Raw genomic sequence first — 144,179 nt, forward strand, 5'->3', positions numbered from 1 at the left:
TTAGCGTAGCCTCTTCTGTAGCCTGTCAACTATGTGTCTGTCTATCCCTGTTCTCTCCTCTCTGCACAGACCATACAAACGCTTCACACCGCGTGGCCGCGGCCACCCTAACCTGGTGGTCCCAGCCCGCATGACCCACGTGGAGTTCCAGGTCTCCGGTAGCCTCTGGAACTGCCGATCTGCGGCCAACAAGGCAGAGTTCATCTCAGCCTATGCTTCCCTCCAGTCCCTCGACTTCTTGGCACTGACGGAAACATGGATCACCACAGATAACACTGCTACTCCTACTGCTCTCTCTTCGTCTGCCCACGTGTTCTCGCACACCCCGAGAGCTTCTGGTCAGCGGGGTGGTGGCACCGGGATCCTCATCTCTCCCAAGTGGTCATTCTCTCTTTCTCCCCTTACCCATCTGTCTATCGCCTCCTTTGAATTCCATGCTGTCACAGTTACCAGCCCTTTCAAGCTTAACATCCTTATCATTTATCGCCCTCCAGGTTCCCTCGGAGAGTTCATCAATGAGCTTGATGCCTTGATAAGCTCCTTTCCTGAGGACGGCTCACCTCTCACAGTTCTGGGTGACTTTAACCTCCCCACGTCTACCTTTGACTCATTCCTCTCTGCCTCCTTCTTTCCACTCCTCTCCTCTTTTGACCTCACCCTCTCACCTTCCCCCCCTACTCACAAGGCAGGCAATACGCTTGACCTCATCTTTACTAGATGCTGTTCTTCCACTAACCTCATTGCAACTCCCCTCCAAGTCTCCGACCACTACCTTGTATCCTTTTCCCTCTCGCTCTCATCCAACACTTCCCACACTGCCCCTACTCGGATGGTATCGCGCCGTCCCAACCTTCGCTCTCTCTCCCCCGCTACTCTCTCCTCTTCCATCCTATCATCTCTTCCCTCTGCTCAAACCTTCTCCAACCTATCTCCTGATTCTGCCTCCTCAACCCTCCTCTCCTCCCTTTCTGCATCCTTTGACTCTCTATGTCCCCTATCCTCCAGGCCGGCTCGGTCCTCCCCTCCCGCTCCGTGGCTCGACGACTCATTGCGAGCTCACAGAACAGGGCTCCGGGCAGCCGAGCGGAAATGGAGGAAAACTCGCCTCCCTGCGGACCTGGCATCCTTTCACTCCCTCCTCTCTACATTTTCCTCTTCTGTCTCTGCTGCTAAAGCCACTTTCTACCACTCTAAATTCCAAGCATCTGCCTCTAACCCTAGGAAGCTCTTTGCCACCTTCTCCTCCCTCCTGAATCCTCCTCCCCCCCCACCCCCCCCCTCCTCCCTCTCTGCAGATGACTTCGTCAACCATTTTGAAAAGAAGGTCGACGACATCCGATCCTCGTTTGCTAAGTCAAACGACACCGCTGGTTCTGCTCACACTGCCCTACCCTGTGCTCTGACCTCTTTCTCCCCTCTCTCTCCAGATGAAATCTCGCGTCTTGTGACGGCCGGCCGCCAAACAACCTGCCCGCTTGACCCTATCCCCTCCTCTCTTCTCCAGACCATCTCCGGAGACCTTCTCCCTTACCTCACCTCGCTCATCAACTCATCCTTGACCGCTGGCTACGTCCCTTCCGTCTTCAAGAGAGCGAGAGTTGCACCCCTTCTGAAAAAACCTACACTCGATCCCTCCGATGTCAACAACTACAGACCAGTATCCCTTCTTTCTTTTCTCTCCAAAACTCTTGAACGTGCCGTCCTTGGCCAGCTCTCCTGCTATCTCTCTCAGAATGACCTTCTTGATCCAAATCAGTCAGGTTTCAAGACTAGTCATTCAACTGAGACTGCTCTTCTCTGTATCACGGAGGCGCTCCGCACTGCTAAAGCTAACTCTCTCTCCTCTGCTCTCATCCTTCTAGACCTATCGGCTGCCTTCGATACTGTGAACCATCAGAGCCTCCTCTCCACCCTCTCCGAGTTGGGCATCTCCGGCGCGGCCCACGCTTGGATTGCGTCCTACCTGACAGGTCGCTCCTACCAGGTGGCGTGGCGAGAATCTGTCTCCTCACCACGCGCTCTCACCACTGGTGTCCCCCAGGGCTCTGTTCTAGGCCCTCTCCTATTCTCGCTATACACCAAGTCACTTGGCTCTGTCATAACCTCACATGGTCTCTCCTATCATTGCTATGCAGACGACACACAATTAATCTTCTCCTTTCCCCCTTCTGATGACCAGGTGGCGAATCGCATCTCTGCATGTCTGGCAGACATATCAGTGTGGATGACGGATCACCACCTCAAGCTGAACCTCGGCAAGACGGAGCTGCTCTTCCTCCCGGGGAAGGACTGCCCGTTCCATGATCTCGCCATCACGGTTGACAACTCCATTGTGTCCTCCTCCCAGAGCGCTAAGAACCTTGGCGTGATCCTGGACAACACCCTGTCGTTCTCAACTAACATCAAGGCGGTGGCCCGTTCCTGTAGGTTCATGCTCTACAACATCCGCAGAGTACGACCCTGCCTCACACAGGAAGCGGCGCAGGTCCTAATCCAGGCACTTGTCATCTCCCGTCTGGATTACTGCAACTCGCTGTTGGCTGGGCTCCCTGCCTGTGCCATTAAACCCCTACAACTCATCCAGAACGCCGCAGCCCGTCTGGTGTTCAACCTTCCCAAGTTCTCTCACGTCACCCCGCTCCTCCGCTCTCTCCACTGGCTTCCAGTTGAAGCTCGCATCCGCTACAAGACCATGGTGCTTGCCTACGGAGCTGTGAGGGGAACGGCACCTCAGTACCTTCAGGCTCTGATCAGGCCCTACACCCAAACAAGGGCACTGCGTTCATCCACCTCTGGCCTGCTCGCCTCCCTACCACTGAGGAAGTACAGTTCCCGCTCAGCCCAGTCAAAACTGTTCGCTGCTCTGGCACCCCAATGGTGGAACAAACTCCCTCACGACGCCAGGACAGCGGAGTCAATCACCACCTTCCGGAGACACCTGAAACCCCACCTCTTTAAGGAATACCTAGGATAGGATAAAGCAATCCTTCTGACCCCCCCCCCCCCCCCCCCCCTTAAAAGATTTAGATGCACTATTGTAAAGTGGCTGTTCCACTGGATGTCATAAGGTGAATGCACCAATTTGTAAGTCGCTCTGGATAAGAGCGTCTGCTAAATGACTTAAATGTAAATGTAAATATTAAGATTAGCGAGATGCAAGACTTCACAGTCACACATGCTATCTGCGCATGTGCACGGGTTTGCTTCACGCTGTTATATAGTGGTAGCCACAGGACCAACGTGGGCATTTCCTCTCTCGTGTGAGCATGATTTTCCCGTGTGAGCTCAAGGTTTCTCCATAATATCTGGCATGCTCACCCGAGAGCGGGAACTGCTGGATCTGGCCTACTTATTGCCCCCTCTGGCTAGCCCCACTGTTCCTGACAGAAAAATTGCCAGTGAGATGTCTCACCCTGGGGCAACCCCTCTCTACGGTGGGGGTAATAACTAGACCAGAGTGGCCCTGCCCCAATCCCCAAAAAATGAGGGAGTGAGGTGTCTCGCTTTCTCTACCGTCTCGGGTTTAGCCTTGCGCTTCAATGCTCATAGTTGTTGCGGAAATTGACCCACTATGCTGTTTACTTTCTGCATCTGTGTCATATCACTGAGTCTACCTTTACTAGCTATTCTTGTATAGCTACACCAGAGGAGGCTGGTAGTGGGAGGACGGCTCATAATAATTAATTCATTCATTATCATTTGTTCCAGCCATTACGATGAGCCCATCCTCCCCATTTAAAGTGCCACCAGCCACCTCTGAGCGACACGTAATGCACCAGAACACAGTGACTGACAGGAAGATGAGGACCAGAGACTGCACTGTCATTAAATAAACCCTCTGTCTGTGCGCTTTGTCCAAGCACATAAACTGGAAGAAAAAACAAATAAGCAAAACATGCAAAACGTTGGTACTAATCTACTTCTATGGATTCATTTAACATCTTATTTGTACATTTTCTAAATAATTCAAGATTGTTCATGTATAAATATGAATTGTTGTGAATGACATTTTTGGGGATGCAATCTAAAATGTTGTGGTGTAGGCCTACACATAGGTGCATTACTGATGTCATAGTTCTAGTATATTTCTGGGAAACCATTAATAGGTTAATGTAGCCCTTATCTGATCTGTTTGACTTACTTACTTAGTCTTCTTCTTACCTATGTGGAACATAAGGCCCCCCCCCCCCCCCCCACGTGTTGTTTGGGATGGGAGAAATGGTAGGTTTTCATGCCAGTAGGGTTTAATATTATGGTACTGGCTGCTCACTAACATTCTGACCAGACTGCACACATGCGTGTGTCTGCATGCGCCCTCGCGCCCATGTTGATTTTGTCCCCCCCACACCAGATGCGATCAGGTCACGCAGGTTAAATATCAAAACAAACTCTGAATCAATTATTTTATTTTGGGGCCAGGTCGAAAAGCATTCAACATTTATGGCAATTAAGCTAGCTAGTTTGCTGTTGCTAGCTATTTTGTCCTGGGATATAAACATTGGATTGTTATTTTACCTGAAATGCACAAGGTCGTCTATTCTGACAATCAATCCACAGATAAAACGGTAAATTGAATTTGTTTCTCCTCATCTCTCCTCCTTCCTTCAGGCTTCTTTTTCTTCTTTGGACTTTATATGGCGGTTGGCAACCAACTTTACAGCATTACTACAACCGACTGGAGTGTGGACCTCAGTTCATCTTTCAATCACCCACGTGGGTATATGCTCCTAAAAACCAATGAGGAGATTTGAGAGGCAGGACTTGTAGTGCTATGAACATCACAAATAGAACCAAGTTCTATTTTAGCACCCAGCTACGCAGATACTCGCTGGCGTGCGCGAGCATTGTAAGTGCAATGATTGAACAACATGTATGGGTACATTTATTTTGCAACGCGACGCGAGCGACGCGAGCGGTGTGTTCAGCATGTAAGGCGCTGGAGAATAACAAATACTCCTTAAAAAAGGATTGAAATACATGTTTGATACAGTATGTTATGTCATGCTGCTACTGTTACTGTGCATACAGTACATATTTTGTTTATTTACATGTTTCATAAAAACCCAAACATTAGGGTCAGCGTGTCTCAAGTCAATTCCATGCTATACTAACATATTAAGGACTTTATGATTAATTGACAAGTGTGCTAGCTCTGGAACAGATCAAACACATGGAATGGCTGGGGGTCCCAGAGGAGAGGTTTGAGAACCCCTGGGTTAGGTTACTGGGTCTGGCCTTCCTATATCAAGGACTCTAGTGACATCGTAAATCGAGTAAATGACAAATCAGTGATTTGTTCTGATCTGAAACACCTGACAAACAGTGGCAATTGTTACTGCATGGACTATCCTGGCTAAACACACATTCAACAGGTACAAATGGGGCGTCACAGAATGAGCCTAAACATTTGACCATACTGACTCAATCTGGTTCATGTTTTAGTTGAACAAATAAAACAATGTCCCCTTCATCCTTTACCACGTCAAAATGTAGGTCTCTACATGCGTTCAATTGTTTTACAGGGCCGAAGCTTGCTGCCATCGTGTGTGGCGGCCATATTTCTCTGGGTGAAATATGAAGGCTGGGCCATACGGACACAAAACAAGGGGGAGAAGGAAAATAATGACCTCATCGGCCACCGTCCCTCCCCTCTGTCTCCCTCTGAGCCCTGAGGAATGCGTCCCAAATGGCAACCGATTCCCTATATAGTGCACTACATTTGACCAGGACCCCCTATGAAGTGCACTATATAAGCAATATGGTGTCATTTTGGATACAGCCAAGGACCCCCCCCCCCCCCCCCCCCCCCCCCCAGAAGGAAGGTCACCATTTCATGAATGGCATCCTAAATAGCCCCCCCCATAAAAGGCTTGTTCAGGGACCCTGAATGGAGCAGGTAGGTACATGGCCTGCACTTGAAAGCAGCAGTGAGAGGGGTGAGGGAGAGAAACCTTTGTGTGTATGTGCTCTGGAGGCATTCTTCCTTTCTATCAGTCAGACCCCCGGAACAAAGAAAACAGGTGGCCATACTGTCGTTTTCCGCTTAATTTCACAGCCAAACACTAACAGGCTGGTGGAGAGAGGGAAGGAAAGCCTCCAGTTCCTTCTCTCTCTCTCATGTACAGTGGGGCAAAAAAGTTTTTAGTCAGCCACCAATTGTGCAAGTTCTCCCACTTAAAAAGATGAGAGAGGCCTGTAATTTTCATCATAGGTACACTTCAACTATGACAGACAAAATGAGAAAAAAAATCCAGAAAATCACATTGTAGGATTTTTTATGAATTTATTTGCAAATTATGGTGGAAAATAAGTATTTGGTCAATAACAAAAGTTTATCTCAATACTTTGTTATATACCCTTTGTTGGCAATGACAGAGGTCAAACGTTTTCTGTAAGTCTTCACAAGGTTTTCACACACTGTTGCTGGTATTTTGGCCCATTCCTCCATGCAGATCTCCTCTAGAGCAATGATATTTTGGGGCTGTTGCTGGGCAACACGGACTTTCAACTCCCTCCAAAGATTTTCTATGGGGTTGAGATCTGGAGACTGGCTAGGCCACTCCAGGACCTTGAAATGTTTCTTACGAAGCCACTCCTTCGTTGCCCGGGCGGTATGTTTGGGATCATTGTCATGCTGAAAGACCCAGCCACGTTTCATCTTCAATGCCCTTGCTGATGGAAGGAGGTTTTCACTCAAAATCTCACGATACATGGCTCCATTCATTCTTTCCTTTACACGGATCAGTCGTCCTGGTCCCTTTGCAGAAAAACAGCCCCAAAGCATGATGTTTCCACCCCCATGCTTCACAGTAGGTATGGTGTTCTTTGGATGCAACTCAGCATTCTTTGTCTTCCAAACACGACGAGTTGAGTTTTTACCAAAAAGTTCTATTTTGGTTTCATCTGACCATATGACATTCTCCCAATCTTCTTCTGGATCATCCAAATGCTCTCTAGCAAACTTCAGACGGGCCTGGACATGTACTGGCTTAAGCAGGGGGACACGTCTGGCACTGCAGGATTTGAGTCCCTGGCGGCGTAGTGTGTTACTGATGGTAGGCTTTGTTACTTTGGTCCCAGCTCTCTGCAGGTCATTCACTAGGTCCCCACGTGTGGTTCTGGGATTTTTGCTCACCGTTCTTGTGATCATTTTGACCCCACGACCCCAATTTGCAAATAAATTCATTAAAAATCCTACAATGTGATTTTCTGGGAAAAAAACTCGAATTTTGTCTGTCATAGTTGAAGTGTACCTATGATGAAAATTACAGGCCTCTCTCATCTTTTTAAGTGGGAGAACTTGCACAATTGGTGGCTGACTAAATACTTTTTTGCCCCACTGTATATATATACTGTCACGTTCCTGACCTGTTTTCTGTTGTTTTTGTATGTGTTTAGTTGGTCAGGGCGTGAGTTGGGGTGGGCATTCTATGTGTTGTGTTTCTATGTTGGGTTTATGTGTTGCCTGATATGGTTCTCAATTAGAGGCAGGTGTTTGACGTTTCCTCTGATTGAGAACCATATTAAGGTAGGCTGTTCTCACTGTTTGTTTGTGGGTGATTGTCTTCCGTGTCTGTGTATGTCGCACCACACGGGACTGTTTCGTTTTCGTTCGTGTTTGTAGTCTGTTCCTGTTCGTGCGTTCTTCGTGTTATTATTGTAAGTTCGTAAGTTCAGATCTGTCTACGTCGTTTTGTTGTTTTGTATTTTCCTAGTGTTTTGTCAGTGTTTCGTCTTGTTAAATAAATTCAGTATGTCATCATACCTCGCTGCGTGTTGGTCCGATCCATGCTCCTCCTCGTCTGAGGAGGAGAACGACTTCGACGACCCTCCCTTGAGTTTTAGGGGTGCGCCCGGAGTTCGCACCTTGAGGGGGCGGTTCTGTCACTGTTCTGCACTGCTCGTCTGCCCAGCACCGTCTGTACTGCCTGCCTGCCCAACGCCGCCTGCACTGCTCGTCTGCCCAGCGCCGTCTGAGCTGCCTGCACTGCTCGTCTGCCCAGCACCGTCTGTACTGCCTGCCTGCCTAACGCCGCCTGCACTGCTCGTCTGCTCAACGCCGCCTGCACTGCTCGTCTGCCCAGCGCCGTCTGAGCTGCCTGCACTGCTTGTCTGCCCAGCACCGTCTGTACTGCCTGCCTGCCCAACGCCGCCTGCACTGCTCGTCTGCCCAGCGCCGTCTGAGCTGCCTGCCTGCCCAGCACCATCTGAGCCATCCGTCTGCCCAGCGCCGTCTGAGCCATCCGTCTGCCCAGCGCCGTCTGAGCCATCCGTCTGCCCAGCGCCGTCTGAGCCATCCGTCTGCCCAGCGCCGTCTGAGCCATCCGTCTGCCCAGCGCCGTCTGAGTCATCCGTCTACCCCGAGCCATTAGAGCCGCCCGTCTGTCCCGAGCCGTCAGAGCCGTTCGTCAGTCAGGAGCTGCCAGAGCCGCCTTCCAGTCATGAGCTGCCCTTCAGTCATGAGCTGCCTTCCAGTCATGAGCTGCCTTCCAGTCATGAGCTGCCCTTCAGTCATGAGCTGCCCTTCAGTCATGAGCTGCCTTCCAGTCATGAGCTGCCCTACAGTCATGAGCTGCCCTACAGTCATGAGCTGCCCTACAGTCATGAGCTGCCACTCAGTCATGAGCTGCCACTCAGTCCGGAGCTGCCACTCAGTCATGAGCTGCCTTCCAGTCATGAGCTGCCTTCCAGTCATGAGCTGCCTTCCAGTCATGAGCTGCCCTTCAGTCATGAGCTGCCCTTCAGTCATGAGCTGCCCTTCAGTCATGAGCTGCCACTCAGTCCGGAGCTGCCACTCAGTCATGAGCTGCCCTTCAGTCATGAGCTGCCCTTCAGTCATGAGCTGCCCTTCAGTCATGAGCTGCCCTTCAGTCATGAGCTGCCACTCAGTCATGAGCTGCCACTCAGTCCGGAGCTGCCACTCAGTCATGAGCTGCCCTTCAGTCATGAGCTGCCCTTCAGTCATGAGCTGCCTTCCAGTCATGAGCTGCCTTCCAGTCATGAGCTGCCCTACAGTCATGAGCTGCCCTACAGTCATGAGCTGCCCTACAGTCATGAGCTGCCCTACAGTCATGAGCTGCCCTACAGTCATGAGCTGCCACTCAGTCCGGAGCTGCCACTCAGTCCGGAGCTGCCACTCAGTCCGGAGCTGCCACTCAGTCCGGAGCTGCCACTCAGTCCGGAGCTGCCACGCAGTCCGGAGCTGCCATTAGTCCGGAGCTGCCATTAGTCCGGAGCTGCCTCTCTGTCCTGAGCTACCTCTCTGTCCTGAGCTACCTCTCTGTCCTGAGCTACCTCTCTGTCCTGAGTTGTCTATATTTAGGAGGGGCCTTGGTGAAGGTTCATGGACCATGGTCGGGGGCGAGGGTCGCCACTCAAGGGACGCTAAGGAGGGGGACAAAGACAATGGTGGAGTGGTGTCCTCGTCCTGCGCCGGAGCCGCCACCGCGGACAGATGCCCACCCAGACCCTCCCTTGAGATTTAGGGGTGCGCCCGGAGTTCGCACCTTGAGGGGGGGGTTCTGTCACGTTCCTGACCTGTTGTTTTTGTATGTGTTTAGTTGGTCAGGGCGTGAGTTGGGGTGAGCATTCTATGTGTTGTGTTTCTATGTTGGGTTTATGTGTTGCCTGATATGGTTCTCAATTAGAGGCAGGTGTTTGACGTTTCCTCTGATTGAGAACCATATTAAGGTATGCTGTTCTCACTGTTTGTTTGTGGGTGATTGTCTTCCGTGTCTGTGTATGTCGCACCACACGGGACTGTTTCGTTTTCGTTCGTGTTTGTAGTCTGTTCCTGTTCGTGCGTTCTTCGTGTTATTATTGTAAGTTCGTAAGTTCAGGTCTGTCTACATCGTTTTGTTGTTTTGTATTTTCCTAGTATTTTGTCAGTGTTTCGTCTTGTTAAATAAATTCAGTATGTCATCATACCTCGCTGCGTGTTGGTCCGATCCATGCTCCTCCTCGTCTGAGGAGGAGAACGACTTCGACGACCATTACATATACCCTGGTGATCTATGCTCTGGTCCTCTCTGATCTTTATCTCCAAACCTTCAAAGTGTTAGAAAGGCTCAAATGAAGTAATATGCCCTCACTTATGTACTCACCTATACATTCAGACATACACATAGTGATTCTGTATAATGCAACGCCACAAATTACCTTAATTTGCAAGTTCTTTAGGGTTATGGTGTTCCTGTTAGTTGTTTGGGTTAGTTGTGTGACTGAGACAGAGACTTATTCATCATTTGACCCATATGCTGTTGACAAAGTGCGCTCTTTATTTTGGGACTTTGATTCAACGTACAACTACATAGTGCAAGTGCAGACAATATTGTTTTGGTTCTGCAGCCAGATAGCTTCCCTGAAGCCAGTGTGGGGAGATTCAAACGTACCTGTTACAATACATGCAGGCACAGTGGGATTCTCTTAATAGACTTTTACTGTACATGGAGGAATTACAGTTATGTATTACATAAAATGGTTTGAGCCTTATAACCTTTTGAATCATACAATTGACGACAAATGTAAAAAATAAATGAAATGACACAAGGATTTGAAACTGGAGGTATTCATGTTAGAGGAGAGTGAAATAGTGAAGCCCAGAAGAACCAAATGAAACATGTCGTCTTTTTTTGTTTTCTGTGTGTCTGTGAGCGTGGTATGCAGTGTCAAGTGGGGGAACCGGGGCCTTAGGTTGAGACTGGCAGCTAGGTTTGAAAAAGCTGCACCGCCCTGAAAAAAACACAGCCAGGAATGTGTAACCTCTCATTTGGAAAATACCATTAATCCTTCTCAGGTATCACCCAGAGAGAGAGAGGGAGGGGGATAAACTGTCTGTGTCTGTGTCTGTGTGTGTGTGTGTCTGTGTGAGTGTGAGTGTGAGTGTGTGAGTGAGTGAGTGTGAGTGTGAGTGTGAGTGAGAGTGAGAGTGAGAAAAAAAAAAAAAGCCACCCCAGCAAAGCTGAAGAGTAGACACTATGTCCTCTAATGTCATCATAATAGTTTCCTAATATGAAACCGTGTCTACCAGGTGTGGAGAAATACACAGGGGTTTCCTACCAGGTTTGAAGTATAGTTTCTATTTGTTTTGGATGGGTCACCCCCCATTAGTATTGTTAGTGCCTGACATACCTGGGTTCAAATAGTATTTGAGTACAAGTTATTGTTTGTACTCTATATGGAACTCTTTTGACAATTGTATTGCAGTGTGATATGCTGCTTGTTTGTCTGAATGTACATTTATTTTGTTACCTTTATCATCTGAAACCTGTAAGTAATGTGTGACCTAGAAGCATTAAATAAAACAATTAAAATAAACACAATCTAAAAAAATCCAATACCACACAGTAGCTGTGCCTGATTGGCCTCTTGAAATGGAACCAATAGAAATGTTCCAAAAGTGTAAGCCCCCACCGACATGGGTTGTGGAACTTCTGTTAAAGTTAGCCTTGTCTGAAGGTTAATGGGTCAGTTCTAGTGCATTAAGGATCATCGCTGCACCCTATGTAGCCCAAGGGTGTGTTGTATGCAGCACCGGATCCCACTGAGAAACCAAGGGTAGAGAAACCAGAAGTTAGATGAAAGGTGAGCCACAGGTGAAGCTATTTAAAGCCTCTTTCTTTAATCGGCTCTGATGGAAATGATGAATAATAGGCATGGATTCTAAATGTGATTTCAAAACCAAATGTTAATGCTCATTGAGTTTTCCAATCGATTTGCTGAGGGATAGAGGGTGACTCATCGGAGGAGAATAAGGATTAGGATTAGTGCATTCCTCCCGGGATAGGTAGGTCTGCTCCACAACAACAACATCCAGAGGTTCATCAAAAAGTGTGCGGCACCAATTCTGATCACTTACTCAGCACGCCAACTGGCATCACTCCAGTGTTTATTAGTAGTAGGTAGGTGTGTGTGTGTATCACCTGTCATTGAGACACAGGGTCACCGGAGTGCCCAGGGGCCTTCTCTTTGCGTGACAGGATCAGAACTATCATTCTGTGCCAGAACTCTAGTTTTCCACACAAGGACGCTTGAAGCGTGGAGGCAATAGTACATCAATAGACCTAAATAGAACATCACCATGGGAAAAAAATCTAATGTTAAGCATGTTTTTCATGGCTGTCGTCAACGTATTGTTAATCTTTAGGCAACTAAACACCAGTTTCCCATACAAATATCCTTGAGCTTCAGAGGCAGTAAGTAGCATATCATCTACAGAACATCACCAAGGATACAATCTTCATAAGCTGTAGTCAACAAAATATTCATCCATAGAAAACTAGCTAAACCCTTTCTGGGCTTTGCATTTCTTTGTACAGACCTGTAGTAAAAGGCCTGCAGAGCTTACATCTTTGACCTAGGCCTGCACAAATCAGATCAAAGCGGTTTGATGTTTACATCCCGGGTGCATCTTCTTTGTAGCAGTGCATACATGTCAACACACCCATCATTCCTGGAAGGATCCAGTATTTATAGATCCCATTTCCAACCCAGCACCCGTATTGTTGTTACTCCCATATTTCCTTTCCCTGGCTCCCTCTGGATCTGAGTGTCACAAACTTGTGACCTTCCTCTGAACCCAATCTCATTGAGTGTTACAGGACCAAGCTTATTATTAGGCCTACCCTATTAATTTTCAATCTATCTAATGAATTACCTCATTGACATTCTCTTGCTCTTGCTACGTCTCTCAACCTTTCTGCTCCAAATTTAACAGCTATCTCTGCTCCAATATCGTAATTAATCTGAGGAACTGACACATTTCTCAGTGGGTCTATTTCGTAGTCCGTGACAAATTCCTCTTTAATATAGTATTCCACTGATACAGGCCTAAATGCATCACCAGACAAAGTCATTTGATTGGCTGAGATTAAATGTCAAATATGGCAGCAGGTAGCCCTTAAGCAGGGCACTAACCCCTAGTTGCTCTGGATAAGTGTTGACTAAAATGTGAAGATTGTTTGATTTATGGTAAAATAATGTTCCAGTTTCACCATGTTTCTTTTTCACAATGTTGGCACAAAAGATGAGTCACGAAATGAACATGATAATCCAAAAATACTGCCTGAATGCTGCCAGGAACTACTGATTGTATACGCAGAAATTCTAGTGAGGCACCGACAGCAATAATAGTTGTTATCACTTACTAAATCATGAATAATGTCAGATCAAACCACAACTTGTTTGTGGGACAATGGAAGGGCAACACCACCTGGCCAGGGCTGTGAATTCAAACCCTACCATTAACAATCACTTTATGTGTATTCCAAATGGCACCATATTTCCTATATAGTGCACTACATTGAACAGGGCCCATATGGCACTATATAGGGAATAGGGTGCAATTTGGGACACAGTCCTTGGCATAAACCAAAACAATGAAAGGCCACTAACACAAAAGAACACGGAGGAGAGAAAGAACGAACCCTGAGCAGCAGAGTACACAATGAGTCTAACCCACTAGTTTATCACTTGGCAGTAGTCCTGTCATAACAACTACCCATGGTTCTTAGTGTTGTTGTCCCGGGCCGCCTGCCGTTGGCAGCGTGATAGAGGAGGCTCTGAGCTTGTGCCCCGTCCATGCCCCGATTAAAAGCCTAGGGCTGTGTTCCAAAGGTACCCCATTCCGTATATAGGTCACTACTTGGAAATGGAGCCCAGCACCCTATTCCCAGGGCTCAATAGGGCTTTGGTCAAAAGTAGTGCACTATATAGGGAACAGGGTGCCGTTTGGGACGCACCCTAGGTATGTCTTGGGTCAATATTGCATCCTCTCCGGCCTGGTACTTTGGCGCAGATGGCACAATTGCTGTTGCTGCATTGTTTAACTACTGCTGTTTTGTGGACATTTATCGATTGGTAACTGTGAGAAATCAATGAGAAGAAGCATGAAGAAGTCCTGATTGTCACCAGCTCTTTAGGTGAGACTGTACTTCGTGAGGTCATAACAGAGCATGTTGATCCCCCCCATTTGGTATTATAACAGGTGCTCAACTTTGCCCTAATTAATAGGTTACTGACTTTCATAACAAGTGGTGACATAGCAGATTTAGCATGCACTGTGATTCATCTTTGTAATTAACCTGATATTGATATCATTCCTGCATGCATCATCTACCTACTAATCTGGTCCAACGAGCCAACTACTGTCTCTCTCTCTCAGTCGCAATTGAGCCTGAGGACGAGGTTATCCACTTGTAGTATGAATAATGCAGCACACAGGAGTCGAAAGTAAAGATAATTAATTCATTACACTTCAGTTAATAGTTGCTCCTGTCAATGCAGGGTGTGTATCTAGTATTTCAAGTAATTCTTTATAACGAGCAGCTCTACGGCAAACAGTACAGAAGTTCCAGTAATTGTCCTGGCTCTCAGTATACAGATTGAACCCTTGCCGTAATTACAGCATTTTGAATACATTTGCTGTGGAGCTACCGAGAGAGAGAGAAAGAGCTTAATCGGCACCTGCATAGCAATGTACACAAAGGATGGCAAAGCAAACAGCAACACTGTAGGTTTTACCACCAAGTTTTACCAGTGGCGTGCCGTGGGCCTGGGGCCTGGGCCTTCAGTGAGGTACTACACAGTCCCACCCGAATTAATCCACCTCTTATTACCATCATTATGATGCCATGGCTCTAGACACTATACATTTAGACAGAAACGCACTATAACCAGGCGTTGCGTCACCTTGAAATTGACAAATTGACATTTTTGGGTAAACAGTGTTTACCCAAAAACATGACACAATCAATGAGTCTTTTCAATATTTCCCTTCACTTTTTCATTGTGCAGCTCCGTTGCCCTGCGCGCTTGTTCTTTGAGCTGTAGATCCACTCCGGTGTCCCCAAAAGTTTTCAAAAGCACCATTGCTTGTTAGTGCCCAGCCGTACTTTGGTGTCTCGTTGCTGCCTTGGTTAGACAACTCAAGTTTGCAAAGCCAGTGTGGCTCCAAACACCAAATCGATCACTTGCAAATAATAGGCATTCCCAGCAGTACAGTTTGCAGTGCTTCTCGGAGCCAAGGAGCCTGTGAGCCATTGACAGCGCTCGTAGTTGAAACTTTGAAAGTGGCGAGCGAACGAAGCCCTTTCCCGCCTGTGACAGGCTTTGTGGCGTCGGGCGACCTCTCCTTACAATGTCTAACTTTTCTTGAAAAGTTCGTCTTGAGAATGGCGTTATGATTATATCCTCGACCAAATCGATATCTTCTCCTCCTTCCGCCATTGTGGGTTGAAAAAACAGCTTAGTAGTACGCGAATTAATTCGTTTATCAAATTCAGTTTCCTAGATCTCCATAGGACCTGCCTCTCAATATTGGTAATCCAATCAAAAGACGTGCACGCACTACGCCTGCTAGCTGGCTCCTGTGTAACACTGGAGCCAACTCTAAAGCTGATTGGTTGACACTAAATGTTCATTTCCATTCACTATAAGCTACAAGCGCCCGCACTGTTGATTCTGAAGGCCTGAGGGCAGATTTTAGACCCCTGGCAACACATGATGGCTGAATATGATTGGATAAAAGATCTAACATAAAGACCAGCCCTCCAAATCTCAACCTGGGGCTGGAAGCAGTGCAACCAAGAGGAAAGCTATGAAATAAAGAGTATAACTCTTACTCTGGGGAATAATTTAATACATATTTGTGGGAAAATATATATTTTTAAAAATGATATTCTGATGATGTTTAGGCCAGCAGAGAAGGCCTTGCAGGCCCTGACGGCCCACCACTGAGTTTTACCATTATGTGGGACGCATCACAAGTGTTACAATGTGTGCTAAATTACTCTCGGAAACGTAATCCCGAAATTATATATATTTGCTTGCAAGGGTGATTTACTGCACACTTCATTCCAATACGTTTATCAGACTCAATGTTGCGAGAGAAAACCAAGATTACACCTCCCCCGGGGAGAAGCATCCGTGTACGGATGATGCGTGCTGACGCCACCGGGTCGGTATGTGCGTACGCAACCTGAACTCGTGAAACTCATTCGGGTGAAAGTGATTTGAAATTTTGGAAAGCACAATGGGGAGATATGGCCTATTTCAGTCATGGATCAAATCATTCTGCTGGTGTTTTAACACTTATTCACAAGTTTAAAGGTGACATTCTAGAATCCACATCTTCACAAGACGGCAGATGGGTCATAGTAACTGTTAAACTTGACAATGCTATTTTCATCATCTGTAATGTATACGGACATAACTCACATGCTCCTAATAAGACCCTTTTTACCCATATTAACCAGGAAAGTACAGGATTTAAACATCAAATACTCAGAGGCTTTTCTAATTATTTCAGGGGATTTTAATGAAACACCTGATGCATCTGTTGATCGTTTTCCTCCTAGAACGAGTCAAAACCCTCAAAATAGTAACATTATTACTACATTATGCAAAGATCTCTGTGTTGAGGATGCCTGGCGTTATTTCAATCCGGATGCAAAGGGTTATACCTGGACCAACAAAACTATGTCACGTAAATCTAGAATAGATTTATTCCTAATTTCCCCTTTTTTGTTACAATTTGTTATAGATGTAGATCATCAGTTGGCTCCCTTTTCTGATCATCACTTGATTTCCCTGAATTTACAAGCTACTAAAATATCAAAAGGCACTCGAGGGTATTGGAAATTAAACAATACACTTCTTAAAGATACTGATCTCATTGAAAACATCAAATCATTAGCTAAAGATATTTTTGCAAGAAAAGACTTGGGTCATGGAAGTAGATGGGAATTTTTCAAATATAAAGTCAGAGTTGTAGCCATTAAACGCGCCAAAGAGCTGATGCAATTAAAGAACCATAGAGAAAAGGAGATGATGAGCAAGCTTGACAGTTTTCTAAAGAAAGATAATCTATCTGAAGAAGAGGAGTCTGAGTTCAGGTCTTTACAACTAGAATCAGAACAGACTTACACGGATCTGTTAAAGGGCGCCTTTGTAAGGTCAAGAGCAAAATGGATTGAAGAGGGGGAAAGAAACACTAGTTACTTTTTTGCACTTGAAAAGAGAAACTACAAAAGAAAATCTATAACTGCACTCAAAATTAACGATGTTTTATGCAAAGATCCCATTACAATATCATCATTTGTCAATTCCTTTTATGAAAACCTTTACAGCTCTCAATTTCAGGAAGATGGCTGTGAAAGCTACATTTGCCACATTCAGAATTGTGTCCCTGTAATTGAGGATGATTTCCACTCAGTTTGCGATTCACCTGTGTCAATTGGAGAAATTAGAGAGGCTCTGAATTCAATGAAAAAAGGGAAATCACCTGGCCCTGATGGCCTGTCAGTTGAATTCTATAGACAGTTTTGGGAGTTGCTAGAAGACCCGATTTTCAATATGTTTCAAGATTGCATTAAAAATGGGGAAATGGTCTCCACTATGAAACAGGGCCTTATTTCATTGATTCCGAAGCCTGATAAAGACCCTTCTTTCATTGACAATTGGAGACCAATTACTTTATTAAATGTTGATTACAAATTGATTGCTCTGGTTTATGCCAAAAGATTAAAGAAAGGAATAGATACCATTATAAATGAGACTCAAACAGGATTTATGAAGGGCCGTCACATAAGCTCTAACATTCGTTTAGTCTTGGACCTTATAGATTATTCAGATGCAATTGACTCAGATGCGGTTGTCCTATTTCTGGACTTCTGTAAAGCCTTTGACACAATTGAACATGAATTTCTCTTTAGGTCTCTTAAACTTTTTGGATTTGGTGAACATTTTATTAAAGTAATTTGCATGTTTTACAAAGATATAAATAGTTCTGTGCTACTAAACCTTAATACTTCCAAAAGATTTAGTATCAACAGAAGTGTACGACAGGGATGCCCAATTTCGCCATTTTTATTCATTTTGGTTGTGGAACTTCAATCTCTAGATATTCTGAATGATGCAAATTTGTATGGCTTAACCATTTTTAACAAAGAAATCAAAATTTCCCAACTGGCTGATGATACTACTCTTTTCTTAAGAGACAAAGACCAGGTCGAACATGCCCTTAATGCTATAACGGCATTTTCTATTGCATCAGGATTAATGCTGAATGTTTCTAAATGTGAAATCTTATGTTTATTTGACTCCGATGATAAAGAAATTGAAAATATTCCTGTAAAGGACTGTGTTAAATATTTAGGAATACATCTGTCAAAAAAACACTTAGTCAGACAACATTTGAATTTCTCTCCTAAAATTAAGAGAACTAAAAATATATTTAATAATTGGCTACAAAGAGATCTTTCTATACTTGGGAGAGTACTTCTGTCCAAGGCAGAGGGACTGTCTCGTTTTGTGTACCCCTCATTATCGTTATATGTAAATCCAGCTACTTGTAAAGAGATCAATAAGACCTTTCTTGACTTCATCTGGAAAAATAAGTCTCACAAACTAAAAAAATCTGTCCTTTCTAACAAAAGAGCTGAAGGCGGTCTAGAAGTGTTGGATTTTGTTGACATAAATAACACTTTCAAGATAAACTGGCTGAAAAAATGTTTGCTCGATATTGACTCAATATGGTATTTCATTCCAAATAATGTGTTTAATAAATTGGGAGGTCTTCGATTTTTACTGAAATGTAATTATATTCCTGAAAGATTACCTGCTAAATTGGCTAGGTTTCACCAACAAGCTTTAATGGCCTGGGAAATATGTTTCCTGCACAATTTTTCCCCTCATAAAGCTCTTTTGTGGAATAATTCAGACATTACTGTAAGGAATAAGTCATTGTTCTACCCCAGCTGGCATGAGAGGAATATTGACTTTGTTGTAGATATTTTCGACAACAAGGGTAATATTCTCACATATGAACAATTTATAACAATGAAAGAGTTTCCAATACCTTTCAGAGAGTTTATTTCTGTGATCAAAGCCGTTCCCAGTGGTCTAACTACACTTATGAAAAGTCATCTTCATTTTGGGAATGATCACAAAGTTTATCCAGAACTCAGATTGGAAGGCTTACTTGAGAAATCTTGTTGTAATAAATATATAAGACAAATTCCAACTTCCAAAACCAACTTACACCGAGAGGAAAGTTTTTCTGGAACATGCTTATTCCTAACATTGTCTGGAAAAATGCATGGTTAAGGCCTTACAAATACTGTATACCAAACAAAGTTAAGGAAGTGCACTTCAAAATTTTACATAAGATATATCCATGATTTCCAAATTTGTGGCTATTGATGATATCTGCGTTTTCTGTGAAAAAGAAGGTGAGAATCTGTCTCACTTGTTCTTTGAATGTAAATTTGTGTCAGAATTTTGGGAAAACCTTGCAAAGTACTTATTTACCATTATGAACACTGCCTATAATTTTAACATAAAACATATAATATGTTACTATTGCAATGATAACAAAACCACTGAAATGATTGTTAATTTTTTTATTCTTGTTGCCAAATACTTCATACACAAACAAAATTCCAAAATTCTATACCAAAATTACCAATTTTTCTGATTGAATTTTATTATCTTATTAAAACACTAACCCTAGTGAATAACAACAAGAATAACATCTTCATGAATCATTATAATAAGATATTTTCAGAGTGAATATAATTGCACTTAAATTGTTTATTCTTTGTATTTTATTTTTATTTTTTGTATGTTTGAGCATTGTTAATACCTGTGTTTGGTTTGCTAGACATGTTTGATGTAGCAATGTAAGTTGATTTTTGTATTATGAATAAAATACATTAAAAAAAAAAACATGTAAAAACCTGAACTCGTGACGTGTTCCAAGGTCTCAGGGTGCTAAGCACATACCAGCCCGCGCACTAGCTCTGATCCAGAGTGTTATATTAGTACGTTAGTATCGTAGTGGTCGACGTTGGGAGAGTAATTACTTTACATATGAAGTGGGAGAGCTAGTGTAACAGGGGCGAGGGGACGGACATAAAGTTATACTGTTACACTAGCTAGCTAGCTATGTGTTCAGGATGAATTTAGTTTATACTTTTTTATATATAATGTTAATACCAAAAATCACAACAACCAAGCAACCACTGTTGCTTGTGCGTTAACTGCCTGTCAGCTTAAAAAATTGCTACACTGGCTAGCTAGCTAGTAGCTTAGCTAACTAGCTAGCAAAGATACTGGTAACTAGCCCCTGTCGTCTGTGCTACTAGCTAGCTAGTAGTGTCTAATTCTAAAAGTAATTTCACCACACCCGCTGTTGGTGGCAGTAATGCACCATCCTCTCTGGCACCATTCCACATCCTGTCTCATCTCGCATGTCTGACAGCATCTGTGGTGTGAGAAGGTACAGTATCTGCTGGAGCCAGACCCAATTGCCACTGGGAGCAATGTATGATCCTGAAAAGAATCCAACATTAAACTGCACAGTGAACTACACTTCACCTGTGGTTTTGGCAAAGGTATTCCTGCTCTACACGGTATTAACATTCTATGGCGTGACGTTCCTGATCCAAAAATACAACTACCTGCAGCTAATTCCTCTGGTTGGAGCTTTTGTTGTGAGAAGACAGGCAGGTAGGGCAGGCAGGCGTTGCTCTCTCTGGATAACAGGCCTTGAGGCATTCTCTTGTCTGACGTTGATTAACTTTACAGATGATAAATAATTAAATCTGGAACCTTTCATGAGTAATGCCTGTCGTTATGTATGGCCTATGTAAAACCTGTAAAGGAAAAATGCGAAGAGATATTGTACATTCAGTGACAGTTTCCCGGACACAGTTTAAGCAAGCTCAATGAAGAATCTCCATCGAAAATAGTTTTTTTGTCCAGGACTAGGCTTTATCTGTGGCCGGGACACCGCCGCTCAAAGTACAGAGTACTGTACATGAAGTTGCCTATTTCAAACATTTCCAAAGATTGCATGTTAAAACATAGAATGCTTGAATAAGATAACATTGCCCTATTGTTGATCTCACAGAACCACCATTGGAGTACTGTGGCTGTTTATGAACTATTCTGAAAATGTTTTAGGGATATTCCATAGAACTGCTCCTCAGTTGTTGTGCTCCTAGCTGAAATTACTGGAAACAGCTAGAGAGTGACTGGGCTTGGCAGAGCAGAGCAGAGGAGAGCAGAGGAGAGCAGAGGAGAGCAGAGGAGAGCAGAGGAGAGCGAGAGAGAGCAGAGGAGAGCGAGAGAGAGAGAGAGTAGAGCAGAGGAGAGAGAGAGAGAGAGAGAGAGAGAGAGAGAGAGAGAGAGAGAGAGAGAGAGAGAGAGAGAGAGAGAGAGCAGGATTACTGCAGCATTCAGACAGACTGACTGACTGACAGAGTGCTGAATGATAGCTGTCTGCAAATTCCCATAATCACGCCTGAGAAGTGTGCACCAGGGCACATAGAGGATCAGTAAGGTTAGTCCCTGTGGTCGAGCAGGGTTTCGTGAGATCCGTTGGCACTGGCGTTGCTGGGAGTTGGATAACAGGGTGTGTGGAGGTAGCGAGCGGCTGGGGCAGGGCGGCTGAGGCTAAGGTCTGGCCACCCCTCCCTGACGTATCTAGCACACAGTCCCATTGTTTGCCTCATAGACTCGCAAATTCCTGTCGAGTCGAGGAGATTCCTAGTGGTGTAATGGGCTATTATGTTAGAAGCTGGAACTATTCAAAAGCCTAATGAGTTACACCAAAGCTAATGTCTCTGGGGAGTCCCGTGCAGAGAGGCTGCATAGCTCAGAAGGTGAGGACCATTGTTGCAAGGGCTGCTAGAGGCTCGGGGCCTGTCCACGAGTTGTTAACCTTTTTTAAGCATCCAGGTACACTGATGAACTAACTGCTATCCACCACAACACAGCAACACTTTAGAGAAAGGATTAGGGGGTTAACATAACCTCTGCATACTGACGTCATGAAAGGTCATCTTCTCTGTCTTGGGTGAACAGATCCACAGTTTGGAACCTGAATGGAAAAGTACAAAGACCCAGTGAGTCTTTTGAAATTAGTTATCAGGGTTTAGGGGCTGGAGGGCTTTTGGAAAGTTTAAATGGTGATAATGTTAAACATGTATTGTAAATGTTTATCAGTACAGCATTATGACAGCATTTTCTAAACTGGCACCACCACCATATAACTTTTCACGCCTCTCAACCCCGGATCCGGGATCACCCCCCCCCCCCCCCACACTGATTAGCATCGCTAGCATAGCGTCACAATTAAATAGTAGCATCTAAATATCATTAAATCACAAGTCCAAGACACCAAATGAAAGATACAGATCTTGTGAATAAAGCCACCATTTCAGATTTTTAAAATGTTTTACAGGGAAGACAAAATATGTAAATCTATTAGCTAACCACGTTAGCAAAAGACACCACTTTTCTAACTCCATCAGTTTCTTACTCCATCAGGTGCTATCACCAATTCGACCAAATAAAGATATAAATAGCCACTAACCAAGAAAAAACTTCATCAGATGATAGTCTGATAACATATTTATTGTATAGCATAGGTTTTGTTAGAAAAATGTGCATATTTCAGGTATAAATCATAGTTTGCCATTGCAGCCACCATCACAAATCTCCCCAAAGCGACTAGAATTACTACAGAGAGCAACGTGTATTACCAATTTACTCATCATAAAACATTTCTTAAAAATACACAGCTCACAGCAATGGAAAGACACAGATCTTGTGAATTCAGACAACATTTCAGATTTTCTAAGTGTTTTACAGCGAAAACACAATAAATCGTTATATTAGCATACCACATGTGCAAACGTTACCCGAGCATTGATTCAAGCCAAAGAGAGCGATAACGTTATCATCGCCAAAATATATTAATTTTTTCACTAACCTTCTCAGAATTCTTCCGATGACACTCCTGTAACATCATATTACAACATACATATAGAGTTTGTTCGAAAATGTGCATATTTAGCCACAAAAAAACGTGGTTATACAAAGAGAATACTAGCAAAACTGGCCTGAAAATGTCGGGCGCCATCTTTGACAGTGATCTTGTCTAATGAATAACTATTCATAAACTTGACTAAAAAAATATAAGTTGGACAGCTATCGAAAGACAAATTAGTTCTTAATGCAATCGCTGAATTACATTTCTAAAATTATCCTTACTGTGCAATACAGGGTTCGCCAAGCGAAGCTATACCAAAAAAAATGGCGGAATATGCGTTTAACATTTTTCTACAGAACAACGATTTATCATCTTAAATATTTCTTACCATGAGCTGATCTTCCATCAGAATCTTGGGCAATGTATCCTTTCTCCGGTCTAATCGTCTTTTGGTCGAAAGATGTCCTCTTGTCCGTCGAAATGCCCACTAACGTTCGACCGGTACTGGAAACGTGCCCGGCGCTTCAAAGTGCATCACAAAGAATTGCCTCAAAATCGCACTAAACGGATATAAATTGCTATAAAACGGTTTAAATTAACTACCTTATGATGTTTTTAACACCTATAACGAGTAAAAACATGACCGGCGATATATAAGTGGCTAAACCAAAGCTTGGAAAGAGAGCAGGTCCGACGTCCATCGTGCGTCAGGCGCAGCAGGAAAAGAAAGCCACTTCCGCCTTGTGCTCTTTTATACAGGCCCTGATTGCGCAATCGACTCCATTCAAATTGTCACCTCTTACTGACATCTAGAGGAAGGCGTGGGCAGTGTTTGTATCCTCATAGCATTTACAGGGACATTAAAACTGACCTGGGACCAGAGGCCAAGATTTCTGAAATCTCACTCCCTGTCAGGAAAAGTGCTGTAGAATGAGTTCTGTTCCACTCAGAGACATAATTCAAACGGCTATAGAAACTAGAGAGTGTTTGCTATCCAATAATAACAATAATATGCATATTGTACGAGCAAGAATTGAGTACTAGGCAGTTTAATCTGTAGACCAAATTATGCTAATGCGAAACAGCACCCCCTATAGTGGCAAGAAGATAAAGAGCACCACCACCATTTATAAAGGGCACCACCACCATCATTACTGTTGTCATTATCATCACTACTGACCACTGGCGCAATAAACATAACAGTTATCAAACATCTGATCAGTTCATCTATATCAAGTTAATTTGTGTTCCCCAAGAGAGTGTAAATATCAGCAGATTGATCTCTGATAAATCTTTCCCCTGTAGTCAACAGGAAATCCTGTAAAAACACCATCAAAGTAGAGACAGTTCTCCAGAACAGGCCAGAGGCACAATGTTTGCTGTTGATTTGTTATTTGGCTAAATAAGCTGGTAAGGAAATGTAGACTTTTCTTCTTCTATTTGTGTGTGTGTCTCTGGCACCTGTTGTAGCCGGCATCTGATTGACAGATACAATCTAGAGAGGAGGGATCGAATAGTTTGGAAGTAAAGGACTTTAAGAAATGCTGAAGATTTTGTAAAAACATAAAACAGCGTTATACATAAAACGTCTATTTTTTGTAACTCACCACAAACACATGTTGTGTAACATGCATTGAGTGCAAGGCTGAGATTTAAGAGGGGGAAATCTGACAGTTTGAAGCAAAGCAATTTCAGCACAGTAATCTCGGCTTTGCAAAAGATGCAGAAAGTGCCCGAGGTGCTGAAAATGCCATCAAAGAGCTATCCAGTTCTACTCTCCAGGCTCTAGGCTATTATAGGCTGGCATGTGGCATAACCTCTTCAGTTCCTAATGGCCTGAAAACCACAGTAAGTGATCTCTGCAATGCAGTAAGGAGTCATGTAGTGAGAATTTCACAGTGTAACGAGCATAGTATTACCCGATTAGCTAAGATGTTTTGACATGTCAATAGACTTCTACAGGGTCTGTTGAAGTTGAACCCTGAGATAATCCAACAGAGTATACCACTCAATACAGAACATACACTGAGTGTACAAAACTTTTGCACTCAGAACAGCCTCAATTTGTCGGGGCATGGACTCTACAAGATATCAAAAGCGTTCCACAGGAATGCTTCCCAAAGTTGTGTCAAGTTGGCTGGATGTCCTTTGGGTGGTGAACCATTCTTGATACACACAGGAAACTGAATGGCACACATAAACAATCCATGTCTCAATTGTCTCAAGGCTTAAAAATCCTTCTTTAATTAACCTGTCTCCTCCCCTTCATCTACACTGATTGAAATGCATTTAACAAGTTGCATCAATAAGAGATCAAAGCCTTCACCTGGATTCACCTGGTCAGTCCATATCACGAAGAGAGCAGGTGTTCATAATGTTTTGTACACTTAGTGTAGGCCACTGGTCAAATGTCACATATTATGTTCTAGTGTTGTAACTTACATATAACCCACACACATGTATGTTACAAAACTAAAGAACAACCATTACATTCAGTGAGCCAATGCTATCCTTCTCATGTGTAAGTGCATCTTTACAGAGCTGCCACTGATTGTCAATCAGCCAGTGAAAAACAACACAGAGTATGGAGGACAGTTTGAATTTAGTCCCGGGTCACACCCACACACTGGCCCCAATCACTGCTCTTATTGAGTTCTATGGGCCTGTAGTGAATCTGCGTCACAAATGGCACCCAATTCCCCACATAATGCCGATAGGGCTCTGGTCAAAAGTATTACACTATATAGGGAATAAGGTGCCATTTAGGATAGGGCAGTCAGTGGAGGGGATAATAGCAGGGCTGATTAGAATGAAAAGAAAAGGAATGCAACCATCTGCTGTGGTGTCAGGAGTTTGGGGTGTATTGTGGAGGAGGAACAAGGACACTAAGGCCCTTCAGGCTTGGTAAAGGCTGATTAAGAGATGCCAGCTGTAAATAATGTCTTTTATGTCTCAACAGAGAGACTGGAGGAAGGTGGGTCTCTAAGGCCAGGGCTGGTGTTAGAGAATGGCTTCAGAGTGACTAAGACTTTATTAAGCTGTTTATGTGTACATTTTGCTGAGTCACAAGTCACTTGTCTCAGAAAATGGGTGTCAGATAGCCTAAGGATTAAGAGCGTTGGGCCAGTAACTAAAAGGTTGCTGGTTTGAATCCCCAGGCTGGCTAGGTGAAAAGATCTGTAGATATGCACTTGAGCAAGTCACTTAACCCTAATTACTCCTGTAAATCAATCTGGATAGGAGTATCTGTAAAATGAAAGCAACGCTTGAATATTCATAATTGTCCTAAAATTGACATATTTCTTGATTGAAATGGAGATGAAAAGCACCTCTGACTAGCTAAAATTATGCAGTAAGCTAAGCAATGCATGTAACTTTTGTCCTGATATTCACACAAGAGATTCTCCCTTGCAGCTGTTTGACAAATTGTAAAGTTTGCATCGGTTTAGCACACTGATAAAAGGTTGAGGTTAGCCTTATTTTTCATATCACGCTTTGGTAAGCTTCCATATAATTATTTTTATTTAACACTTTCTCTCACATTATCCCAGGTCTCCCAAGTCTCAGAGTGCGTCACAAATGGCACAGTATTCCCTTAAGAGTGCACTACTTGGCGCTGGTCAAAAGTAGTGAACTATTTAGGGAGTAGGGTACCATTTGGGATACACACTGGGGCTCAAAGGACTTCTGTTTATTCCTGTTCTTTATGGACCTCATTATTCACTGTTGACTCAATGCTAACATGCATCCCAAATGGCACCCTGTTTCTTATATAGTGCACTGCTTTTGACCAGAGCCCCATCAAAAGTAGTGCACTACATAGAGAATTGGAAACCATTTGGGATGCAGTCCTAGTCTTCAGAGGCTGCCTGTGGTTGGTATTACCTGGCTGTGTGTAGCAGTGAAGGGGAGTGCATGTTAAAACATCTTTGTGAGTACAGATCCCATTCCCACTGCTGTGGTTTCTCTGCTGCTCCGTAATTCAGATGATAAACAAAGAGGCAAGAGCTCAGACTCGGTGAAAGGTCACTGATCTGAAATCAATCGTTCTAAAGATTATTCATAAATCTGATTTTATCACCTGTTTTTATCACTAACCACTTTGATGCATCTCTTTAACTACTTGAATTGAACCATCTCATTTGGTGTTTTTGAGAATCCAGACGTGATGTGAGTGTAACAGAAGGAATACCAGGAGATATTTAGTGATTTTAAATAAGTGTGACAATTTATTTCCCTAAGTTTTGCCAAATGTATCTTGGCGACAAAAGCATTTCACAGAAATGACATACAATTATCACATGGATGGGGCCAATATGGCTATAAATAAATTGAATAAATAAAACATAGGGACAGAACAATGTGCATTAATTATTATACAATGTGTATAGAGAAATCTCAGACAGCAATAAATAGAACCAAATATAATCAGAAAACGCTAAAGTTCTAATGGATAACCATAAGATCATTTGGAAAGGTCTGTTGTCAAAAGTAGTGAAACTTAGTCAAACTGTGATAACGCCTGAAATCAATCAGTTGTGTTTCTTATGCCAGGTCATAGAGTCAATTCAATACGTCTATGAGATTGTGATCTTCTATGAATCCAATGTTTTCTTGAGAGAGCAGACACAAGAACTTTGGACAGGATACACTGTAGCAGCAACAGTGCTTCTGATGCTGTTGTGTAGCTGTCCCTCAAATCCAGTGATAATCAGAGGCATGCATAGAGTAAAGTTTCAGCCATTCAATTTATTAGCTATGATCTGAAGTTCTCTTTGAGGGTTGCTGCTGGTCCAAAGGTGTGTCAAGTCCAAAGGTGTGTCAACAGTACACAGGAGGACCATCAAGTGTCCGTCTTTGTCTTTAGGATGTGGTGTCAATAAGGTTGACTCAAGTTCATTGCATTTCTCCTGCATGTGTCTCCAACCATCTACATCTCTCTGATGAAGAAGGACAAGTCCAGTGGAGACGTTATGACACTGCACCCACCATCACTGCCATTCACCCCTTTTAATGACCCACACCGTGACTGAGCCAACATGGGGTCCAGTATCAGGCTTCCTGTGGAGTATCCAATGCATCTCGAGGGACCAAAGCATATGAGTCCCCAATGACAGGTGGATAGAGAGAGATAGATGAATCTCTGCCCTCTGTGTGTGAGACAGAGTATGTGGACATCTCATCTCTCTTCTCGTGCCCTGTGTTGTTGTCCCACCATCCATTTCTCCAGCAGCAAGCGAGCTTTGACTGTGGCCCGAAGAGCTGAGGGGCCCACTGCTTTTTGGTCTCTGTATTTCACCCTGGAGAGAAATAGGAGAGACACATTAGACACCAATGATTAGACTTAACTCAATTCAATACAACTGTATTTATCCCCTGAAGGGCTATAAAGACTGTTGAATTCAGGTGATGTTTATTTGCATACTAAAACCACAAGGTTGGCCTGGCCTGTCATACAGATGTAGGATCTTAATTTGGTCACCCCGTTGCAGGAGAACAATGCAATAAATGTAAACTTGCAGTGTATTTGAGGTTTAAAAAGGCTTCTGAAGTTTAAAATGTGTGTTTTCCCTTTACGAAAAATGTATCAACCTCTTACAAAAATGTATATTTACTATAATCCACATAGAGTAATTCACATTTAATGTTGTTGCAGGATTATTTTCCTGCTGTAACAAACTGGCTCAAATTAAGATCCTACATCTGTATCGCCTGCAGGTTTCTTTTGACACATCAAACCTAAATGCTCAGCAATTTGCCATATATGTTCCATTTTATGACTGTGAGCAGACACTGGCGCCTGACTGAGGCTTCCAACCCGGATGCCACATGAGAAGAGCTGTGCCAAGTGAAGGCTCCATTACAGGGATCACTATGACATTTATGCAAGGGAAAGTGATACATGCCCTCAGTCTGAGTGGGGAAATTCCATCACATAAATAAATTAGAGAAAGAAAACTGTTTCTTTGTTGTTTCTAAACTTTCATATTCTTACATTTCATATTTTAGTGAGACTCTCTCCCATAATATACTATGCTTGAGGGCCAGCACTCTCAAATAACGTCTTTATATCCCCCTTTGAATATACAATGCGTGACGCCTGAGCTTCACAGCCGCACTGATCCTTTTACAGTTTTACCAACGGAGAAAGTATGCACTCTGCTAGATTGCGTCTATCTTTCGTGAGGTTATAATTACAATGTCCATTTATTTTGCAAATAGACCTGTGGTATTCTCTTCTTACCTTTTAATCCTACTCGTCTTGGCTGCCAACTTGTGTTTGCACTGATGCCTCTCAGCACAGTCAGCGCCCACGGCGGGGTGGATCGCCGTGTCTGGCGTTACTGCTGCTGCTGCTGCAGCGTATCTGAAGAAGAGCGAAAGTACACAATACATGAACATAGAGTCTGTCGGGTTTCCATTAATCATATAGTTTCGAAACATTTAAGGAGGGGAAATAACAAGACGACGTGTAAACCTGTTCACACAGGTTACGGTGATTTGCATTGTTGGCAGCTCAAATGAGAATCGAATTGAATAGATTGCCAAGATAAATAGAGAAGGCGTTTTGAAATACCAAGCACAGGTGATTTATTTATCATAAGCTACAATGTTGCAACATCCACATAGCAGTAGCAGAATGGAACGCGCGTAATTACCCCAAATATTAGGCTAATAACATAATGTAAGAAGTTTTAGATATGTGTTAACTAAAGTTATTGGGCTAATATTATATAACATGTTGTACCTCAGGTAAATTTCAAGCTGACAGAAGTTTGTACATGTGCTGTCATCTTCATGGACGCACTTGCAGCGAGGGTCCTGCTTGGAGATGGCGGGATCCTTGATGGCGCGCTTCTTTCTAGAAGCGTTGCCCAGACCGTAGGAAACCACGCGCCTAAAGAAATTAACGAAATTATTAGCCCACTGTAACCAAGCCAGTTACATTACATATAACAATAGAATAGAATAAATATAATCAATTGTCGGTCGGAAAAGTGACTTACTCAGGCGTGTTGACCCATATGATGTCCAGGTGACAGAAGTAAACGCACTCCTTGTCCAGGAACGTTGAGCAGGAGCATCGCTTGTTCCTGATGTGGCGCACTGGCACCGGGGTGGTTGTGGTGGAAGCCGCTGTATCCTCTTCCATAGGAGCGGATGAGACTGTGAGGGAGAAAGTATGTTAATTACCTAAATTGAATACTATTATATTGATAAACCTATGGCAGAAATTCTAACATAAGATGCTATTGCATAGGCTATTGTTACTTATCGACTACGATTGCGCAGTTATTGTGTTGGATTCATTTTGCTGCTTCAGGATTAAAGAGTGTAAAATATATGTATTGTTACCTAGCCTATTGTGGCCATTCATGTTAAAAAAGTGAATCAAATAATACTGAAAACACAAGATATTCAATAGTTGCTAAAACATGAGGCTCGTTTTGGAAGATCTTACCTGCATGTAAAATTCCAGAGTACATCATTGACAACATGGAGCAAAGTATTCTAAAATCCATTTTTTGATATTTCTTAAGTACAGTTAGAATAATCTTGTTCACAAAATGGAATATTCCCTTTTTAATGAAAAGGCTCCAAAAAGACACGGTGCCAACTGCGTACGTTCGCCTACAAGGTACGTTCACAAAGGAGTGCAACAGCATTCCACTTGCACGGTTCTGTCAGTGGCTCCACATGTGCACCTTCTGCCCTTTATATACTAAGCACTTACCACCTCCTCCCTCTCCCCCTGCAGTCGCGTGTAAACAGTTTTGTCCTTTGACTTATTCGTAGACAATGCTGTTTGTTAATAATCACCGACAAGCAACGTGCAGCCCAAGATAAGAACTGTGGATGGAGACGCCGGGAGGAGGGCGGCGACGCGAGCCAAGTTTTGACCAGGGAAGTTCTGAAGACGTAAATGCACACATTTTACAGTAGATGGCGACCAAGTATCAATGTATTAGCTTTACAATCGCATCAGCCCTCTAAAACGTTTTATTTTCCATAGAATGTATAGTAAGGTCCATCATTTTTGGTAACCCTGTTTTCAATACTCTAGCACTCTCCCCTTGCGAGGATAACTACACAGGCTTGATTGGAGAATTGGCCTGACCTCTTCAATTCAAACCACAGCTTATGCATTGGGGTTCAAGTCCGGTGACTGAGATGGACATTGCAGAATGTTCATTTTGTTGTAAAATAACATTTGTGTGTGTGTGTGTGGATTTTGATTAGTGCTTCGGGTTATTGTCTTGCTGGAAGATCCACTTGTGGAAATTTGTTAGCCTCATGGCAGAGTCAACCAGGTTTTTGGCTAAAATGGTCTAGTTAACGAGGGCCCCAGGACCAATGGAAGTGAAATAGCCCCATAACATCAAACATCCACCACCATATTTTACCTTAGGTATGAGGTAGGCCTACTTTTCTGAATATGCTTTTGTTTTTCAACGCCAAACCAACCACTGCTGTGTGTGACCAAAGAGCTCTATTTTCATGTCATCTGACGATAGCACCGGTTCCAATCCAAGTGCCAATGCCCTTTATCAAACTCCAGGCGGTGCAATGGGCAGATTACATGAAAATAGATATCTTCAGCCATGAACACATGTGGTGAGTTTGACTTCCAGTGAGACAATAACCCAGGATCAAGGTCTAATCAAAATCCACAAAGAAAGGGTTAATTGACCACAAAATACTTTTTTGCAATGGCCATCTCAGTCTCCGGACTTGAACCCTATTGAAACCATGTGGTTTGAATTGAAAAGGGCAGTCCATAAGAGCAGATGAAGGATATCAAGGATCTGGAAAGATTCTGTATGGAAGTATTGTGTAACACTTTCCCTGGCTGCCACTGCTCTTGCTAAAAAAAATGTCCTGTGTGTCATCACAACTTTTGGAGATATTTTAACAAAACCATTTTGTGGTAAATTGATAATTTTTTTTATTTTTTATTAAAAAGTTGTAGGTATATTCCAATGAAGTTAGATCTATAATTGTTTTTTAAATATACACGTAGGAAGGCCTTAAGATATATAATCCACTTGTTTAGAGAGAAAAATGTAGCAAAGTTCTGAGTAAAGTAGTAAGATGTTGGATGAGTGTGTTGGAGGCAACTAGTTACCCCTTTATGGTTATGAATGTATTTCTACCTGTCATTTAGACAATGACTAGCCCAGTTAGCGCTAGTTTATGCTAACGTACTAGCTAGAAACCTTACTACCAGATCATCTGAGGTAAAAAACATTTAAAAGATAATGTAACTTAATTGCAGTTGTGAATGTTTCCAATAGTGACTGATAGCTTTACAGTTAATGTTACTTTATAGCCCTTTAGCTATTTTACACAGCATTTTGTGTAAACTGTAACCGTTTATAGTTTATTCGCCTAACCATGACCTTCATTCACGTCCAAATTTTCTTCCAAAATAGATTTTTTGTGTCATAAATTAGACATTGTTCTTAGGGGGGCTAGTTACCCCCTAGTACCCTATATGTAGCCCAAAACACTTTAGGCTATGTATACAGACAAAAAACTATTTTGCCTGACTGGAGAACTGTAATTAACCTAGACTCATTCCTCAACATGTTAACACAAAATAGACAAAAGTTGATGTAAATGTGCTTCAATGAAAAACATTGATGGATGGAGGAGTAAATTGGGTCTAGGCCCCAGTCCATCAGGGATTTCTGTATAGATCTATTTAATCTATACTAATATTTTGAACCAAAGTAGCTTGCCTTCTGCATAAAGACCCCAAACTGCAAGGAGAATGTAATATAAATAATGAGCCAACTTGACGCTATGTATTTCAAATACAGTATTACGCATGCATTACACACAACATAATGTCACAAAAAGTTACCTCTGATACATGGTTTGGCCAAAATGGCGCCAAGTGCATTTTCCCTCTGCCAAACTAAAGATGGTGTGAAAAGGTAGAGAGAGGCCCCGCCACAGCTGGGGAGTGCTCTGCCATCACTTTATTCTGGCTATACTGCCATTGTGGAAAACAGTGTTCATGGAAAGTGCTCTTGACACCCCTGTACACTTTATCATGCTTTCATTGATCCTTGTCCGGTCTGATTGTAGGCCTACTTTGCATACATTTATAAAGGTTAGCAATATGATATTTGCCAACCTGTTTCTGCATGCTCATTTGAGTGTGGAAATTAAGGCAGTTAAAATGGCAATCTATTAGCAACAGTTAGGCCAAATAAAAATAGATACATTAAAGAAATTATCAAAGAATGCAATTAATCTCAAGTGCTCTTTTGTAACCTTAGGCAAAGGCTGGTCCCAAAGTTGATGTTTAATGATGACATCATCACCGATTATCTATGCCATTTAGTTGATGCATTTATGCAAAGCAACTTAGTCATGCGTGCATACATTTTTTACATATGTGTGGTCCTGGGAATTGAACCCACTATCCTCGCATTGCAAGATCCATGCGCTACCAACTGAGCTCCGTTTAATCCCAATTTGAACAGCCCTATGGAAGGCTTTGGTGGCAAATTTGACTGTTGTAAACTATTTGATGGGGGAATCGAGCTACACATTTACTAATGATGGAAAGTGACGGGGGTACAAAGAGGTGCAATGTGGAAAAACTTAAAGTAAAACATCCTGAGTCAAACAGTTCTGACAGGCCTAATCAAGGGCCTGGTGTTAGACAGTTTCCATTGGCCAAGGAACAGCTTGTGCTAATGCCTGCAGGACAGGACAGCCTGTCTGGCTCCTTTCCAGTCAGGACATCAGCCTATGATACAGGGAGCAGAGCCTCAGTTTCCTATTCATAAGAGCCCTTCTTTCAGCCTTATTATAGGTGCCATCTCAAAGGGCTTTGGAGTGGACCTAGCATAACAGACCATGAAGCTGCTTTGGTGTTGCACAAACAAGGCAGGCTCTGAAAGGAAAAAGGCTACAGATAAACCTCACTCTCTCCGTGTCTCTGATTTGGTGGGTATTCTAACTTGGCAACATTCTCCCCACCCGCTCCACTACACTAGACCCACGGCTCTAACAGGGAGGGCTATTGCCCTCTAAGCGTCTCTATTGCCTCATCCCAGGATCCACCTCAGGCCCCAACAACTACTAACTAACTGAATAACAGAGGCAGACTCTCTCTCTTTCTCAAACCCTGATAGGCAGATAAGTCACCATCTACATCACAAACGGCACCCTATTTGCTATATCGGGCCAATAGGGCTCTGGTCAAAAGTAGTGCACTATGTAGGGAATAGGGTGCCATTTGGGCGCATACACAGTTTAACTAGAGTAATGAGGAGTCTTACTGTAAAAACTCTTAAGATGAGCAATACGTTCTCTTCCTCACTGATGTTCCCTCTCTCTCTGGTCTGGTGTGATAGAGGTCTGATTGCATTTGTTTGGTCAGTGCCCTCCGAGAGCATTCCTGATGAAAATGGCTCTTTCCCACGCAATATGAAATCCACTATAAGGCTGATTGTGAAATTATGTAGAGCATTGGGGCACCGTGGCGTTGAAAAAGCTAATGTTGAACTGTTACCTTATGATTGAGTGTTGAATTACACATTGATGCTAACATCTGGATGGATGGAGACATTTTGTTTTTAATCCGTGAACTTTTGCTGCATGTGAGATAAAATGTTGTACATAAGATCAACATAAGATCATGAAAAAGGCTTTTGTCATATGTGGTCCAGAACTCTTGTCCATCTTCTAAACAGTATGACATTTTATTAAATGTGAAAACTTAGGTGCATCTGAGACAAAAAACATGAATACCATTTGTACATTTGTAAACAAAGTTTTACTGATACAGTTGATAATAATATTGATACCGCAATGTAAAGCTACCATATTACACATACCTATGGATTTATGAATCATCATGGGCACTAAATGGAATATAATAAATAGTTGAACACAACATCTGTACACAGAAACAATGCCCGAAATCCATAGAAATGTACATATACCAGTACAACACATTTTTTTTCTCCATAAATTTACGATTGACATAAAACCTTCCAAAATAAAAATGTTACCCTCCATTTTCACTTCCATGTCATCGAAATAAACACAAGCAACTGCTGAATTTTTAAGGTATTATTTACAGGTTCCTAAAACAAGTAACTCCAAAAAGGCACAATTGTCTATACAACATGTACAAAAAAAAAAATGTCTGGAGCTGACAACATTTTTTTAAAGAAAAACGATTGGTCATCATTATCATCATCATCATCATCATCATAATAATAATAATAATTTATGATTGCACATACAATATGAATGTCAGAAACTGTGCTTTGAAAGGCGATTTGCAGAGAAACAAACCCACCCTGAAGTGTTTTCAGTCTTAGAAAGTGACAAGCATTACAAAACGAGAACAAAGAGCTTTTCGATAGGTAGCCTGGTAACCCAGATTGAATGCTGCGATCACCATTGTAAGCTCAGCATTCGGTTTGATTTGACCAGGCTATTTGACTGGGGGTTTCAGGTGGCGATGACCAGTCTGTCCTCGTCATCGCTTGATGCTGAGTCATCGATAAAGTCTTCCGTCACCTGCTGCCGTGACAGCATCGACTGCCTCCGAGGTGTGACAGACTCACTGGCTCCCCCTGCCCGCTCAACACCCCCCCCAGCAGCTGGAGCCGGGGAGGGCTGTGGTAGAGATGTTGTAACCCTCCCTTCCTTCCTTGGAGTCTGCGTGTGATCAGAGCCTCCGGAGCTCCTGTGCCCAGAGCTGCTGGGTCTGCTGCCCGATGATGTCATTTCCTGGGCAGGACTTCCTCTCAGGGTGGCAGTGGGAAGGGATGATGCAGCAGACGGACAGCTGACCAAGGGTCCTAGTTCAGTCTGAGAGGAGAGTCGGGTGGCCCCTTGGGCCTCAGGGCTGCCCTGCCTCTCAGAGGGTCCAGGGAGGGGACTGAGGGCGGAGAGAGGGCTGAGCGAGGGGATGAGGGCGGGCAGGGCAATGTTGAGGATCTGTAGGCCGGGGATGGGTGTGTGGTGGGTGTGGTGATGGTGGGGGCCCGTGCTGCTCTGGGAGCTGGGGCTGGCAGTCAGGACCTGCAGGCCCAGGGTGGCGTTGAGCGTCAGGCCGTGCTGGGACAGCAGCTGAGTGGAGGTCAGGCATCCTGAGCTGGTCAGTCCCATGACGTTGAGGGTCTCCAGACCCATGGACTGCAGTGTCTGCTGGGAGGCCCCAAGGGCCTGCAGTCCGGTGACCTGCCCCAGGGGGAAGCAGGGCATGATACTGCTGATGGGCTCCTGAACCACCAGGGGCTGGTTGGTGGGGGTCAAGGCAGAGCCCTCAGGCTGGGGGAAGTTAGAGAATTTGGGGAACGGGAGTGGACTGGTATTCCGGTGGATGACACTCACTGCGGGGATGGTGAGCTGGACAGTGCCGGCCTGGATGGGCACGAAGGTGGAGTAGGCTGGCAGGCCAGCTGGCACCAGCTGGATGCCCCCCACGGGGACCATGCTGTAGGAGGAGCAAGAGGGCTGCTGGGAGTGCAGAGGCAGGTGGCTGAAGAGGTGGGTGTGTCCCCCCTGTGTGGCCCCTGATCCTTGGGTCGGGCCCTGGGAGGGAAAGTGCAAGGGGCTGTAGGAGGAGGTCTGGGGGATGAAAGAGGCGGTCTGAGTGCTGACGTCTGTCCCGATAGGGACACCTGGCTCACTCGTTGGTAGGGTGGGAGGAGCCAAAGAGCCATCCTGGGAAAGAGCAAACATTTATAAAAATGAGTAATTATGACCTTCCCTACTCTACATGTCTTATCATTGGAAACAGGACATACTCCCCATATCTTTTCACAGGAAAAACCCAGTGAAGACATGAGAAGATAATCTGTTACTAGGAAACAAGCCTTCTAACAAGCTGCCCATCAGAAATGCATTCACCTTTTCAAGCATTCAGAGCAACTTTGCTGAAGTGTCTCACATGCGGGATTCAAGGCAAAGAGTTTGGGTATGAAAGTGCAGAGAGACAGGGACAGAGGGATGGAGGGAGGGATGGAGAGAGAGAGGATGGGATGGGATGAGGAAAACATGGTGGGTCTCACCTGGCTGAGCTTGAAGCAGCCCTTGCCTGGTACGGGAGGACTAGGGGGCACGTCAACGTCGGGGTAGTCGATGGACATCTGCCTGCACGGCGAGACAGGGCTCATCATGTGCACCGACTCAGTGTCGGAGGTGTGGGGGGGTGGGGAGTAGGGTGGGGGGCCAGGGCTTGAGCACCCTCCGGAGATTGACATCTGCTTGACCAGGGAGACAGGGCTCAGCATGGGCACGGACTCTGTGTCTGAGGCGTCGTGGGTGTGGGAGTCGGAGGCGGGGAGCTGGGGGAGGGACAGGGGAGCTGGGTGGTGGTGGTGGATGGACATCTGAGCCAGGAGGGAGCTGGGAGGGAGCTCAGCCTGGAGGGAGGAGGGTATGTGCTGGGGGCTGGCCGAGACCGAGGGGTTGGTGGACAGGCCCGACTCAGCCTGGCTGTCCTCTTCCTCTTCTTCGTTGTCATCATCGTTGTCATCGTCAGCGCCCTCCGAGTCCTCTCCGTCTGAATCTGGGCGATCTGTACTGCCCACCTGGCTACGGTCTCCTGGGATAGAGAGATAGAGGGCACTTAGTATACGAGACAGCAATATGTACAATTATTAACCAACATTGACACAGTCACATGGAGGCTTTGGAAATCCTATATCTGGCACTGCTTCTATATCCCACTCCTAAAGTAAGAAAACTTGGCAATGAATAGCATTAAGATTGAGTACACAATGAGTGCATCCGAAAGGGTATAGGTCCCTGGTCAAAAGTGGAGCACTATATAGGGAATAGGGTGCCATTTGGGATGCAACCTAGCATTGAACGAGGCAGAATGAGAAAAACAAACATCCTATCGGCCTGGGACCATAGAAAGCCTTTTAGCCTCTGCCTCTCTCTCTCTTTCTAAAATTAGACGCAGCAATTTCCCTTCTAAACGCTGCCTGTGCACGCCACCCACGTGTACTCCCAGTTAACTGATAAAGAAGCTACATTTAGAATGTCTAATTAGAAACCTAGCAGTGGCATCATGGCTATTGATTGGCATGGCTACACAACGCAGACAGGGAATCGGCATTTCATAGCTGTGTGAAGTCATTTTCGGGAACTAAAGGAAAGGGTGATTCTGTTGTTAGAATCCATATGAGATTGGTGTAAACCTTCCTAATCAAATTCACATTTTGTGTTATAAACACAGGCTTAAATCTGAATGTTAGTGCATCCCAGTTTAGCTAGGGGATCTGTGTGGATTAAGAGTTCTGATACTGAAAGTGAAAAAAGCACAAATATTACTACAAATCCGTAATATCCCTTTGAACTAAGAGGAATATGTTAATTCCTGTTGGCTTATGCTCTCTTTCAAACCTGTGATGAACTGACTTTATAACAGCCATCCTATCACATACGTCAGTACGCCTGTGTGCAGAGATGGGCAGAATTTCTGTTACATGTATTTGAAATATGTATTTAAATTACTTCAGACTATTTTGTAATTTATATTACAATGGGCTGAACACTACACTCCAATTTATTTTGTAACAAGATCATTTGGGGAGCTGTAATTTGTATTTTCTAAATACAAAATACTTTTCTATACTATTTTTTATAGAGGTTCACCATATTGTGACCCCCTTTCACCCTGCATTGTTATCAGAAGTCTGATGACACTATGGTGTGGTAAGAGTGTCTGCTAAATGAACTAAATATAAATGTATATGTAAAAATGAACAATTGCAAAGCATTCTGAGTATTATTCTAATGAGCTCTACCCCAAAACAAGGCCAATAATAATAATACCCAGTGTGCTTTGCAGTTAATTTTGGTGTGTTCATTTTTACATGTACATTTACATTTTGGTCATTTAGCAGACACTCTTATCCAGTGCATTCAACTAAGGTAGATGAATAACAACATATCACAGTCATAGCAAGTAAAACATTTCTGTAACCGTTACAGCGAATGTTGTTGCTGTTCGGGCTGCCTAATTGCAAATGTATTTCTGTATTTTAAAATGCAAAATACATGTATTTTAATTAAAGTACGATGTAGTTTATTTTGATACATTGCTATTTATGGTATTTTTTAAATGTATTTCAACATTTTTGCCCATCATTGCCTGTGTGTATTACAGATCTGTGGTGAATTCATTTTTTAAATAGCCAGCACATACGACAGTGGGTCGATGCTGAAATGTGAAGTACCTGAGTCCTCTGTATCATGGTCCTCGAGGCCTGCAGACACACCCATCTCCATGCACTTCTTACTGTGGGCCTTGGACTTCATATGCTTGGTCAGATTCCCTGTAAGAAGAGATTTAAGTTTTAAATGGAAACATCATCGCATAGCAGCAATATAAAAATGAGATGCTCTTTACAAGTGGAGGACCATTCTGAAATAAAAACCAAACATCACATCATAACCACATCATTTCTTTTTTTGAGAAAGAAGGCCACAAGTTCGTTAAGGTGGGACAAGCTTACACGCCACAGGAGGAGCTTACGTAAGTCTGAGAGCACTGGCTGTGCCCCAAATGACAGCCTATTCCCTACATAGTGCACTACTTTTAACTAGGGCCGATATGGTCTGGTCAAAACTGGTGCACTACATAGGGAATAGGGTGCCATTTGAGTTTGCACCACTATCTCTAGGCAGGCTGCATGTAATGGGTGAGTAATTGATAAATAAATGTTTTTAAAGGAACGATGGATGATGCTCTGACACCGAGTACTGTTCTGCAGTGTCGCGTGGGTAGACAGGTTCGAGAATGGTGAATCATCCTGCCTCTTTTAGAAGACAGAGAGAGAGACAAAGTCTTCAAAACCATCAAGGCTTCTAACAGGAAAAAGATTAGAGTGAAACTCAGTTGTGTGCTATTGAAAGTAAAAAGGGCCTTAAAAAGTAGAAACAAAGGAATTAAGTGCAATATCTGGCAGGCAATTAATGTCTGCCCACACATGTCATTTAAGATTTATTATCCTGTCACTTGATTGAACATTGCATTATTGGCCTCACAATTCTTGTTTTCTTTCCCAAAGAAATATGACAATATGACTGTTTTCTGTGCATATCCCTTATGACACCAAAGCCTGCCACAGCCAGCAGCTACTGCTCGGCATTATTTGTAACTCAAGATAGCTTTTTGCTTATCTACAGGGCTGGAGTTAATTCAGATTGAAGGCAGTCAATTTAGGAAGTACACTACGGGTCCAAAGTTTTAGAAGTACTACTCATTCAACGTTTTTTCTTTATTTGTACTATTTTCTACATTGTAAAATAATAGTGAAGACATCAAAACCATAAAATAACAAATATGGAATCATGTAGTAACCAAAAAAGTGTTAAACAAATCAAAATACATTTGATATATTTGAGATTCTTCAAATAGCCACCGTTTGCCTTGATGACAGAATCCTCTCTTGGCATTCTCTCAACCAGCTTCACCTGGAATGCTTTTCCAACGGTCTTGGAGTTCCCACATATATTGAGCACTTGTTGGCTGCTTTTCCTTCACTCTGCGGTCCGACTCATCACAAACCATCTCAATTTGGTTGAGGTCGAGTGATTGTGGAGGCCAGGTCATCTGATACAGCACTCCACCACTCTCCTTCTTGGTAAAATAGCCCTTACACAGCCTGGAGTTGTGTTGGGTCATTGTCCTGTTGAAAAACAAATGATAGTCCCACTAAGCCCAAACCAGATGGGATGGTGTATCGCTGCAGAATGCTGTGGTAGCCATGCTGGTTAACTGTGCCTTGAATTCTAAATAAATCACAGACAGTGTCACCAGCAAAGCACCCCCACACCATAACACCTCCTCCTCCAGGCTTTATGGTGGGAAATACACACATCTGTTCACCCACACCGCGTCTCACAAAGACACGGAGGTTGGAACCAAAATCTCCAATTTGGACTCCAGACCAAAGGACAAATTTCCACCGGTCCAATGTCCATTGCTCGTGTTTCTTGGTCCAAGCAATTCTCTTCTTCTTTTTGGTGTCCTTTAGTAGCGGTTTCTTTGCAGCAATTCGACCATGAAGGCCTGATTCACACAGTCTCCTCTGAACAGTTGATATTGAGATGTGTCTGTTACTTGAACTCTGTGAAGCATTTATTTGGGCTGCAATCTGAGGTGCAGTTAACTCTAACAAACGTATCCTCTGCAGCAGAGGTAACTCTGGGTCTTCCATTCCTGTGGCGTTCCTCATGAGAGCCAGTTTCATCACAGCGCTTGATGGTTTTTGAGACTGCACTTGAAGAAACTTCAAAGTTCTTGAAATGTTCCCGGATTGACTGACCTTCATTTGTTGAAGTAATGATGGACTGTCATTTCTCTTTGTTTATTTGAGCTGTTCTTGCCATAATATGGACATGGTCTTCTACCAAATTGAGCTATCTTCTGTATACCCCCCTACCTTGTCACAACACAACTGATTGGCTCAAACGCATTAAGAAGGAAATAAATTCCACAAATTAACAAGGCACACCTGTTAATTGAAATGAATTCCAGGTGATTATCTCATGAAGCTGGTTGAGAGAATGCCAAGAGTGTGCAAAGCTGTCATCAAGGCAAAGGGTGGCTATTTGAAGAATCTCAAATATAAAATATATTTTGATTTGTTTAACACTTTTTAGTTACTACATGATTCCAAAAGTGTAATTTCATAGTTTTGATGTCTTCACTATTATTCTACAATGTGGAAAATAGTAAAAATAAAGAAAAACCCTTGAATGAGTAGGTGTTTGAAAATGTTTGACTGGTAGTGTAAGTTTTAATACAAAAATACAAAATGAAAAACAGCATCAATGACTTCTTAATAAACTGAGGCGTCGAAGATATTTATTGAAAAAGTTTTAAAATTTTTGAATATTAAATTAAACTGACTGCCTTCAATTTGAATTGATCCCAAACCTGTAGATAAGCAAATAGCTATCTTGAGTTACAAATAATGTTAGCACTTGAAGATATATATTATACCTTATAATCATTCGTTTTAAGATATTACTAATTTATAAATCTGTAATAAATAGCTGTAACCCATTGGTTAATTTATTGTAAACCAAAGGTATATAAGGTGTACCTTATATATTAAGATACACCTGCTATACATTAAAAAAAAGGGGTTTAAGTGGGTTCAGAATTTTTTTTGATGATCAAATAGAAATTTGACATCTTGAGTTACAAATAATGGTAACACTTTACATAATGTTACACAGTATAAATGGTTTATAAATAACACAAATTATTTAAAAAAAGATGAGTTTACAGTTATTATTATTAATTGTTAGGATTAAAATTTATTAAATGCTTATAGATAATTAATAAACAGGAATAACACGCTGATTCATTTTTTATAAACCAAACCATGCTACTGCTGCTGATATAAATAAGCAATAAGGCCTGAGGGGGTGTGGTATATGGCCAATATACCACAGCTAAGAGCTGTTCTTAAGCACAACCCAACTCGGCGTGCCTGGACACAGCCCTTAGCCGTGGTACATTGGCCATATATCACAAACCCCCGAGGAGCCTTATAGCTATTAAACTCAGCAAAAAAAGATTCATCCCTTTTTCAGGACCCTGTCTTTCAAAGATAATTCATAAAAATCCAAATAACTTCACAGATCTTCATTGTAAAGGGTTTAAACACTGTTTCCCATGTTTGTTCAATGAACGATAAACAATTAATGAACATGCACCTGTGGAACGGTCATTAAGACACTAACAGCTTACAGACGGTAAGCAATTAAGGTCAGTTATGAAAACTTAGGACACTAAAGAGGCCTTTCTACGGACTCTGAAAAACACCAAAAGAAAGATGCCCAGTGTCCCTGCTCATCTGTGTTAATGTGCCTTAGGAATGCTGCAAGGAGGCATGAGAACTGCAGATGTGGCCAGGGCAATAAATTGCAATGTCCGTACTGTGAGACGCCTAAGACAGTGCTACAGGGACACAGGACGGACAGCTGATCGTCATCGCAGTGGCAGACCACGTGTAACAACACCTACACAGGATCGGTACATCCGAACATCACACCTGTAGGACAGGTACAGGATGGCAACAATAACTGCCCGAGTTACACCAGGAACGCACAATCCCTCCATCAGTGTTCAGACTGTCCGCAATAGGCTGAGAGAGACTGGACTGAGGGCTTGTAGGCCTGTTGTAAGGCAGGTCCTCACCAGACATCACCGGGAGCAACGTCGCCTATGGGCACAAACTTACCGTCGCTGGACTAGACAGGACTGGCAAAAAGTGCTCTTCACTGACGAGTCACGGTTTTGTCTCACAAGGGGTGATGGTCGGATTTGTGTTTATCGTCGAAGGAATGAGCGTTACACCGAGGCCTGTACTCTGGAGCGGGATCAATTTGGAGGTGGAGGGTCCGTCACGGTCTGGGGCGGTGTGTCACAGCATCATCGGACTGAGCTTGTTGTCATTGCAGGCAATCTCAATGCTGTGCGTTACAGGGAAGACATCCTCCTCCCTCATGTGGTAACCTTCCTGCAGGCTCATCCTGACATGACCCTCCAGCATGACAATGCCACCAGCCATACTGCTCGTTCTGTGCGTGATTTCCTGCAAGACAGGAATATCAGTGTTCTGCCAGCGAAGAGCCCGGATCTAAATCCCATTGAGCACGTCTGGGACCTGTTGGATCGGAGGTTGAGGGCTAGGGCCATTCCCCCCAGAAATGTCCGGGAACTTGCAGGTGCCTTGGTGGAAGAGTGGGGTAACATCTCACAGCAAGAACTGGCAAGAACTTGCAGTCCATGAAAAGGAGATGCACTGCAGTACTTAATGCAGCTGGTGGCCACACCAGATACTGACTGTTACTTTTGATTTTGACCCCCCCTTGGTTCAATAACACATTATTCCATTTCTGTTAGTCACATGTCTGTGGAACTTGTTCAGTTTATGTCTCAGTTGTTGAATGTTGTTATGTTCATACAAATATTTACACATGTTAAGTTTGCTGAAAATAAACGCAGTTGACAGTGAGGACTTTTCTTTTTTGCTCAGTTTATAAACTGGTTACCAAAGTAATTAGAGCAGTAAAAATACATGTTTTGTCATACCCGTGGTATACGGTCTCATATACCATGGCTTTCAGCCAATCAGAATTCCGGGCACAAACCTCACAGTTTATAATGTAATATATACATTACGTTATAATATAACTTGTATTTATAAAGGGTTTATAAGCAGTTTACAGATATAACAGCTATTTATTCATTTATTAGAAACCAAACCACGCTACTGCTGCCGTAAGCTCTGACCTTTCGTCTTGAAGGAGAAGTTGCAGTGGGTGCAGTGATAGGGCCGTACGTCAGAGTGGGTGCGAATGTGTTTACGCAGCATGCTGGGCTTCTTGCAGCGGATCCCACACTCCTCACAGATGTATTTACCACGGCCACGCCCACGCACATACACATAGTCCTCGTTAGATTTGAATCTGCAGGGTTCACAAGAAGGTGAAAAACAATAAGTGCATACACCCAACATGACTGAATCCTTACAATAACTAATCAAATTGAGGGGACAATGAAAATATTTATATTACGGTTAAGACACCTACCCTCCATCAAATATTTTGACCCTCCGTGGCTCTATTTTGGATGAGGTAGAATCCTTGTCTGACTCGCTGCTCACCTGACTCTCAGGTTGCACTTTGCTGTTATTCTCAGTTTTCTGAGGCTTTAGGACCTAGGGAGTAAGTTGATTTGAGAAATTAACTAAATTCAAGACAGAAAAGATCATGTGATAACATGCCCTTCACAAATTTCTATCATGAAATTATGGATATATTTAATTGGATTAAGAGATTAAATTATGGAAAATTAAACACAGATAATTCTACAAATAAATGTGAAAAATGCAATTAACGTTTGACAAATTATGTTTGGTTCTTACCTTAGGCATGACGTCTTTTAGCTTGCTTGAATAGGCCAAGATGTCGGATTTCATACTTGTCGTTATGGCCTCTGTGTAGTGTATTTTCTTGGAGTTCTGCTTGGAGTCAAAGAGAGACATCACCACTTTGGTGGACAGGCCCAGTGGGTTGGGGTTGTTGGGGCTCACCGCCCAGGTGGAGTAGGCCGAGACCTTCTGGTCCGTCTGGGGGACATGCAGAGGCCTCCTCTTCATCAGGTAACACCAAGTGAAGGTGGTGGCAGTTTTCAGGCTGGGGAAAGACAGGCGATGGCTGTCTCGTGTGTTGACGACAGATACAGATGAGGCCAATTTCACCTGTCCATGGAAAGTCGAGGGCCTAATGGGAGACTTGGCGGAAGACCATCTCTCTTCCTCGCTCTTGTCTTGAGGCTTCAGGGAGGCGTTAGCTGGCACAGAGGAGGAGACATGACTCCCTGGAGCGGTGTTTAATGCAGAGCGTGGTTGTTCCTGGGGAACTACAGAAGATGGTTCATCCTTTCCGGTGCTTTCAGGTGTCATAGTCTTGCAGTTCTTAGGAGTCTGGGCGTCCTTTTCACCTACTGGCTTCTCGTGTTGCAGTGGAGGGGCCTCAGTTTCAATGGGACTGTCCACTGGTTCAGTGGTGCACACCTGCCGGACTAGCATCAGCTTCCGTTGCCTAGTTACCTCCGCCATCTTGGAGTTCAGGTAGTTGACTGACCTGCCATCAGTGAGGCATGCGGCACCATGTTCATCCTTTGCTCGCTTCTGATGTTTTTCCATGGCGATATCCAAGCTGTTGGCAGGGGAGAGCATTCTCTTGCTTGAGGCAATGGGCTCTTGTTGTAGGCAAAGGGTCACAGCTGCCATTTTCTGGGTGCAGTGTAAGGACCCCAGGGAGGGAGCTCTTTGAATTTCACCAATATGGTTCTGGGTATTGGAAACTAAACCGTGTTTTACTTGAAGGCCAGTAGATGCTGGAGGCCTGTCCTTGTTCATTTCTGGTACAGTCTTTGTGTCAGTATCTACAACATACAGGTTACTCGCCACAGAGAGGGAAGGGTGCATCTGCTCATGAGTTATCAGTATCTGTGGCAATTGGAGAGCACCTGGTAGGTTTTGAGAAGGTGGGTCATTTTGTAGGCTTACAGGCAAGACTATTGATTGTGTCTTATTGTCTACAATCTGAAAACACGGTTGTGCCACACAGACATTGTGGAGAACATCTGAAGACTTCGAAATACTTTGCATCTGATTGGCAATAGGTATTGTTAAGACTGGTAAAGTTGTCTGAGTACCCTGTGTGGTAGAGAGAGAGTATGTTTGGCTTGGTCTCAGAGCAGGACACTGCAGTTGGTATTTGGGCACAAAGCTTTTCTTGTCTTGAGAGTCAGCAGATTTGTTCTGGGCATCTTCTTGGCCGACCACGACATGAACCACAGATTGCTGTATATTTTGGCATGTCTGAACCCTCGACGTTAGGTGCCAAGGGTGTGGAAGGCCATGGATTTGAGGCAGTTGACCTTGGCTGCCCAAGTTAATGCTTTGCACCATTCTTTCATTCTTCTGAGGGAGAGTTCCTCCAGAATGCACAATAAAGGGTTGGGCAAGGGGAGGCTTGTTGGCAGTCTGTTGAGGCCTCTGCTGAGATGTAGAGAATACAGTGGGGAGCCTCTGAAGAGGTATGGCATGCCTCCCGACATGTTGCTGACTCTCTGGCCCAATCTTTAAAGACATCTGGCGTACCAAGGGCCCCCTTCGCCTTTCAATGAGAGGTACCTGTACAGACGGGAAGGCTTGAGCACTCGTTGGCAGTTCCATTGGTGACATTGACCTGTTGGGTGGCAGAGACCTGCTGGGGGAGACACTGCCAAAGTCAAAGGACTTGCTGCGATAGTCGCACAAGATCTCCACTGAGGGTTGAGTGCAACTGATCTGTTCTGAGGCAGCACGTCTTATCATGCCAGGGACCCCCAGGGTGTTGAAGGCTATTGGTAGCCCTTGAGGCTCAGATATTTTGTTGACAAATTCTCCTCTGGAGGGGCTCTCTGACCTGGATGGCTCATCCCGGTCGAAGGAGGCTGAGATACTGGAGCATCTTGAGAGGCTACTGTCTCTGCTGAGACTACGAGACAGTGAGGACTCAAAGCTCGATTCTCCAGAGGAGTGCTCCATCTGAGCCAGACGAATTCTCTTTTTCTTGGGTGGAAGCTTTTCTGTCGGTAGTTTGGACAGGCTCTCGCTCCTCTGGGGCCAGTTGAATGTATCTGCAACCTTTTCCCCTTGCTCAGTGCTCTGACCGTTATGCTCCCGATCGGGTTCCTCTGTGACCAGGATTTCAGGAATGTTATTTTGGCGAACCAGACGAGACTGCTGGACAGCAGCACAGCTCTCAGCCACTGCTGCTAATGTGCTGTCGACACGGTTTTCCATCCCTTGTTTCCCCTGGTCGGCACATTTAGGAATGGACATCTTTTCATGGTAGCTCTCTAATGAAAGATTGGCAGTAGCATCGGTCTTAGTTTTTCCTGTGCTATGGCCATCTTTGTACAAGAAATCAACAGGAGAGGCCCTGTCAATAGATTCAGAGTTCTCAAAGGAATTGGGCTTGCTTAAAGAGTTGGTGTGTCTGATAACTGATGTACCGCTGCCTTGCCTCTGTAGGTCGCCTCTCTCTTTACCAGAGGTGTTAACCTGGGTTTCTCTGATCGGTGACAGTCTTGATTCTGATGCATCTGTACCTCTTGCTACTAGCTGATTTTGAGTTATTTGCGGTGGGTTGCTTTTAGGCTGTAGATCAACCATGATAGAGTGCTGAGAAAATGGCCGACCTGAACTGGCTGTTGATAGTTGGCAAGAATCAAAACTGACAGAGCATGGGGGATTGGTGTCAGTTGGTGATTGGTCATCATCGTCACCAACACTCTTCATTTTCCTTCTTTTTCTAATTGATTGCTGTTGGTCCATTATACCTGAAATAACTGTTCTGGGGACTAACGGCTGCTGCATGACATGTTTAAAAACATCCTGCTCAGTCTCTCTGACAGATACTGGCTTGTTTTTCGGACCATGGAGCTCTGAACAATAGAATTTCTTGTGATTTTCAAAGTTTTCTAGTTTTCGGTACCGATTGCGACAGGTCTCACATTCATACATTGTGCCTTTGCTCTGCAGAGGCTTTCGGTTTCGGTCTTGTGCATGCTCAAAAGACCTGCTTCTTTGCATTAACTCAGTGGAGATGCTAGACCCATGGTAGCCTTCGTCCATGGAACGGACTGAGGTAAGGCCCTCACTTGTGGAGAAATCCTCCACTGCTACTTGTCGTACAAGAGTACGAGAATGTATTGCTGGATTTGGGGTAGAGGGGGCAGATGAAAACACATCATCGTTTAAGGAACTAATTTTGTCATCAAAAGACTGACAGATCCGTAGTGGGTGGGGTTGCTGGACAATGTTTGGTGGGAGACCCGAGTGCCCTGGAGTTGTGGGCATAGAATTACTTCTTGTTATTGGTAAACAGTCCATTGGTGTATACTGATTGGGTACAGATAGAAGAAATACTGGCTTAGATTTTTCTGTGGGGGTGAAGGGGGACTTGGGTATGTCTGAGCTGGAACTCGACCTTCTCGCCATTGGTTTAAGGTCAAACTGAAAAGAGTCTTTAAATATATACGATTTGGGGGAGTCTATGCTACCTCTCCTAGAAAGAGAAGTCCTTCTTGGTTTGACACTGTCCAGCTGTTTGTCGTCAACCACTGCCTCATTGTCCGATATTAACTTTGAGATTCGTTCCTCGAGAGAGAGTGCTTTTGTTTCTAACGGAGGACGCATTTGTCCTTGCACAACACGTGGCTTCTCCACAGAAGCCACATGCATGGCAGTGGCAACCACTGCAGGGAGATTAGGAAGTGCATTTTTGGTGACATCCATGTCTGTTGGTGGGGTTATTTTGACAAAGGGACTCGGGGGACTCATGGCCTGGTCTGCACTTTCAGAACGTGAGAAGTAACCAGAGTCTGTGCTGCCTAAACTGCGGGGACTAAGCAGACACTTGCCCTGCTGCTGCTGAGAAAAGTCTGTGGCTTGCTGCCTCTGAAGCTGACCATGTCCGCCTCCTGGTGGAGTCCTGCACTGCTGATCCTCATCCTCACTTCCTGCATCCTGTAGGGGGCTTGTGCAATCCACCTCTTTCAAGGACGACAGGACGGTGATGCTGGATCTCAGATGTGCCGTTTGGAAGTCCTTTTGCCGCTGGGCAGTAGCCTGCTCAGGGCTGGAGTCTGTGACTCTTGGACTGTCCGCCCGCTGAGGGGAGACATTGACAGGATATACAACTACTTTTGGGAGGCTAGCTGTCCCTTTGGACTCATAGCCCCTCTGACTCAGAGGGAAAACAGCTGATGGGTCCCCTGCATCCCCATGATTGCCTTGTGTTGTGCCTGCACTCTGCAAACTGCTCTCAGAGAACGCTGCAACACTGCTTTGTGACGAGTCAGGGTCCAGGTCTGCTGTGCTACTTTCCTCATCGCTGTCCCCACTTTCCTCCACATCTGAATGTGTTCCAAGTGCTTTGTCAGACTCCACGGAGAGGGACCCACTTCCAAAGTCGGAACGCGCCACAAGCCCCAGTTTTATTGCGTGAGCATGGGATTTCTTATGCTTGTACAAATTGCTCTTAGTTTTGAATGAGAAGCCACAAGTAACACACGGGTAGGGCCGCTCTCCTGTGTGAGACCTGATGTGCTTGAGTAACACACTGGGCTTTGCACATGCCCGACTGCAGTATTCACACACATACTTCCCCTGCTTCTTAGGCTTTTGGTCCTTTGCTGAGATGCTACACATCTGTTCAAGCCCAAAGTTCACAACCGTGGCCTTCTGGACTGGGTTGTAACCAGGTATAACAGGGACTTGAATGGTGCTAGGGACACTAGCCGATAGGGACTGGCATGTGTGCACCACCGGTGGCTGGCTCTGAGGCAAGGAATTGGAGCCTGAGGGAACAGGTGAATCGGAGGAGCCAGTGCTGAAGCTCACCTGCAAGCCAGGCTTTTCCCCACAGTTGCTGAAATGCTGTGTAGCATGCTGCAAAGTCTGCAAGGGAACAGCCTGGGTAGAGGACTGCATTGTGTAGGTCTCTTGTTTATTTACAAAGTCATTCTGCATATGCGCAGGCTGAGTTTGGAGTCCAAAATGTATAGCTGGCATAGCATTTACTTCACTATTAGACTGAGCAGAAAGAGTTCGGCCAGGTTTTTCAACGGCTGTGACTGGAAAATGTATATTTTTTTCTGCCAAGGAGCTGAAGTCTGGTTCCATAGCCTTGAGCAAGACTTCAAGGGGAGCGCCAGCATGGTAAGGAGAGTCACCTTCACAGCTTGTTTCGCCACTCTTACTGTCCTTGAGCTGCTGAGACTCCCCAACACCAGAGACAGATTCCTCTTTACCACTGATGGGATCGAGAGACTGTGGCTTTGAGAAGGACGTATCCCTCTGGTTTAGCCTATCATTGTCAATGGAGGATGTCACTCCCTCAGAGGATTCAGCATTAGGCTGGACATACTCCGTATCTCGGTTCTGGCTTGGTGAGCTGGCATGATTTTGAGAAGGGCTGTTGGGGTAGGAGCAAGAGGGTGCGGCTTCCTTGGACGAGGCAGCTTGGAGTGTTGCCACGGAGGTCTTGGACTGCAAGGACTTCTTCACAGGAGATTTGGGTATTTTCTTCAGCTGGTTTTCTGCCACAACCTTTTTCCTCTTCAGTGCCTTTATGTTATCTGCACTTCTTCGACCACCCTCATTAATCCCTGTAAAGAAAACAGAAGAGAAATTAGCATGTATATTGAAATAATATTATATAATATACAATAACAATAATAACAACAACAACATGCTATTTAGCAGACATGTTTATCCAAAGCGACTTAGAGTCATGCAGGCATTAATTTTACGTATGGGTGGTCCCAGCGGGAATCAAACACATGACCCTTTGCGTTGCAAGCGCCATGCTCTACTGCCTGAGCTGCAGTTTATAGTTTATGCAAAATGCTAAAAAAAATGATCCGATGCTATGAGGATCTTCACTGAGAAGAATAGATATGATTCACCAAGAATTCACCAACCAGATAAAAATATGGTTTGGCCTGTGTTAGAAGAAACCACCCTGCAAACTGTGCTACCAAGCATCTGTTTTGTTGATTAATTGGAAGTGAAGTTTGTTAAGCAACACTCCTCAATTAACAAATTCTTCTCAAATTTTTCTGTCAATTTCATCCAAACAATTCTGTACACAGGTATATTCCTAGTTTATTTTTATCTTGTACAAAATATTCAGTGCATGATAATCAATTAGGGTATTTTACAAAATAAAACGCATCACCAGTTGCATTAACCATCGGTCTTTCTACCAAAGATAAAAGGCTGTACTCTACCTGTGCATCAAGATTTTTAACGGTAGCAGCAAATCACTTGTCTATGTCTGTCGTTTGGTCTGTAAAACCTCCATCCTCAACATCAACACCAGCCAACCTTTACCGCTCACTGCCTTTTGTCTCCGACAGCTCGTTCTCATGGATGAGGCTTCTTGTTTTGGGCTCTGGAAGTTCTCCTCAGCAGCGCTAGCTGTGCGTCTGAAGCCACTGAGGCCCACGCATCATTACAGTATGAATAAAACCCACCCTCTCCCTCGCTCTCTTCCTCATTCCCACTCCTTTTCAAACCATCCCTTAACATTTTCCCTTTCATAATGATGTTGAGGATAGATTAATAAAAATCTAACTGTTCCCTATAAATGTGTACCTTAATGCAATGTTATTGTATATACATTGCATATGCCTACATTAAATAGGTAGTGCATGTGTATTAGAGTATATGCAAACATGTCGAGTAACGAAGTCAATCTCTGATTGCACTTAATCCTGGAGAGAACCAGCGCTACCGGTGCTAATTATTATTGAGCCAGATAATTACATAACACCAAATACAGTAATGGGAAACAACAGGTGTATTTTATTACTACGTTACCACACAATTCAGTGAAATTGCAGCTTTTATCCTATGGGTGTGCAGTCAGTTACCCAACCAAATACAGCTTCTACTGTTTTAACCAGATAGACCCATAGAGGGCTGTCCCATAACTCCTAAACCTGGCCTTGAAAGAGATGTTAATTAAAATTTCACTATTTTTCAACTTCATATTCATCATCTCCAGCACCACCCTAACATCAACATATGGGAAAACGGCAGTCTATGTTTTGTGGGGAAAAAGACAAGTGTTTCCAATGACATCATCGTGTGCATTGTGTGATTTTAACCAACTATGAGTAGGCATCGCCTAATACTTACTAATTGGTTGATGATGTCATGAGAATCACTTATTGTCTATCTTTTTTACTATAAAACATACTGTAGAAACGTTCCATCTTCACATATGTTGATGTTGGGGTGGTGATGGAGATGATGAATATGAAGTTGAAAAATAGTGACATTTAAACATAGAACTTACAGAAAAGGTTACTTCACTAAGTATTAATAATGGCCTTACAGTGTGAGTTATTTTGCACGCGGTACCAGAATTCTATGCTGCTGTTCTAGAATTTGATTGTTGTATTTTGCCGCTATTCTCTGCACCCCTCATTGCATCAATATCGCATTTTCTGCTTCATATTAGGCGTTTATAAAACTGTATTTTTAACCACTCAATCTCTTATCCTTTCTGCTTATAGCAGTAGCAGCAAGTATCTATAGTATTATTTATAATTATATAATTATTATTATGATCTATATTAAATTAATATTATCTGAAAGAGGCTGTGGTATTAGCCTGTCTGAGGGTCTGCGCGTGTGAGACGATGTAACGATGTGCACTGAGGGTCGGGAAGCAAGTTCAGGGAGTGAGTATTATAATAAATAAATGCAACATAATACAAAACAAGAACCACGAACAATGCACAGTCATAAAACTGAAACAGAAACAATAACACCTGGGGAAGGAACCAAAGGGAGTGACATATATAGGGAAGGTAATCAGGGAAGTGATGGAGTCCAGGTAAGTCTGATGACGTGCAGGTGCGCGTAACGATGGTGACAGGTGTGCACCATAACGAGCAGCCTGGTGACCTAGAGGCCAGAGAGGGCAAACACGTGACAGGTGGGAAACCTGAGGTGTTAAATCCGGTGTGTTTGATACAATAGTGTTGAACAAACCAAAGTGATAGCGGGGTATGAGCATATATTACATATGCAGACCATGGCTAAGGGAAACGCTGGCATCCTAAATGCTTTATGTTCATTTTTAAAAATGTATTTAATTTATTCTACCCAGGAAAAACTAGGCTACAGCGGTGCCTACATTTGATCATCCTGTCAACGTATTATCACCACTGGACATTTAGCCTAAAGATGCCTGCCTCGTCGCCAAGCGATGAAGATATTTCGTGTCATCAAATGCAGTAAGTATTATGGCTTGGATAGGTTTTAGCCTGGTCAGAGCGGAGGAGAGTGAGAACAGGGTCACGTAATCAACAAAGTGCGGTAGTTTGTTCGGAAGGTCAGATTAAATGGTGACTATGTGTAATCAGCTATATTGTGTGCAGAGACCATGGCATTAGTGAGGTGCGGCTGTGTATATATGTGTGTATATATAGTTTATCGTAAACTATGGAGCTAATCAGGATTATCTAGGTTTATACATTGGCATCATCTATGGGCTGAATGTTACATGTGCGGACCAGTTATCGAGCTCCTTCCAGAACGTGGTCACATTTGTATAAACTTAAAGTATTAACGTAAACTCACCCCATTCCGTACAAATGTGCGCAAACGCAACATTCAAACGAGGCTACAAAGAAAACGAATGGGACTGTAGCGACTGTGTTGACTTCAAAATCGGGGGTGTGAACTAGGTTTCTATTCAAGTGTTGATCGACATGGTAATGGTTCTATAGTATTGGAGAAAAGTTGAAAAACGGACCCTCCGTTACATCGTGACGTGTCATGTCGTAACGTACAGCACGTATAAAGCAACTATTTATGTCTTACAATCTCTCTCCACCAGGTGTAGCACTTCTCTCATCGTTTAAAAACAAGAAATGGACAGTGACAGGGGTAAGGGGATCATTGCATGCGATCATCATTCTCAAAGCCGCTGTTTACTTCTAAGATCACTTTAGCACCGCCCTAAAAACCTGATTCAAATTCGACACAAACCTTCAAATAGGTATGCAATGACACATTATATAAACTCTTTATAGTGTATTATTTACATTTTAGAGGCGATAAGGTGATAAATTGAACAGATCGAGTGAAAAAAAGCAATTTTCCCACACATCTCTCCTTCTCACTATCACGCATTAGTTTCGCTTCCCCACCCGCCATTTTTAAAAAGACACGACGTGGCTCATTGCCTGCTTGAATTATGCAGAAACGGGCAGCGTTTAGGTCATGTAATTGATAATGTTGGAAAGGGGAGAAATTGTGCTTTACAATGGTATTGACATTACAGTTGATCTGGAAGTGTTACGTTTTTGGGGCGCTAAAATAAGGGCAATTGTACGGACCAAGGCGATGTACGAGTTTACGTGAGATTACGTTACCTACTACAAACTTCAATAAAATGGTTTCACCCAAATCTGGCAACCCTGTTTTGCTTTCACTCTACGGCTAGGCAGTACGCTTGTAATTGAGGTGATAATCTGAGATGATAACATTTTATTTGCTTTGTGTTTTGTCAAAAGCTGTAAATTACTTGTCAAGTCATGTGCTCCGGTTTTTGTATACACTATAACAAGCACATCGAAGATTTGTTATATGCTGAAAAGTTGCCTAACTAAGTTGATCTTATTCCGGCAATGGGTGCAGCCATCTTGTTTGTTTGCATTTTATTGTGAATGGCCTTCTGGGATTAGGGAGTTTACACTTGTCAAAAAAAACATGGCTGCCATCATAAAGAATGTAGCTGCTGATAGCTTAGCTGACATCTTTTTTCTAAACAATATTACACTTCTATCTTGTGCTCACCAGAGATGTGTTATATTCTAAACAAGTCTAGCTGTTAGGTCACTAATTTGTGTTATGCTTTTTGTAAGCACAACCTGTTATTTAGACTGGTTTATAGAATGAGTTTGGCTGTGGATGTGTTCCGTGTGATGCTTGGATGATGAAGTTAGCATTTATCTTTAACAATAAAAGGTGAAATTGAGGAATACAGTTGTGAAGACCTTTATTTTCTATCAGTACAAAACATTGTTTAGATGCTTTTCAGACAACAACGCTGTTTAGATGTGTTTGTTGCATATGTTCTGTTGCTACTGTTCCAATCATATACAGTTGAAGTCGGAAGTTTACATACACCTTAGCCAAACACATTTATACTCAGTTTTTCACAATTGATGACATTTAATCATAGTAAAAATTCCATGTCTTAGGTCAGTTAGGATCACCACTTTATTTTAAGAATGTGAAATGTCAGAATAATAGTAGAGTGATTTATTTCAGCTTTTATTTCTTTCATCACATTCCCAGTGGGTCAGAAGTTTACATACACTCAATTAGTATTTGGTAGCATTGCCTTTAAATTGTTTAACTTGGGTCAAATGTTTCGGGCAGCCTTCCACAAGCTTCCCACAATAAGTTGGGTGAATTTTGGCCCATTCCTCCTGACAGAGTTTGTGGAACTGAGTCAGGTTTGTAGGCCTTCTTGCTCTTTTTCAGTTCTGCCCACAAATTTTCTATGGGATTGAGGTCAGGGCTTTGTGATGGCCACTCCAATGACTTTGTTGTACTTAAGCCATTTTGCCACAACTTTGGAAGTATGCTTGGGGTCAATGTCTATTTGGAAGACCCATTTGTGACCAAGCTTTAACTTCCTGACTGATGTCTTGAGATGTTGCTTCAATATATCCACATAATTTTCCTACCTCATGATGGCATCTATTTTGTGAAGTGCACCAGTCCCTCCTGCAGCAAAGCACCCCCACAACATGATGCTGCCACCCCCGTGCTTCAGGGTTGGGATAGTGTTCTTCGGCTTGCAAGCCTCCCCTTTTTTCCTCCAAACATAGCGATGGTCAGTTCCATTTTTGTTTCATCAGACCAGAGGACATTTCTCCAAAAAGTATGATCTTTCTTCCAATGTGCAGTTGCAAACCATAGTCTCTCTTTTTTTTATGGCGGTTTTGGAGCAGTGGCTTCTTCCTTGCTGAGCGGCCTTTCGGGTTATGTCGATATAGGACTCATTTTACTGTGGATATAGATACTTTTGTACCTGTTTTCTCTAGCATGTTCACAAGGTCCTTTGCTGTTCTGGGATTGATTTGCACTTTTCGCACCAAAGTACGTTCATCTCTAGAACACGTCTCCTTCCTGAGTGGTATGACGGCTGCATGGTCCCATGGTGTTTATACTTGCATACTATTGTTTGTACAGATGAACGTGGTACCTTCAAGCGTTTGGAAATTGCTCCCAAGGATGAACCAGACTTGTGGAGGTCTACAATTTATTTTCTGAGGTCTTAGCTGATTTCTTTTGATTTTCCCATGATGTCAATCAAAGAGGCACTGAGTTTGAAGGTAGGCCTTGAAATACATGCACAGGTACACCTCCAATTGACTCAAATGATGTCAATTAGCCTATCAGAAGCTTCTAAAGCCATGACATAATTTTCTGGAATTTTCCAAGCTGTTTAAAGGCCCAGTCAACTTAGTGTATGTAAACTGCTGACCAACTGGAATTGTGATACAGTGAATTATAAATCTGTCTGTAAACAATTGTTAGAAAAATTACTTGTGTCCTGCACGAAGTAGATGTCCTAACCGACTTGCCAAAACTATAGTTTGTTAACAAGAAATTTGTGGAGTGGTTGAAAAACGAGTTTTAATGACTCCAACCTAAGTGTATGTAAACTTCTGACTTCAACTGTATTTGCAATGGTACGCTGCAGGGACCACTCAACAATGATCACAAATATGTGATCGTACGCATCAAAGGGTAAAGAGTGTGGTTTTAGTGACCCATTACATAAGGTTAGCTTTACCCTGTGTGCATCCCAAATTGCACTCTATTTCCTATATATTATGTTACTTTTGACCAGGGCCTATAGGCCTGTCATGATTTCCTGGCTTTTACATTTTGTTCCCCTCCTATTACCCATAAAATGATGTCAGGATTCCTATTAGTCCCTGACATAGATAGATATTGGTCCTACAGTGCCTTCAGAAAGTATTCCACATTTTGTTGTGTTCCTGCCTGAATTCAAAATTGATTAAATATATTTTCTTCTCACCCATCTACACACAACACCCCAGAAGGAAAATTAAAAAAATGTTTTTAGAAATGTATTGAAAATTAAATACAGAAATATCTGATTTAAATAAGTTTTCACACCCCTAAGTCAATACTTTGTATAATCACCTTTGGCAGCGATTACAGCAGTGAGTCTTTCTGGGTAAGTTTCTAAGAGCTTTCCACACCTGGATTGAGCAACCTTTGTTCATTTATTCTTTTCAAAATTATTCAAGCTCTCAAATTGGTTGTTGATCATTGCTAGACAACCATTTTCAGGTCTTGCAATAGATTTTCAAGTAAATTTAAGTCAGAACTGTAACTCGGCTACTCAGGAACATTCACTGTGTTCTTGGTAAGCAACTCCAGTGTAGATTTGGCCTTGTGTTTTTAGGTTATTGTCCTGCTGAAAGGTGGATACTTCGTCCAGTGTCTGATGGAAAGTAGACCAAACTAGGTTTTCCTCTAGGATTTTGCCTAACTCCATTCCATTATTTTTTTTATCCTGAAAACCTCCCCATTCCTTAACGATAAAAGCATACCCATAACATTATACAGCCACCACTATGCTTGAAAATATGGGGAGTGGTACTCAGTAATGTGCTGTATTGAATTTGACCCAAACATAACACTGTACTCAGGACAAAAAGTGAATTGCTTTGCCAATTGTTTTGCAGTATTACTTTAGTGCCTTGTTGCAAACAGGATGCATGTTTTGGAAAATGTTTATTCTATACAGGCTTCCTTCTTTTTCACTCTGTCAATTAGGTTAGTATTGTGGAGTAATTAAAATATTGATCCATCCTCAGTTGTCTCCTATCACAGCCATTAAACTCTAACTGTTTTAAAGTCACCATTGGCCTCATGGTAAAATCCATGAGTGGTTTCCTTCCTCTCCGGCAACTGAGTTAAGAAGGACACCTGTATCTCTGTAGTGACTGGGTGTACTGATACACCAGCCAAAGTGTAATTAATAACTTCACAATGCTAACTTCACTGGGCTCCTGAGTGGTGCAGCGGTCTAAGGCACTGCATCTCAGTGCAAGACACATCACTATAGTACCTGGTTCGTATCCAGGCTGTAGCACATCCGGCTGTGATTGGGAATCCCATAGGGCGGTGCACAATTGGCCCAGCGTCGTCCGGGTTTGGCCGGAGTAGGCCGTCATTGTAAATAAGAATTTGTTCTTAACTGACTTGCCTAGTTAAATAAAGATAAATAAAAAGGAAAATCTGTCCTTCTGCCCCTGAGCAAGGTAGTTAACTCACCGTTCCCCGGGCACCGAAGACGTGAATGTCGATTAAGGCAGCCCCCCGCACCCCTCTGATTCAGAGCGTTGGGTTAAATGCGGAAGACACATTTCAGTTGAATGCATTCAGTTGTACAACTGACTAGGTATCCCCCTTTCCCTTTCTAGATCCCCCTTTCCCTTTCCTAGATGCCCTTCTTTGCGAGGCATTGGAAAATCTCCCTGGTCGTGGTTAAATCTGTGTTTGAAATTCACTGCTCGACTGAGGGACCTTACAGATAATTGTATGTGTGGGGTACAGAGATGACGTAGTCATTCAAAAATCATGTTAAAACACTATTTTTGCACACAGTCCATGCAACTTATTATGTGACTTTTTATGCAAATGTTTACTCCTGAATTTATTTAGCCTTGCCACAACAAAAGACATTTCAGCTTTTCATTTTTATTACGTTGTAAACATTTCGGGAAAAAAACTACTTTCTACTTTGACATTGTGGGGTATTGTGTGTAGGCCAGTGACACAAAATCTCAAGTTAATACATGTTAAATTCAGGCTGTAACACAACATGTAGAATAAGTCAAGGGGTGTGAATACTTTCTAAAAAGACACTAAGTAACGCTTGGTGGTCTTATAAATTAATAAGTATAAATCAATTATTTGCACTTGCAATGAAATGCATTTTTTTCACCAGCCATGTTTTAGCTCAGATTACTATTCTGGATGACATAGTACATTGCAGGGAATGGCCATGAGTTAGAAAGCAAGGGAGGAAAATGACTGAAAGACAAGGAAAATGAGAAGCCATTGAAATGGTGTCCTAGTAGCACCTATTGATAGTGCCTTTCCATGGGGATTAACCTGTGATTGACAGGCCTGGTGACATCACCGGTGGTGTATTTGGAGAGGGGATATAGACGATCTATACATTGTTAGTTCCGAATCCTCTCGCTTCAACACATAACCCCACCGAACCTCATTCAAAAGGAGAATGAGTCAATGTCTCAAAGGGCACCTTATTCCCTATTTAGCGCACTACTTTTGGGCCCTGGTTAAAAGTACTGCACTATAAAGGGAAAAGGGTGCCATTTAGGATGGATACTATGTAGGGCCTGCTCAGAGAGCAGGGGGGATCTAAAGGGATAGAGGAAATACCAGAACCTTCCTGATGTAGTAATCTCTTTGGCATACTAACACTAATCTTCCTAACTAAGGAACATAGCCTTAACAGCATTCAAGGCATGAGTAAATACCCAAATAGCACCCTATTCTCTATATCAGTGGTTCCCAAACTTTTTTAACCGTGGCACACATTGATGGGATAAAAATTCCACACCTAAAATTCCCCAAATGTCCCTATGAACTTATTTAGTGGTGATGACCTCCACCTCACCTGGTACATACTACAAATCATCTATACAGATGTAACCATTTGTGCCATTCAATGTATTATCTGAGTGTATTATCTGAGTGATATTCTTTCTAGACGTGACGCTTGGCATTCAGGCATTCAGGCCAAAGTGTTCAACTTTGGTTTCATCAGACCAGAGAATCTAGTTTCTAATGGTCTGAGAGTCTTTTAGGTCCCAAGCGGGCTGTCATGTGCCTTTTACTGAGGAGTGGCTTCCGTCTGACCTGATTGGTGGAGTGCTGCAGAGATGGTTGTCCTTCTGGAAGGTACTACCATTTTCACAGAGGAACTCTGGAGCTCTGTCAGAGTGACCATCGGGTTCTTGGTCACCTCCCTGACCAAGGCCCTTCTCCTCCGATTGCACAGTTTGGCCAGCTGTAGGAAGCATCTTGGTGGCTCCAAACTTCTTCCATTTAAGAATGATGGAGGCCACTGTGTTCTTGGGGACCTTCAATCCCCACATCTGTGCCGACACAATCCTGTCTCAGAGCTCTACGGACAATTATTTTGACCTCATGGCTTGGTTTTGGATCTGACATGCACTGTCAACTATGGGACCTTATATAGTAGACAGGTGTGTGTGCCTTTCCAAATCATGTCCAATAATTAACATTTACTACAGGTGGACTCCAATCAAGTTGCAGAAACATCTCAAGGATGATCAATGGAAACAGGAAGCACCTGAGCTCAATTTCGAGTCTCATAGCAAAGGGTCTGAATGCTTATGTAATTAAGGTATTTCTGTTTATTCGTCATACATTTCTAAAAACCTGGTTTTGCTTTGTTATTATGGGGTATTATGTGTAGCTTGGGGGGAGAACAATTTAATCCATTTTAGAATAAGGCTGTAACTTAACAAAATGTGGAAAAAGTCAAGGGGTCTGAATAATTTCTGAATGCACTGAGCTGGAATGTCAAGCTAACTGAAGCTGGTTAGCTTTAGAAAACACTGAGTAGATCTAGCTTGCGTCGTAGGATACCCCTCTGTACAGCAGTTTTTTTTTACAGTTAGCATCACCCCTTTCAAAAACAAAGCCTGCGCCGTATTCCACCTCATGAGCTTCTGTGATTGACCAATTAAAATGTTCCTTGCATGTATCGTACAAAAAACAAGAACATTTTGAGTTGACTGATTTTAGGGTACATTGAATGATGTGCTGTTTACATCAGTATTATCATAGGGTTGACACAGGCTACATCAATTTATCATTAACATCAGAGGACAAAATGTATTGTGAAGCCACAAGGCTTTTTCAATAAACTGACTGTCAGAAATTGCATCCTATTCCCTATGTAGTGCACTACATTTGACCAGGGCCCATAGGGTTCTGGTCAAAAGTAGTGTACTATATAGAGAATAGGGTGCCATTTCAGACGCAACCAATGACTGCCTGAGGAAACGCAGACGGAAAATATCCAGGCAGTTTTTCCTGTGTTAAAAATGTAATCTCCATAATGTAATGACTGGACTCCACTGACACAGCGCACAAATGACCAAAACTTTTTCCTATGATGAGCTCAAAAAGACACTCCCAGCATTTGCCACAGAACACCAGCAGTACGTAAAATGGTACAGTACGTTCTTTACAAATCACTGCGTTACTGTAAGTATGGACAGGAAAATAAATTCCCCTCACAGCATACACTTAGCTAACTAGCATATGTTGAAAGTGAAAGCATTCCATTAATTCCCTTTGATCGTTACTCATCGATTTAGAAATTATACCTTTCTGTGTGCCGGCTTTGGTATCTTTCAGTTCATTCTGTGCTTCTTCGATTTTATCTGCAACACAAGAAAGGAAGGATACCTGTTGGTTTTCAGCACAGAGAAACAAACCAGAAGTAAGAGGCTGATTATTATCCACACTATAGGCAATGTAGAAAATAACTAATGATCCTGGGGATGCTTCCTACACTGGTGTTGTGGTATGGAGAGGTTTTTTATTATAATAAGAACCAGACCTTCTTACATGGCGAAGGGATAACACCAGAGTATTACAAAAACCATCATTATGAGAACAGCTCTTAGGGCTAGTACACACATAGGTAATGTCCCAAATGGCACCCTATTCCCAATTTAGTGCACTACTTTTGACAAGTAGTGGGCCCTCTTCCAAATTAGTGCACTATAGGGAATAAGGTACGAATTGGGACGGTGTTGAGAGCTCTTAAAATGCCTCAATTCCACAGCATATGCATGATACATGTTAGTGGAAAATGAGCTAAACAAATTAACGCAGAGTGATACTGTAATTCTAATTACCTTTAAGAAACTGAAGGGATTCCATGAGGATCAATGTATCGATAAGATCAAGCACAACCTAGGCTACATCACAACACAACACACATGGCTGTGTAATATTTCCATCTCGATTAGACCTTTTATAGTGTGTGTCTTTGTCCCAAATGTATTCACACCCTTGACCTTAAGCTTACTACCATGTGAGCATTGCTGCACTTATGATGTGAAGAAATAAACTATTAGGCTATCAACATTTTAAGCTAAACATTCTGATCTGTTGCGTAAGCCACAGTAGGTAATTTTTTTTTTTAATTCTACTGGTTGTATTAATTTGTAATCTATCGCATCCCACAACTGTCCCAGACCATGTTAGGAATATTTATTTCTCGCACAGAATAGGTTGACTTTGTACAATGGGGGATATTAGATTAACATAGGCTTGTGCTTTTGCTGTTCGTTAGGCCTACTCATCTTGTTGGCTGCCGAAAAGTAAATGTAGTTCTTACAATATCTTCAATATGCACCTCGGAATTGAATTAGGACGCGAGCAGTTGTGTCCCGGATGTGTCTGTCTTCACTTGTAGCCTGCAAAAGTCATGGATTTTTTTAGGATGCATTACGGCCACACAAAGGGGATGCTGCAGGGAAATTGGAGGCATTATCAAGTGCTTCTCAAATTGAAGTCTACGGAAAAAAACAAAGCAGAGCTCAATCCTTTCAAGCGACTTTTTTCAAATCATCATTAGTCGCATCATGCAGCCTTACAAAACATACAGCCCAACGTTTGTAGAATTAAAGTTACATTAATAACTCTAAATTAAGCATATAGGAATACCTATTTCTTTGTTAACCGCACAACACAGAATAGCCGCATGTGCTCGCTCCCTCAAATCATTTGGAGAAAATATCATTTCTATTTTATTCAGCTTTGTTCATTTGTATTCTTCATACTATAAAATAATGCCATGGAATTCTAAGCAAATCTTGTCTGCTAAATGAACTAGTGTAGCCCACAGCCATTTGAAATAGACTAATGGATTTATTGTGAAGGTGTAGGCTATATTACATGGATTTATTAGACTTTTGAAAATGTAGATGTTCCAAAGGTCTGCTTCAGTGGCTTGTAGGCTGTGTAGTAGCCAGGATATTATGTGTTTGTTAATTATCTGTCAATTACCGTGAGACCAACAGTTATTTGCTTGACAATCATCGTCTGACGAAATTGTGACCCCCCCCCCCCACCACCACCCCTAACAATCGTAAACAGCCACAGTTTGCGCACGTGTGTGTATTTACTTATTTGGGAGCATGTTGTGGCATGTGTGTATGAATGAGTGTGTGAACTGAGATAACCCTCTGACAGGGGATACAGACTGATAGCATGTTCTTGGCACTGAGGCCTGGTTGGTATGCCTCCAGTGACAGGATCAGTAACCACAGAGTAACAGAGTCCCTCCAACACACACACACACACACACACACTTCCCTCAGCTTCAGTTCATAGAACCACATTGCCTACGAGGCATTCACGATAACTACCCCCCCAAAGCTCCCTAAAGCATACCACAAATGATATTATTGCAACCTAATTTAAAATAATAATACTCATTTTCATTGGTCAGGGGATTTGAGGATAGACATTTACTATTATGCTTTATTGTTTGTACATGTATTGCGTTAGACCACACTGGCAATCTAATCTTCACTGATTACTACTACAACAGAACAATCTGAGGGGTAATATGGGGTATGAGACCAGGGACAGCATTCACCATAGATCAGATTACACACACCAAATGATTGACAGACACCTATTAAGTAAAAGCCACTATGCCCAGTACTGCGTGCACACCACCTCTGAACCGTGGTGCACGCCGCCGCCTCTGAACCGTGGTGAACGCCGCCGCCTCTGAACCGGGGTGAACGCCGCCGCCTCTGAACCGGGGTGAACGCCGCCGCCTCTGAACCGGGGTGAACGCCGCCGCCTCTGAACCGGGGTGAACGCCGCCGCCTCTGAACCGGGGTGAACGCCGCCGCCTCTGAACCGGGGTGAACGCCGCCGCCTCTGAACCGGGGTGAACGCCGCCGCCTCTGAACCGGGGTGAACGCCGCCGCCTCTGAACCGGGGTGAACGCCGCCGCCTCTGAACCGGGGTGAACGCCGCCGCCTCTGAACCGGGGTAAACGCAGCCGCCTCTGAACCGGGGTGAACGCAGCCGCCTCTGAACCGTGGTGAACGCCGCCGCCTCTGAACCGGGGTGAACGCCGCCGCCTCTGAACCGGGGTGAACGCCGCCACCTCTGAACCGGGGTGAACGCCGCCACCTCTGAACCGGGGTGAACGCCGCCACCTCTGAACCGTGGTGAACGCCGCCACCTCTGAACCGTGGTGAACGCCGCCGCCTCTGAACCGTGGTGAACGCCGCCGCCTCTGAACCGTGGTGAACGCCGCCGCCTCTGAACCGTGGTGAACAACGCCGCCTCTGAACCGTGGTGAACAACGCCGCCTCTGAACCGTGGTGAACAACACCGCCTCTGAACCGTGGTGAACAACACAGTTACAGTATGAAGCAGTGAAGGAGAGAGAAAGGGAGGCACTGGCTGCATACCAAATGGCACCCCATTTCCTTTATAGTGCACTACTTTTGAACAAGGCCCATGACAAGGGTCCAAATGTCAGGGACCCCAAAGTAGTGCACTATAAAGGAAATAGGGTGTGATTTGGGATGAAGGGTACACACTTAATCAGAATGCTAGGAGTTATTAAGACCGTGGGGAATGATTATATTGTTGTTCCTATCCCCCTCATTAAGATTCGTAGCTACTGTTGTTATTACTGTGTGTGTTATTACAGTACCCCTGTTATTAAAGGCAAGCTTTCAGAAGAGCCTTTTATGATGTGATGTTTGACATGGTTGGGATGACAGCCAGACAGCTACGTGTTTCGCGAGAGGGAGAAAATGGAGAGATGTTAATCATGCAATTTTTACATGATTAATAAAATATAACGTAAAAAATAAACACCCACGCGAAGTTATCGATAAGATCCAACTTGAACGTGTACACCGCCTCGGACAGAGAGGGCAGAGGTACGAACGCCCAATCATTGCCAAATTTGCTTCATTTAAAGATAAAATAATGGTTAAAAGCCTGGGTAAAAGACTTGCTGGGACCAAAATTGGCATGAATGATCAGTTTCCGAAAGAAATTGCAGAACGGCGCAAAGTTCTGTATCCAATTTTCAAAGAAAATAGATTAAAAGCGAAACGAGTAGCTCTCGTCGTTGATAAACTATATATTGATAACCAGTTGTTCAGAGACACAAAGACTACTCCATGGTTATTTTAAAAATTACAAAGTTCTCATAGATGAGGAAAATAAACACAATTCAAGCCCGGTTATTGATTGTAACAATACAATACAAAATATAGCTTTTCTATAAATCTTCATATATAACTAATTGAACACAAGCACTATTTCTACATAGTGAAGATAAAAACTAAGTAAACAGAAGGCACAGTATGTGTGGATGGTGTGGTGTGTGTTTATTTTTATTTGTTATGTTTGGAAAGTTGAGTGAGTGAGTAATGAAATAGTTGCATATCCCAGAGCCAGTGTATTGCTGTGGGCCGGGTATGAGAGGGCTTTCAATGTTGTTCAGATGATGGATATACTTTTATAATGAATTATACGTCTTATTTATTTATTGTCCTATCATGGGGAACTACATTTTTAAAATAAATTATATCTAATTATTTATTATCCTATTTTAATGGTACGGTCCATGGCCCTATACCCTAGACACCCACATGAATGGCCCAGATACTAAGGAGAAGTCCCTAACTGTTTTATGTGCATGCTGTAAGCGGTCTGTATGCAGCCAAAATGAGGTCAGGGACCAAGAGCAGCACTGCCCCCTCAAGATTCTGAGCCTGCTTGGCAGGGTTGGTCCTGCAAAACCAAAGCCCCCTAAAGGGAGAGCATAATAAACAAGGAAATTCTCAAAGCTGCTAATGAGAACCTTGACGACCTTGTACCTAGCCGGTGGGGATTCCGGTGGGGTGCCCCCACCCAGGCAGTGGCAGTGCTGGCAACACTAGCTGCAGTAACCCATGGGGAGGGGGTCACACTCGGACATTCAGAGAGGGGGTATATTATTGTGGCCCTGGTGGCACGAAATCAAGTCGGACTGCATGGAGATGCTTGGGAACATGGTCAAAATGGATGACCGTATTGTGGGTGTTTCAGGAAGAAGGTGTACATTTGACCTCCATCATTTAGGATGTGACAATGGTAAATAAATCTCTACATTTATGCTCATTTTTTGCGCGGTCTTGCAGGCCTTCTCATGCAGCTGCAACTGCAAGTACATTTGTAAATCATGATCCATCTTGAGTTGGGCTCTGGGATGGTGCAATTGTTGAGAGGGTGAGCTTATGGTTGTGTGGGGGTAAGGGCTGAATGTGTGTGGGTGTATGTGTGTATCCCACAACTGTTGCGAAGGAAGAAGTAAAAGATGTTAGGGACTATAGAGGATGATTCACAGCAATATGTAATAAAAATAGAGGTGAGGGCGATGGAAATGCATTTGGCAATGGATCTGCTTCGGTTCGGTGGATGGCGCTGTGTGCACTTTTCGAAGGATGGATCCCAGTCGGTCCGGGGCTGTGCGATGCGGGGGGTCGGGGGTGGTCTGCCGGTCATTGGGATGACAACCCAACTCGAGATGGGGGCTTTTGGCGGGTGGAATAGTGGGGACCAATTGGAGGTTTGCTTAGTGGAGATGCAAATGTCATGGTACAACTATATAGACACTCAATCATTATGTTACTTTTTAATAGGACGTTTACAAACATATATTTTGATAAAAATAATTGAAAGGTGTGTCTCATTATGGTAAGTGGTGAAATAAGTATAGCCAGTTACAATTGTAATGGCTTAGCAGATAATAAGAAAAGACGATCAGTATTTACCTGGCTAAAAGAGAAGGATTATAATATCTACTGTTTACAGGAAACCCATTCGACAGTTTTAGATGAAGTTTTGTGGAAAAAGAACTGGGGGGGCGAAATATATTTCTCCCATGGGCAAAGAAATTCAAAAGGGGTGATGGTTTTAATTAATAATAACTTTGATCCAAATGTGCAACTTGTCCAAACAGATCCTCAAGGTAGATGGATTATTTTAAATATGTTATTGGACAATAAACATATATGGCTTATTAACCTATACGGTCCGAATAATGATGATCCAAGCTTCTTTGACAATATATATAAGAATGTATCAACTCAACAAGCAACACTAGACTCTATTATTATAGTGGGAGATTTTAATACGGTCTTAAATACCTCTATGGACCGGAAAGGAAATCACACTACAAACTATCACCCTCAGGCACTTAAGGAAATCAGGAATGTCATGGATATATTGGAATTAGTGGATATATGGAGACTTAAATACCCTGACCTAGTGAGATATACATGGCGGAGGCTTAATCAAGCTAGTCGCCTTGACTACTTTCTTATATCATTCTCTCTGGCACCAAAAGTTAAAAAGTGTTTGATAGGGGACAGAATGCGGTCGGACCATCACATAATTGGCATATATATTACTCTTACAGAATTTCCACGTGGGCGAGGATATTGGAAATTTAATCAAAGCCTACTAGATGATAAATTGTTTAGAACTAGGACAGAAGAATTTATAACTGACTTTTTTAGACATAACATAGGTACAGCAGATCCCCATATTGTATGGGACACTTTTAAGTGTGGCTTTAGAGGCCATGCAATTCAGTACTCATCTATAAAACAAAAGCAATTTCGATCAAAAGAGTCCATATTAACAAAGGAAATTGAAGGACTAACAGTACAGTTAGATAACAATAAAAACGGTACCATAGAGGCACAGAATAAGTTAGAGGAAAAACAAAAAGAAATGGAGGAACTTATTCAAGAAAGATCCAGTGTAATATATTACAAAAATAAAGCGAACTGGATGGAATATGGGGAAAAATGCACCAAATTCTTTTTCAATCTTCAATATAGAAATGCTACCAAAAAAAACGTATTAAAACTTGTTACAAATGATGGAGTCACGCATGATTCACCAAATGATATTTTGAAAGAGGAAGTAAAGTACTTTAAGAATATATTTTCGTTTCAGGCTCCTCCATCTCCACTAACTGAAACTAATTGTATGGATTTTTTCCCTAATAATAATGTAAAATTAACATCTGTACAGAAAGACTCATGTGAAGGCCTAATTACAGAGGAGGAACTACTTGATGCAATTGGGGCCTTTAAGGATGGGAAAACTCCAGGACTGGATGGCATACCAGTGGAAGTATACAAACATTTTTTTGATATACTCAAAGGACCATTATTAGCTTGTTTTAACCACTCCTATATAAATGATAGATTATCAGACACGCAACAAGAAGGTGTGATATCATTATTACTGAAACAGGACCCAAGTGGTATATATAAAGATCCAGTCCATTTAAAAAATTGGAGACCTCTTACACTTCAGTGTTGTGATGCAAAAATCCTAGCAAAATGCTTGGCGCATAGAATAAAAAAAGTTTTGTCAGATATTATTCATCCTAATCAGACAGGTTTTTTACATGGACGATACATTGGAGATAATATAAGGCAAGTACTGGAAACAATAGAACACTATGAAATATCGGGGACACCAGGCCTGGTTTTCATAGCTGATTTTGAAAAGGCTTTTGATAAAGTACGACTGGAGTTTATATATAAATGCCTAGAATATTTCAATTTTGGGGAATCTCTTATAAAATGGGTAAAAATTATGTATAGTAACCCTAGGTGTAAAATAGTAAATAATGGCTACATCTCAGAAAGTTTTAAACTATCTAGAGGAGTAAAACAAGGTTGTCCACTATCGGCATATCTATTTATTATTGCCATCGAAATGTTAGCTGTTAAAATTAGATCAAACATTAATATTAAGGGATTAGAAATCCAGGGCCTAAAAACTAAGGTGTCATTGTACGCTGATGATTCATGTTTTCTTTTAAAACCACAACTAGAATCTCTCCACGGCCTCTTAGAGGATCTAGATACATTTGCTATCCTCTCTGGATTAAAACCAAATTATGATAAATGTACCATATTACGTATTGGATCACTAAAAAATACACATTTTACATTGCCATGTAGTTTACCAATTAAATGGTCTGACGGTGATGTGGACATACTCGGTATACAAATCCCAAAAGAAAGAAATGATCTCACTCCAATAAATTTTTATAGAAAGTTAGCAAAAATAGATAAGATCTTGCTACCATGGAAAGGAAAATACCTGTCTATTTGTGGGAAAATCACCCTGATTAACTCTTTAATCATATCACAGTTTACCTATTTGCTTATGGTTTTGCCTACACCTAGTGACCTGCTTTTTAAATTATATGAACAAAAAATATTCAATTTTATTTGGAACGGCAAGCCAGATAAAATTAAAAGGGCCTATTTATATAACGAATATGAATTCGGAGGGCAGAAATTATTAAATATTAAAGCATTAGACCTCTCACTAAAGGCATCAGTCATACAAAAGTTATACTTAAATCCAAACTGGTTCTCTAGTAGATTGGTACGAATGTCTCATCCTATGTTCAAGAAGGGCCTTTTTCCCTTTATTCAGATTACACCTGCTCACTTTCGGTTGCTTGAAAAGGAAATAATCTCCAAAATATCTTTATTTTTTAAGCAAGCCTTAGAAAGTTGGTTGCAATTTCAGTTTAATCCACCTGAAAGGACGGAACAAATAGTACAACAAATCTTGTGGTTAAATTCAAATATAGTAATTGATAAAACAACTGTATTTATCGAAGAAATGTTTAAAAAAGGTATAATTTTTGTGAATGATATCATAAATAGGACTGGTGGAGTAATGTCACACATGCAGCTAACACAGACATATGGAAATGTCTGCTCTACCCAAAATTACAACCAATTAATTGCAGCATTACCACAAAAATGGAAGAGGCAGGTGGAAGGGGATAAAAGTAAGGAACTTGTATGTCGGCCTTATATTAAAGAACATAAATGGTTAAAGAAAAGTGTGATAAATAAAAACATATACCAATTTCATTTAAGGACCAAAAAACTTACAGCTGTGCCATATAAATTGCAAAATAGTTGGGAAGAGATTTTCGATGTACCCATTCCATGGCACATGGTGTATGAATTGATACGCAAAACAACGCCGGATTCAAAACTTCGAATTTTTCAATTTAAATTATTGTACAAAATTCTTGCAACTAATAGAATGTTATATATATGGGGGATACAATCTTCCCAGCTCTGTAGATTCTGCTGTGAGGAGGCAGAGTCATTAGACCATTTATTTTGGTATTGTCCGCATGTAGCTCGTTTTTGGTCACAGGTCCAGGAATGGTTGAAGAATTGCAACATTTGCGTAGAACTAACGCTACAGATAGCAATACTGGGGGATTTGAAAAGCCATAGTCAATCAATCAATAATATAATAATTATTTTAGCAAAAATGTTTATTTTTAATTTACAATCCGTGGAAGCTATGAGAATAGGAAGATTCAAATCTTTTGTGAAGCATCACAGCACAGTTGAAAAATATATGGCAAATAAAAATCTGAAATGGATGATGTTGGAAGATAGATGGGAAAGGTTGAGTGGAGCTGAAGGGTGGGACTAATAACAAGATAAACAATGTAGGGCATACGGGATCTGTGAAATGTGTATAGGTGCGGAGCTATTGTGAAATAGCACAGTTACAAGTGGAAATCAAACTGGATGGACAACAGAAATAGAGGAAGGACTAAGAACAAACAAGAGAGAACTATTATAAAGTAGACTGTGTCTGTAAAATGTGTATAAGATGTATAAATTGAAGGTAAAAACAGAAATGTTTATCAGTTTACTCCAATTGGGGGATCGGTGGTAGGGTTTGCGGGGAATAATAATAAAGGTATACTCTTTAAAAAAGTATGTATGTCTATGTAGGTATGTGTATGTATATATGTGTATATGTATGCATACGTGAATGGATATATATATTTACCCCAAAAAAATATGGGGGATTGGAAATGATGCAGACAATTACATTGGAAGCAACATTCTTTCCGCAATATTAAGCTGATCCACCCCCACAAAAAAAAAACAAAAAAAAAACACTGCATTTATGTTGCCGGTGACGATGAACAGAGCACAATCATCTATAAAACGGGTTGTGTCCCAAATGGCACCCTATTCCCTATATAGTGTGCTGCTTTTGAACAGAGTCCTCTAAAACTAGTGCACTATATAGGGAATAGAGTGCCATTTGGGATACATGCCTGACTGGAATTTAAACGGAGGGAGGGTCAACATTGTTTTAGGGTATTGAACTCATGAAGCTATGTTATGGTTGCCAGTGACTGGACTGCTGTCGAGTGCAGGCTTAAGGAAAACAGAAAAATCTGAAGTTCATAAGATGCTTTCATACAAGAAAGCAGAGACTATAAATCAGTTCAATGCAGCTGTTTTCCATTTGACACAAGGCACTGCACCAACCTAGGCAGAGTCTGTAGTAGTACAAGTAGGTTATAACACCCTTTGGTTACACTTTCATAGATGAATTCCTTTATTTTAGTTAGTTAATTATTACAACTTAGGCAGCTGCTTTCACCATGTATTCAAGCAGCAAAACTGGAACATAACACCCAGTATAATATGTCATGGTTGTGATAAATTCAGAATTGATTCCCATTCAACTCATGAGTTGAAATTCAAATTTGAATTGTCCACACCCCACAGGATGTAGAATTAGAATTTCAGTTTGAGTGACAGGAAATAGCATTTCATTCAGTGCAATTCAAATAAATTCCACTCTGTCATATAACATGAATGTTTCATTGAATCTGCAAGGTCAGATACAGTTACTTTTATCTGGAAACAATGTTCATATACTCTTAACCTTAGTGCTAGAATAGCTAATTATGTTTCCATCAACCATTTCATTTGTTTGCTATTTTTAAAGCTTCATGCTCAACTTGAGGGTTAAACTAATGCATTCAGGGATTATTTTCCACATATTGAACAACATTTTTGTGATTTTGTTTTCCTTGATCATTCATTTTAAGAGTTGGTCCTGACAATTGCATGTATATAACGACATGTTTTATGTACACAATGACCAGTTTATTAGGTACACCCATCTAGTACAGGGTCGGACCCCCTTTGCCTCCAGAACAGCCTAAATTCTTTGGGGCATGGCATTGGGGTGGCAGGTAGCCTAGTGGTTAGAGCGTTGGGCCAGTAACCGAAAGGTTGCTAGATCGAATCCCCGAGCTGACAAGGTAAAAATCTGTCATTCTGCCCCTGAACAAGGCAGGTAACCCCACTGTTCCTAGGCTGTCATTGTGAATAAGAATTTGTTCTTAAAAACTGATTGGGAAAGGGGGCAGTATTGTCACCTCCGGATGAGAAGCGCGCCCAAAGTAAACTGCCTGTTACTCAGGCCCAGAAGCTAGGATATGCATATAGTTGGTAAATTTGGATAGAAAACACTCTAAAGTTTCCAAAACTGTTAAAATAATGTCTATGTATTACAGAACTGATATGGCAGGTGAAAATCCATCCAGGAAGTGCTATTATTTTTAAATGGGTGTTTTTCCATTGAAAGCCTATCCACCATACAAAGGGATATGACCCAGATTGCGTTCCCTATTGCTTCCACTAGCTGTGAACAGTCTTTAGACATTGTTTCAGTTTCTTTTATTCTGAAAAATGAGTGAGAATGACCACTTTCAATGAGTGGACAGTGGAAAGTCCCAGAGCTGTTTGGGGCGCGCGACCCCAACGATCGTTGTTTTTCTTTTATATTGACGACGCTATTGTTCGGTTGAAATATTATTGATTATTTAGACAAACAACCTGTCGATTGATTATAAACATCGTTTGACATGTTTATACGAACTTTACTGGTACTTTGAGCCAATGGATTACTGAACAAAACGCGCCAACAAAACGGAGGTTTTTGGACATAAAGATGGACTTTATCGAACAAAACGAAAATATATTGTGTAGCATGGAGTCTTGTGAGTGCAACCATATGAAGATCATCAAAGTTAAGTGATTAATTTTATTGCTATTTCTGACTTTCGTGACTAATCTACTTGGCTGGAAAATGTTTGTATGGTTTTGTGTGCTGGGCGCTGTCCTCAGATAATCGCATGGTTTGCTTTCGCCGTAAAGCCTTTTTGAAATCTGACACAGCGGCTGGATTAACTTCTTGCCACTATAGGGGGTGCTGTTTTCGCATTAGCATAATTTCCTCTACAGATTAAACTGCCTCTTATTCAATTATTGCTCTTACATATGCATATAATTAATACCATTGGATAGAAAACAATCTATAGTTTCTAAAACCGTTTCAATTTTGTCTCTGAGTTAAACAGAAGTCATTTGACAGCACTTTCCCTGACCAAGAAGAAGAATGCAAGATGTGTATGCTCGCTTCAACGCTCTGCCTATATATGGTCACGCCACCTATGACCCGAAACACACTTCATTCGTCTTCCTCTGGGTGTCAAGACGACGTCAGAGGAGAAATTTTTTGTTTACCTTGTACTGACGTGAAATAAGACCTATTTCTTTGGCGTGACCGACAACTTCCGGTTCTCTGACTCGCGCTATTTGGAGGTGCGATTGTCTACTGTTTTGCTGCCGTTACGGATGAAAACTATCTCCGTCTCGAAGTTTGTTTGATACATGTGACCATATCATCTTAATGTATGTTTTTTCAATATAGTTTAATCAGATTATTTGAATTTTTTCGGGAGTTTTGCCGTGTTCCGTTCTGTGACTTTTTTTTACTTTGGCCAGTCGACCAGTACATATGCTAAATGAAGAGGGAAAGTTGCCATTATGAATGGATTGAACGACTCATCAGGACTAAGGACACATTGATCAACATTCTGATGAAAGATCAGCAATAGTAAGACCCAATTTACGATGTTATTTCATATATCTGTCGTGCATGTGAACTGGTCGCGGGCGCCCAGCTGGTTCTGGCTGGCGTGGCTATGCTAATTTAGCGCTACATTTTGTTTTCGCTATAAAACATTTAATAAATCTGAAATATTGTTTGGATTCACCAGATGTTGGGCTTTCAATATCTGTACGCTGTGTATTTTTCTGAAATGTTTTAAGATAAGTAATTAGTTATATGACGTTGGTCTCTGTAATTGTTCTGGCTGCGTCAGCACTATTTCAGATTGCAGCTGCAATGTAGAACTGTGATTTATACCTGAAAAATGCACATTTTTCAAAAAAAACTATGCTATACCATAAATATGTTATCAGACTGTCATCTTAGGAAGTTGTTTCTTGGTTAGTGGCTATATATATTTTTATTTAGTCTAATTAGTGATAGCTACTGACGCAGGAAAAAACTGTTGGAGTAAAAAAATTGTGTCTTATGCTAACGTGGTTAGCTAATAGATTTACATATTGTGTCTTCCCTGTAAAACATTTTAAAAATCTGAAATGGTGGCTTTATTCACAAGATCTGTATCTTTCATCTGGTGTCTTGGACTTGTGATTTAATGATATTTAGATGCTACAATTTACTTGTGACGCTATGCTAGCTATGCTACTCAGTGGGGGGGGAGTGGGGGGTGATCCCGGATCCGGGTTGGTGACTCGTTAAAGGTTAACAGGAAGTTAAGCTTTATTTTGATGTATTACACTTGTGATTTTATGAAAGTTAAATATTTATAATAATTTAATTTGAATTTGGCACTCTGCAATTTCACCGGATGTTGTCGAGGTGTCCCGCTAGCGGCACGCCTTTCCCAAACAGGTTGCCTAGTTCCATAAAAGGTTAAATAAATAAAAATCTATTGGTATCAAGAGACCTTATGTGTGCCAGAAACATTCCCCACACCAGTACACCACTGCCACCAGGATAGATCCATGGACTCATGCCGTTTACCCCAAATCCTGACTCTGCCATCAGCATGACGCAACAGGAACCGGGATTCGTCGGACTAGGCGATCTTTGTCCAGCGTTGGTGATCGTGTGCCCAGTGGAGTTGCTTCTTCTTGTTTTTAGTTGTTAGGAGTGGAACCAGGTGTGGTCGTCTGCTGCAATAGCCCATCAGTGACAAGGTTGGCGAGTTGTGCGTTTACCTAAAACTGTCCACTAAGTGTATATTTGTATAGACTACACCTAATATAGAGTAGAAGATGCATTTTGAATTTCAGAACATTTCACTGAATTCAATTCTGTTTCCATTCATTAAAATTTCTGAATCCTGTTTCCCACTTCAATTCAAATTAAAGAACTCAATTTAATTCTGAATTAAGCACAACCTGTGTGTGTGGGCAGAGCTGCTACAGGGCAGATGGATCAGCTGCAGAGGTGTGACGGATGGCTTCTGATCCTTAAGTGGCTTCCCTCTCCTTCCTACTATTTCCCTCGCTTTTCTCTCTTTCCCTCTCTTACCTCTTTCTTTCGCCCTACCGCCCACTTTTTACCTCCAATTTCTTTACCGCTCCGTCTCTCCATCTCCCTTTAACCCCTATCTCTCCCTATTTTATTCCCTTTACAGTATCTCACTCTGTTTTACCTCTCATTCACTCTCAAATCTCTGATATGGTGAGGATGAGCCCAGTCAGCAACCCATTAAGAGGCAGCATCCAAAATGGCACCCTATTCCTTACTTGGTGCACTACTTTTTGGTACCATTTGGGATGCAGACAAAGTCTCCAGGTAGAGACCCTCATGTCAAACTTTGATCCAGGCAACGTGATTATATCTGGGGATCAGATTGGTGGTGGAAGGGGCTTGTGTGGGCAGGATGCATGTCAATTAAGCTGCAGAGCCGTGGGCCTAGAACGAGTAATCGTTGGCGCTACCATGACAAACAGGAATCCTATCCTCATTGCAGGCTGCCCCCCCCCCCCCCACACACACACACCCTGCCCACTCTTTGCTCACTTCAGTGTGAGGTGGAATGTGATTAAACTGATCCCCATGGATCAAAAATGACAAATCACAACCACCACATGTGAAACATAATTGACTTGGCTACAACGCCCACATGTTAGTGAATTCCCGAAACACCAAGCCACAGCAAGGAGGAGGAGGAGCATAGCTTACTCTAACTCAATGAAACAGGGCTCCTGTCAGCATTAGGCCCAAATTAATACAATTGGAGGAGTGTGCCCATGAGGTGCAGGGCACATCTGCAGCAGACGCCTGGCTCGTGACAGGCAGCACCCACTACCTGCTACCCGTCTCAGCCTGCTACTAGAAACCACCAAGCTCCTCATCCCCTGCCTGCCCACCTCCCCCTGCCAGGCAGTAACACATTTAGCTCAGCTCAACAGCCTGCTCTGCCCTTCTGGTGCCTGGGCCTAGCCATGCCCACTATGCCAAACAACTAAGTCCATCTGTGATTGGCATATGTGTGTTCAGTTCAACAATGGAGCACAATGCCTGGTGGGCTGCAGAGCAAACAGTATGGTGGATGGCTTTATTATTGGCTGCATTCCAAATGGCACCCCATCCCCTATATAATGCACTACTTTTGACCAGGGCCAATAGTGCACTATGTATCTGGCACTAAACAGAGACTACACAGTGGCAGAAAACCTGACCACTAACTGACCCTAAATGAAGAAAATCTTTGACTATGTCCAGACTCAGGGAGCATAGCCTTGCTATTGGGAGAGGCCGTCGTAGGCAGACCTGGCCCTCGAGAAAAGACGGGCTATGTACACACTGTCCACAAAATGAGGTGGAAACTAATTTCTAATATTTTTTTGTTGATGCTGTTGTCTTCTCACTTCTGTTTGTTTATTTCACTTGCTTAGACAATATAAAATGTTTCCAATGCCAATAAAGCCCCATTGAATTGAGAGAGAGAAAGTGAGACTGATGCTGCTGCAGATGAGATAGGAACAGACAGCCACCCCCCACTTCTCTGTCACAGCAAGGGAGGGAGATGAAGGTTGTGTAACTCAAAGAGCTACCTCAGGCACTCTTCCTGTCGTCTGAAAATGAGATATTGCTTTTTCTGCAGCTCTCAGCGGAGACCTCCTGAAGAAGATAGCTACTGTACAGTACGGTCTGTCTGACACATGTTTAGGTCGCACCCTTACAAGAAACCATTGGAGACGCCCATGGGTCTGGAGAAAACAACCAATCACAGACAAGAAAAGATACCAAAAAAAGAAGACCCTACACCCAGTATTCTAGGAAGTACAGTAAGCTCCTGGTTACAGTCATAGGGTGACACACACACTGTGGTAGATGAGATGAGGAAGCCCAGTGACTAGTGTCCTATTACCCAACAGTCTATCATCACCAGCAGACTTACAGGCTAGTGCACACTGCTTTGACCTTCCCCACTCCCACAGACACTCACTGGAGCGACTGGCTCCATCAGCCTTAATAGACCAGGAGGTATGGAGAGAGTGTGTGAGGATGAGAAAGAAATAACCACCCAGACTACCCTGTGCTAGACTGCAGTGCTGTGCTGAGTGCTCCGACGCTCTCCGTCAATCCTAGTAGACATGGAGGGAGGGATGGAGAGAGAGAGAACGAGGAGAAAGAAAAAGGAAACCACGCAGACTTCAGTGCTGACTGCACGTCTGAGAGTTTCGCTTCCCAAAAGCCGCGCAGCATGACAAACAAATAATTCAAGCGAATCTCTCGCCGTCTCTCTCTCTGTAGTTACGGGATCAGCTTCCGACTACTAAGCACTCTGTGAGGAAAGGAGGAGGGGAGGCAGCGTGGGAGGATGGGATGGTGCAGCGTTCCCTGTTGGGGCTCGGCGCGTCTCGCTCCATTGGGATAGACTGGGAGGGAGATGGTTGTGGTGTGTATAGGCAAGGTAGTGAATGGACACAACATGCGTTATGCACAAACTGAGACGAACACCCAGTCAAACGTAAACGTACACGTTTGGTTTCGAACATGTACACACACAGGTTTTGGTGTGGGTTCTTTACAGTGCGGCTGGCCCCACAGGAAACAGTGGGAGGTAGGTAGGCAGGCAGGCAGTAGACCGGTAGGCAGCAAACAGGCGTCCATTGATTGGTGGGAATCTTCCTTGAACAGTACCAGTCAAAAGTTTGGACACACCGACTTATTCAAGCGTTTTTCATTATTTTTACTATTTTCTACATTGTAGAATAAGCAGCCAACAAGTGCTCAGCATATGTGGGAACTCCTTCAAGACTGTTGGAAAAGCATTCCAGGTGAAGCTGGTTGAGAGATTGCCAAGAGTGTGCAAAGCTGTCATCAAGGCAAAGGGTGGATACTTTGAAGAATCTCAAATATATTTAGATTTGTTTAGCACTTTTTTTGGTTACTACATGATTCCATATGTGTAATTTCATAGTTTTGATGTCTTCTATTTATTCTACAATGTAGATAAATAGTCAAAAGTAAGAGAACCTTTAATGAGTAGGTGTGTCAACATTTGACTGGTACTGTATATAAAACTACAGTAGTCAGATTGAGATGTGTTGGTTGGGGGGTTTGTGTGGGTGTGTGTCTGCGTAATGGCGCGGGTGGTGGCAAATGTGAATTCTGAAACTTCCATCGCTATTAGACAAAAATCTGGCCTGTGTAAATAAAGAGACAAACTGCCAAACCAAAACACATGGCCAAGCAGAGCTAAATTATGATTTGTTTCTTTCTCAGTTGCCGATCATGGAAGGTGTGATTATGGTGCTGAAATAGACCCAATGATTCAGACCGGCTCTAGAAAACAGAACTAAATGACATTGCTGGTTGATATTTACATTTAACAAACAATCAGGAACACATCAAACAGGTATGTGATTCAATGTGTCTTACAAATCACTCACGGAATGTTAAATGTCATAAAATATGTTGTAACAGTGGAATGGGTAAAGATTGATCTAATTGAAATTGATAAATAGATCAAATAAAACAACACAAATTAAACAAAACTCTAATTAAGTAAAGAAATTAGGGAAAAGAAAATGGAGAAATCAGTCCATGTGATTAGTATCACTTCCTGATTGATTAAGACAGGGGAGAGAAATTATAATTGAAATGCTACAGCCAGCCCAAATATATATATATATATATATACACCCACATACACACTCTTTCCTTTCTCTGCATAAAACTCCAAAACAAGCCACACGTCAAAGTTGATCGGGTCAAAATCTCAAGTTCCCCATTGGTTGGTTCTTCTAGGGGCCGTGAACCAAAGCTAGTGTGTGTGTGTGTGTGACAGAACGAACATCCAGACTGCAGTTCCACTCAACTGACTCCACGGACTGACAGCCAGCCAAGGCGTCCGGGACCGCGCGGGGCAGGAAGCATGTTCCATTAGATTCAGTGTCAAATCTAACTTCACATGCAGTCACACACATACACACGCACAACAAACCACACACAAGCTCTTCGGACCAGCGGAGGTAAGATGAGGGCTGGGAGATTGTCGCACGGCTGAGGCTTTCTTTTATGCATTCCGTAATCACATTAATTAAATAGATACTTTAGCCCGAAGTCGCCATGTCTTCTGCACACTTGGCTAAAGCTAAATGCTACATCAACACAGTCATTACCTGAAGCAGGTCGTTTGGAGAAGCCTCTGCCACTCACTCACTGCAGGTCTGAGTCCCAAAGAGCACCTTATTCCCTACAGTATATAGTGCCCTACCTTTGACCAGAGCCCTAGGGGTGGGATATAGGGAATAGGGTGCCATTTGGGAATTAGCCTGTGTTTGTCCCTGGCCTTGGTAAATATTTATCTGATTGAGTGAAGCCACTTGTTTAGGTTGGCTGGTTATTTTAGCCTTCAGGACTTCCCCTAATAGCCATATCCAAAACTGAAACCCAGGGAAGTTCCCTCTTTATATAGCCAGGCCCAAATAGGCAGGCCAAAACTCCATTCAGGTGGTCTTTTCTAACTGCTCTAACACTAAAAGGGCATTATAATCATTTTCACAATTTCATAGTATTATTCCAAACTCAGTGTGGAAATATACTGTACAGGTATATTGGAAACCCTTGAGAAATGAGGGCTACAGTGTATATTGAACGCAGGTGGTCCCACACAGATGTGGTTCCTGATTTAATTAATAAATTAACATCATCATGCTTAGGGTAATGTATAAAAATGCTGGGCAGGCCAATATTTTGGCTACCATGGCTACACCCTCATAGAATGACAATGCCAGGGCACGAGTTGTCACTGAATGGTTTGATGAGCATGAAAACGATGTAAACCATAAGCAATGGCCGTCTCAGTCACCAGATCTCGACTCAATTGAACACTTGTGAGATTCTGGAGAGATTTCCACCACAGTCAACAAAACTACAAATGGAATTTCTTGTGGGAGAATGGTGTCGCATCCCTCCAATAGAGTTCCAGACATATAAAACACAAGGAAATCACGTTTTTGGCTATACAGGGCCTTTAAGTTGTTTAAGTTTTAGTTGAACAACGAATTGAGTGATTCATTTTGAAAGATGCCTTTAAGATGCCACATTAATTGTGTATCCCCAGTTTTGCTATAGGCCTACGATCTATTAAATTTCCCTCTAAATAAGTAGGCCTACCTAATTAATGTTTTTGTGCATTTAGTAAGTTAACACCACAGCTGCTAAGACAAAGAACAGAGTCTGAGTTGTTTACCAGGTCTGAGAGAGGAGGAAAAAATTAACTGGCTCACTCAACACTTGTATCTCCTCCTTGTTGAGTTAGAAGTTGGGCAGAAGGCAGTTGGCAGAGCCTACCACCCCAACTCCTGTTCTCCCCCCTCCGCTCCTCCCTTTCCTCTCCTTCCACCATTGCCTCTGGCACTTCAGAGGAACGCTCTTGCTCCAAAAAGAGAGAGCAAGAAAAAGAGCTGAGCGAGAGAGAAAAAAGAACGAGAGAGCTGAGAGCCGGAACCCCTGGAGGGTACCAGAGCTTTTTCTAGTGACGTCACCATACTCCACCACTGTGTTTTGGCTGGCCCAGCTCCCCTCCTTCCTCTTCCCCGTTGCTCCTATCTCCACCTTCCCTCTCTTCTGCCCTGACAGGAATTCCCCTCCTCATCGCCAAGTTACTGTGGCTACCGCTGCAGCTCCACAGCTGTTTGGCCAAAAATGATGACTTATGACTGTGTGTTGACTGATGGATGAGTATGTAAGCTATACAAAAGACTTGTTGTTTGCGTTTCAGGACAAAGGCCAGTCGTCAAGTGTTTGTTTAATGTGAGATCAGACTAGCTAGCTTCTATATAGTATCTGGTTGGAGAGATACATACTTTACAGTAGTCAGTATGTAGGCTAGCGGTTAGAGCATTGGGCCAGTAACCGAAAGGTCGCTAGTTCGAATACCCGAGCCGACAAGGTGAATAATCTGTCGATGTGCCTTTGAGCAAGGCACTTGAATTGCTCCAGGATCACTGTTGATAATGGCAGACCCTGCTGGCCCAGCTCTCCTCAACTCTGAGGGTCTCGGAGGGAGTGGGAATTAAAAAATATATCTCCATTTCACACACGTGTATAATACACGCTTGTACTTTTGTGAAATAGGACAAATATAAGCACCCACTAATGCTATTATATATACCCCCCATGACTTGTACACTGTGTGTGTGTGTGTGCGCTGAATGGGTGGACTGCTCCCCAGGGGTTGAGGGAGCGTTCAGGGTTGAGTGCCGCTAACTGCCACCATCCACAGCAACGTGTTTGATGAGAGCAGAGGTGACAGGGAGCAGCTCGGCTGCTGTCACTCATAGAGCAACTGTAACAACAACGGCAACCAATTTAATATGGACAGTCATATGGTAAGGGGCCAGGGATGAGGGAATGGACATTTTAGGAATGAAATAGAGTTCATGTAGCCTTCAGTTTTTGCCTCAGAAAACTACTGTCTGTTTTAACGTTTATCCACAGTAGACCTATCTGAAGCAAATGTTAAATGAACATGCAAGGTGTGGGTTTGTTTTAGATAGAACAGCTTGTTAGTGTAACCGGTGTGAAATGGCTAGCTAGTTAGCGGGGTGCGCGCTAATAGCGTTTCTTAGGCGTAGTATTTTTCCAGGGTAGCCTAATATTAAATGTACCACACACCCGTGCTGAATTTCTCCATGCTGAATTTCTCCACACAGTCTTCTGGAGTTGTGTGACTGAGGCTGTGTCCGAAATGACACCCTATTCCCTATACAGTGCACTACTTTTGACCAGAGTCGTATGGGCCCTGATCAAAAGAAGTGCACATCTGTACATAGGAATAAGGTGCAATTTGGGATACTGCACTAGTGAGTTACCACACTGTTTTTTGCAATGTCACTGTGAAGTGGTGGTAAATAAATAGGCATTTATGTGTTCTGGTAAATTGTTGCAAAACAAAACCCAAACAGTGAAAACAAACCCAACACTAATTAGGGAAACACTGGGATAATTTGGCAGTAGTGTACTGTGGTAAGTTTAGACAGGAATAAAGGTCTCAGCCTGTAAACAACAAAGAACTACAGTACGAGTCAAAAGTTTGGACACCTACTCATTTAAGGGTTTTTCATTCTTTAAAAAAATATTTGACATTGTAGAATAATAGTGAATACATCAAAACTATGAAATAACACATATGGAATCATGTAGTAACCAAAAGTGTTCAAGAAAATATATTTGAGATTCTTCAAACTAGCCTCCTTTTGCCTTGATGACAGCTTTGCACACTCTTGTCATTCTCTCAACCAGATTAACCTGGAATGCTTTTCCAACAGTCTTGAAGGAGTACCCACATATGCTGAGCACTTGTTGGCTGCTTTTCCTTCACTCTGCGGTCCAACTCATCCCATACCATCTGAAGTGGGTTGAGGTCGGATGATTGTGGAGGCCAGGTCATCTGATGCAGCACTCCATCACTCTCCTAGGTCAAATAGCGCTTACACAGCCTGGAGGTGTGTTGGGTCATTGTCCAGTTGAAAAAAAAATGTACCCGCAAAACACCAGTCTCAATGTCAACAGTGAAGAGGCGACTCCGGGATGCTGCCCTTCTAGGCAGAGTTGCAAAGAAAAGCCATATTTCAGACTGGTCAATAAAAAAAAAGATTAAGATGGGCAAAAGAACACAGACACTGGACAGAGGAACTCTGCTTAGAAGGCCAGCATCCTGGAGTCGCCTCTTCACTGTTGACATTGAGACTGGTGTTTTGCAGGTACTATTTAACAAAACTGCCAGTTGAGGACTTGTGAGGCATTTGTTTCTCAAACTAGACACTTTAATGTACTTGTCCTCTTGCTTAGTGGTGCACCGAGGCCTCCCACTCCTCTTTCTATTCTGGTTAGAGCCAGTTCACGGTGTTCTGTGAAGGGAGTAGTACAGTGTTGTACCAGATCTTCAGTTTCTAGGCAATTTCTTGCATGGAATAGCCTTCATTTCTCAGAACAAGAATAGACTGACGAGTTTCAGAAGAAAGTGCTTTGTTTCTGGCCATTTTGAGCCTGTAATCGAACCCACAAATGCTGATGATCCAGATACTCAACTAGTCTAAAGGTCAGTTTTGTTGCTTCTTTAAATCAGAACAACAGTGTTCAGTTGTGCTAACATATTTACAAAAGGGTTTTCTAATGATTAATTAGCCTTTTTTTAAATGATAAACTTGGAGTAGCTAACACAACGTGCCATTGGAACACAGGGGTGATGGTTGCTGATAAATGGGCCTCTATGCCTATATAGATATTTCATTTAAAAAATCTGCCGTCAGCTACAATAGTCATTTACAACATTAACAATGTCTACACTATATTTCTGATCAATTTTATATTTTAAATAGACAAATTTAGCTTTTCTTTCAAAAACAAGGACATTTCTAAGTGACCCCAAACTTGACCCCGAACGGTAGTGTATATTTTACCTCAATAACCTCGACTAACCGGTGCCCCTCACATTGACTCTGTACCGGTACCCTCTGTATATAGCCTCGCTATTTTACTGCTGCTCTTGAATTATTTGTTACTGTGATTACTTTTTTACTTACCTATTTTTTACTTAACACTTCATTTTACTTAAATGCATTGTTGGTTAACTTCTTTGGGACTGGGGGGCAGTATTGAGTAGCTTGGATAAAAAGGTGCCCAGAGTAAACTGCCTGCTACTCAGTCCTAAAAGCTAGAATATGCATATAATTAGTAGATTTGGATAGAAAACACTCTGAAGTTTCTAAAACTGTTTGAATGATGTCTGAGTATAACAGAACTCATATGGCAGGCAAAAACCTGAGAAAGAATCCAACCAGGAAGTGGGAAATCTGAGGTTTGTAGTTTTTCAAGTCATTGCCTATCGAATATACAGTGTCTATGGGGTCATATTGCACTTCCTAAGGCTTCCACTAGATGTGAACAGTCTTTAGAACCTTGTTTTATGCTTCTACTGTGAAGGAGGGGGGAATGGGAGCTGATTGAGTCAGGGGTCTGGCAGAGTGCCACGAGCTCAGTCTCGCGCGCTCCTGTGAGAGTTAGCTGCGTTCCATTGCATTTCTACAGACAAAGGAATTCTCCGGTTTAAACATTATTGAAGATTTATGATAAAAACATCCTAAAGATTGATTCTATACTTCGTTTGACATGTTTCTACGAACTGTAATATGACTTTTCGTCTGAACTTTCGCCTGGACTTACCCGTGCCTCCTGAGTTTGGATTTGTGTACTAAACGCGCGAACAAAAAGGAGGTATTTGGACATAAATTATGGACTTTATCGAACAAAACAAACATCTATTGTGGAACTGGGATTCCTGGAAGTGGATTCTGATGAAGATCATCAAAGGTAAGTGAATATTTATAATGCTATTTCTGACTTCTGTTGACTCCACAACATGGCGGGTATCTGTATGGCTTGTTTTGTGTCTGAGCGCCGTACTCCGATTATTGCATGGTGTGCATTTTCCGGATTTTTTTGGGGAAATCTGACACAGCGGTTGAATTAAGGAGAAGTTTATCTATAATTCCATGCATAACAATTGTATCTTTTAGCAATGTTTATTATGAGTATTTCTGTAAATTGATTTGGCTCTCTGCAAAATTACCGGATGTTTTGGAGGCAAAACATTACTGAACATAACGTGCCAATGTAAACTAAGATTTTTGGATATAAATATGAACTTTATCGAACAAAACATACATGTATTGTGTAACATGAAGTCCTATGAGTGTCATTTGATGAAGATCATCAAAGGTTAGTGATTAATTTTATCTCTATTTCTGCTTTTTGTGACTCCTCTCTTTGGCTGGAAAAATGACTGTTTTTCTGTGACTAGGTGCTGACCTAACATAATTGTTTGGTGTGCTTTCGTCGTAAAGCCTTTTTTCAAATCGGACACTGTGGCTGGATTTACAACAAGTGTATCTTTAAAATGGTGTCAAATACTTGTATGTTTGAGGAATTTTAATTATGGGATTTCTGTTGTTTTGAATTTGGCGCCCTGCAATTTCACTGGCTGTTGTTGAGGTGGGACGCTAGCGTCCCGAATATCCCAGAGAGGTTAAGGGCTTGTAAGTAAGCATTTCACTGTAAGGTCCACATCTGTTGTATTCGGCACATGTGACAAATAAAATTTGAATTGAACTCTGGGTCTTCCTTTCCTGTGGCAGTCCTCATGAGAGCCAGTTTCATCATAGCGCTTGATGGTTTTTGCGACGGCACTTGAAGAAACTTTCAGAAAAGTTCTTTACATTTTCCGGATTGACTGACCTTCATGTCGTATATAATGATGGACTGTCGTTTCTCTTTGCTTATTTGAGCTGTTCTTGCCATAATATGGACTTGGTATTTTACCATATAGGGCTATCTTCTATATACCACCCCTACCTTGTCACAACACAACTGATTGGCTCAAATGCATTAAAAGGAAAGCAATTCCACAAATTATTTTTTAACAAGGCACACCTGTTAATTGAAATGCAATCCAGGTGACTACCTCATGAAGGTGGTTGAGAGAATGCCAAGAGTGTGCAAAGCTGTCATCAAGGCAAAGGGTGGCTACTTTGAAGAATCTCAAATATAAAATATATTTTGATTTAACACTTTTTGGTTACTACATGATTCCACATTGTTGTTTTGATGTCTTCACTATTATTCTACAATGTAGAAAATAGTAAAAATAAAGAAACCCTGGAATGAGTAGGTGTCAAACTTCTCACTGGTACTGTGTGTGTGCATCCATGAGTGTGTTAATGGACGATTAAGAGTGTGTGTGTGTGTGTTTGTATTAATGGAATGTTCATGGCAGGATACGAACATCTGAGTTAATGTATGTGTGTGTGTGTGTGTGTAATATTCATAGGGTTACATTTTACAACTCACACAGTTACACACACAAACATGAAATTACAAGAATTCCTCTGATTTAAAGCAATTGCTTCGATCAACCCCCCTGCCTCCCATCCACAGTGACAAAAGGACAGATGAACAACGACTGTATTGAAGAAGCCTGCCTCTTCTTTAATAACATTCCCTATGAGAGGCATTTATATCGGTCTTTTCTCTAGACCGCAGCATAATGTTTGTGTCAAATATGGTTGCGATCAGAACCGCAGGAATGGGACAGAAAGGCCTCGTTGTAACGGCTGTCGTAGTCGTTCTCCTCCTCAGACGAGGAGGAGCATGGATCGGACCAAGATGCGGATTGGTAAGTATTCATGTTTTAATGGGAAAACAACAAACACTACAAAATACAACAACCAACAACCGTGACTAACCTGAAACAGTCCTGTGTGGCCCAAACACTGACACAGGAACAAACACCCACAAAACACAAGTGAAACCCTGGCTGCCTTTGTATGATTCTCAATCAGGGACAACGATTCACAGCTGTCTCTGATTGAGAATCATACCAGGCCGAACACAAAATCCCAACATAGAAAATCAAACCTAGACCAACCCACCCAACTCACGCCCTGACCAACTAAAACAAATACATGACAAAGGAAAACAGGTCAGGAACGTGACACTCGTTCAAATGCTCCTTTATGCATCTGAAATTAACTGCTCGGCCAAGACCTTTATCAAAGATAATGTCAGCCTGTCTTTTGAACAACTGAGTGCACAGAAAATAAAATGTTCTTCACTTATTATAGCTAAATATGAAAGATAAGGAAGACACGAGGAGTGTCAAAAATGTGCACTATTAAGCTTGTTACTGTTGCAAAATGGCATAAAATCAGTGGAATCTGACACCAGTCCACAGAAAGAAAGGAGGGTCTCAGTACGCTGAGAGGAGAGAGGCACTGCTTGCTAGCTACCTTGATGTTATTGCTGCTGCCATGCCTCTGCCTCACGTTGTTACTCTGTGCCAATCACGACAGGCAGGAGGTAACATTACATAATCACACCCAGTGGAACACCGCTGACAGAGGAGAGCCTTCTCTCTACCCTCCCCCCACTCTCGCCATCTCTCCCACTCTTCACTCTTTCCATCTCTCTCCCCCTCCCCACTCTCTCCTCCTCTCTCCTTTTTTCCCTTCCATCTCTTTTGCACCCGTATAACAGCATAACAAAAGACATCCACTGAACATCAGGTTAATGTCGTGTATCAGACCACTGTTACAGAGTATTACTGCACCCAGATGGTAAAGAGATTGAAACAATCCTGTAAGCTTGTTTTCCCCACCATTTAATTTCATTATGGTGAATGGTGGGCCCTGGTCAAAAGTAGTGCACTATAAAGGGAATAGGGTGCCATTTGAGATGGTGTCCTTGTACCTCTAGCAGAGGTAGTAGGATGATTATGTCATTAAAATACCTTGATGAAATAAAGCAGGGAGACCATGGCTATGTGTAAAAAACACTGAGGGAGGGAGATCTCTCTCTCTCTTTCTCTCTCACACACACACACAAATAAATGTGCAACCTTACACACATAGAAACACAAACATGACTGTGCGCATGCACCACAAACAGACACACATGCACAAACACACATCACCCTATTGCTGTGATAGGGACTAGCTAATATTAAACCATGCATAGCAGGGATTGTGTCTGAATGAGCTGATGAGCTCATGGTGGGTGAAGAGTCAGTCAAGACCACCTCCTCTCACACATATGCGCGAGCACACACACACACACACACGCAGCTCTCATCTGGGTTCACCTCGTCCTCCTTGGTCCTACGTCACTCTGCCCATGAAGAAACACCACAAACATGTGCAGTAAGTAAGCCCTGCTTAAGGACTCACTCACTGATTGGACTGACTGAGGAGTTAGTGGGAGTGGAGTTAGCATTTAGCCTTGTTAGCCCCTGATCAACCATCCTGCCAATGTCAAGGCCAACAGACAGAGAGTAGCCTGCATTTACATTTTTTACATTCAAATGTAACCTTTATTTTACTAGGCAAGTCAGTAAAAAACAAATTCTTACTTACAATGAAGGCCTACTGGGGAACAGTGGGTTAACTGCCTTGTTCAGAGGCAGAACGATAGATTTTTACCTTGTCAGCTCGGGTATTCAATCCAGCAACCTTTCGGTAACTGGCCAAACGCTCTAACTACTAGGCTACCTGCATCATCTGGTTGGGCACATATAATGAACAAAAAACATATCCCCACTAGGCTATTTTTCTTATTATACACTCTTAAAGACACAGGCACTCTTTAAGATGTTACACATCATCCATAACATACCATCCTCCAACCTTGATACGTATTATTTTACAGTAAAGGTAAAACAAATTCAAAAAGGATCAGGGATCAGGGAAAAGGGAGGCCTCAATCCCAACTCCACCTGGACAGGATATGACATAAACAGTTCACAGTGCCACACAAAAACACCACAAAGTAGCAGCAGCACTCGTAATGGTCTAAGAAGTTAGATGAAAGGAGAGAGAGATAACGAAAGGAGGTGAAGAGAGGAGTCAATCAGAACCATGGCTACAGTAGAGGAGGTAAAGAAAGAGGGGATCAATGAGGATAGTGAAGGACCGAGAATCGGCCGAGCCGATATATCGGGCCGATATTTGCCTTTTCTATTCAGCCCTTCTCTGTTGGCTTTGCCGATAGTCCCTTTACATAGCAAAACTGTTGGTACTGTATGCCACGAGCACTGCAGAATGCAGAGGAATGTCTAGCTAGGAAAATCAGCTGCAAGCTAGCTGTGACTGGAAATATTAGTTTAGTTAATTCACTAATAATAAAGCTTGTGTCGACGTGCCCGGACATGCATGCAATAAACAAGCTAGCTAGCTAAGCAGATAGCTATGTGCCCTGTTAGTAAAGATTATTATAACTAACCCTTTCATCTGTGGTGCTAGCTAGATTAGCTACTATGCTAGCTACTGTAGCTGGCTAGATAAACACCCCTGCTAAGATATAAGGAGATAATAGCCAACGTAGCTAGCCAACATTAGCTGATTATCCTTTTGAACATGTACCATTCTTGGCAACGAGCCATCTGACTTGGGGTGTAAGGTTAGCTATTTACTGGTGTGCTGATCTGACCAGCCGCAATCGTAAATTGACAGTTGATAGTCAGATTAGATGATTGTTGTAATAGGGAAAGGAGGAAGTGTTTTAAACTGCCTAAATAACTGCCTAAATAAAGGTTGGAAATAGGTTTAGCAACCTAAGAATCTTCCTGCAGGTTTAGGGGCCAAGAAAGCTGTAGATCAGCGCGAGCGAGTGTGCATTCTCACTTCACAAACTATGGGCAGACTTGAGTCACAGACAGAACGTGCATAGCTTTTTCAGCTTTTTTTCTACCCTCAGTCTCCTTGTTAAATATTATTCACATGTATGGATTGGTTGCAAATGTCATTGCCATTGAGCTAGTTCTCATAGTAGCAGTAAACAGCAGCAAGTGATATGAGCGATGGGGAGATATGTAACAGTAGGATCAAGTTACAATACGCCCATTTCTTGACAGATAGCTGAACTAGCCATTTGAGTCACTTGTTAAATCCACTTCAAATCAATGACGATGAAGAGGAGGAGACAGGTTAAAGAAGGATTTTTAAGCAAACTCAATATTAAGAAGGTGTTCTTAATGTTTTGTACACTCTGTGTAAGTCCCAAATGGAAGGAAAACAAGCTCAATAACTCAATGCATGCACACACTCTTACTGACTACACATTCACCTGTTTTGTGAGTAGGCCTATGCCATCTTAATTCATCCAGTTTATCAAGAGATTTACCATTCAAATAAGTATTCAAGTATTACAATTATGTTGCTTTGTAGTTAAATTTGTAAAAAAATATATATATTGTTTGAGAAAAAAATGTATGCATAAATCTCTGGGAACATTTGTCATAAAAATTTACAAATATAATGTTTTTGAATATCGGTCTAAAATATCAGCCATCGGCCTCCTTCACCCCCAAAAATCAATATCGGCCCTAAAAAATCCCTATTTCCACCATGAAAACCATTGATACAGTAGGAGGTAAAGAAAGAGGGGATCAATGAAAAACATGGATACAGTAGAGGAGAAAACTGAAACTCAACAAGCTCTATATGAGTTTAAAATGCTGTTGCAATAACACGCAACCATAAATCAACGCACGCACGCACAAACACATCACAATACCTGTGCAAGAGAACTCTGTTCTGTTGTGTAGTCTGAAGTCTGTCTTCTCTTCTCGTCTTTCCTTCGAGTCAGACAGCATGTAGCTTACAGGGGAACACCTGACCTAACATTCCCCACACAGTCGGTCAGTCAGACATGCTCCTCCCGAACAATAACCGGCTGACATTCCTTCTTGCCCCCTCCTCAACTCCTGAAATGCCACAGCAGAACAGAGCGGAAGGCAGAGAGCCTCCGTCTGGTCAAAGTCTGTCTGTCTGTCTGAGAACTCACTCACTCAAAACTCCACTGAGTGAGACAAGCGTCTGAGCTTTCTCTTTACACTTCTGCCTGCCTCCCCTTTTGCTGGAGCGGCAGCTAGCATGCAGCCAAGCTTCCCTTCCTTCTCTCTCTTTCTGCCTTCCCTTTTTTTCGTACCCCTCTCGTCCAGTTTTTTTAATCCCTGCTCTAAATCAGGGAAATCCCTGGCTGCCACTGTGCTGACTTCCCCTACCAAAGCGTCAGCTCTCTCGCTCGCTCACTCACTCAAATCAAATCTTATTTGTCACATGCTTCATAAAACAACAGGTGCAGACTAAATGCTTACTAACGGGCCCTTCCCAACAACTCAGAGAGAGAAAAATAGAATAATTGAAAATAAAACACGTAATAATATCTTTATATCTCTCTCAAAACAATCTAACCAAAGCAGGATGCAGGGGCAAAAAAAAAGATCTGGTGCCTAATTCCGCTTCACACAAATACAGACACACATAGGCGTAATGCACCCATTATTTTAGAGGGGGCATGAAGTATGTGAGATTGGGGGAGGGGTGGAAATTGGAGAATTTACCATTTTTCAAACACCCGAAACAGCTTTTTTCCTGCAATCTTGAGCCATAGTCATTATGTTCAATTGTAATTTTAGACTGACTGTTGTTAATCTCACATACTGACTGTTGTTAATCACACAACAGACTGCACTAAAATGCCTAGGATGTTACATCCACATTACAACACAGTACATGGGATGATAATCCCCAAAGATTGGAAAGCTGCCACGGTCATCCCCCTCTTCAAAGGGGGAGACACTCTAGACCCAAACTGTTAGACCTATATCTATCCTACCCTGCCTTTCTAAGGTCTTCGAAAGCCAAGTTAACAAACAGACCACCGACCATTTCGAGTCCCACCGTACCTTCTCCGCCATGCAATCTGGTTTCCGAGCTGGTCATGGGTGCACCTCAGGCACGCTTAAGGTCCTAAATGATATCACAACCGCCATCGATAAAAGACATTACTGTGCAGCCGTAGTCATCGACCTGGCCAAGTCTTTTGACTCTGTCAATCACTGCATTCTTATCGGCAGACTTAACAGCCTTGGTGTCTCAAATGACTGCCTCGCCTGCTTCACCAACTACTTCTCAGATATAGTTCAGTGTGTCAAATCGGAGGGCCTGTTGTCCGGACCTCTGGCAGTCTCTATGGGGGTGCCACAGGGTTCAATTCTCGGGCCGACTCTTTTCTCTGTATACATCAATGATGTCGCTCTTGCTGCTGGTGATTCTCTGATCCACCTCTACGCAGACGACACCATTCTGTATACTTCTGGCCCTTCTTTGGGACACTGTGTTAACTAACCTCCAGACGAGCTTCAATGCCATAACTCTCCTTCCGTGGCCTCCAACTGCTCTTAAATGCAAGTAAAACTAAATGCATGCTCTTCAACCGATCGCTGCCCGCACCTGCCCGCCGTCTAGCATCACTACTCTGGACGGTTCTGACTTCGAATATGTGGACAACTACAAATACCTAGGTGTCTGGTTAGACTGTAAACTCTCCTTCCAGACTCACATTAAGCATCTCCAATCCAAAATTAAATCTAGAATCGACTTCCTATTTCGCAACAAAGCATCCTTCACTCATGCAGACAAACATACCCTCGTAAAACTGACAATCCTACCGATCCTTGACTTTGGCGATGTCATTTACAAAATAGCTTCCAACACTCTACTCAGCAAATTGGATGCAGTCTATCACAGTGCCATCCGATTTGTCACCAAAGCCCCATATACTACCCACCACTGCAACCTGTATGCTCTCGTTGGCTGGCCCTCGCTTCATATTCGTCGCCAAACCCACTGGCTCCAGGTCATCTATAAGTCTTTGCTAGGTAAAGCCCCGCCTTATCTCAGCTCACTGGTCACCATAGCAGCACCCACCCGTAGCACGCGCTCCAGCAGGTACTCCACTGATCACCCCCAAAGCCAATTCCTCATTGGCCGCCTTTCCTTCCAGTTCTCTGCTGCCAATGACTGGAACGAATTGCAAAAATCACTGAAGCTGGAGACGCATATCACCCTCACTAACACTAGCATCAGCTGTCAGAGCGGCTTACAGATCATTGCACCTGTACATAGTCCATCTGTAAATAGCCCACCCAACTACCTCATCCCCATATTGTTATTTATTTTTTTGCTCCTTTGCACCCCAGTATCTCTACTTGCACATTCATATTCTGCACATCTATCACTCCAGTCTTTCATTGCTAAATTGTAATTATTTCGCCACTATGGCCTATTTATTGCCTTACCTCCCTAATCTTACCTCATTTGCACACACTGTATGTAGACTTTTCTATTGTGTTATTGACTGTACGTTTGTTTATTCCATGTGTAACTCTGTGTTGTTGTTTGTGTCGCACTGCTTTTCTTTATCTTGGCCAGGTCACAGTTGTAAATGAGAACTTGTTCTCAACTGGCCTACCTGGTTAAATAAAGGTGAAATAAAAAATAATTAACACACATCATCAATACAGGCACATATCATGGCATCATAATTAATACACAAATATCATGATATTATCATAAAATGCCAGATTACATTTAAACCAAGTATGTTCTGTATATCTAAGCATACCTCTTGAACTGTATGTATCCTCGACTGGTGGTTCTTTTTTTTAAAGAAACTAAATATCCTTCTCTGTGTCTCTAGTAAAATCTTGGGGGAAAAATATCTTATTCAGTACATTTAGTAATTGCTTGCTTTTCTAAAATCTATCAACCTTGCCAGCAAGCATGCAAGCTAAGATAGTTAGACAAGCGACTCGAACTCCATTGATACCCTGAATTGGCTTGGTAGCTAGTTATGAGGTTGGGAGACTGGGAACCTATCTAGCTGGTTAGCTAAAGCCAACTTCATAAAATGGCTGTTGCTAGTGTTACAGAGAAACAACAAAACATGTTCATTATATTAATCAAGAAGGGATCAATAGGCTACATATCTTGAGCAAATGAATTTACAAACATACCTCCTGCGAGTCCTGCCTATCACCGGCAGCTAAAGTCAAATCAAACAATGTGTGTATTTTCTCCATGGTGCATCTTGAAAGGAACCCCTTACTAAGGAGAATAAGAGGGGGGGGGGGTTCCAGTCACTGTGCCCCCTCCTCAAAATACAGCTGACAGATATGATTATGAATAATCATGATAAAACGTGGGCATAAAAATTAAGTGTAGTAATTAAATGAACGTCTTAAAAATAAAATAAAAACTTGACAAATCTGAGGGGGTGTACCCTTGTGACCCATATGGGCATGACGCCTCTGCACACACACACACTGCTCAACAGCAGAGCAGATTAGCCGCTAACCCACTTGTGGTTCACAACAACATCCCATGGACCCACAGCAGCTTTGAATACACATCGATCTGTCCTGTGCATTGATCCTATCTGCTGCTGGACCACGAGTTCTTGCTTCGCTCCTGCCGAGGAGGACATCCATAGCTAATACACAAACAGGGACTAATGAGTGAAGCTAACACACACATACACACATAGCAGGACGGAAATAGACACAGAGAAACAGACACACACACAAACACACATTCTCACATACAAACAGACACACACACACACACACACACACACACACACACACACATAAAAAGAGAAACATGCACACACACACGCTCTCTCACACATGCACAGTATACACACTCTCTCTCTCACACACACACACACACACACACACACACACACACACACACACACACACACACACACACACACACACACACACAGAGAAAGACATAGAGAAACAGACACACACAAACACACTCACACATAAAAAGAGAAACAGGGAAAAGTGCACACACACACGCTCTCTCCCTCTCGCTCTCTCACACACACAGTATACACACACTCTCCTTATTTCTCTTCCACTATTTCACACACACATACACTCTTCCTCTCTCTCTCTCACACACACACACACACACACACACACACACACACACACACACACACACACACACACACACACACACACAGAATCACCCTCTCTCTCACAGAAACACACACCAGGAAGTCTCAGCAGAGGGAGTGCTGCACATTGTGTGCTGTGTACTTGCTGCTATGTCTCAGCTGTGTTCTTCTCTCTGCAAGCTGGTGCTACAGCAGCCTCTCTCTCTGTCTGTCTGTCAGTCACCTGGTTACAGAGTGACTCCACCAACACACTCCTGAGACCCACCCCAGTTAGTCATTGGCGCACCCACACACGTGCAAACTCACTCACACACACAGAAAAACTGGGAGAGACACAGTTGATTTTTTATAGCTCTTTGTATATATATATATATTTTTTATAAGGAACACCTGAGGGAGCATTGAGTCACAGCCCAGCAGTTTCATTGCGGAATTTGTAGTCATAAACACACACACACCATGTGAGAGCACACACACTCTCACTCTCTATAAAATAAACTACGTATAGTCTAGTTCATGATAATATCCAGGCAAATGATAGGGCCTCTAAAACAGAATTTATGCTTTGATTAGAAACACAATCCTGTTTCAGTGGGATCTACAGTATCTCGAAAAAACAATCATACAATTTAAGCACCTTCTCTCAGCCTCCCCAGACAGACAGACAGACAGACAGACAGACAGACAGACAGACAGACAGACAGACAGACAGACAGACAGACAGACAGACAGACAGACAGACAGACAGACAGACAGACAGACAGACAGACAGACAGACACAGACAGACAGACACAGACAGACAGACACAGACAGACAACACAAGTCGGTTTGGGACAGTCGCAGGGAGCTTAGAAATCCCCAGACAGTCAGAGTCTCTCTCTCCTGAGTATGCGAGTGAGGCGTAGTGAGCTCAGAAACCACCTCCCCTCGCCATTTTTCCCCATGGCAACAGCTGCTAAAGGAAGACGGCCCACATGTTACACAACCAGCAGGCAGTCAACCCCCTCCTCCTTCATCCCCCCTTCCCCCTCCTCCATCCCCCTTACTCATACAGCTATTTCCATTGCATCCTTAAGAGCTCAACAAAGGCTACGCAAACGGAGCAGACACAGCCGCACAAATGTACGTAGAACTATGTAGAGCAACACAAACGGACCTCAGTCAGCTCTGTTGGCCCCTTCAACTCTTTTTACAGTAGACCCCCCCCTGGTCTCTCTTTCTTTCTCCAACACCTCATCTCCTACTCGCTCTCTTTCACACCCTCAATATCCAGGGCCTTGGTCAACATTTTTCACATTTTCTTTGGGAGTCCCAAATGGCATCTTATTCCCTATATAGTGCACTGTTTACTAGGTATAGGATGCCATTCGGGAGGCAGCTTGGAAAGAAACACTGGTGTCATGGCTGACTGGCTTTTCCATTAGAAAAGGCTATTTCCAAAGTGAGTCTGGTCAACAAACTGAAGTGCTGTGTCTCAAATGGCACCCCATTCTCTATTTAGTGCACTACTTTTGACAAGGACTAGAGGAGTGGAGGAGTGGAGCGTGAGTTTCCCATCATAAACCAGATCCTCCAGAGTCCAGACAATACATCAACCCCTTACACCTGACTGCCACCTGTCAGTACGGACTCTGCTGCCTGTACACTGTCTGAGAGGTGAAAGGTCAGGAACCGTCTGAACCCGATCCCTCAGGAGTTAGTTAGTGAGTGTGTGTGTGTATAATATTGACCTGACCGACCCTGCTGACCCCACATTCATGTTCCTGATGACTCACACACCCACAGTGGGGGTCTTTCAATATATCAACATCGACCCACCCGCTAGAATCCATCAGGTCCACACCACCAAGGACAGGGCCATGCTGACTAAAATAATTTAGTCAGACAGCTCTGCAGCATACTTAGGCAGGCTAGTTAAATAGCACAGTATTGGGAGCACATAGATAAGATGGTCTGGCTGGCTGACTGCAACTGTCTGAGTAAAGATGAGATGATGACTAAGGAATAAAAAATAATAGTAATCAAATAAAAACTAAAGTAATATACACAACTGAAATATTTTATTATTTCATAGTAATTTCTTATTTTTCTATTGATGTCTACCCAATGTGGACCTGACAGAGACAATGGAATATTTTCAATGTTTTGGCAATTGAATGTTCACTATTTTGGGCTTTGGAATTTCAATTGCAAATAATAATCATTGTCATGTCATTATTTCATTATGCATTAAATGTTTACAAAAATAACATTGAAACCGAAACCGTGATAAAAAAAAAATTATAATCGAAACCGAAACAACCTCAAAAAGCACTAAATCGCTCAGCACTAATCCTTACAAAACCAGGCAGGAATATCTGTAGGGTTACAACAACAAACACACAAAGCACCAGTTAACATTACATAAGCATCGTGGAGAATGGCACCAGATTGCTTGTTGTGCTGTTCATTCCAGACCATCCTTCAACTGGACCTTGAACAGTATATTACAACGACAAAAATACACAGCATTAGTTAACAAAAAAAACCTGTGTAGAACAAATCTTCCCAATAATGTCAGATAGATGTTGTGTTGCTTATTACAGAGAACCTTCAGCATCATTCTACTGGACCTTGAAGACAATTCACCTCGGAATGTCCTCCCCCTCAACACACCACGGAGGCTGTGTCACAAATCGCACCTTATTCCCGAAATGTTCACTACTTTTGACCAGGGCTCTGGTCAAGGGGTCTAGTCAAAAGTAATGGGCTCTGGTCAAAAGTAGTGCAGTAAATAGGGAATAGGAGTAGTGCACTACTGTACATAGGGAATAGGGTATATATCTCATTGCGAGCTCACAGAACAGGGCTCCGGGCAGCCGAGCGGAAATGGAGGAAAACTCGCCTCCCTGCGGACCTGGCATCCTTTCACTCCCTCCTCTCTACATTCTCCTCTTCTGTCTCTGCTGCTAAAGCCAATTTCTACCACTCTAAATTCCAAGCATCTGCCTCTAACCCTAGGAAGCTCTTTGCCACCTTCTCCTCCCTCCTGAATCCTCCTCCCCCTCCTCCCCCCTCCTCCCTCTCTGCTGATGACTTCGTCAACCATTTTGAAAAGAAGGTCGACGACATCCGATCCTCGTTTGCTAAGTCAAACGACACCGCTGGTTCTGCTCACACTGCCCTACCCTGTGCTTTGACCTCTTTCTCCCCTCTCTCTCCAGATGAAATCTCGCGTCTTGTGACGGCCGGCCGCCCAACAACCTGCCCGCTTGACCCTATCCCCTCCTCTCTTCTCCAGACCATTTCCGGAGACCTTCTCCCTTACCTCACCTCGCTCATCAACTCATCCTTGACCGCTGGCTACGTCCCTTCCGTCTTCAAGAGAGCGAGAGTTGCACCCCTTCTGAAAAAACCTACACTCGATCCCTCCGATGTCAACAACTACAGACCAGTATCCCTTCTTTCTTTTCTCTCCAAAACTCTTGAACGTGCCGTCCTTGGCCAGCTCTCCTGCTATCTCTCTCAGAATGACCTTCTTGATCCAAATCAGTCAGGTTTCAAGACTAGTCATTCAACTGAGACTGCTCTTCTCTGTGTCACGGAGGCGCTCCGCACTGCTAAAGCTAACTCTCTCTCCTCTGCTCTCATCCTTCTAGACCTATCGGCTGCCTTTGATACTGTGAACCATCAGATCCTCCTCTCCACCCTCTCCGAGCTGGGCATCTCCGGCGCGGCCCACGCTTGGATTGCGTCCTACCTGACAGGTCGCTCCTACCAGGTGGCGTGGCGAGAATCTGTCTCCGCACCACGTGCTCTCACCACTGGTGTCCCCCAGGGCTCTGTTCTAGGCCCTCTCCTATTCTCGCTATACACCAAGTCACTTGGCTCTGTCATATCCTCACATGGTCTCTCCTATCATTGCTATGCAGACGACACACAATTAATCTTCTCCTTTCCCCCCTCTGATAACCAGGTGGTGAATCGCATCTCTGCATGTCTGGCAGACATATCAGTGTGGATGACGGATCACCACCTCAAGCTGAACCTCGGCAAGACGGAGCTGCTCTTCCTCCCGGGGAAGGACTGCCCGTTCCATGATCTCGCCATCACGGTTGACAACTCCATTGTGTCCTCCTCCCAGAGTGCTAAGAACCTTGGCGTGATCCTGGACAACACCCTGTCGTTCTCAACTAACATCAAGGCGGTGACCCGTTCCTGTAGGTTCATGCTCTACAACATTCGCAGAGTACGACCCTGCCTCACGCAGGAAGCGGCGCAGGTCCTAATCCAGGCACTTGTCATCTCCCGTCTGGATTACTGCAACTCGCTGTTGGCTGGGCTCCCTGCCTGTGCCATTAAACCCCTACAACTCATCCAGAACGCCGCAGCCCGTCTGGTGTTCAACTTTCCCAAGTTCTCTCACGTCACCCCGCTCCTCCGCTCTCTCCACTGGCTTCCAGTTGAAGCTCGCATCCGCTACAAGACCATGGTGCTTGCCTACGGAGCTGTGAGGGGAACGGCACCTCCGTACCTTCAGGCTCTGATCAGGCCCTACACCCAAACAAGGGCACTGCGTTCATCCACCTCTGGCCTGCTCGCCTCCCTACCTCTGAGGAAGTACAGTTCCCGCTCAGCCCAGTCAAAACTGTTCGCTGCTCTGGCACCCCAATGGTGGAACAAACTCCCTCACGACGCCAGGTCAGCGGAGTCAATCACCACCTTCCGGAGACACCTGAAACCCCACCTCTTTAAGGAATACCTAGGATAGGATAAAGTAATCCTTCTAACCCCCCCCCCCCCCCTTAAAAGAGTTAGATGCACTATTGTAAAGTGGTTGTTCCACTGGATATCATAAGGTGAATGCACCAATTTGTAAGTCGCTCTGGATAAGAGCGTCTGCTAAATGACTTAAATGTAATGTAAATGTAAATGTAAATGTATAATTTCAGAGCAACCTGAGAGCCACACACACAGTTGTGCTGAAGATAGGAGAGCTTGAGCTTACAGTTCACAGTGTTGCGGTGACAGACAGCCCATGCAAAACCAATCCCTTAACACACAAATGTCACATGCTTCATAAACAACAGTGAAATGCTTACTTCCCAACAATGCAGAGATATATATATATATTTTTTTTTTCTATAATAGAAAAATAATTACACAAGGAATAAATACACAATGAGTAACGATAACTTGGCTATATACGCGGGGTACCATTACCGAGTTGATGTGTAGGGGTACGAGGTAACTGAGGTAGATTTGTAAATATAGGTAGGGATAAAGTGACTAGGTAACAGGATAGATAATAAACAGTAGCAGCAGTGTATGTCACGAGTCAAAAAAGGGTCAACGCAGATCGTAAAATAGGTAAACAACAGCTACCTGGACGAACTATTTAGCAGTCTTATGGCTTGGGGGTAGAAGCTGTTCAGGGTCCTGTTGGTTCCAGACTTGATGCATCGGTACAGTAGTGTCGCTAGAGATACAACTTTAAGCCTTTAGCGTGACCTTAACCCAACCACTACACAAATTCCACCTAACTTCCCTTCTGTCCGCCCACCTGCCCCTCTCAACCCATGTGTCAGCCCCAACATCTGGTAGGTCGAGACCACCTACTGTCAAACACACATCACCGGCCAAAGCCTGTTTGCCACCTGTAGTCAAAGACAACATCGTATAGCAAGGCTGGAGAAAGGGTGTGTGTACATGCGTGCGTGAAAAAGAGAGACAGGAGTCATTTGTGCTCGTATCATATAGCCCTGCATATGCTAACGTGTGTGTGTGTGTGTGTGTGTGTGTGTGTGTGTGTGTGTGTGTGTGTGTGTGTGTGTGTGTGTGTGTGTGTGTGTGTGTGTGTGTCAACCTAAGTATGTAACGGCTCTTTAATGTGTGTGCGTTAGATGGTGTACGGTCTAATGTGTGTTCACTGTATGAATGCAGAATATAAATGTTGACATTGAATTAATGATCTGCTTAGCTATTAAGTTCAGGCAACTAACTGTGTCATTAATAGTAATGACCACCGCTGCCAATAGGTTGTTGACATGGATTGCATCTCAAATGGCACCCTATCCCCTGCGTAGTGCACTACTTTTGACCAGAGCCCTATAACCAAAAGGCCACATGGTACACTTACAGGCCAAGGAATAAATGCTATTTGATGATTTGAGGGGTTCCATTATTGGACTAGAGATGGTGAATGGAAAAGGGAGGAAAAGAGGGAAACATTATGAGAACAGTGGTGATTCAAACCCCAGCCTAGAGACTCAGGGATTCAGAGAGCATATCATTGTTGCCAGCGAGGAGGCTGGCTGTTATTATTTTCCTTCAGTATGTCACTGTGGAGCAGAAAGCGAAAAGAGACTTTAGGGGGGTTAACACTGCATGGCTGTCCTCTCTGGCCGGTAGATCTAAGCTGACGTGCGTCCACACACTCTCTCTTGTCACTGTGCCAACCCTCCCAATAGCCATAACCCCCCCCCCATTCTCCACACCGCTATTCTTCTGCCAGTCACTCTGGCTTGCTGAATTTATTGCATTGTTGCTCCTACTCTGTTAACTACTCTTCTCTCCCATTCTCTACTTCTCATTCTCTCCCTCAGTTATCCCTGCTCTTTGCAGTAGTATGACTTTTCTTACGGGCCCCTACCGAGCATCAGCTGAGGTCCAGGACTGTCCTCAAAGACTCTGGAGTCCTTTTGTGTGAAATTCTTCTTCTTCCCCTTTTTCTCCCTCTGTTATTTTTCCCCCTTTATTTCATCCCCTGTTAGTGTTGTAACTAGGCTTTCTTAAAATCACTCTCTCCCTCGTTTATGTACTTCACTACTTCTATCAAACCCATTTTATCAGTCTTACCTGAGCTGCCCAGTGCTCCCTCTCCTCCCTCCCTTCCTCCCTCTCTCTCATCGTAGGAGGCTCCAGGAGTAGGACACAAGGAACAGCACCTGCACACTAAGACTCATGCTGATCTGTTGCCCTGGCAACCGCTACATCAGGCTTCGCTTGTGCAAACCATTAGGCATTGCCAGCACACTGCGCTCACACACAAAGACACACAAATACACCCCCACGCAACCACCCTATTAAGGGTTTCCGGCTGGCATACGTCAGTTCTACTGCCTCTCTTTTTCACCCAAAGCTGTTTTTCCAAATCCTTTTTATTTGAACTGAAGTGAATTAACTCACATTTTCCCCAATCATAAAAGGAGCCTGAGGGAAAACAGAACGCAGTGTGTGAACTTCACACAGAGGTGTAGTGTTTTGTTCAAGAGGCATTTCTCTGGGAATGACACATTCTCTAAAGCAGATCAGATAGAGGGAGGATCTACTTTACCTCCCCCGCTGTGTCGTGATTCCTGAACGGGTGTCAAAACCACACTAGGTCCAATCATTGGACCGTTTCATGACCGCAGGGGACTTCTCCCACGGTTCCAGATTTATAGTGCGGACGCGGACGGATGCAATTGAAAGGGGGCTCGACCGCTCCCATGCGGTTTTTCCCCTCAGTCCGGGTCGGTCAAAATGCAAACATGTCCCTTTCTAAGCATGCCAACATCAATGCCGCTATACCAAGGTTCCAGGAAGTGGTGTTGGAATGGAGCCCCGGGCTGCTGAGCTCACCTATGGAACGTGTGTCTGTGTGTCTGTGTGTCTGTGTGTCTGTGTGTCTGTGTGTGTCTACGCACGTGTGTGCGAACGGGGGGTGTAGTGGGGAGGCCTCTGTTCGCCAGATCTTCACTTGAACTTCAGTTTAAAACGAGTCAACAATTGCACAATCAATGATTCAGTCCAACGGATTGAGAAATAATCACCATTACTAACCCACACAGAAAGAGAAGACACAGAAACACACACACTATAGGGAGGGCCAGTCAGGAGGTCAGACCTACTGGCATCAGGGAGTAGTGTTCTAAATAGTGGTTAGTTGAGGTGAGAGACGCATACAGTGCCTTCAGAAAGTATTCCTACAGTGCCTTCAGAAAGTATTCCTACAGTGCCTTCAGAAAGTATTCCTACGGTGCCTTCAGAAAGTATTCCTACGGTGCCTTCAGAAAGTATTCCTACGGTGCCTTCAGAAAGTATTCCTACGGTGCCTTCAGAAAGTATTCCTACAGTGCCTTCAGAAAGTATTCCTACAGTGCCTTCAGAAAGTATTCCTACAGTGCCTTCAGAAAGTATTCCTACAGTGCCTTCAGAAAGTATTCATATGGTGCCTTCAGAAAGTATTCCTACAGTGCCTTCAGAAAGTATTCCTACAGTGCCTTCAGAAAGTATTCCTACAGTGCCTTCAGAAAGTATTCATACGGTGCCTTCAGAAAGTATTCCTACAGTGCCTTCAAAAAGTATTCATACCCCTTCACTTATTCATACAGTACCATCAGAAAGTATTCATACAGTGCCTTCAGAAAGAATTCATACCCATTCACTTATTCCACATTTTGTTGTGTTACAGCCTCAATTCAAAATAGATGAAAACATTTATTGAAAATGAAATACAGAAATATATAATTTACCAAAGTATTCACACCCCTGAGTCAATACATTAGAATCACATTTGGCAGCGACTACAGCTGTGAGTCTTTCTGGGTAACAGGGTTCATACAGACAGTGGCAAGTAAAATTCAAGGACTTATAAGTACTTTTTGAAGCACTAATATTTATTTTGGAGGACCATCAATTGGTAATAGTTCCTATTATGCAATTGTTTGTAGTCGCCACCAGGTGGCAGTATATTGCCACAACCTTATGGAAAAAAAACAATTAATTTACTATTCATCACTACCTTACAAGTTCTACTCAATAATACCTTGTTTTACTACATACATGAATGGTAAGGCAGTACTGATAATGTAATTTGAGTAGTGATGAGCAAAGTTTTGGGACATGCCTACTGGTGAACACACATTTCCTATTCGCATTAATACACAATTCCAGCTTAATGACTATATTGTATTTTTATTGGGCATTTGGGGATCTACTACTTAATATCTACGTAAAAGCATCTTGCATATTCACATATGTTATAGGTTAGACCCTATTTTACATAATCTGAGGTTATGGTGCTCTTGAAAATGGGTGGGTGTCATTTCAATCTTAGAAATACAACTCATAGAATGGGCATATCCCTTCAGACAACTGCAATTTATCTGGTGCAACATTGAATTTGAAATTTAACTGAAATTGTAAATTCCACAATGATGGCCACCAGTCCACCAAAAATATAAACGCAACATGCAACAATAACAAAGATTTTATTGAGTTACAGTTCATATACGGGAATCAGTCAATTGAAACGAATTCATTAGGATATGGATTTCACATGACTGGGAATGTTGGTCACAGATACCATAAAAAAAGGTAGGTGCATGGATTAGAAAACCAGGCAGTATCTGGTGACCACTATTTGCCTCATACAGCGCGACACATCTCCGTTGCATAGAGTCGATCACGCTGTTGATTGTGGGCTGTGGAATGTTGTCTCACTCCACTTCAATGGCTGTGCGAAGTTGCTGTATATTGGTGGGAACTGAACACGCGGTGTACGCGTCGACCCAGAGCATCCCAAACATTTTCAGTTTCCAGGAATTGTGTACAGATCCTTGTGACACGTGGCCGTGCATTATCATGCTGAAACATGACGTGATGGCGCCGGATGAATGGCACGACAATGGGCCTTCAGGATCTCGTATCTCTGTGCATTCAAATTGCCATTGATAAAATGTAATTCTGTTCATTGTGCGTAGCTTAAGCCTGCCCATACCATAACCCCAACACCATCACGGGGAACTCTGTTCACAACATTGACATCAGCAAACCGCTCACCCACACGACGCCATACACGTGAGGTCGGTTGGACATACTGCCAAATTTTCCAAAACGATGTTGGAGGCGGCTTATGGTAGAGAAATGAACAATACATTCTCTGGCAATAGCTCTGGTGTCTATTCTATTATCTATATTTCTATGATTTCAACAGGTTTCCTATGGAGGACTGACAGTATTAACGTTAATGGTTAAAAAAAATGTCATTTTTAGCTAGCCAGCAACTTAACCCTGTTGCCCAAAGCTAACGTTTTAAGCAGCCAGCTAGCTTCATCTGGCTAGTAAGGCTCAAACAGGACAAGGGTTATGTGTTGTGAAGCTAGCCACAATAAGGATTAGGCACAATAGTGCAATGTGCGGTTTGCATTCAAAATAAAAGTATGTCATTGACAGTGATGCAAATGAATACAAATAGTAAAATTATGCCATACTTTTATTTTGAAGGCTAACCGCAAAGTCCACTATTGTGGCTAATCCTTATTGTGGCTAGCTTCACATAGATGGGTCCGACCACCATTTAATCAAATAAAAACTCTTAGAAATTAGGGTTATTTTAGATGATGACACCTAGCTATATAGTTAGCTAGCTAACTAGAGCTACTGAAACAAATTGTTGTTTTGCTATGTTTTTGGGGAAGAACATTGTTTGCATCCATGAGCTAGCTAGCTTTATTTTGTGACCAGCACTGTAGGTGCGCGAGTCAACTTTACCAGCATCATAGCATAAGTGGCGATTAATCGTTGTGACATATGAAATACGAGTGATAGTGTAATCAATGTGTAATAACTACGTAAAAAATGTATGAACGCGTTAAATTATGTGACGTGCAGTCATATTCATGTCCTGATTGGTCAACAAGCTTATTTGACACGTCAAAAGTGTTATTTGACGTGTATCTTTTTTGACATGCAAAGACCCAAACGGGGTTCCATAAAAATCCTGATTGAGAATGAAACGACTGAACAAATGAACAACAAAACAGCACAGCAAATAAGTGAAAGAAATAGGTTTTGATTATGGGGACATACGTAAATGCCAGCAAAATACATTTTTGGTCAGTGTGGTGTGTGTGTGTGTGTGTGTGTGTGTGTGTGTGTGTGTGTGTGTGTGTGTGTGTGTGTGTGTGTGTGTGTGTGTGTGTGTGTGTGTGTGTGTGTGTGTGTGTGTGTGTGTGTGTAACCTTTATTTAACTAGGCAAGTCAGTTAAGAACACATTCTTATTTACAATGACGGCCCGGACGACGCTGGGCCAATTGTGCGCCGCCCTATGGGACTCCCAATCACGGCCGGATGTGATACAGCCTGGGTACGAACCAGCGACTGTAGTGACGCCTCTTGCAATGAGATGCAGTGCCTTAGACCGCTGCATTCATGTGTGTGTTAACTATTTAATTGTACTAGAATGCTTAAAAGGCCGCAAGAAAATGTAATATCGGTTATCGGTATCATGTTTTTGGCAAGGAAAATATCAGGTATCGGCCAAAAATGACATATCGGTGCATCACTAGTATGTATGGAAGGTTTCGTTCAAATCCAAAAGGTTGCTGTCAAAAGGTGATCGAGGTCAAATGGATTTAACATCAACGCAGGATGTCTCAACTCTGACAAGTAAATTATACAGTTGACAATCAATTAATAAACTGTCTTGAGTTCCATTTTAAAGGGTAAGGCACATTCTGAGAAGTACTGGAAGGACTGAACAGAAATAAAATGTTTCACTGCCTTCACAGTAGGACGCAGGCAACACACACTAGATACACACACACAGGGCCTTCTCTGCGCAGACATGTGGGTGGTGTGAGCACTGGTATTAGTCACCATACAGTGTCTGATAAACAGGCAGTGTTTTTGACAGACATTCAAACCGAAACTGTCTGAAAAGAGCGCATGGTTTGAGAGGAGGTGGGAGGAATAAAAGAAAGTAGGCCTCAAACAGTGAGAGAGAGAGAGAAAATAAACAACTGAGAACAAGAAAATAACACAAGCGTTCCAATCCCCAGCTTAAAAAATGAACTAGTACGAAGTTAACTCAACTGCAGCTCGAGGGCCTGAGAGTCAAGTCGTGGGTTGGGTTCCTATCCAAGTAACTATCAACGAGTTCTGGCCTATTTCATTGGAAATTCACATCCAAAAGGATCTAATTACCTGTATGGACTGCTGCCATCTGAGATTGTTGGAAATTGGCCATCGGTTAAGTGCTTCCTCAAGAACATATGTTTGCCGGTAATGGAGAGGTCATCAGAGCAGACCAAGACCTGCCCTGCCCTCTCCTCTAGGCTAGGTGATTTGTCAGTGAACTCCCACCTCTTTAGAGAAAAAACACCCCCATCGTGATAAAAAAGCTGCTCTTGGAGACTGGAGAGACACCCCTGATGATTTGAATCCCGACCAAATGGTGGGGGAAAAGTATTCTAATGTTGTCAAGAGTTACAGCTAAACTACATATTGGAAATCATAGGTCTACTTTTCCGTTGTTGAATATAAATCTATCACATTGGCTACGGTCTCTTTGGTGGCTTCCAGTGAAAGTGAAAACACAGTAAGCAGTAAAACACACTGCCTTTTCCCTCTTGTAAAGGAGATGGCTTACAATTTAACCCACATTACAGATGACAGAGTGAACAGCCTGTGTGTGTTTTTTGAACGTATTCAATTTCATTCACACAAAATATGACCATAAAAATTATATTTTGTCTCCCTTGTCCCCTCCCTGTCTTTCTCACCTCCCTCCCTTCCTCTTTCCTCTCAAAGTGAAAGGCTTCTTCCGTTCTCAGAGGTCAACACTAAGTTAAACAGACGTCCATGAACCTGTTCCAGCCTGTCTGTTGTACTAGTTACTGTTGCTAAAACCCTGGGTTCTTCCTGCCTCTGGGGCAGAAGTTCCCTTTGTGTGAATCTTGCTGGTTTCTAACACACTGGTTTGGCTTCCTAAGCATGACACAACGTGTAGAAATCCATGCACAGGAGTCAGGGTGTTAGCTCTTTCTCTGCACCATTGACTCTAGCTGAGCTAAACTCAAAGTACAGTAGACAGACAGACACTATGCTATACAACATATCGTTTGATTGATTTAACCTTTATTTGTCCAGGACGTCTCATTGAGGTCATGAGACCTATTTTACAAGAGAGACCTGGCCAGTAATATAGAGCATGCTTGTTGGGCTATTTACTGAGGATATTAAGAATCTGGTGTCAAGCATATAGGGTCCAATCCAGCCCTGGGTAAAGTGCTTACTAAGTTGACTTAACTGCTTACAGGATGGGGGCTCCTCTCCTGGGAGGAGGACCTAAGTATGGAGGGAAAGGGAATCTCCTAGATTGCGTCACAAATGGCACCCTATTCCCTTTATAGTGCACTACTTTTGACCTGGGCCCATAGTGACTTTTCAGACCCTAACCCTCCGGTGGCCCTGAGCTGGGAATTCAGAGGGGTTCACTGGGCATCAGGACAGGGCAGGGGAGCAGTCCGCAGAGGCCTGGTAGGGCATAGAGCTAACAGAGGAGAGGAGCCAGACCAGCAGCACAGAGCACTCTTAAAGAGCCACTGAACACACCGATTGGCACATGTGTTTTCTGTTGCTCATTAGAAAAACTAGATTTCAGTCTTGGAGGTGTTTCCTGACCGATTCTGCATTTGGTTAACTTCTCTGGGATAGGTGGGACGGTAGCATCCCACTTGGCCAAAATCCAGAAAAAATGTAGCGCGCCAAATTCAAATATATTATTATAAAAATCAATCTTTCATGAAATCACACAGGAAAGACACCAAATTAAAGCTACACATGTTGTGAATCCAGCCAACATGTCTGATTTCAAAAAGGATTTACAGGGAAAGCACACCAAACAATTATGTTAGCACAGCACATAGCCACAGAAAAACACAGCCATTTTCCCAGCAAAAGATAGTAGTCACAAAAAGCAGAAATAGAGATCAAATTAATCACTAACCTATGATGATCTTCATCAGATGACACTCATAGGACATCATGTTACACAATACATTTATGTTTTGTTCGATAATGTGCATATTTATATCCACAAATCTTGGTTTACATTGGCGCCATGTTCAGAAATGCCTCCAAAATATCCAGAGTAATTGCAGAGAGCCACGTCAAATAACAGAAATACTCATCATAAACTTTGATGAAAGATACATGTGTCCGATTTTTTTTTAAACTTTACGTAAAAAGCACACCATGCAATAATCTGAGACGGAGCTCAGATTTAACAAAATTTCTCCACCATGTTGGAGTCAACAGAAATACGAATTTACATCATAAATATTCCCTTACCTTTGATTATGTTCATCAGAATGCACTGCCAGGAATCCTAGTTCCACAATAAATCGTTGTTTTGTTCGATAATGTCCATTACTTATGTCCAATTAGCTACTTTTGCTAGCATGTGTAGTACACGTGTCCAAACGCTCACGCAGATGCAGGCAAACGTCGGACGAAAACTTCAAAAAGTTATATTACAAGTCGAATAAACTGGTCAAACTTAGTAGATAATCAATCTTCAGGATGTTGTTATCATATATATCGAATAACGTTCCAACCGGAGCATTTCTTCTTGTCTGTATAAGTAATGGAACGCAAGGCGATATCATCAGGAAAGCGCGTGAGCAAGAACTGGCAATCTGCCAGACCAATGACTGAAACACCTCCCATCCGGCCCCACATCACACTAGAGGCTTCATTCAGCGTTCTACAGACTGTTGACATCTAGTGGAAGGCGTAGGAAGTGCAAACAGACCCATATATTACAGGGAATTGAATAGGCGATGACTTTAACATCAACCAGTCTCAGAATTCTCACTTCCTGTTCGGATTTTTTCTCAGGTTTTTGCCTGCCATATGAGTTCTGTTACACTCACAGACATCATTCAAACAGTTTTAGAAACTTCAGAGTGTTTTCTATCCAATAGTAATAATAATATGCATATATTAGTATCTGGGACAGAGTAGGAGGCAGTTCACTATGGGCACGCAATTCATCCAAAAGTGAAAATGCTGCCCCCTATATCAAAGAAGTTAAGGATGTTTGTCCCCCATGAGACACTGTAGACACAGAAGCCTATTTCACTTCCTGAAAAATCCACAGAATTAGTCTAAGATAACTCAAGACATCTGTAATTAATTTTGACGCATTAGTTGTGCAATTTTGCAATTAAGGTGTGTGGTGCAGCATTTCTCAAGTAAAAAACATAACAGACTGCTATTGGATAGAGAGCAATCACCGCAGCTGTCCACTCCATGTTAGTGGGTAAATGAACAGTCAAATCAAAACCCGTTGTGACACATGGATGTGACACATGGATGTCCCAAACTCCGTTTTCGACAAGACTGACTTTATGACCAAAATTAGCGTATTTACAAATTGTACTATATTTTGACACTAGAATAGCTGTTTCTGACTCACATCAAAACCACATAGGACGTTTTCAAAGGGATTCGTTGCTTTTTAAAGGCAGTCGCTCTTTAACCTCTTGACCAAATAGAGGAGACAAGATATCATGTTACCCTTCCCCCTTCTGAGTGTGTTAGTTTTGGTTAACGAAATAAAATCCTGTAAATAAATAAATAGGCTTAACTACAGCAAATGCATTACAGAAAGAAAAAAACACTGTGTCGTTGAAACCATAAAAAGACAAGTGAATAGCCTAAATAAATACAGTAAATACACGCACCAAGCAGGACGAAAAAACACATTATTGTAGTCTTGAAACCATAAACAAGTGAGAATGAGTGTGTGTCTCCCATATCTCTAGTTTACTGTGTGAGTTAGACCAGGGACTCTGACCCCAAAATACCTAACCAGTAACCACTGGTAGCAATGAAGTCATTGATTGCAGATCCATGGGTTGATTATTAACAGACTACATCACAAATGGCATCCTATTCTCTATACTATGTAGTGCACTACTTTCAACCAGGGCCCATAGGGTAAAGTAACATATAGGGAATAGGGTGCTTATTGGGACACAGACAGAGTGATGTTGGTATGGTCAGAAACTACCGTATTGGTGAAATATTCAACTGGCTAACAGAGCCGTTATACACACACAGAGCACACACTATATCAACTTAAGCTATTACCCAGTTAATGCAATAGCCTATACAGTTTGCAGAGATTGAATGTATTTTTCCCTCTAAAAGGGTAAAAGGTAAAACCTTGTTAAATGTGTGGACCCCTGCATAGCAATTGTTCACCATTTTGCAGACAGTGTTTTGTTTGCTAAAGCAGGGGTCCAGACATACTGAGCCTTGGTGAGATTAAACCTTTTATAAGACAGGAGGAATGCAAGCTCGGTGCTATAATAAAAACTGGTGTGGTTAACAAGACTGGGCATTTTCAGGGGCACAATAAAAAGGAATATGAGGTGAGGGTAGCTAGGGGGTGAGCTGAGGTGCCATGCTACTGCAAGTCAACACCGACCAAACACAACATAAACTGAACAGTACCAGTCTACACATCATAAAGTTTACAAGACCACTGACATAAATAATCCAACACAAGAAATAATCCAAGATCATGGACACTTGGTAAGGAGAATAATTACATTTTCAGCAAATATTTTGCATTTGTAATAAAATTTAAAAAAGCAGATCCCAAGGAGCTGTGTCTCAATGGTGAATGTATGTATGATGGCCATTGAGTGTGAATCTGTCAGTCAGTGATGGGGGAAGTGGCAGGCTAGACCAAGGGGAACTACTGTTATGACCTGGCCCCTGCCAAGCCAAAGCTGTTGGAAACCAGCTGTTTGAAGTAAACAGAAGACCTGGATGGGGGTCCAGAGTTCCTGACTTCCTGCTTTACTACCCGCAAACTGCGTCACAGCATTCCTGTCATGTTGACATCACACACACACATCGGAGCTTCACCCTGTTTTAACTTCACCTGATTGCACCCTGCCCATAAAGCTGGGTTGAGAGTCAATAAAACAAAGAATCTTGTGTATCTCTTGACAGGACCCAATGTGAGAATCTAAAGAGAATACATGGTGACACACAGACAAATACACACACGGGTGGTTCCCTCACTGACATGATTGTTGGTAATCATGGTACCAGTAGTCAGTACAGAGCTTCAAGCCAAAAAGAAAATGGAGGGAACTTTGGCCTTCAACACTGATTTTGATTATTTTCTAAAATAGCCTTTCGCAACTGCAATATTCTCTGCTGTTCTGAAACATGGCTCTCGGACAAGATACCCCCATGGCTATCCAACTTGATGGATTCTCCATTCACCGTGCCAACAGGACAGTGGATTCTGGGAAATCAAGGGGGGAGAGGGTTGCCTCTTCGTCAACAACACCTGGTGTGCTGTCTCGAGCATGGTGGAAGTCTCAAACCACCCAAGCCATAGACTGTTCTCTCTGCTTTCGCACGGCAAGCAGTACTGGTGCAAGTCTGACACCAACAGGCTCCTGAACAGCTTCTATCCCCAAGGCATAAGACTGCTAAATAGCTAAGAAAATGGCTACACGGACTATCTGAGTTTAAAATAACAAAAAATTACAGTCTCTATGCACACTCACAGGGCCCTACACACTATGCACACTGATACTCCAACACACATACAAAACTCACTCCATAATTTGCTCACACACATAATATGCACATAAATGTATACTGACTCTACACACACCCACTCACATACAATCATCATATATGCTGCTGCTACTTTGTTTATCATATATTCTGATGCCTAGTCACCTTACCCCTATACATATCTACGTCTATCGATCCAGTATGCCTGCACATTGTAAATATGGTACTGGAACTGACCCTGTATATAGTACGCTTACTTATTTTATCGTGTTCTTCTTATTTTGATATATTTTGTGTTTTGGTTCTACCTTGTTATTTTCAGTATTACATTGTTATTGATTACTGCATCGTTGGGGTTAGAGCTTGCAAGAAAGGCATTTCACTGTACTTGTGCATGTGACATTAAAACTTGAAACTTATGCCTTCATAATCACACACAATAAAAAAAAATGGAATGGGAGGAGGGTGTGTGGGGTTCCCAAGAAGAACGTTACAAGGATCTGAGTGGTATGACTCTCACTTCAGCAGAATGTGAGTTTGCCTGTGATAGCATGCCACGCCACGCACTAAGCAGCATAGCATTTCCTGTCTGACTAATCAACCTCTGAGCACAGAAGGGGAGAGGTGATGAAACAGGTCAAAGGTCAAAAGTCACAATACAGAAGCTGTAAACGACCCCGTGTCTATTCAATATAAAGTACCAGAAGCTGTAAAATACTGCTATAGTATTTGTAATGGTGGATTTACATCTACAGGCACCAAGTAATAACTATTATTTTTAATATATCTGATCCTCTCATTTCCTTGAGCTCCTATTGAAACTACACTGAGAAACTTCAGATGGAAAAAGAGAGGGAGACTAGAGATGTTGGATCTTAATTTGAGCCAGTTTTGTACAGCAGGAAAATAATCCTGCAGTATCAGGAAATGTGGATTATTATATGGATTAAAATTCATGGGTATTTTTGTAGGGGTTGAAACATTTTTTGTAAGGGAAAATCAAGTCAGAAAATTCAAAGTGGAAATTTCTCCTGCAACGGGGTGATCAAATTCAGGTCCTACTTCTGTATGAGAGGGGACTATGGGGTAAGAGGAACAGAGGAATGCATCAGAGAGAACGGGACAGGACATCCTTGTTCACTGCAGTATTTGCATGTGTAACAAAACAAAATCCATACTTTGCCAGAGGAAACAATTGAGGAAATATCCATTTTTCTTCCATTCCTTAATTAATTAGGTCCTGCCTTTAGGTGACAGACATTTCTTCTTTTTCATTTGCTCATTCACATTGATTGATCCTAACTTTATAACAGCTCATCAAAATGATGTTGCCCCAACCCCACCCTTTAGACCACATATGGACAGCTGGCATGGATATACCCACATTACATGACATTTACATTACCTCTGCCTAGCCCTGCTACTAATAAAACTGGGCGTTTCCACTCGCTCTAAAATAGTAACTGGTCTAATGTGGCTGGGGAAATGTACTATCCCACAGTCCTCCATTGGGCAATCTGCTGTTATAAAACTAAATTATTTACGTTGTTTGGCCAAGTAAGCTCAAAGCAATAAACTTGTGGGTGGGGATGGGGGGGGGGGTGTTATGATAAATAAACAGTCAAATCTGGGTCGCTGCTTGCCGACATTGGCAAAGTACGTTTTTTTCTCATTTTATTCTTATGGACTTTGCATGCAACACACATAGAAACACACACAAACATCTAAATAAATCCCTTACTAGTGTACATGCCTTAGGTTCTGACAGATACTTCGCCTCTGCGATAACGCATAATTGTCCGATAATTAGCCTATCAAAGGCAAATTATAAAGTCGAAGAAAAGCTCTGTTATTGATTAACAGTCATGCACTTGTAAACATAAGCCGTTATAGCCTACACACTAACATATGGACTCCAACGACATAAAGGGAGGTTCCACCATAGAACGACACAATTGATTCTAGTTGTTTCCTATAGGTTCCACAGCACACACAGATTGGAAAACCAAGCACTAATAGTGAAGACAATTGTGTAACAAAAGACAAAACGAAAAAAATCACAAAAGGAAAGTGGACAACCACGGCTCAGCAGATTCTATAGACATTTGGTCAGCAAGTGTGGACAGAGAAGTAGGTAGGGGGCAAGTGTGGACAGAAGTCTGTAAGGGACTAGGGGACTGTGGGAGGACAGATGGCTCAGTGATCCCTTCTATTTCTCCCTCCATCTCTCGCTTTTGAATATTAAATTAAAGTCTGAACTAAGATGACCTTTCTTTTTTTAAAGACCTTTCATTTGTTTACCCAGGATAGTACACTTAGTAACAATTTACAGGGAGTCCTGAGTTTGATAAAATCAATAAAAACATACACATTACATGCCCCCCAAAAATGTAACAACACAGCACACAGTAGCATGACATGACATAGGCCTACACACACGGACATTTAAAACGCAGCAATTCAGGTTGGCAACTCACCTTTAAGGTTCTTCGGGTTGTTCTGCTTGGTTCGCGGCATCTTTTCTTGTTGGTTGTTTCACTGACACATCTTCTGAAAGGTTGTCAATTCTCTAATGCAGGTGGACCTGGAACACCCTCTGGGTTCATCTACAAAGCACACATACACACACCAGAGAGGGTCAGTGTCAGCTCAACACACCATAGATCAATAAACACTAAGCAGCCCTTATCTTCTTACTAAGTGTGTGTGCGTGTGTGTCTGTGGCTGTCTGTGTGCAGTCTCCCGTTCTCTCACTTGGCAAGAATCAGAAAGGACACTGCTGTTGTTGCGTCTGTCAGTTTAACAGTTGTCCCTGTCTAAATTCTAATTCCAGTCCAAACCTGCACGGTCTAAATTTTCATTCTAGTCAAAACGTACATGGTCTAAATTCTTATTCCAGTCCAAACGTACACAGTATAAATTCTTATTCCAGTTCAAACGTACAAGGCTTACATTCTTGTTCCAGTCCAAACGTACACAAAACAAAGCCCAGTGAGCACAATATGTTGAAAAGACGTTTATCAACGTCTTGTCAACATCTTTTTCCCATTGGGAGGCTCCTGCTAAGTTTGATGGCATAATATCCAATACAGCACCACTGACAGGGTGCTCCTCTACCGATATCAGGTGAGTTCTGGACCGACTCTGAGATGTGAATGCATCTCTCTCCATATAAATATAAACCTTGGAGTGGCTATCTATAATCTGATCTAAACCAAGAGGAGATGGCTGTTTTTTTGGTGAACAACTGATTGACAAGTCCATGTCAGATACACTGCCCTGCCCTTCGCTTTGACGACACACACGTTTCAGATGACGAAAGACGCAAACAATAAGGCCTTGTGTCTGGCGGGTAGTCAGCGCTCCAGGGTGCTTAGGCGGTTAGCGGGCTACAATCAGACGGATCTTCTTGTAAAAGTGAACACCCCATAGATCATTGCATCACCATCAGACATAAGCAAACACTGAAAGGGCATCTTGATCTCATAGCTGTATGATCTGTTTAATCTTAGTGTATTGCTGCTAATGATACCCTTTTTACAGTGGATGAAAGGTGACTAATTTTAGACTTCATGCAAATCTGAGCTCTGCAAAAGAAACATCAGCAGACACCATCAGCAGTATGTTGAAGCTAAATGTTACCAAATCTTGACCTTTCAAAAACCCAAGTCAAAGCAAAGAACAAGCAGAATGAATGATCAGCAGTCCCTCCCGATACATTTCTATAGACATGATCTATAGCCTACATAAAATTCACATACATTGCTCTAGTCTATACATTATCTATACATAAAAATACATGTATTGAAAATGACTAAACCTTTTACATAGTATACACTGTATTATGCTTATAGATAATTCCCTACATGTTCTTCCTAGATCAATCCCTTCCACTGTACATTTTGTTCCACCATCCAGTCTGTTCCGTTTGCCAATGTTACATAACAGTCCGTTACTACAGCTGTAGGATTTTTTACCATATACTGGTACACGTGCGCTGCTACAGCAATGACATCATTGAGCTCGCAAAATATATCGGCAGTAATGTACACCGCGCATGCACCAGGTCACAGAGCCCAGTAAGAACGACAATGAAAGTCATACAATCAAACATGTTCATAAGCTCCCACCTGCCTCCCAGGGAGAACGAAGGACAGGTCGAATACCTTTAGTTCAGACGATGCTGGTGATTTGGAGGAGAGCGAGCCGTGCGTGTGCGGCGAGCGTATCAGCTGAGAAATATTTGAGGAAACACCCTGAAACTGACAGCTTGATGAGGATACCACAATAAGCGGCTGAGTAAATGTTGCAGTAGGCCTAGTCCTATCCGAAAGCTGTCCGAAAGGAATGTTCTCTCTAAATCCCTGACGACAGACTTACGCCTCATTCAACACACACCTAGGAGGATTCCTTCCAGTCACCTTGCAGCATTTTACAGCAACATTGTAACCGCATGTAAATGGACATGATGTCCTTCATTGTGAAATATGAACACTGAATAGCCAAACCCCTGTGACATAATTAAATGCCTCTATCTATCCAACCAATAACGGTGGCTTCAAGTGACACATCCAAAACAGGTAAACAACCCTGTTTCCTTGTGGCCATGCATCAATGTCTTTATACAATACATGTTACATCACAACATTCCCATCTTATTGTGAGGGAATGCAGTCTAAATAAAAAAAACAATGGCTGGGTTATAGCGTATTTTATGCCTGTAGCACAAGCAACACATGAACGCGCTTTAACTGAGGGAGGAGTCAGGGAAAACCCCTCGCTCTCTGCAACACTACGGCGGCACTTCCCTAATTCAACAAATATGCGACATTATTTTTGAACACTTTCTTTTTGAACACTTTCTCATCTGTTGCGTAATATCTATGTATCAGATAAATGGCTAATGTATCAGATAAATGGCAATAGATCAGGCTTACCTATTTGCGCAAAAGGCAGGCACATTCAGTAGCAAGCAAGACAGCAACATTACACACACCACATTAGAATGCTGCAGACGTATAACGTTACACCAAAACAACGATTCTATAGTAAGCAACGACGGTTCTGAAAGCTTAACTTGTTTGATCCCAAAATGTGACATTCCTTCTTTGCAAACGTGAAAGCACAGGCGTGAGCTAAACGAAACACAACGGTGAATACATTGAATACAAATAACTAGCCGAACCAGCAAGAACGTCCCCGACAGGCGTTGTAGCCTACACGATCGCCCAGTGAGAGTACTAACGTTACCCCAGAACACTTCCACATGCATGCAGCCCAAAGTTTCAACCACATTTACCACATTTACGACAAATAAATATCCACAAACTAAATTCATATATATATATATATATATATATATATATATATATATATATATATATATATATATATACTTACAAGTGAGGTCTTAATAGTTGTCAGGGATTTCTGGTGTAACACACCTTAAGGGTAAAGGTCTGTTTTTGTCGCTTCTCCCTCTCTCACTTTCTATTGCAGGAAACAGACAGGCCAACTGACGTCAACGGGGGTCCCGTCTCCGCCTCCCAACCACAGGATGTCATCTCCGGGAGGTATGCGACGATCAAACTACGACCAAATAAATTACTAAAAACAATATCACCAGGGCCTTATTTTTTACCATATTCATTAAAATATATTTCAAACGTATATTAAGTAAGTTTAAACCATATTTACGACTGAACCCGTGTCTAAAAGAGTGTTTATTTTAAGCGTCGTTTGTCGTGCACCCCCTAAAGATCTTCCTTTTGCACATAGTTTGGGACTGACAGTTTTCCCGGAGGTTCCTTGTTGTCAGGTCACGTTGCGCCCATCCACTGCCGACTGGGCTTTCCCATGCAGATCTCCCATTGCAATTACTAAACCATTTATTTTCAAGCCTAACAGACTTTGAACTTGCCTGAGGTACTGAGGTAGGATGAGTTTGAAAATCGAAGATTATATAGCATAGTTCAAAGCTACACTAGGGTGCCATACAGTGATTGCAGTCGGGTTTTGCATAGCCTGCATTATTGTTTTTCCCCCATCCATAGAGTATAAATCCAATTTAATTTAACTTGTTTTAATTTTAATGAAATTAAACATGAAATTGCATACTAGCATAATATAATAAATTGTCTAAGATGCACCCGACAGAATACTCCATACTTGACTGTTACTGAATTGCATTTATGTGAACTAAGAAAGGCCTATTCCCAATGGAATTGTATCCTGCACACCTTGACTTTGGATAGAGTCTGCCTTCTACTTCCTTATTATTTTCCAGGTTTCCAGGTTCCTACATTTGTAAATAGTACATTTTTCTCATTCAAAACAATGTGTTGGCTTTGAGGTTCACATCAGGTTAAGTAAGATAAGCTACTATGGGAACTGTATCTATGGGAGTTTTATCTAATGGAGATATACTTCAACATACTGTACAGTAGTTGGAATTCTTGCTACTGCAATAAATTGAGTCACAGCACCCCATTGTCTGCTAAGAGAAGATACATGTGAATTCAGATGATGCTGCGTGTGGGTTATTTTTAACCCATGCCTGTGTGCCTCAAATCATGATGGCTACCACTGTGTTCAGCTATGACACATCACCTAATGAAAAAGGTCAAGGTATATTTTTGTCGTTGCGAACAGAAATACCTCACTAATGAACGTGCGTGGCAGAAGTGGCCGTTTTTCTATGTGGAACAGATTCCCCACACAATGGTCAACAACCTGGTCAAAAGTAATGCACTATGTAGGGAATGGGGTGCCATTTGGGACGCTACCTACGGTTGAAGTCGAGAGTTTACATACACTTTAGCCAAATACATTTCAACTCAGTTTTTCACAATTCCTGACATTTAATCCTAGCAAAAAGTCCCTGTCTTAGGTCAGTTAGGATCACCACTTTATTTTAAGAATGTGAAATATCAGAATAATAGTAGAGAGAATTATTTATTTCAGCTTTTATTTATTTCATCACATTCCCAGTGGGTCAGAAGTTTACATACACTCAATTAGTATTTGATAGCATTGCCTTTAAATAGTTTAACTTGGGTCAAACGTTTCGGGTAGCCTTCCACAAGCTTCCTACAATAAGGTGGGTGAATTTTGGCCCGTACCTCCTGGCAGAGCTGGTGTAACTGAGTCAGCTTTGTATGCCTCCTTGCTGGCACACGCTTTTTCAGTTCTGCCCACAAATGTGATATGGGATTGAGGTCAGGGCTTTGTGATGGCCACTCCAATACCTTGACTTTGTTGTCCTTAAGCCATTTTGCCACAACTTTGGAATTATGCTTGGGGTCATTGTCCATTTGGCAGACCCATTTGCGACCAAGCTTTAACTTCCTGACTGATGTCTTGAGATGTTGCTTCAATATATTCACATAATTTTCCTTCCTCGTGTTGCCATCTATTTTGTGAAGTGCACCAGACCCTCCTGCATTGAAGAACCTCCACAACATGATGCTGCCACCCCCGTGCTTGACGGTTGGGAGGGTGTTCTTCGGCTTGCAAGCCTCCCCCTTTTTTCTCCAAACATAATGATGGTCATTATGGCCAAACAGTTCTGTTTTTGTTTCATCAGACCAGAGGACGAAAAAGTACGATCTTTGTCCCCATGTGCAGTTGCAAACATTAGTCTGGCTTTTTTATGGCGGTTTTGGAGCAGTGGCTTCTTCCTTGCTGAGCGGCCTTTCAGGTTATGTCGATATAGGACTCGTTTTACTGTGGATATAGATACTTTTGTACCTGTTTCCTCCATCATCTTCACAAGGTCCTTTGCTGTTGTACTGGGATTGATTTGCACTTCTCGCACCAAAGTACGTTAATCTTAGGAGACAGAACGCGTCTCCTTCCTGAGCGGTATGATGGCTGCGTGGTCCCATGGTGTTTATACTTGCGTACTATTGTTTGTACAGATGAACGTGGTACCTTCAGGCGTTTGGAAATTGCTCCCAAGGATGAACCAGACTTGTGGAGGTCTACCATTTTTTTCTGAGGTCTTGGCTGATTTCTTTTGATTTTCCCATGATGTCAAGCAAAGACGCACTGAGTTTGAAGGTATGACTTGAAATACATCCACAGGTACACCTCCAATTGACTCAAATTATGTCAATTAGCCCATCAGAAGCTTCTAAAGGCATGACATCATTTTCTGGAACTTTCCAAGCTGTTTAAAGCCACAGTCAACTTAGTGTATGTAAACTTCTGACCCACTGGAATTGTGATACAGTGAATTATAAGTGAAATAATCTGTCTGTAAACAATTGTTGTAAAAATTACTTGTGTCATGCACAAAGTAGATGTCCTAACCGACTTGCCAAAACTATAGTTTGTTAACAAGAAATTGGAGTGGTTCAAAAACAAGTTTTAATGACTCCAACCTAAGTGTATGTAAACTTCCGACTTCAACTGTGTGTGCACTAACATGCATATATGGTTGGAGGGAGATAATGAATGGATACAAAATAGCACCACGTGAATCTACTATTTTTAGGGGTGTATTGCCAGGCCAAGCTATTTTTGTTGAAGGAAATAGCCCACTGTGATAAATGTTTTCTGGACTAAACCTAATTCCATCTTCAGTCATTGTGAAATGTATTCATTTATATAATATGCTAACTGTGTGAATAGCTGCTGGGTTGTTCCACGAAATGAGGGACTTTTGCATCCCTTTAATATTTTAAGTGGACATTGCGCAACAAATGCCTGTTATATTCAATGAAGTGCCTTTTCATATAGACCACATGGAGAATTCAATGAATACAGTTTTATTATGAATAAAGACTTGCTAAAGTGCCAAAATGCAGCATTTTGACATGTCCCTCCATGTACCTCCTTTGACTTCCAGGAAGATTGTAATTCACTTAACCCCAACACTTTTCACCATCATTGTAAAGCCCAAGTTATTTTGTTTTTTTGACCAAGACATTTCTGCGGATTATTGTTTTTTTCATGTGATTCGTGATTAATTTTAACGTAAAAGATAAATAATTAAGGTCAACTCTGTTAGGTGAACTGGACTCGTTTTAAAATGGTGAAACTATTCCTTTTTAATATTATTTTCAAAAGAAACATTGAACATCTAATAGTCAAATCATAGTGTAAAAGCAGGAGAGCTGGTTCTACTCTTTTTGGAAAATGTCTGATGTTTTGTGGTGGAAAACTGAGTGGGTCGAGCATAACACGTCAACCCTGTTACCCATAGATAGACAGGCTAGAAATGTTTCAACAATTACAAAAACAATTCTGAAGCTTAAATTCAATTGCCCCTTCCTGTTGCACATAACAAGCTTCCATTTCCCCTGCCACAAAGAGATGTATAATAATTAGGTGGGTGCTTACATTTGTCTTAGTTGTGTTCATTATACATGTGTGGATTGGAAATAATGTTTTTGCATATCCCACTCCCCCTGAGACACCATCTGAGACTGGGGTCATAGTCAGGGATCAGACATTATTGATGGCAACCCTGTAGCAATTAGGGTTAAGTACCTTGCTCAAGGGCACATCGGCAGATCTATCACCTATTCGGCTTGGGGATTCAAACCAGCGACTATTAGTCTACTGGCCCAAAGTTCTTAACCGCTAGGCTACCTGCTGCCCATTTATGGCTGATTTCAGATTAAATCTCAAAGCTGTTATGGTCAACCCTGTTACTTTATTTGGCACTTAATAGGCACTTTCTACAGCTTTTTTCTCTCTCTTTTTTTATGAATTAGAACATGCACTTTTTTTCACCAAGTCACATCTCTGTGACCACACTGCTCTAGATAAGAGGGTGTTAGTTAATGCAATAGTCGCTCAGAAATTGTGTGACGGGTTTGATTGGTTCTCTCAAATGTTGAGACCTCTCGTTGTTCTGATTTGAAAATCCAACCGTTGTAATAGAAGGGGGCGGCACTCAGGGGTTGTGTGGCTGTGGGTGTTTGAGAGGGACAGAGAGTGCCAAGCAGTAAAACCACAGTCCCCTTCATTATCAACGCATTGTGCCGACAACAGCAAAGAGCCATTCCAGACTCTGAAGTCAGAAGGACTGGTCTTAGAAAACTCAACAAGGCAGTTAAGATTTAGGAATTAATCCCATTTAAATAAAAAAAATACTCATGTCTATAATGGTGGCCAATTTGTGTTTTCTGTCAAAGGGTACAGAAAGAAGTAAGAAAGCACATGGTCCTTCTACAGTCAATGCACTGGTACACTTTCTGACACTACACCAGTGTCATTAGTCACAGACTGTGGTCAATCTTCCATTGAAAGGTCCATTGAAAGGTGGTCCTGTGAAAGCTACCCACCATCACATCCCAGACTACCTGTAGAGTTTAACTACTAGGCCACTCACCCCTTGTGACTAACTTTTTTCAACTGCATCCTACAGTACCACACAGAACATAGCCTATGGAATACAGTATGTAATATTAGTACATTTTGACAAAGACAAGTTTTGCTAAATATATCAAGTTTGTTGGTGTAGGTCAGTTTATTTGAGTGAATATATTCACATATGTACATTTATTCAGTATGTATGTTGTTTTTCCTTGACCTTGAGCAAATGCATAATATTTTTAATAATTAGGGAAAAAATAAGGGACTGATCTCTCTCTCTAATATTAAAAAGTGTATGCTTTTTAGAAGTTCAGTTATATAACAAAGCCTACAGAAGACGATAATGCAGCACAGATATGATCTAAAGGGCACTCTCCCACACATCCGTCTCATTTTCTCGAAGAGACATAACCTCATTTGCATTCACCACTGTCTTCCCACCCACAGAGCTAGATGTTTTATTATTGCAGAGAAAGAGAGCGCATGAGGGTGTGATATGAAATGTTTTATGTAACTGCTTTTCTTCCATGCAGACAGGTAAGGCAATTAACATTATTTATAATAAGGGTTACATGGAGAATTTCTGACTTCTGAAATGAAAATGGATGGCTGTCACGTATCCCGCCGAAGATGGTGCCTCTTCCTGTTCGGGCGGCGCTCGGCGGTCGTCGTCGCCGGCCTACTAGCTGCCACCGATCCCCTTTTCTGTTTCAGTTAGTTTTGTCTGATTAGTTTCACCTGTTTCCTGTTTGGGTTTTGTTTTGGGCTATTTAAACCCGGTAGTCCCGCTGGCTTTTGTGCGGGCTTGTTTTTCTGTTCATGGTGTGTGGATTATTGTGGATTCCGTTTTTCTGGACAGTTTCGTCCTATTTGTTGGACTGGGTATTTATGCGCCCTTGTGTTTGGCGTGACCCTTATTCTGTTCTTGGAATAAAGATCCACGTTTTGAACTACCCTGCTCTCTGCGCCTGACTCCTCCACCCACTACTCCTAGAAGCCATTACAATGGCCTTCCCTTCAAAAAATATATTTGATCTAAACCCTCCCTGAACGCTTGAAAAAAAAAAAAACAAGTGACCCTTCCCTATAACCAAAATAATAATTAAAACAAAGTGGATAGCAGAGAACATGTCTTCCGTTTACCCTCACTTCTTGGACAGACCACAGCCTCAAAGCCAATTTATGCTTGGTCCGAATATGTGGTCGGAGGCTTCGTCTGGAGGATGTAAAGCAATTGCGGAGCCTCCGGAGGCATGCAGAGGCCAAATCAAGCTCCTTACTAAATCGCCGTCCACCTCTAAAATGTAGGTGGGGGCAGTACGTCCTGTATAAACACAAACTCACTTCCTTGACAACTTCCTTAACAATTGCTCTGCTCCGCAAAGCACAAGAAGTATGAAAGCCCCGAGGCTGCATCAAAGTAAATGTTGTATGGCCACTTCAGATGTCGGATTGACCATGCAGTGCATTTTTAAAGGCTCTGCCTATTCAATCCGACATCTGCATTGGCCGTGCGGCATTTATGGTGATATGACCTCTGCAGAAGTCAGGGCATTCATACTTCTTGAGCTTCGCAGAGCAGCAAAGACCTGTTGTGAAGGAAGTTGTCAAGGAATTCAGTTTGTGTTTATACAGGAACTCCCGCCCTCACCTACTGTCAACCAATCATGTCAATGCGGAGCTATACTGTTACGGCAGATTTCCTCCTCTTCGTCTGAAGAGGATGTGTAGGGATCGGACCAAAACGCAGAGTGGAAAGTGTCCATGTTTTATTATGAAATAACCTGAACACTACACGAAACAAAATAACAAAGAGAATCTACCCGAACAACAGTCCCGTGTGGCACGAACACTGACACGAAATACAAACACCCACAAAACACACGTGAAACCCCGGCTGCCTTTGTATGATTCTCAATCAGGGACAACGATTGACAGCTGCCTCTGATTGAGAATCATACCAGGCCGAACACAAAAAAAAAAAAACATAGAAAACACACATAGACAACCCACCCCAACTCACGCCCTGACCATACTAACAAAAATACAAAATAAGGGAAAATAAGGTCAGGAACGTGAAATATACAGAGCCCTCCGCATTGTTAAAAATGTTGAAAGGCGCACGGTGATGCGGTACAGAACTCAATTACAGAGCTCAGCATGCCTCCAGAGGCTCTGCAATTGCGTCACACTATCCATACGCCACCCCCAACCACATTTTTATATCAGGCATACATTTGCACACAGGGCTGCGGGCCAGAAGGTTGTGGGTTTGCAGAACACTGTGGACAACTAATTAGAGACAGGCTAGTCTTTGGGTTAGCAGACATGCGTCTGTCAGAAACTATCAAGCTAGATAAAGATCTGTTGCATATACCCTGACTCTGCGTGCAATGAACGCAAGAGAAGTGACACAATTTCCCTAGTTAATATTGCCTGCTAACATTAATTTCTTTTAACTAAATATGCAGATTTAAAAGAAATTGATGTTTATGGTTAGGTACATTCGTGCAACGATTGTACTTTTTTCGCGATTGCACTTAAATCATCCCCCCGTTTGGCGAAGTAGACTGTGATTCGATGATAAATTAACAGGCACCGCATTGATTGTATGCAACGCAGGACAAGCTAGTTAACCTAGTAATATCATCAACCATGTGTAGTTAACTAGTGATTATGTGAAGATGGATTGTTTTTTATAAGATAAGTTTAATGCTAGCTAACAACTTACCTTGGCTCCTTGCTGCAATAGCGTAACAGGTGGTCAGCCTGCCACGCAGTTTCCTCATGGAATGAAATGTAATCGGCCATAATTGCCGTCCAAAAATGACGATTACCGATTGTTATGAAAACTTGAAATCGGCCCTAATTAATCGGCCTCTAGTCCAGAGTAGTGATGATTGACGGGCGGGCGGTTGCGGGCAGCAATCGGTTGAAGAGCATGCATTTAGTTTTACTTGCATTTAAGAGCAGTTGGAGGCCATGGAAGGAGTGTTGTATGAATTGGAGCTCGTCTGGAGGATTGTTTACACAGTGTCCAAAGAAGGGCCAGAAGTATACAGAATGGTGTCGTCTGCGCAGAGGTGGATCAGAGAATCACCAGCAGCAAGAGCGACATCATTGATATATACAGAGAAAAGAGTCGGCTTGAGAATTGAACCCTGTGGCACCCCCATAGAGACTGCCAGAGGTCCGGACAACAGGCCCTCCGATTTGACACACTGAACTATATCTGAGAAGTAGTTGGTGAAGCAGGCGAGGCAGTCATTTGAGACACCAAGGCTGTTAAGTCTGCCGATAAGAATGCGGTGATTGACAGAGTCGAAAGCCTTGGCCAGGTCGATGAATACGGCTGCACAGTACTGTCTTTTATCGATGGCGGTTATGATATCGTTTAGGACCTTGAGCGTGGCTGAGGTGCACCCATGACCAGCTCGGAAACCAGATTGCATAGCGGAGAAGGTACGGTGGGATTCTTTGTTCTCTGAAAAGGAGAGATGTGGTGTAATTTGCATATTGCATAGCCTACTGGCTATGGATCATTTGATTGAGACCACACTAAATAGCCTATGGGCACACTTGATATTGTGCGCCCAGCGGAGAATCAAAGATGAGGGACGGCATCGGGCACACATCGATATATAGCCTAATAAGCAACTAATTCTAAAACACAGAGAAATAAAGACATTCTGTCAATTACAAATTACATGACCCTCCCCTGGACTAGATATTTTCCTCCAGGTAATCATTCTTTAAATTTTGGTACATCCATAATGAGTTGGTTTGAGGAGCTACTGCAATATGCCAGAAGTTGAAGACTTCCCACTGGGCAAAAACTGGTTGAATCAACGTTATTTCCACGTCATTTCAATCCAACAAATTAATGTGACGATGTTGATTCAACGTGGAAAACTGGTTGGATTTGCAAAAAGTCATCAACGAAAAAAGTCATATTTCTTTCACCCAACTTTTAACCGAAATTCATGACATGGTGACATTTTTTTGTGGATTTCACGTTGAATTCACGTTAGTTGACACCTCAACCTCAATGTAAATCAAAACTAGATGTTGAACTGATGTCTCTGCACCGTGGGCCTGTAAAAGGAATAAAAATCTGAAGAACTACCGCATTACGCCAGAAGTTAATACCTGTAAAAGCTCCGGCTCGTCAGCCAAAGTAAGGGCAAGATCATGTTTGGACTTGAGAGTAGCCAATGTTTTCAACAGAAGCATTGGCATGTCATAACTGTTTCTCAGCAGAAATTGTAGGTCCTTTTGGGAACATTCTTGGTTTAGGATGCTATTGATTTAGCATGCTATTGATTTAGCATGCTATTGGTTTAGCATGCTATTGGTTTAGCCAAGCCACAGAGAAGCAATCTGCATGCCCCGATAAACCCCTACCTCTTCTATACTGAACAAAAATAGAAACATGTAAAGTGTTAGTCCCATGTTTCATGAGCTGAAATAAAAGATCCCAGAAATGTTCCATACGCAAATGTTTTCTCTCAAATGTTGTGCACAAATTTGTTTACATCCCTGTCAGTGAGCATTTCTCCTTTGCCAAGATAATCCATCCACCTGACATGTGTGGCATATCAAGAAGATGATTGAACAGCATCATCATTACACAGGTGCACCTTATGCTGGGGACAATAAAAGGTCACTGTAAAATGTGCAGTTTTGTCACACAACACAATGCCACAGATGTCTCAAGTTTTAGGGAGTGTGCAATTGGCATGTTGACTGCAGGAATGTCCACCAGAGCGTTTGCCAGAGAATTGAATGTTAATTTCTCTACCATAGGCCGTCTCCAACGTCGTTTTAGAGAGTTTGGCAGTACGCCCAACCGGCCTCACAACCGCAGACCATGTGTAACCACGCCAGCCCAGGACCTCCACATCCGGCTTCGTCACCTGCGGGATGGACTGAGACCAGCCACCAGACAGCTGATGAAACTGAGGAGTATTGCTGTCTGTAATAAAGCCCTTTTGTGTGGAAAAACTCATTCTGATTGGCTGGGCCTAGCTTCCCAATGGGTGGGCCCCTGTCTAGTCATGTGAAATCCATAGATTAGGAGCTAATGAATTTATTTCAATTGACTGGTTTCTTGAATTGAACTGTAACTCAGTAAAATCATTGAAATTGTTACATGTTGCGTTTATGTTTTTGTTCAGTAGATCACATTAAATCAAACTTTATTTGTCACATGCGCTGAATACAACAAGTGTAGACTTTACAGTATATATACAGGGGGCACCGGTACCGAGTCAGTGTGCAGGGGTACAGGCTAGTTGAGGTAATCTGTACATGTAGGTGGGGGCGTAGTGACAATGCATAGATAACAAACAAACAGCGAGTAGCAGCAGTGTACAAAAGGGAGGGGGGTGGGGGGTCAATTTAAATTGTTTGGTGGCGATTTTATGAAATCTTCAGCAGTTTTATGGCTTGGGGTAGAAGCTGTTGAGGAGCCTTTTGGTCCTAGACTTGGCGCTCCGGTACCACTTGCCCTGCGGTAGCAGAGAACACAGTCTATAACTTGGGTGACTGGAGTCTCTGACAATTTTATGGGCTTTCCTCTGACACCGCCTATTATATAGGTCCTGGGTGGCAGAAAGCTTGGCCCCAGTGATGTACTGGGCCGTTCGCACTACCCTCTGTAGCGCCTTATGGTCAGATGCTGAGTAGTTGCCATACCAGGCGGTGATGCATCCGGTCAGGATGCTCTCGATGGTGGAGCTGTAGAACCTTTTGAGGATCTGAGGACCCATGCCAAATCTTTTCAGTCTCCTGAGGGGGAAAAGGTTTTGTCGTGCCCTCTTCACGACTGTCTTGGTATGTTTGGACCATGATAGTTCGTTGGTGATGTGGACACCAAGGAACATGAAACTCTCGACCCACTCCACTACAGCCCCGTTGATGTTAATGGGGGCCTGTTCAGCCCGCCTTTTCCTGTAGTCCACGATTATCTCCTTTGTCTTTCTCACACTGAGGGAGAGGTTGTTTCCCTGGCACCACACTGCCAGTTCTCTGACCTCCTCCCTATAGGCCGTCTCATCGTTGTCGGTGATCACTGTTGTGTCATCAGCAAACTTAATGATGGTGTTGGAGTCGTGTTTGGCCACGCAGTCATGGGTGAACAGGGAATACAGGAGGGGACTAAGTACACACCCCTGAGGGGCCCCAGTGTTAAGGATCAGCATGGCAGACGTGTTGTTGCCTACTATTACCACCTGGGGGTGGCCCGTCAGGAAGTCCAGGATCCAGTTGCAGAGGGAGGTGTTTAGTCCCAGAGTACTTAGCTTAGTGATGCGCTTCGTGGGCACTATGGTGTTGAACACTGAGCTGTAGTCAAAGAACAGGTGTTCCTTTTGTCCAGGTGAGAAATGGCAGTATGGAGTGCAACTTAGATTGTCATCTGTGGAACTTTAGGGGCGGAATGCGATTTGGAGTGGGTCCGACGTGAGTGCCACAGGGAGGTAATCTTTTAGACAGGTTACCTTGGCTTCCTTTGGTACAGGGACTATGGTGGTCTGCTTGAAACATGTAGGTATTACAGACTCGGTCAGGGAGAGGTAGAAAATGTCAGTGAAGACACTTGACAGTTGGTCCGCGCATGCTTTGAGTACACGTCCTGGTAATCTGTCTGACCCAGCGGCTTTGTGAATGTTGACCTGTTTAAAGGTTTTGTTCACATCGGCTACTGCGAGCGCTATCACACAGTCATCCAGAACAGCTGGTGCTCTCGTGCATGCTTCATTGATGCTTGCCTCGAAGCGAGCATAAAAGGCATTTAGCTCGTCTAATAGGCTCGCGTCACTGGGCAGCTCGCGTCTGGGTTTCGATTTGTTGTCTGTAATAGTTTTCATGCCCTGTCATATCCGACGAGCGTCAGAGTCGGTGTAGTAGGATTCAATCTTTATCCCGTATATTGACACTTTGCTTGTTTGATGGTTCGTCTGAGGGCATAGCGTGATTTCTTATAAGCATCCGGATTAGTCTCCCAATCCTTGAAAGCGGCAGCTCTAGCCTTTAGCTCGATGCGGATGTTGCCTGTAATCCATGGCTTCTGGTTGGGATATGTACGTACAGTCACAGTGGGGACGACGTCATCGATGCACTTATTGATGAAGCCGATGACTGAGGTGGTGTACTCCTCAATGCCATTAAATGAAACCCAGAACATATTCCAGTCTGTGCTAGCAGAACAGTCCTGTAGTGTAGCATCGACGTCACCTGACCACTTACGTATTGAGCAAGTCACTGGTACTTCCTGCTTTAGTTTTTGCTTATAAGCAGGAATCGGGAGGATAGAATTATGGTCAGATTTGCGAAACGGAGGGCGTGGGAGAGCGTTGTATGCATCTCTGTGTGTGGAGTAAAGGTGGTCTTGGATTTTTTTTCCCCTGGTTGCACATGTGACATGCTGGTAAAAATGTGTTAAAACTGATTTAAGTTTGCCTGCATTAAAGTCCTTGGCCACTAGGAGCGCCGGTTCTGGGTGAGCATTTTCTGCTTTGCCTACGGCCTTATAGAGTTGGTTGAGAGCAGTCTTAGTGCCAGCTTCGTTCTGTGGTGGTAAATAGACGACTACGAATAATATAGATGAGAACTCTCCTGGTAGATAGTGTGGTCCACAGCTCATCATAAGCTACTCTACCTCAGGCGAGCAATACCTCGAGACTTCTTTAATATTAGACATCACGCACCAGCTGTTATTGACAAATAGACACACACCCCCACCCCTCGTCTTACAAGAGGTAGCATCTCTGTTCTGCTGGTGCATGGAAAATCCCGCTAGCTACAGTTTTTAATGTCCCGTTGCTAGGATAAAATAGGATAAAATAAAATAGCGCAATTGGTACGTTGTAAAACGTCAACCATGTTCTTCGTCGCCATCTTTACATAGACCCGAATGTCAATTTACAGGGAATAAGGTGCCATTTTGGACACAACCACAGTCTAATTTGAAGAATGGAGAGTCATCCCTCCTCCCCTTAGCTGAATCGCATTAGTGTAAACCAATACTGTTCACAGGCCTGGTTGTTGTGTTAACCAATACTATTCTCAGGCCTGGCAGGCCTGGTTGTAGCTAGATATTTTTGAGTCATGTCGGGGACGATTTTAGCGTTTTAGCCAACCCTAACCCTTTTCCTCACCTTATTCTCCTAACCTGCTTCAAAAAGCCACTTCTGCTAGTCAACACTGTCAGACCTGCACTGAGAGCTGTGTGAGTATCAACTAATGCGATACAGTCTCCACTTATGGGCTCCTATCCGGTCCACAAGGATAACCTTCCTCAAGCCGAGAAACCCCAGATTTCCAACACTTGGCCAATGCCACCTAAACCTGTGACAATGTTCCAATAAAAGCACATTTTGGTCACATTACAAGAGGGGAACTGCCTCCACAGCAGTCATAGCCAATGGCTCCACCAGCGAATGGCTATTAATAATCTGGGTGGTTTCAGTGAATAAGCACAGCTGCCCTCCAGAACTGTCCTGCTGAACAATGGCCTCTTATGTGACTGGGTTGAGAGGAAGGAGGTCGCTTCTGGTTGGGGCCTATTATCCCCAACCATAGCTCTGTCCCAAATGGCACCCTATTCCCTACATAGTGCACTACTTTTGACTATGCACTATCAAATCAAATCAAATTTTATTTGACACATATGCCGAATACAACAGGTGTAGACCTTACTGTGAAATTCTTACTTACCATCCCTTAACCAACAATGCAGTTCAAGAAATAGATTTAATAAAATATTTACGAAATAAACTAAAGTGATTAAAAAATAAATAATAATAATTAATTATTATATATTTGATATATATAATTATATATATATATATATATCAAAGAGTAACACAAGAAAATTACATAACAATAAGGGGGCTATATACAGGGGGTACCGGTACCGAGTCAACGTGCGGGGGTACAGGTTAGATGAGGTCATTTGTAAAGTGACTATTTATAGATAATAAACAGCGAGTAGCAGAAGTTTAAAAATGAAGGGGGGGGGGGGGGGGGGGGGGGGGGGTCAATATAAATAGTCAGACTGTTCAGCAGTCTTATGGCTTGGGGGTGCCTTTTGGTCCGAGACTTTGCACTCTGGTACCGCTTGCCGTGCGGTAGCAGAGAGAACAGTCTATGACTTCGGTGACTGGAGTCTTTGACAATTTTTTGGGGCCTTCCTCTGACACCGCCTAGTATATACAGTTGAAGTCGGAAGTTTACATGCACCTTAGCCAAACACATTTAAACTCAGTTTTTCACAATTCCTGACATTTAATCCTAGTAAAAATTCCCTGTCTTAGGTCAGTTAGGATCACCACTTTATTTTATTCTGAAATGTCAGAATAATAGTAGAGAGAATGATTTATTTCAGCTTTTATTTCTTTCATCACATTCCCAGTGGGTCACAAGTTTATATACACTCAATTAGTATTTGGTAGCATTGCCTTTAAATTGTTTAACTTGGGTCAAACGTTTCGGGTAGCCTTCCACAAGCTTCCCACAATAAGTTGGGTGAATTTTGGTCCATTTTTCCTGACAGAGCTGGTGTAACGGAGTCAGGTTTGTATGCCTCCTGTCTGGCACACGCTTTTTCAGTTCTGCCCACAAATTTTCTATAGGATTGAGGTCATTGAGGTCATGGTTTGTGATGGCTACTCCAATACCTTGACTTTGTTGTCCTTAAGCCATTTTGCCACAACTTTGGAAGTATGTTGCTTCAATATATACACATAATTTTCCAGCCTCATGATGCCATCTATTTTGTGAAGTGCACCAGTCCCTCCTGCAGCAAAGCACCCCCACAACATGATGCTGCCACCCCCGTGCTTCATGGTTGGGATGGTGTTCTTCGGCTTGCAAGCCTCCCCCTTTGTCCTCCAAACATAACGATGGTCATTATAGCCAAACAGTTCTATTTTTGTTTCATCAGACCAGAGGACATTTCTCCAAAAAGTACAATCTTTGTCCCCATGTGCAGTTGCAAACCGTAGTCTGGCTTTTTTATGGCGGTTTTGGAGCAGTGGCTTCTTCCTTGCTGAGCCGCCTTTCGGGTTATGTCGATATAGGACTCATTTTACTGTGGATATAGATACTTTGGTACCTGTTTCCTCCAGCATCTTCACAAGGTCCTTTGCTGTTCTGGGATTGATTTGCACTTTTCGCACCAAAGTACGTTCATCTCTAGGAGACAGAACGCATCTCCTTCCTGAGCGGTATGACAGCTGCGTGCTCCCATGGTGTTTACACTTGCGTACTATTGTTTGTACAGATGAACGTGGTACCTTCAGGCATTTGGAAATTGCTCCCAAGGATGAACCAGACTTGTGGAGGTCAACAATTTTTCTTCTGAGGTCTTGGCTGATTTCTTTAGATTTTCCCATGATGTCAAGCAAAGAGGCACTGAGTTTGAATGTAGGCCTTGAAATACATCCACAGGTACACCTCAAATTGACTCAAATGATTGTAACGCTCGCCGTTGGAATGAGGTGAGGACCAATGCGCAGCGTGGTATGTGTCCATATTGTTTTAATACGAATAAATGAACACTGAACAAACACAAACAAACGACAAACGAACACTCCTTGTACGGTGAAACAGCAAACAGAAAATAATCACCCACAAAACACAATGAAAAACAGGATACCTAAATATGGCTCCCATTCAGAGACAACGACTGACACCTGCCTCTGATTGAGAACCATACTAGGCCAAACACATAGAAAAGGACAATAGAACAAAACATAGAAAAAAATACATAGAATGCCCACCCCAACTCACGCCCTGACCAAACTAAAATAAAGACATAACAAAGGAACTAAGGTCAGAACGTGACAATGATGTCAGAACTTCTAAAGCCATGAATTTCCCAAGCTTTTTAAAGGCACAGTCAACTTGGTGTATGTAAACTTCTGACCCACTGGAATTGTGATACAGTGAATTATAAGTGAAGTAATCTGTCTGTGAACAATTGTTGGAGAAATTACTTGTGTCATGCACAAAGTAGATGTCCTAACCGACTTGCCAAAACTATAGTTTGTTAACAAGAAATTTGTGGAGTGGTTGAAAAACGAGTTTTAATGACTCCAACTTAAGTGTATGTAAACTTCTGACTTCAACTGTAGGTCCTGGATGTCAGGAAGCTTGGCCACAGTATTATACCAGGCCGTACGCACTACCCTCTGTAGCGCCTTATGGTCAGATGCCGAGCAGTTGCCATACCAGACGGTGATGCAACCGGTTAGGATGCTCTCGATGGTGCAGCTTCAGAACTTTTTGAGGATCTGGGGACCCATGCCAAATCTTTTCAGTCTCCTGAGGGGGAAAGGTGTTGTCATGCCCTCTTCACAACTGTCTTGGTGTGTTTGGACCATGATAGTGCATTGGTGATGTGGACACCAAGGAACTTGAAACTCTCGATCCTCTCCACTTCAGCCCCGTCGATGTTAATCGGGGCCTGTTCGGCCCTCCTTTTCCTATATTCCACGATCAACTCTGTCTTGCTCACATTGAGGGAGAGGTTGTTGACCTGGCACACTGCCAGGTCAATGACCTCCTCCCTATAATATAAGCTGTCTCATCGTTGTCGGTGACCAGGCCTACCACTGTTGTGTCGTCAGCAAACTTAATGATGGTGTTGGAGTCGTGTTTGGCCACGCAGTCGTGGGTGACTATGCACACACCCGTGAGGGTCCCAGTGTTGAGGATCAGCGTGGCAGATGTGTTTTTTCCCACCCTTACCACATGGGGGCGGCCCGTCAGAAAGTCCAGGGTCCAGTTGCAGATGGAGGTGTTTAGTCCCAGGGTCATTAGCTTAAGGATGAGCTTTGTGGGCACTATGGTGTTGAATGCTGAGCAGTAGTCAGTGAATAGCATTCTCACATAGGTGTCCTTTTTCTCCAAGTGGGAAAGGGCAGTGTGGAGTGCGATTGAGATTGTGTCATCTGTGGATCTGTTGTGGCGTTATGCGAATTGGAGTGGGTCTAGGGTTTCCGACATGATGGTGTTGATGTGAGCCATGACCAGCCTTTCAAAGCACTTCATGGCTACCGACGTGAGTGCTACGGGGCGGTAATCATTTCAGCAGGTTACCTTCGTTTTCTTGAGATTGAAGAATGTAGGGAATAGGGTGCCATTTGGGACACAACTATGTTTAAGTGGGTTTTTTATTGCGTTCTGGTATGTTTTTCTTGGCGGGATTAATAAATACTCATTGAATGCAGAAACAAGCCCACAAATTAAGCAAGCTTTTCTCAGGGGCATGCTTGCATAAAGGCTGCACATATTCCTCTTAGCACATTTGTTCTTCATAGAGTATAGATTTATGTCCTTATTGAAGTATATAGGTTGAAGTGCTTTCATTTATTTCCACCATCCATTTTACAGTGCTTATGATATTAAAGGGATTTGCCTCACTTGAACACCGTAACATAAATTCTTTAATTTTTCCTTCACTACAAGGAGCTGTCTTCCAGTGATAAGCACTACTATATACAAATATCACACAAGACAGTTTTTCAAATTAAATGCTATTATATATCTGAAGCCACAGAGCAAACAGCTGGTAAGTCCCCAAGCAAACTATATTTCAATATTTTCTGTTAGGGCTACCACGCATTGCTGTTAAAATGCTCCTATTATTGTAAGCAAGCGTTAAAGGGAGGGAAAGAGGGAACACTGCTGGGGCGCTTTGTTTACACCTTGCCATATGATGTTACATAACTGAGGCTGTTGCCCCGGCAACGCTGACTCTGACTCCACTCCAAGGCCCCCCTGCTCATGAGAGAGAGAGGACATTCTGTGGCCACATGAGTTACTGACTGATTTAATGCTGCTCATGTAAAAGACTTCACGCTGCTTACTTAGTGAGTACCATTTCCTCCCGATTTGGCCCATACCTAGAGTTAACTCAGGACCTCTGCCTCACAAACACACGTGACTTCTTACCCAAGCGTCTTAGCCGATCGCACCACCTCATAAGCTAGCTAATGAAGCAACACAAGCGGGACACTTTAGGCTGAGGAGTAAGTTTCACACATCCCCATGTGCTACACTCACCGATAGATATACACCCCGTAATGAGATGGCTAGTTGTCTCTCTTTCTCTCTGGTGCCCTGAAATGTTATTTCTAAGAGGGCCTTAATAGATACCTTGGGGCTGAGATGCACACAAATTAAATAGCCACATTAATGAAGAGTCTAGTGACGCACCTGTGCGTCAATCTAAGTAACATAATAAACAAATCCCCATCAAAATCTGTCAGTTTAAGCTAGAGAATCTGTTTTTGTTGTTGGCCTTATGCATCTGTGGTGGAGGTGGTCAAGCTACAACGATGTTTGTCAGACCATGAGACATCCTGAAAATCAGTATTCTCACGAAAATGTCTATAGCGTCCAAATGGTTTAATATGGAAAGATGAGACTCTCACAAACACAATAGTATTTTTCGTTTTTCTCTACGACCCCCACAAGCCCCACGGGACTCGTCTGAATGTAACGCATACAAATGAATGGAAGTATGGAGGTAGTTTTGTGCCAACAAAAATAAGGGGTTAAATATGTGTCAAATACAAATAAAAAATATATCCTAGATATAGGACAGACATTTCAAAACCTTATTCCTTATGATAACATTTTTCTATGGGCTATAGTAGTAAAGGCCAAATTCAATATTTTATCAAATAATGTTTAAAACCTTTTCTCAATAGGGGGGCGTCATTTCGACTTTGTAAAAATTCGTTCCCAAATTAAACTGCCTCGTACTCAATTCTTGCTCGTACAATATGCATATTATTATTACTATTGGATAGAAAACACTCTCTAGTTTCTAAAACCGTTTGAATTATATCTGTGAGTAAAACAGAACTCATTTTGCAGCAAACTTCCTGTCAGGAACTGAAAAATCTCAAATCGGGGGCTCTGTTCCAGGGTCAGTTTATAAATTTCCATGTAATCTATGGGTCGACATGCACTGCATACGCCTTCCCCTAGATGTCAGTAAGCAGTGAGAATTGGAATGGGGTGTCTGGGTAGTTCTGAGGCCGTATAAAAGCTCTTGGAACCGGGTGTGCACTCTTTTCAACGTTCATCATGACGCAAGACAGACCTCAGGATTGCATTCTGAAAGCTCTCGTTATAGGCTTTAGATATATCCGGCTCTGATTTTATTCGATATAGGTGTTAAAAACATCATAATGTAGTTATTTTAAACCGAGTTATATCAGTTTATATCAGTATATTGCGATTTTCGGTGTTTCATTTGTGCTGCGTTATAGTGAGTTGGGCACGTCTTCGCCACATGGCTAATGTTTACTGCTAATTCCAAAGTTGAAGACGACAATCTACAACCGAGCAACGATTCTTCTGGACAAAGGACAACTTGCACAAGATTCTGATGGAAGCTCATCAAATAGTAAGAACTATTTAAGATGTTAATTCGTTGTTCTGTTGAAAAATGTTAAACTACTATTCCGATATTAATTTCGGTGCGGTCTCACTTTAACGCACGCTGTATGTCGTAGTAACGTTAATTTTAAAAATCTAACACAGCGGTTGCATTAAGAACTAATGTATCTTTCATTTGCTGTCCAACCTGTATTTTTTAGTCAAGTTTATGATTAGTTATTGATTAGATTAGGTGCCTCTCCCAAGATTTCTCCCGACATTTTGTTTGCAGCTTGGCTGCTATTCTCATTGTATAACCACGATTTGTGCCGCTAAATATGCACATTTTCGAACAAACAATATATGTATTGTGTAATATGATGTTATAGGTCTGTCATCTGATGAAGTTTTGAGAAGGTTAGTGAAACATTTAATATCTTTTGCTGGTTTATTCGCTATCGCTAACGTGCATGAATCAATGCTGCTGTGTGGTTGGCTATTGTAGTAAGCTAATATAATGCTAAATTGTGTTTTCGCTGTAAAACACTTAAAAAATCTGAAATATTGGCTGGATTCACGAGATCTTTGTCTTTCATTTGCTGTACGCTGTGTATTTTTCATAAATGTTTTATGATGAGTATTTAGGTAATTCACATTGCTCTCTGTAGTTATTCTAGTTGCTTTGGTGAGAGTTGTGATGGTGGCTGCAATGTAAAACTATGATTTATACCTGAAATATGCACATTTTTCGAACAAAACATATGCTATACAATAAATATGTTATCAGACTGTCATCTGATGAAGTTGTTTCTTGGTTAGTGACTATTTATATCTTTATTTGGTCGAATTTGTGATAGCTACCTATGCAGTAAAAAAATGGTGGGAAAAAAAGTTGTGTATTTTGCTATCGTCGTTAGCTAATAGAAATACATATTGTGTCTTCCCTGTAAAACATTTTAAAAATCAGAAATGATGGCTGGATTCACAAGATGTTTATCTTTCATCTGGTGTCTTGGACTTGTGATTTCATGATATTTAGATGCTAGTATTTACTTGTGGCGCTATGCTAGGCTATGCTAGTCAGCTTTTTTACTGATGAGGGTGCTCCCGGATCCGGGATTGGGACCAATTAGAAGTTAATAATGTTCAAATAGCTAAAGAATCCATGGTATGACCATCTTAAAACAATTCCATATGTAAACTTTTTTTTACCCCTTTTTTCATGATATCCAATTAGTAGTTACAGTCTTGTCCCATCACTGGAACTCCCCTATGGACTTGGGAGAGGCGAAGGTCGAGAGCCATGCGTCCTCCGAAACACAACCTTGCCAAGCCGCACTGCTTCTTGACACACTTCTTAACCCGGAAGCCAGCCGCACCAATGTGTCGGAGGAAACACCGTCCAGCTGGCGACAGTAGTCAGCTTGCAGGTGACTGGCCCGCCACTAGGATTTCGCTAGAGCGCCATGGGACAAGAAAATCCCGGCCGGCCAAACCCTCCCCTAACCAGGACGACGCTGGGCCAGTGTATTAGACCACTGCGCCACTCGGGAAGCCCTCCATATGTTAACTTCTTAGAACCCCCCACACCCTAACGGCTTAGACTTTTAGAGGTTTTTAAAGGGGGTCTGCGGGAGGGGATTGATGATGAAGGAATTATGAATCCATTTATCATCATGAGGGGATCTGTGTAGTAGGAATAGTACAATATATTAAAATGTTTTTTTATGGCATTTTATCGTATACATCTGAAGCAGCCTTGGTCCTTCACAATTTAATTTACCCCAAAGTATCAAATGTCAAACATATTGTTGCACAAAAAAGCAAACCCCTAGGTAGCCTTACCTTTGAGAGAAATGTAAGGAGGCTACTTCCTGTTCAAGTCACATACAAACACACAATATCACTGGTAACAATACGAGTCAATTCTCATTACTTTGTGGGTGTAATCCCCTCTAGAAGATGGACTCAAGGTCACAGGCACTCTGGTCCTCCTGAGCCATACAATAACAGCACCCGGCTTCCCCACAGAAGAAGCTGTCTCTTTGTATTCCAGGGAACATCACTGAGTGCTCTCTCAGCTCTCAACACTGCCGCTCCCTTCTCCATTCATATAGCCTACCATGTGACTTTAGTCCTTCACATCAGCCTCTCTGGAATAAGTAGAAGCTTCCATGTTTCCAATCGGCAAGTCTGAGCATTCTTTGCTTGCTTTGCCTTTCTAGCAATCAATGAAAAACTCAATGAAGTGCCATTTTTCTCTTCACCTTTTTGCTGATCTGTGCTTCTCAACTATTCACTTAGAGAGTATTGATGTCTGTGCTCTCTACAATATCCTTGATAGATTTGAGCTTGAAACATCCACATCCATAAAAGCAATTTGGGAGGATGAAAATTGAAAACCCTCTGACGTTAAGAGGTCTGTATTAGAGATAAACCCAGTGATCTTTTTATATGGTCATTGGACCTCGAGGGCTTCTGCTTGAGCATGAATGTCAGTTTTAGCCACATATAGAGAACTGTTACGATGTGTTCTTGCCCTGGATTGGCCATACTGGATGGTATGAGTTCCAAGTCACATTTTGGTGTGCATGCGTGCGTCCATGCGTGCGTGCATATTGGTTTTACGAACCCACCAAAAAGGCCATTGCGAGAGCACTTTGCGCAGAGGAAGCCAATGACTATGATTCACAAGGTATTTGAGGGGCTTCCGGACAAGCACAAATCAAAGTAACTACTCCACCCACAGGCACCGAGCCACACAGATGCAGAGATTCTTATCGAGAGAATGGAGGGGAGAATTAAGAGTGTGCACATGAAGACTTGACATGAGGCTGGTGGAACAGCTAGATGGAATATACAGTATCCCCATGTGATCCATCATGGAGCTGTAGGTGCAGTGAATACATAATGACACATATGAGGACATTGGCCTGGTTGCATAAAACAACTTAAGTGTTTCCTTTAAGGGTTTACCTTAAGGAAACCACTCAAACATTTCCTTAGGTAAGTGTCATGTCTGCTCCCGCTACCCCACTCTGGCGCTGGAGGGCTGCTCATCATTACGCAGACCTGTCACCATCGTTACGCACATCAGCGCTTCATCAGACTCACCTGGACTTCATCACGTCATTGATTGCCTCCCCTATATCTGGCACGTCCTCAGTTTCATTCCCTTGTCTGCATTGATGTTGTTTTGTTTTTCTTGTCCAGATGCTGTTCTTGTTTAGTTTCATGTCTATTTATGATTAACTTTTTCACCCTGTACTTGCTTCCCGTCTCCCAGTGTCTGTGGTTACGGAACCGTTACAGGTAAGGGCATAATGAAGCACTTTCCTGCAGTCTAATGACCTAGTGGCTTTATGGGTGTAATGTTGTTCATATTTTTCATAATTAATAAACTATTTCAAAAACCCGCCGAAAATCCGGTGTTTCTATGTCAAACGGTTTTGTTATATTTCAGTCTTTTGTGATGTGTGTGTGTATATAAAGTGTGAAATTGAGTACAATTTACCTGTACCATGTCATATATATATATATAATATACACTGCTCAAAAAAATAAAGGGAACACTAAAATAACACATCCTAGATCTGAATGAATGAAATATTCTTATTAAATACTTTTTTCTTTACATAGTTGAATGTGCTGACAACAAAATCACACAAAAATTATCAATGGAAATCAAATTTATCAACCCATGGAGGTCTGGATTTGGAGTCACACTCAAAATTAAAGTGGGAAACCACACTACAGGCTGATCCAACTTTGATGTAATGTCCTTAAAACAAGTCAAAATAAGGCTCAGTAGTGTGTGTGGCCTCCACGTGCCTGTATGACCTCCCTACAACGCCTGGGCATGCTCCTGATGAGGTGGCGGATGGTCTCCTGAGGGATCTCCTCCCAGACCTGGACTAAAGCATCCGCCAACTCCTGGACAGTCTGTGGTGCAACGTGGCGTTGGTGGATGGAGCGAGACATGATGTCCCAGATGTGCTCAATTGGATTCAGGTCTGGGGAACGGTCCATAGCATCAATGCCTTACTCTTGCAGGAACTGCTGACACACTCCAGCCACATGAGGTCTAGCATTGTCTTGCATTAGGAGGAACCCAGGGCCAACCGCACCAGCATATGGTCTCACAAGGGGTCTGAGGATCTCATCTCGGTACCTAATGGCAGTCAGGCTACCTCTGGTGAGCACATGGAGGGCTGTGCGGCCCCCCAAAGAAATGCCACCCCACACCATGACTGACCCACCGCCAAACCGGTCATGCTGGAGGATGTTGCAGGCAGCAGAACGTTCTCCACGGCGTCTCCAGACTCTGTCACGTCTGTCACGTGCTCAGTGTGAACCTGTTTCATCTGTGAAGAGCACAGGGCGCCAGTGGCGAATTTGCCAATCTTGGTGTTCTCTGGCAAATGCCAAACTTCCTGCACGGTGTTGGGATGTAAGCACAACCCCCACCTGTGGACGTCGGGCCCTCATACCACCCTCATGGAGTCTGTTTCTGACCGTTTGAGCAGACACATGCACATTTGTGGCCTGCTGGAGGTCATTTTGCAGGGCTCTGGCAGTGCTCCTCCTTGCACAAAGGCGGAGGTAGCGGTCCTGCTGCTGGGTTGTTGCCCTCCTACGGCCTCCTCCACGATCTCCTGATGTACTGGCCTGTCTCCTGGTAGCGCCTCCATGCTCTGGACACTACGCTGACAGACACAGCAAACCTTCTTGCCACAGCTCGCATTGATGTGCCATCCTGGATGAGCTGCACTACCTGAGCCACTTGTGTGGGTTGTAGACTCCGTCTCATGCTTTACACTAGAGTGAGAGCACCGCCAGCATTCAAAAGTGACCAAGTGTGGTCACCACCTGCAGAACCACTCCTTTATTGGGGGTGTCTTGCTAATTGCCTATAATTTCCATCTGTTGTCTATTCCATTTGCAAAACAGCATGTGAAATTTATTGTCAATCAGTGTTGCTTCCTAAGTGGACAGTTTGATTTCACAGAAGTGTGATTGACTTGGAGTTACATTGTGTTGTTTAAGTGTTCCCTTTATTTTTTTGAGCAGTGTATATATATATATATATATATATATATATATATATATATATATATATATATATAGAGAGAGAGAGAGAGAGAGAGAGATATAGTTGTCTTTTTTTTAAGCCCGTAACCATGTGTGTGAGGTATATACTTTTGTTTCAAAGTAGATTTGTTTAAGACTACCAAGAAACACTCTGTGTGACCCTGATTTATTTAGCCCACTGCAGTAAAAGGTGTAAGGTTTTGCAGTAGTTTGAAGGCATGTATGACAGAAAGAGTCTCTGGTTACCATGGAGACAAACTGATTCACTGATACAATGTCTTGTCAAAAAGATCACGTTTATTTTGGGAGATGCCAAATATAACTTCTACATTCAAGAGAAACACATTGAGTCAGAAGATAATAAAACACTTATTTTAGCAACTTTTTCTCAACTTGTTTATATTACTTTTTAGCACGTCAAGTTAACTTTGGCCTTGTAGCCATGGATTGTGCACCTTCTATTGTTTAGCGAAGTAGCTAGCTGGTGGATGTTTTCTTTTTGAAACCAGGGCCTAGGAAAGCAACATTCACCTCCACAAATGCTGTTTACATTATCCATACTGAATGAAGCATTTAAGGGACCTCAAGAGCAACCTTAACTTTTTCACTTGATTTAAGGGGGAAATTCACCTTAATGTTTTGTGCAACTGAATTAAAAACCTCTAAAAGGGGGGAACCGCTTTGAATAACACAAAGACAAAAATTGCTACAGTCAGAAGTTGGCACAGCAGTGTTACCGACTTCAAATTAGTCCTGTGACATTAGTGGGGGTTGTGCAAAAAAATGGAGAACAGCATTGTGTTCATGCGATTCTCCCTTTTCCATAGTGGGGTCATATTCGTTTTTTCGCTCAAACTGGATGCTACAGACAGAAGTTGGCACATCAGCATTACTGACTTAAAACCAGTCCCGTGATCCTTGTGGGGGTTATAGAGCAAAATGGAGAACCCCATCATGTTCGTGAGAATCTCCCCCTTCTATAGTTTGTAGGATGCTACAGAAATTTTTGTGAGAAGACAATTTTTGGGACGTGTCATGGTCTGACAAACACCGCCGTAGCATGGCTACCTTCCACCGCAGATGCGGAAGGCTGACATAGGATGTGGTGGATTGAGACGCAGCCCACATCGATCTTAAAATGACCGTTTTTATTATGCTACACGGGTGCGTCAATTATAGACCCTTAAGGATTAAAGTTAAGGAAACTAAGGGGAAAATTCACTTAAGATGTTTTATTCATCCAAGCCCCTTTTCCTTTGTTGCAAAAGAATGTGTTCAGAATTCTTATGAATAAAGCAATGATATCACCATGACCTTACCTTACACAGGGTGCATAGCATATGCCTTCTCAAATGTGACATTTTCTCTGGGTTTGTAAACATGAAAGTAGATAGCAAACATTGATTTGAAAAAGGCAGTGTTTGAATTGAGCATTTAATGCAAACTACCCTCATCAGTGCTGCCACTGTAATGGAATATAACGTTATGACGTCCACTGAGAGAGAAGTCTAAAAATATTCTTACACCCTAATACTAATCCCTGGTGAGAAAATCACTCTGCCCTGCATCAGCTTTAAGCAGAGCGTTTCTCTGAAAAACGAACATTGCTGCCTGCCTGCGGTAAACCCTGATTCTGTGCTCCCTTCGACCTACGGCTGCCTGGCTGGATCCAACTCTCTGCTTTCTCTCTCCACAAAACGAGGCTTGAGAAAAAAATAAATCCCATTTTAATTGTCCCCATGTGACCTGTCCCCAAAAGAATACAAGAGAAAGATGCATTTTTAAGGGCACTTCTTTCAAGTGTGGCCAGATTTATTAGGAAGTGCCTTACTTCTTTGGGGGATTTTTGTTGGGCCTATTTAAACAAAGAGTCACTGACCCGGTCATGGTGCGAGTGGATTACTACAGTCCATTTTCCTGCAGCGTTCAACTGAAGACCAGCCAGGCCAGCAGGGCACAACTGAGCCGATGTTATGGCAACGTTGTGGCAACAATTCAGCAATGATCCACAGTGGGATGAGAGGGAACCTCACCCAGGGGGGAGAGAAGGGAGACTGGAAACCTGGATGCTTGGTGTGTTTTGGGACTTGGGAGAAGCCTATTATTTTGTCAACATTTCCAGTGACATTATTTGAGGGAAAAAGCTGCTTGGGTTGTTGGTAAGGCAAGTCCCTGAGGAGAGGTCTATATTAAGAAGGCTAGAAGACATGCCCAAGTAGACACCATGAGACAAGTAATTTTAATAGAGCAGTCTGAGGAGGAGAGCTGAGGAAAGCAAAAGCATATTGTTATTCCAATCACTTTTATTCC

General features: G+C 42.8%; 3 protein-coding genes across 5 annotated transcripts; 1 reads left to right on the forward strand and 2 right to left on the reverse strand.

Annotated features, from left to right (window-relative positions):
- Nucleotides 1-1,870: 1,870 nt before the first annotated feature.
- LOC120027458 lies at nt 1,871-2,974 on the forward strand (the record flags this gene model as incomplete). The annotated part of the gene is made up of 2 exons (XM_038972401.1): nt 1,871-1,984; nt 2,180-2,974. Coding segments are annotated over 2 exons (909 nt in total), but the record flags the coding sequence as incomplete, so codon positions are not given.
- A 24,982-nt stretch (nt 2,975-27,956) lies between these two features.
- edn1 (endothelin 1) lies at nt 27,957-30,300 on the reverse strand. The gene is made up of 5 exons (XM_038971896.1): nt 30,240-30,300; nt 29,785-29,944; nt 29,514-29,675; nt 29,022-29,117; nt 27,957-28,077 (listed from the first exon to the last, which is right to left on the reverse strand). Exons 1-5 carry the CDS (start codon nt 30,298-30,300, stop codon nt 27,957-27,959), a joined length of 600 nt encoding a protein of 199 aa, XP_038827824.1.
- Nucleotides 30,301-34,368: 4,068 nt separating this feature from the next.
- LOC120027411 (zinc finger protein 40-like) lies at nt 34,369-117,534 on the reverse strand. Of its 3 annotated transcripts, XM_038972335.1 has the most exons (9): nt 117,456-117,534; nt 114,533-114,661; nt 61,383-61,439; nt 44,719-50,522; nt 44,384-44,511; nt 44,085-44,260; nt 39,007-39,105; nt 36,829-37,364; nt 34,369-36,481 (listed from the first exon to the last, which is right to left on the reverse strand). In XM_038972335.1, exons 2-9 carry the CDS (start codon nt 114,570-114,572, stop codon nt 35,261-35,263), a joined length of 8,061 nt encoding a protein of 2,686 aa, XP_038828263.1. In that variant the 5' UTR covers nt 114,573-114,661; nt 117,456-117,534; the 3' UTR covers nt 34,369-35,260. The 3 variants fall into 3 exon arrangements, with proteins under 3 accessions (XP_038828263.1, XP_038828265.1, XP_038828264.1); XM_038972337.1 differs by lacking the exon at nt 61,383-61,439; XM_038972336.1 differs by lacking the exon at nt 117,456-117,534 and having other exon boundaries at nt 114,533-114,948.
- Nucleotides 117,535-144,179: the final 26,645 nt, after the last annotated feature.

The sequence above is a fragment of the Salvelinus namaycush genome, chromosome 32 (assembly GCF_016432855.1).
Source record: "Salvelinus namaycush isolate Seneca chromosome 32, SaNama_1.0, whole genome shotgun sequence".
Lineage (NCBI taxonomy): Eukaryota > Metazoa > Chordata > Actinopteri > Salmoniformes > Salmonidae > Salvelinus > Salvelinus namaycush.

Bases quoted from the DNA above. Each gene is read 5' to 3' on its own strand.
- edn1 (XM_038971896.1), bottom strand. From the start codon at position 30,300: ATGGATTTTAGAATACTTTGCTCCATGTTGTCAATGATGTACTCTGGA. The intron at 29,945-30,239 runs GTAAGATCTTCC...TCTCCCTCACAG, and splicing joins CTCTGGAATTTTACATGCAG to TCTCATCCGCTCCTATGGAA. The intron at 28,078-29,021 runs GTAAGAAGAGAA...ATTTCTCTCCAG, and splicing joins AAGACGAGTAGGATTAAAAG to GGTGAAATACAGAGACCAAA.
- LOC120027411 (XM_038972335.1), bottom strand. From the start codon at position 114,572: ATGCCGCGAACCAAGCAGAACAACCCGAAGAACCTTAAAG. The intron at 50,523-61,382 runs GTATAATTTCTA...TTTTCTTTACAG, and splicing joins CAAAGCCGGCACACAGAAAG to GGATTAATGAGGGTGGTCGA. The intron at 39,106-44,084 runs GTCAGAGCTTAC...CTCTTCTTACAG, and splicing joins CTTCTCCTTCAAGACGAAAG to GGAATCTGACCAAGCATATG.